Source organism: Hakea prostrata, chromosome 3, assembly GCF_041222555.1.
Source record: "Hakea prostrata isolate BN-2017 chromosome 3, UWA_Hpros_2, whole genome shotgun sequence".
NCBI classification, from domain to species: Eukaryota; Viridiplantae; Streptophyta; class Magnoliopsida; order Proteales; family Proteaceae; genus Hakea; species Hakea prostrata.
This window is the reverse complement of record NC_142602.1, coordinates 75,220,722-75,364,900: the sequence shown is the minus strand read 5'-3', so window position 1 is coordinate 75,364,900 and position 144,179 is coordinate 75,220,722. Positions and strand designations below refer to the sequence as shown.

The 144,179-nt window shown below is 40.4% G+C and overlaps 1 protein-coding gene and 1 pseudogene across 3 annotated transcripts; both read right to left on the bottom strand.

Moving 5' to 3' along the window:
• LOC149023093 (protein NRT1/ PTR FAMILY 4.4-like) overlaps positions 1-2,927 on the bottom strand; it is a 15,934-nt pseudogene extending 13,007 nt beyond the window's left edge.
• Positions 2,928-48,006: 45,079 nt separating this feature from the next.
• LOC149023092 (uncharacterized) lies at positions 48,007-123,892 on the bottom strand. Of its 3 annotated transcripts, none has more exons than XM_089150940.1 (12): positions 123,712-123,892; positions 123,515-123,617; positions 123,356-123,419; positions 120,038-120,139; positions 119,896-119,960; positions 114,115-114,201; positions 108,944-109,023; positions 108,644-108,857; positions 93,005-93,060; positions 80,481-80,609; positions 49,841-50,036; positions 48,007-48,403 (listed from the first exon to the last, which is right to left on the bottom strand). In XM_089150940.1, exons 1-12 carry the CDS (start codon positions 123,807-123,809, stop codon positions 48,278-48,280), a joined length of 1,320 nt encoding a protein of 439 aa, XP_089007066.1. In that variant the 5' UTR covers positions 123,810-123,892; the 3' UTR covers positions 48,007-48,277. The 3 variants fall into 3 exon arrangements, with proteins under 3 accessions (XP_089007066.1, XP_089007067.1, XP_089007068.1); XM_089150941.1 differs by having other exon boundaries at positions 49,841-50,024; XM_089150942.1 differs by lacking the exon at positions 80,481-80,609 and having other exon boundaries at positions 49,841-50,024.
• Positions 123,893-144,179: the final 20,287 nt, after the last annotated feature.

The following is a 144,179-nucleotide window of genomic DNA, read 5'->3' as shown; positions in this document are numbered from 1 at the left end:
GTTCAAAACACAAACCCAAGAAGCCGACGATGAGACACCAGCTATTGGGAAGGAGCATTCCGGGACAAATGTCCCAATGATTCGAAGCTGCGGAGAACAAAGGATTAAAAAAGGGAAAGCGAACCCCGCTTTCCGGTGCATCTATGTACGAGAGAAAATTCACCCGAAAGGGTTGAATCAACCCTCTCATCGAAAGGGGAGCCCTAACCTCGATAAGAGGAAGGAAAATCAAAATCTTGGATGGCTGAAAGAAGGTTTTCCTCATTATAAATGGAGGGAACAGAGCCAGGTCCACCATCGGACCTGGAAGTTTGAGGCTGCCTAGAAGACTCGACAATCTTGGAAGATCCAGACTCGAGGAAGGCAGAAGGAGTTTCGGTTTTTCTCTCTAAACCTTTTTGAGAAACTTCAGCAAACTCGCGCCAGAGGACAATTAGGGTTTTGTTATCACTATCCGACTGTTTGGAAGGAGGAGAAGCAAAAGCTTCACTACTATTACCAACACTGGGTACCAGAGAAGCCCTATTATCTGCCATTACTTGTTTCAAGAACTACAAAAAGAAAAAGACCAGTAAACTTACTGATTCAATGAGGCAAAAGCTTGAGAGCAAGAAGGAGCAAAGCAGACAACAAAGGTTCAAATTCTAGACAGGAAGAATGAAACCTACGAAGACAACGAACCGCTTTTAAAACTCCCGCACGAGTGTTCGGGAATTTGAACGATCGAGATTGATTCAAAATCGACGATCGAGATTGAAAGACGTTTTGAATGTTTGAACTCACGAATCCGAAATAGGCGTTCGGAAATCGTCGCTTGAGATCGACTGCAAAGAGACACGTGGCCTTACCCTCACAGCGCTCGAGGAAAAGTGACCACCGCATTAAATGTGATATGACATTTAATGAAGCACGAGTCTATTGCCTGACGAAGAACCCAGTTAAAAACCAAGCCCTCGGGATCGACCGAACGCTTGGTCTGGGGGGCTCGTGATATGGAGAAATTATGATCAGACCGGGTTCATACCGGTTCGACCCTCGACCCCGGTCGAGACAGAGGGAACCGACTAGCTCCCGAGCGAACCGGATCCAAAAGATGGCTTGCTGAGGAAGAAAACTTATTCAGCTACAAGCACGCCCTAATCCTACTTATGGATTAGGGTAATTACCCTAATAATGGCAGACTCGAATTGACGGCTGCGGCTAATCATTATCGAAGGGATAATCATTGCATAACCTAAAGGGTTATCTCAGGAGTCCTCTACTAGTCCAAACTAGTAGAAGTCTATTGCTCAACGGATCTAACTGTTAAGATCCAACGACTACCCGAAGAAGGCTCAAGTGCATCCAACGAAGGAGATTCGAAGGTACACTCTATATAAACCTCACTACCATACGAGGTGAGGGGATCGAAAACACACAATTTGAGACTCAGGTTCAGATACATATTGATAGACGTAAACTATCAGCGGCTTACGATCTAGATCACCTTTCCCAATTCTTCATTCCTTAGCTCTGTGCTTCTAGCAGAGCCGTTTGTGATTAAGTTCATCAACTGACTTAGCCTTCGGAGGTGGACTCCCGACCCCTGCGGTCGGGCCACATCTGACGCTTTCGTTTTGCAGGTCATCACGAGGAGATCTAAGGGCTGAGCAGATTTTGGACGCATCACAGCAACAATCCGAGACTGCTGTTCTACTATGAAGAAATGTTTTGGAGATGCCTCAAACACTCGGTCACCTCTGCTTTCACGCGCTCGGTCTCTTCTCTTTATATAACGATGGGATACTTGTCAAACAGAATAATGACAGTATACTAGTGAAGAACAACAAGAAGAATGATGCCAGCATAAACAAAAATTCAACTCTATCCCATCAAAATGGGGTCTACATTGAATTAGTAGTCAAAGCAGGTAATAATTGATGATCGTGTCCTTTTTTTTTTTGTCTCTCACTTGGCACCTACCTTTAGGTTTTTGCATAATTTTAAGTATGCGTTTGGTAACGTTTCTGTTCTGAGAAACTAGTTCTTATGCAAAGCCGTTTTTTAATGTTTCTGTGCTTAAAAGACTGTTCTTTACTTAAAAATGGGAGTTTGATAAATCCATTTTGAAAATATTTTTAAAACACTAAATAGAATATGTTAGTGTTTTTTTTTTTTTGGGGTTGAAAAATAAGTTGGTGTTTGATAAACTTGTTCTAAGGCTTCAATTTGAACCAATTTTATCACTTCCGTTTCTGTTATTTGGTAAAAACATCTTTTTTATGTTCTGCAAAAAAGAACAAGAACACTTTTATGACTGGTCCGTTCTTAAAGAACAGAAGAACGAACCGTTTTATCAAACGCCTCTAACCCGTTCTTCCATTCCCAAAGAATAGAAGAACGCCAGAAACGTTTTTTAAGAACGTTATTAAACGCGCCCTAAGTTGCTTACTGTTAGTGGTCAGAGTTTTGACTGTTATTGGTCAAGTGACTATGATATGAACCGTATCTTAAGCTCAAAGAAAAGAAAAGAAAAGAAAAGAAAAATTCAAGAATGCTAGGGACAAATTTAAGAGAGAAACAGGTTAGGGAAGAAGAACACAGAGACGAGAGAGAGAAATAAGAGACAAGAACTATATTCTTCATTATCTGCAATTTCATTTTCCAATTACATTTATAGACTAGGGTATCCCTCTAGTCATATGACCTCTCTACCCCAATATTCTCTTATATTTCCTAAACCAAACCCATGTCTCACAATGACACTTTAACCCCTAACCCACTTATTAACAACACCTACAATATAACCGTAACAGACTAATATACCTCAACGAGTAAAATGATTAAAATATCCTATCATTATGTGACCCAACCCCCTAGGTGGGATTCTCTCTTCACCCATCTACTTCCCATACTTCACTGGTAACCCCACCACCATGGGCAACCATTACCCCGTGTTGGCGACCTTCGCCCTCACCTCCCCCTATCAAAAATCACTCACCAGAGTAGAGTGGAGCACCCCACACAGGTCTCTGAATGAGATATCCATGAACTTAGTCACCAAAAGTCGATTTCTTTTGTTGTTTCTCATTGCAAATGTACCCGTTTTCAGCTTCCTTCTGCTTTAGAGCAACAGTACATCTCGGCGACAGGAGACCTAGGAATGCAAAGGGATAGGTTGAGAGTAGCTTTGAAGCCTAGAACTTTTGCAAATGAAGTTGGTAAAGAAGCTCCTCGGATGGGAAGTCTAAGAGCTGCTGATTGTTTTGATCTGTTATCAAGTAAGCCCCAGGAAAACGTGGAAAAATAAATCATGGGTTCTACTCAACACTGCATTCCTACTCTTGGGTTTCTCCAAAAATAGGGTTTTTTCTTATTGATGCTGCATTTAATCTCCAAAAAGGGTTGGGTTTTTCTATGGATTGGTGGTGCTCATTCTAATGTCTCTTCTGCTGTTGTTCTCTTTGAACTGTGTAGATTCTTCATTGAAGCATAGAATGACCGAAGCTCAAAACTAACTAGGTATTGGAAAACATTTCCCAAGTTTGAGTTCAAATGCTTAGTAAAATCCAAATCTGGGTGTAGAAAGAAATTTATCTAGGTGCCCACTTAAGTGGTCTTTGATTCTAGCAGTTTTAAACCTGAACCGTGTCCAAACGAAAAAGTTTCGGATTTGTTTGAGCTGAGAAATGAAAGGAAGAGCATTGAACAAGAAAACCCTATAAGTATACCCAAACACCAGAATTTCTTCCTCTTCTAAAATGCCCCTCAAATTTGTTTCTTTGCAAAGCTCCAACCTGGATCAGCTCCAGTCACCAGCAGATGAACAGATCCACGATAGACCGAAACAAACAAGACTTCAGCATCCTCCTAGTGTGCTTTGCTAGATCAAAAATCGAAATCAAGGCTTACTCAGGAAAAAGAGGGAAGAAATTGACTATCAAAATACAACAAAGAGATCAAAACCAAGTTGAAGAAATGAATTCAAGTAAGAAACAAAAAAGGCCCACTGATCCGGGTTGGATTTGTCACAGGATGTGAGATTATCTTTGACAGGGGAGGGGGTGGTGGTGGTGGGATTTCTAGCGAGGCATGGGAAGAAGATAGGGGCTTGGGTCACTTAATTCGGTGAGAGGGTATTTTAATCATTTTACTTGTTCAGGAGTATATTAGTCACTTGACCAACAAAGGTATCAATCAAAGCTTTGACCACTAAAAGTAGGGTAAGTTGAAATTATGCAAAAACCTAAAGGTGGGCGCTATGGCGCCATGGAATTTTGCTGAGTCAAGAATTATAGGCACACTTAAGTGAGCATCTTGAAAAAAATTCTTTTTCCCCCCCTTCATTTTGTAGAATATGTAATGATTGGGATGATTGGAAGAGCAACTTATTGCACTTGATTGAGAGAAAGATTGGAAACTTATGGACTCCAAAGAGAGATTAAGAAGGGAAAATTAACAAACCAATTAACGAAGGGAGCTCGTCTCCAAAGTTTGTTTAAACAATTGGTCAAAATAGGTTCACCGGAAAGACTAGGGACAAAAAGGCTTTATTTGGAGTCTTTGGGTCCTCTCCTTGGGGGATCTCCGAGTGGATGTGCAATAAGCCCTAGGATTTAGTCATGCATAGTATTTTATTTCAAGGGCCTTCAATGGATTTACTCTAGCCCTTGGATTAGAATGTTACATGTGGATGAATCCTTTAATTTATTGGGCACTCATTGGAAAGCTCCTCGAAAGGGAGGATTAGATAAATAGGGTTCCTGAAATTTTTTGAAATAAAACTAGGACCACTCTGGTCATTATTAGGTACAATGGTTGGAATGTGAAGGATCATTGTTAGTAGGGTATAAAAGGATTGGATTTGAATTGGATAGTAGCAATATCATTTTCATATTTTATTATACCTAAACAGGTTTAGATAATTTTATCAATTTCCGGATGGATTTCTTTGGATTTGAATAGCGTTCAATTATTTACTCTTTAGCACATATCTACCAATAGGTATTAATGTAAATGTTAGTACATATTTTCAATTACTTGTTGACATCTTTACCATTTTATAGGTAAGAGTCAAGGGTTGAGAACATAGCTGTTGGTAATACTCCATGTAATTTTCAATTCCATAATTGATAGGGGAAAGATCCTTACCTGGATTCGCTTTCCCAAATATGAAGTATATGCAGCGGAAGTAAATTTGGATCCACTTTCTCGTTTCACCACCAAAGCTCTACCGGGGGTGATTCCACAATCGCTAGGAAAGAGACACTCAATTATGTGGTGGTTACCAAAATATATAACCCTATATTTTGTAACCACCCTAATAGTGAGTTTCCAATATTGCCCTTGGGCATTTAATTTATTAATTATATTAATAAATTCCAACATCTCCCACTTGCACAAGGGCAAGTGTTAATCTCTCAATGTGTCCCAAACACACATGTATATCCCAGATATACACATTCAATCTCTCTGCTATGTATCCCAGATACATAGACCTCTTGTGTCCTAGACACACATGTATATCCCAGATATACATATATATTGATCTCTTCGCTATGTATCCCAGATACATAGACCACCTGTGTCCCAGACACTATCATCCACAAGTCATACTGGCAAAATGGGTTGTGCGACCGATGATATACCTGCACGCGTGAGCCTCAAACTAGAAACCTTCCCAGAAGGCTAGAATGACACATCACTCAAAGAAACAAATCAAATAAGCATTAGTATAACACAGTGTCCTAGGTTTATTCAAACTCACCAGACTAAAGGTATCTCGATCCCTCTAAGAGATCACCTTCTTGTCCTTAAAATGTTCACTACTGTAACACATACAGTTGGCGCCTAGCAAACACTCTTAGGGTGCAATTGAATCAAACCTTTCCTTTTGCCCCGGACCATCACTACACTTAGGATTGACTCCTTTCCTGGTAGTGCCCCTTTAGGTTGAATCTATGATGACCATAGGTAGCACCCCAAAGTAGTCACATCAACCCTTCGTTTCATGATGTCGTCGAAAGTCACTAAGAACACTAATGGACCATAAAGTCCAGGACTCACACAATGAGAGGAGCAGGGATCCATCCTCTTATTTCCAATGATCGTTAAGCACACATAGTATGATATACATGCTATGGTGGAACATTCTATATACAATAGAATGTATGTCCATCTCAACACCATACAGGTCTTAGTCTAGTCGCAACTTCTTGCGCCTAACCCGAGTTTCTTTATTGTCGCCACCCTAGCGCCACATAAAGTACTCGCACTGGCTCCTATAGGCAACATGAATAGTGGGAACATTCATGTCGATTCTCTTCACAATAGAGAAACTCATCTTGATTCCAAATCAAGGCGACATCATGATTATGAATTGACCTACACAAAGTCATTCACAATCCGTCTCATCATTGCTTGCCTCTAAGGCGCCAGAGGCGAATGCTCGTGTGAGTGAGCCATTCTCTTGCCTATTGACATATCTTGTTTTATGCTAGAAGAACACAATCAAACATAAAATGAATAAAAATAAATGCTGGAATGAACTCATATTACTCAAATAATAAGAAAGTTTCAATACAAAAGTAAGTCACAATCTATGCAAGCCCAAGGATTTTACATGAGAAATAAAAACATCCTTGGCTATAGGTTTGGTAAGAGGGTCAGCTACCATCTGACAAGTAGATATGTGCTTAAGTACAACTTTCTTCCCTTGATATAATGTCTCTAACAAAGTGATATCTCAACTGTATATGTTTGGTCTTCCCATGATACTTGGGGTCTTTGACATAGCTAAGAGCTACCGTACTATCACAGTAGACAAGGGCGGCCTCTTTGGATGTCATCACAATTCCAGTATGTCGAAGGAATCTCCTCAACCAAACAGCCTCTTGAATTGCAGCTGAGCATGCCACATACTCTGCTTCCATGGTTGAGAGGGATATACAAGTCTGCTTCTTGCTACACCACAAAATGGCCCCGCCATTCAGCAAGAAAGCATATCCAGAGGTTGATTTGCACTCATCAATGTCTCCAGCCCAGTCGGCATCGCTATAGCCAACTAACCACAAATCCGATCCTTGGTAACACAGCATGTAGTTACTCGTTCCTCTGAGATATCTCAATATCTTCTTGACTGGCTTTCAGTGCTCTATGCCTTGGTTTGATTGGTGTCGACTACCCAAACCCACTGCATAACAAATATCCAGCTTAGTACACATCATAGCGTACATTAGGCTACCCACTACACTAGAATATGGAACTCTTTCCATCTTGGTTTCTCCTCTGGAGCCTTAGGACCAATATCAAGGCTTAAATGCAAACCCTTCTCCACTGGAGTATCAATTGGTTTGCAGTTGTGCATCTGGTATCTCGTCAAGACATTGTCAATATAGGTCTCCTAAGATAAACCCAATAATCTCTTTTGCCTATTTCTGACAATCTTGACACCAAACACATAGCTTGCTTTACCCATGTCCTTCATATCAAATATGGAGGACAACCATTTCTTAATGGTTTCCAATAGCTCCTTGCTATTGCTAGCCATAAGTATGTCATCTACGTATAGTGTCAGAATGACATAATTACTATCAGATCTCTTGGTGTAAACACAGTGGTCTTCCTCAAGCATGGAAAACCCTTTTTCCATCATAGCTTGGTGGAAGCGCACATTCCACTGTCTAGATGCTTGCTTTAAGCCATATATGGACTTCTTAAGCTTGCACACTTTGAGCTTAAGTCCATTAGCTTCAAAGCCTTGAGGTTGATCCATATAGATCTCTTCCTCAAGTTCTCCATTGAGAAAAGTAGTTTTTACATCCATCTGATAAAGCTCCAAGTCCAATTGAGCAACAATAGCTAGTATGAGGTGGATTGAGGCAAACCTAACCACAGTGGAAAAAGTTTCCTCATAATCAACGCCCTCTCGTTGGGTGTAGCCCTTAGCCACTAAACGAGCCTTGAATTTCTCAATAGATCCATCCGCCTTTTTCTTGATCTTGAGAACCCACTTGTTCCCAATTGCCTTTCGGCCCGGCGACAAGTCAACTAAGTCCTAGACATGATTAACTTTCATCAACTCCAACTCTTCCTCTATTGCTTTCAACCATTCCTTTGAGCTTGACCCCATAAGAGCTTCCTGCACGCTCTTCGATTCATGCTCATCGACTGGAGTCATCTCACAGTCGATCTCTTTTGGAGTTACCATGTAGGCTTCATCCTCTATATCGAAACATCGACGAGAAACTAGCCCGCGCCCACTATGGCACAAGTGCATGTCAAATTGCTCACCCTCTGAGGTAGCAATCCCATCTACACTCCCACTCTCACTAGGATCTTCTGGATGAACCCCAGGTTCATTATCCAGAATCTGAATCCCTGGAGTGACAAGACCACTATCTTGTAATTCAAAGAATTCCAATGATTCTTTGTTAACTCCTGAAAGAGATGGAAAATCATTCTCCAAGAATGTTGCATCCCTAGACTCAAGTTCCGTTCTCCTGTGACTCTCATCTAGTCCAATGAAGACATGGCCCTTTGAGGGTTTAGAATATCTCACAATGATACACTTTCTTCCTCTGGGTCTAAGCTTTCCATATTGGTGAGAAGTAGAGTGAACATATGCTGCACATCCCCATGCACGCAAGTAACTCAAATCTGGCTTCCTTCTGGTCCGCAACTCATATGGTGTGGAAGGAACCGATTTGGTTGGAACTCTGTTGAGGATATAGGCCGCAATCAGCAAAGCATCTCCCCAATAAGAGATGGGTAGATTTGCCTGCGCCATCATGGATCTCACCATGTCTAGCAAGGTTCTATTCCTCCTCTCAGTAACCCCATTTTGTTGTGGAGTCCCTAGAATAGTAAGTTGTCTAGATATCCCCTTTTCATCAAATAACCCTTTGAACATATCGGAGAGATACTCTCTACCTCAATCCATTCTAAGAGTTTTAATTCTTTTATCTAACTGATTCTCAACTAAGCTCATGAATTTCTTAAAACATTCTAGAGCTTCTGACTTATGAGAAATTAGATAAATGTGACCATACCGTGTATAGTCATCTATGAATGTGATGAAATAAGCCTGTCCTTTTCTAGTATGCACATTCATGGGTCCACACACATTTGAATGGATAAGTTCTAAAGGAAGAGAGGCTCTTAAAGCCTTTTTAAATGGTTTCTAGTTGCTTTTCCTGCTAGACATGACTCACAGGTTGGCAAATCAGATAGTGAACCTTGGCCTAAGAGACCTTCTCTTGCCAACTTGTTCATCCTATCTAAGCCAATATGTCCTAGTCTAGCATGCCACAAATTAGAATCAATACACACAGTATTTTGGCAAACAAAAGCATTACTAGGATTAGATAAATTATCAATTGTATCCAATACAATAAAACCATTATTAAGAAAACCATAACCATAAACTGTATCACCTAGATACAAAACCAAAGAATTGTTTTCAAATACAACTCTAAAACCATGTCTCAAAAGATAAATAACAGAAACAAGATTTCACCGAATGGTTGGAGCATACAACACATCATGGAGTAATAGCGTTCGGCCACCTTGCAAAACTAATCTGCATGTGCCTATGCCATGAACCTCCACACTTGAACTGTTCCCCATCGTTATTCTCTTGCTTCCTCTTGGAATACGACGGTATTCCACGAAGCTCGAGCTTTCCCTTGTTATGTGTTCTGTCGCATCTGAATCAACAATCCACAAAGGACTTTAGTTCAGCAAGCATAGTAGAACTTGTTACATAACAAGATGAGGTATAACACAAAGTACATACCTCTTGCTCAGTGCAATCACGAGCAAAATGACCAGGCTTTCGGCACTTGAAGCAAATCAAAGGTGATTTCTTCTTGCCAGCACTAGTCCCCCTTGAACGCTTGGGGCCACTCTTGTTTTTGTTCCCACCCTGGTTACTTTGCTTGGACCGCTGAGGTTGAGCTTTCTCTCTCTTGCACTTGAAGCCTGCACCCTTACTAGTGCTAGCTTCAGCAGCAAGTACTTTAGTTTGAGGGGCATCGACCAACATCCGATCCTCCTCTAGCTTAAGGTGCTTGGCAGCTTGATCAAAAGATTTGACATCATCAGCATGAGTCAAGAAGATCTTCATATGCTCCCAAGTCTTTGGCAATGACTTGATGACTGCGGAGACTTGCTCCTCATCAGTCTTTTGGCGCCCACATGCGCTCAACTCACTAATCATGTTAGACATGATGGTTATATGCTGCCTCATGGTGTGACCCTGGCGCATTTTATAACCGTCAAAGGTGAGTCCGAGCTGGCGGCCTCTTGTGGTGGAAGTCCCTCCGTGTTGGAACTTCACAGCCTCCCACAAAGACTTTGCAGTCCTATGCTTCTCAAACCGAAGCATCAGGTCATCCCTCATGGAGCTTAGGATACTAATCCTAGCTACTCGATTCTTCCTCTTCCAGGCATTGTAAAGCTCAAGGTCCTTGCTTCTCAAACCGAAGCATCAAGTCACCCCTCATGGAGCTTAGGATACTAATCCTAGCTACCCAGTCCTTCCTCTTCCAGGCATTGTAAAGCTCAAGGTCCCTGCGATATTGTGCAGTGGTACCTTCCTCAGGTGGGAACATGATCTAGTTTATGGTTTCCAGCATGTTCTGTTCTTCTAGGAGATACTGCACCTTTCGGTGCTAGAGGTCATAATTCCTCTCTTTCAGTTTATCTCCTTTCGCGAAGTCAGCAACAATGCTCTTGGTAGCAGCCATTTATTCTAGAGACATTATATACTAGGATGAGTTCAACTATTCTAGCATAAAACACAACAAAAGCAACAGTAAATCACACTAGCATAGTCAACCTATGGGGTAAGCATTTAAACCAAAAGATATGCTAACAAACATTCAATCAAATTCTCATACAAACCCACATAGACTTATACACTAGTTTCATTCTGTACAAGAAACATGATTGATAGACCCATATATCAAAACAGTTTTAATAAAATAAAACATGCAATCATGTTAATGCTATGAGGTGGTTCACACAGAACACTTCTACATCATTAGCTCCCACTAGGCCCCATTAGGCCCTCGATGCCCAAACATCACATAGATTGTCAGGCCATTCGTGTCCAGTAAGTAGAAACACATTCAAAATTGGACAATGTCTCAGATGGATTCGGAGACGCTTCTCCGTCTGGAATCCTCTCTGAATCCATCTGATTTTCTGCAACCAGACGGACGACCGTCTGCGGAAAATCCGTTTGGGTCACTGTGGTTTGTCAGACCAATAGGCGGACGACCGTCTGGTCCACAATGACCAAAAATAGCGTTTTTCGCAATTTTTTCTTGAACGAATTTTTTTTTTCAAAAAAGGGTAAAACATGTTTTTTCTCCCAAAAAATTTCCAAAAACATATGAAAAAATCCAGCAATAAATTTTAAACAAAAATAATTATCATGGATTATCAATTCATGCAAACATTCATAAAGGAAATTCACAAGGATCCTCCCACTCGGATCCGAACCAAAACATAAGGGTTTCCAAAAACCCTATCAATTTCCCATGGGTTTCATATTAAACTCTAGATTCTCCATGGGTTTCCATAAACCCTTGATCCTCCCATTGAATCCATACAATGAAATCAAACAATGAGGAGGAAAAAAGACCCGTGGGAACCAATGGCTCTGATACTAATGTAGGTAATACTCCATGTAATTTTCAATTCCATAATTGATAGGGGAAAGATCCTTACCTGGATTCACTTTCCCAAATATGAAGTATATGCAACGGAAGTAAATTTATATCCATGTTCTCGTTCCACCACCAAAGCTTTACCAGGGTGATTCCACAATCACTAGGAAAGGGAATAATTTTCCACAACCCAAATGCCGTGTGGAAAGGATGGAAGAGTGATATAAAGCAAGGAACTCTTCCCTGCATTTCTAGGAGAGGGAGAGTGTGAAACCCATCCCTAACCTTGACCCGGAAAACCCTGTTGTTTGTAGGTCCGACAACTTGAAGTAAAGCAAGAAGTCAGCTTTGGGCCATCCTAGTGGAAGACTTGGTGTCTGGCTTTGAATCCATGAGTGTTGATGGCAATGTTCTATTTATGGAAACTGAATCTTGATGAAGATTGGATTAGTTGATGGACTTGGAGTGCTCTCTATCATGGTTCGAAGGCATTTCTACCTATTAGGTAAGTCACTTGGTGTGTGTGCAAACCCCCTTTATGTTTGGATTTGATCTGAGCCTTCAATTCCCTGTTTTGAACTTGCTGAATTGATTGGTCGACTCATTGGTCGACTGGACCAGTCGACCAATCAATCGACCAATGGGTTATGTATTTGCTAATTAGGTCTTGCTTGCTCTATTTAAGTCCAATCTCTAGTCTACTTCGTATTTTTTGCCTCCAAACTCTTTGGAACGAACCAAAGACCTCTGCAAGTCATCTCCCTTGCGTTCTTGGTGTTTATCTTGACGGATCTTCGTCAAAACTCGTGTTCTTACACAAAAAGGTATGTTTACACTCTCTTCTTCTTCTTCATCCTTGTTTTCTTTCCTTTTTGAGTTGAGACAGTAGAGGAGATGTTGCATTCTCTGTTGCAAACATCTCTGAACTTATCTCTCATGATCTTCCTAAGGATTAATGGCTAAAGCAATGTCCGTAATCATGGTCATTGCAAGCTTTTGAAGGAATCATGATCTAAATCATGATCTTGTCTTCGTTCATCTTTGATTTAAATTCTGATCTTCTCAGATCTATTTTATTGATCATATTAGTAGTCAATCGTTGTGTTTTCTCTACATGATCCATGATCTATCAATCTCTAGTTGTTTCTTCTTCAACATACCATGCTTTCTTCAAGAATCATGACTGATACATATATGGTAAGTTTTGTTTCCTTATTTAGATCCATGTTCTTAGATCTATTTTCTTGAAGATCTATGTATGCCTTCCATGATATCTTTATCAAAATCAATGATTCATTCTCCTATTGTTCTTGTCTATGATTTGTATTTTGAATTCTTCAAGAACCATGATTGATCTAATTATGGTAACTTTTATTTCCTAATTTGTAACTTGAAAACTTGATTCGATTAGTGTTTTGAAGTCCTCTTTATGTTAGGATACTACCATTGTAGTTTACTCCTTGTTTAGTACCCTTTTGAACCACCAAATTCGGTTCTTTATTCTTAAAACTCTGATTTTGTAGGCCACTGTCTCTGTTGGTCGACTGAGACAGTAGACCAATCCAATCGACCAATGAGTACAACAACTCCAGATGTGGTCTGTTTTGGATGTTTTGATATCTTTTCTTTTAGGGATCTTTCCTAATATGTTGTATACACTTGTTTAGGACCTTCTTCTCAAGTTTGTCAAGATCTTACTTGAATTCTTAAGATTCCTTTGCAAGTTATAAAAGGTAAGGATGGTTACTCCCCCTTAACAACATAAATTGTATATTTTCTATATTTGAATCTTGTTAGTTTATTTCTTTAATTAGATTCTTACAATGTTATACTACTGTTGTATTGTCTTGATATCAGTAGCATTACTTGTTTATATTGAATTGACTTATACGTGATTTACTTACCAGTTTTATATAAGTTGAATGTTATTATTGATTCCTTTCCATATATGAGGTTACCATATATGGGATATTATGGGTTGATGCTTGTGTATGCTTAAGTATGGTTTGGAAAGGAGAGGTGTCCTTTTGACACTTCTGTCCTAGGACTACTACGGGAATATTATGGGATGTTTCCGGAGATGCCCTTTTGACACCTTCCTAAACTGTTGGATGACATATTTAGGACTGTCTAGTAGTGTTTGGCTAGGATGTCCCGTTATGTCAGACCCTAATCGGAGGGGTATTGAGACCCGAACGACCCGTGGTAGCAATGGGGATTCATGGGCGCTCAAGACCGGTAACCAATCCGTGAGAGGACATAGATCACATTGTGGATACTCGAAAGAGGCCATTTATAAGTAGGGTTGCATATGGATAGACTTGGGCTCACGGGCGCTTAAGACCGGTAACCAACCCATGAGAGGACGTGAGAGCTTCCCATTTACCATATGTGGATGACCTATAGGGTTGATGAGTCCGTAGTCAGGGACTATGAGGACTCTAGTGTGAAGGATACCGGAAAGGATCGCCAGGGGTGAGGAATGGACGTATCTGGATCTGACTTGATGTAACTAAGTAGGAGACTTGCATTTGGCTAGGCTTTGACCCTGACATGCGCCGGTACTTAGACCAATGGTGATGTGAGAAAGTGGTGACCTATACCCCAGCCATGGAATATCCTGAGGGATGAAGGACCCATTACCAATTGATGATGAGTGAATGAGACTTTCCTAAAGAAGTACGGTGCTATGACTTAAAGCATGTCTGCCAATAGAGACCAACATACATAGAGTTAGAATCATATTGCATCATGTGTTTCATACCATATAGCATTTTACTCTGTTTGAAATCCTGTTATATCTATTGTCATGGTTTAACTGATTCCTTTTGTACAATGTTTTGTTAGACTACTCTATAGGTTCTGAGTATCATGACTGCTCGTATGAAGAAGCGCAAGGAGAAGAGGCATATCTCCAGGAAAGTGATTGTGGCTACGACAATTACATTGAAGATTCCGCGGGTGGTTATGCTCCGTACGATGCTTAGTCCAACCATAGAGTGGAAGCGCCCTTGTGCCATTTATGAGATTTATACTTATAGAGATGTTGTCTATAAGATTAAGAACAATTTAGTTACCTATTGTACCTGCTATTGGGATTATATTTCATTATGTTTCTTCTCTTTTAGAACTACTTTTCCGCTGGTTGTAGAGTGGGATTCCGCCTCACTTTATTGATTTAGACACTTTGATAATAATTCGTACTTTGATTATATATATGATTCACTCTTTCCTTATTTGGATCTTTGGTTTATCTTTTGCACATCGATTATTATTATTGTTCATGATTATGTTATTGTTTATGTGGGAGGTTGATTACTTGATACCTGATCTTCGGGCTGTGGATCACACTCTCGGGTATGCCAGTTAGGGTACCGGCTGGGAGGATGTGACAGAGAGAGAGATGGGAGCCGCCGTTTCTGGAAAACTTACGTAATGCAATCACACTCAATTATGCGGTGGTTACCAAAATATATAACCCTATATTTTGTAACCACCCTAATAGTGAGTTTCCAATATTGCCCTTGGGCATTTAATTTATTAATTATATTAATAAATTCCAACAATAGCAATTTCCATTCTTGTACTCTTTTGTTTAATCTTTGATTTTCTTATATTTATTGGTGAGAGTCCAGGTTTGAGATCTTAATTTTATTTTGGGTAATTTTCATTTGGACCCCCTGAGGTTTGGTCTATGTTATTTTTAGTCCAAAAAAATCGAGACTTTGCATCTGCCTCCTCTGTCCTATAGAAAAAGTCAATATAAGGACAAATTATTACTTTTATGACTAATTTGCCCTTTTTATTTTTTATTTAAGTATAATTTTAGCCAGATGGATGAAGAGATTCCCCCTTCACTCATCTTCTTCATTGATTGAATTGAGCAAACGGCCTTGCAGACATAAATGGTTTGACAAATAACATGTTGGAAAACATACACCCATCAAGAGTGCGTGGCGAGGTGGGGTATGATTTTGGAGAAGAGATTGACATTGCGCTGTAGCAGGTTGAGTCTGGAGTCTCCGACAATTTGACGAGCACCAGCGGTAACTATATAGAGATCAAACCCGGGTGACAGAGTAATCAACGGAATCGACGATCTTGGTACGGGGATCAGAGGATTATCCCAGTAGCGATGTGAGAGGATTGAAAGAAGCCCAGTCATCCGCTACTATGGTTCTCTTGTAGATTATCCCACTAGCACCAGGACGACATCAATTAGAATCTTGGGCCCAAACCTAGCTGCATCTCCTTCAACAATGCTGCCTTGCTTAACCTTTTTTTTATTTCCAAGAATTGATATATCTTCACCTTGAAAGAAAGAATTCTATGTAATTAATTTCTCCCTTCCTCTCTTTTCCCTCTTTCTATCATTTATGGTTTCATTTGCTGCTCTGTTTTGAAAACATAAGTTCTCCAAGAATACCATTCGCGGCAGTTATTTCAATGCCTTGCCGGCCACCTATAAACCTAGAGACCTCTACACAAAGGTGGTCGAAAAATTATTGGTATGGAGATCAGATCATAGCTTTCATTGATTACTCCGTCACCGCCGGGTCCGGATCCTGTATAGTTACCGCTGGTGCTCCTCAAATCATCGGAGAATCCAGACTCAACCTGCTACTGTGCAATGTCAATCTCTTCTCCAAAATCATACCCCACTTTGCCAAGCACTCTCGATGGGTGTATGTTTTCCAACATGTTATTTGTCAAACCATTTCTGTCTACAAGGCCGCTTGCTCAATTCAATCAATGAAGAAGATGGGTGAAGGGGTTTTCCCCTTTTTTTCCCCCTCCCCCCCCTCTTTTTTTTTTTTTTTTTCCCCCCCCCCCCCCCCCCCCCCCCCCCCCCCCCCCAATCTCTTCATCCATCTGGCTAAAATTATACTTAAATAAAAATAAAAGGGAAAATTAGTCATAAGTAATAATTTGTCCTTATATTGACTTTTTCTATAGTACAGGGGAGGCAGATGCAAAGTCTCGATTTTTTTGGACTAAAAATAACATATACCAAACCTCAGGGGGTCTAGATGAAAATTACCCTTTTATTTTTTATTCGTTTTCTAGGAAACTTAGGCAATGGGGTGTTAGTGGGGTCCAATCCCACTCATCCAGCCCGTTTAGAGGTCACGGGAATTAGAATGGGAATTAAAACAGAGAAAGAGAAGAAAAAAAAAATCTTGTTCTAAGATAAACTTGATGATGGTTATTAGGTTTTAGAGTCTTTGGTTTTCTTATTTTTTGGTTGACGTAAGCGTGTTGCCAGTAAAAACAAGAGAAAGAAGAAGAAAAAGGAGGTTTGGTTACTCGTCAAATCATTCATCTACTACAACTTGAGATCTACTTAATGCACGGAGACTTTGTGAGATCCACAACAACAACAACAACAATGACGACAATAAGCCTTGTCCCAACAATGGGGTCGGTTATATGGAATGTTGCCTTCCACTCAGTTCTGTTCGAGGCCATGCTAGATACAAGGCCTAAGCTATACATATCATTTCTCACTACTTCTCTTAAGGTTATCTTAGGTCTACCCCTAGCTCTTCTAGTTCCTTCAATCTGGATTATATCACCTCTCCGAACAGGGGCATTTAAAGGTCTCCATTGAACATGGTTGTATCACCTCAAACGACTTTCTCGTAGCTTGTCACTTATGGGGGCAACTCCCAAACCAACTCTAATATGATCATTTCTTATTTTATCCATCCTAATTTTGCCACTCATCCATCTTAGCATCCTCATTTCTTTTACACTGAGTTTATCTATATGATTCTTTTTAACAACCCAACACTCTGCATCGTACATCATTGCTAGTTGAACAACGGTCCTATAGAATTTTCCTTTAAGCTTTAAAGGAATATGCCTATCACATAAGACCCCGGACGCACCTCTCCACTTCATCCACCCTATTTTAGTTCTTTGGGAAACTTCATCCTCTAAATCACCTCTTTTACTTATGTTGAACCTAGGTACCTAAAACAATCACTTTAAGGAATCTCCTTATCGTCAAGTATCACCAACTCATCGTCTGCCCGATCATGACTAAAATTACAAACTAGATATTCTGTCCTCGATCTACTTAGTTTAAAGCCTTTTGATTCCAAAGCTACTCTCTATAATTCTAATTTGGTATTAATCCCCACTTGAGTCTCATCAATCAATACAATATCATCAGCAAAAAGCATACACTAGGGGACCTCATCTTAAATGTCTTTGGTTAATTCATCCATTATAAGTGCAAATAAATATGGGCTTAAAGTTGATCCTTGATGTAGTCCAACTGTAATTGGGAATTCATTACTTTGTCCCCCCACTGTTCTTACACTTGTCATCGAACCATCATACATATCCTTAACTCAGTGGTGTATAATGTTTTCTTGATTTGGTTTCTTGTGAGGTACCTTCATATTTATTGTTTCCAATTGATTGATCCTTAATTGAAAGGGATAGTTGTACTCCTATTTTTCTCATATTGGTTTGATGCAATGTTTTGTCCCCGGGTTTTTTTTCCTCTAAACTAGTGGGATTTTCCAGGTAAATTTTTTTGTGTCTTGTGGTGATAATTTTTTCATGCATTATTTTGTTCATTTTTTTCCTACATTATTTTGTAATTTCTCAAATACACACTAGGTCATCAGATTTGTTAATCTCAACAAGTGGTTGTCAAAACTTTGGTTTGTGATTGAATTATTTTCAATTATTAATGTCTATTTAAGATAGAAGAAACAAATGCTACAATGGCTAAACTATATTGTAATTTGGAGATCTAGAATGAAGTATATCGTTTGTTACAAAAAAATTTATGATCCAATTGAGGGAAGTGAGATTAAACCTGATGCGTCCAAAATATGCTCAGCCGTTGGATCTCCACGTGATGTCCTGCAAAACGAAAGCGTCAGATGTGGCCCGACCGCTGGGGTCGGGAGTCCACCTCCGAAGGCTAAGTCAGTTGATGAACTTAATCACAAACGGCTCTGCCAAAAGCGCAGAGCTAAGGAATGAAGAACTGGGAAAGGTGATCTAGATAGCAGATTGCTAATAGTTTAGGTCTATCAGTATGTATCTGAACCTGAGTCTCAGATAGTATTCTTTTTTCGATCCCCTCACCTTGTATGGTAGTGAGGTTTATATAGAGTGTACCTTCGAATCTCCTTCGTTGGATGCACTTGAGCCTTCTTCGGGTAGTCGTTGGATCTTATCAGTGAGATCCGTTGAGCAATAGACTTCTACTAGTTTGGACTAGTAGAGGACTCCTGAGATAACCTTTAGGTTATACGATGTTTATCCCTTCGATAATGATTATCCGTAGCCGTCAATTCGAGTCTGCCATCATTAGGGTGATTACCCTAATCCATAAGTAGGATTAGGGCACGCTTGCAGCCGAATAAGCTTTCTTCTTTAGCAAGCCATCTTCTGGATCCGGTTTGCTCGGGAGCGAATTGGTTCTTTCCGTCTCGACCGGGGTCGAGGGTCGGATCAGGTATGAACCCGGTCTGATCATAATCCCTCCGTATCACGAGCCCCCCAGACCAAGGGTTCGGTCGATCCCGAGGGCTTGGTTTTTAACTGGGTTCGTCGTCAGATGATAATCTTTGCGTGCTTCATTAAATGTCATATCACATTTAATGCGGTGGTCACTTTTCCTCGAGCGTTGTGAGTGTAAGGCCACATGTCTCCTTGCAGTTGATCTGTCGTGGTTCACGTCATCCAAGCGACGGTTTCCGAACACCTATTTCGGATTCGTGAGTTCAAACTTTCAAAACGTCTTTCAATCTTGATCGCTGATTTTGAATCAATCTCGATCGTTCAGATTCCCGAACACTCGTGCGGGAGTTTTAAAAGCGGTTTGTTGTCTTCGTAGGTTTCATTCTTCCTGTCTGGAATTTGAACCTTTGTTGTCTGCTTCGCGCCTTCCTATTCTCAAGCTTCCGTCTCACTGAATCAGTAAGTTTACTGGTCTTTTTTTTTTGTAGTTTACTGAAACGAGTAATGGCGGACGATAGGGCTTCTTTAGTACCCCTTGTTGGTAATAGCAGTGATGCTTTTGCCTCTCCTGCTCCCGAACAGTCGGATAGTGATAACAAAACCCTAATCTGTCCTCGCAAGAGTTCGCTGAAGTTTCTCAAAAAGGTTTTGAAAGAAAAACCGAAACTTCTCCTGTCCTTCTTGAGTCTGGATCTTCCAAGATTGTCGAGTCTTCTAGGCAGCCTCAAACCTCCGGGTCCAATGGTGGACCTGGCTCTGTCCCTCCATTTACAATGAGGAAACCCTTCTTTCAGCTGTCCAAGATTTTGATCTTCCTTCCTCTTATCAGGTTAGGGCTCCCCACCCTGATGAGAGGGTTGATTCATCCCTTTCGGGTGAATTTTCTCTGTATATAGATGCACTGGAAAGCAGGGTTCGCTTTCCCTTTTCTAATCCTTTGTTCTTCGCAGTTTTGAATCACTGGAACATTTGTCCCGGAATGCTCCTCCCCAATAGCTGGCGTCTCATCGTCGGCTTCTTGGGTTTGTGTTTTGAGCTTGGCATTACGCCATCTCTTTCTCTCTTTGTACATTTTCATGTTCTTTCTATCTTCCATCCTCCCGGATGGGTTTTTCTTTCCAAACGCAATAAAGCTGAACTTGATTGGAGGGGCATCATCCTTGTCAAAGGAACTTGCCCTTCTAACCACAAAAGATGGCGCGAACGATACTTTTTTCCGTCGAGCGCCTCCATCGGATCTTAACTTCCCAACCACCTGGAGGAGGTTTACTTCTTCTTCCGAGAGTAACCGAGGCCTTCCCTTATCCGGAGAAGACGAGGCAGCCATCGGGAAGATCAAATCCATTCCGTGGTATCAAGAGATACATGGATTTGAAGTGGAGTATAACTCCATCCTTCAAGATCTGGGGCTTGGCTCATTGTGAGCTTCTAACCATCATCCTTTGATTTGACTGAAGTGATATGTTTTGAATTCTGACTTTTGTCCTTCTTTGCAGTGCCTCCCAGAATGAACCCTGAAAGCCTGCGGGTGAAGGCCGTTAGGGCCGTTGTGACAGCAGAGCAACGATCGCCCAGGGTCTTGACCGTAGATCAAGAGGCTTCTCTTCCCTCTTCCGACCCCTCTTATAGGGGTATCTGGAATATCAGGCCTGTAGCTGATGCTTCGGGTAAAGGGAAGAAACCGATGGTGGAGAGGTCTAATGTCTCTTCCTCCGCCCGAACCAAGAGGAGGCATGACACAATTGATGCTCCCTCCAACAAAAAATCCAAAGCTTCGACGGATGGTGAGGAGGTCTTTACCCCACAGTGGACCTTGAAGATGACCGACAGGGTTACTCGGGATCCCGAGAAAGCTGCAGAATGGAGCTCCCTCAGTCTTGCTCCTTCTGATCGCCAGGAGTTTGAAGCTCTGGATGACACCTCCCTTGTTAGTCAATCTACAAGGTACCGGTCTTCTTGCTTAGTTATGTTTTCATAATTTCTTATGACTTCTTCTGATATCTTCCGCCTTCCCAGGAATGCTGTGTTGAGCTTTTATCAACACATGGAAGCATTGAGCCGGGTTGGTCGCACCAGCTCCTTGCTGCAAACTTGTGAAGAGAAATTGGCCAAGGCCAATTCTGAAATAGACCAGCTGACTGCAGCTACCGTGGAGCTGCAGAAAAAGCATGAGGAAGAAGTGATCTCCCTCAAGGAATCCCTCGAAGCGTCGAAGATTCGTGCCGCTGCTGCCGAGCGCGAGGCCAGGAAGCAAAAAGCAGCTACCACGTTGTTTGGTGACAGCCTAAATCAGAAGTAGGGAGCTCGAAGAACATCTGAAGTTGGCGATCCCTAGCAAGCCCGAGCATATAAAGCCAGAGCTTCGGAAGGAGTGCATTCGGAAATACCTGAACAGTGTACCTTTCTCCGAGCTGCTAGGTCTCTACAACATTCAAGCTTATCGCATGGGGGCAGAACGACGTTTGGGGAGCGAATCCTTGGATCGATCCCCGCCTTCGACACTGCTCCTTTTCGTGAGGTATGCCACAAAGAGGTCTTCGGGAAAGTTGGTATGGATCTCCCGGACTGGGCTCAGGAAGAAGATGATCCTTTTCCAGCTGACCCTCAATATGAGGCATACCTGAATGACGAGCCCGCACTTCCAGAGGAGAAATCACAAGCTGAGTCTCAAGTTGTTGCTGTAGAGGACTCAGCCGATGCCGCTCTTGAGGAAGGCTCTTCTCATGATCCTGAGAAAAGTTCTCCCAACGAGGGTCCCTCGGGCAACAATGAAGAAAAGGCTTAGGGAGTTGTCTTTTTGTAAAGATTTACCCTCAAATTAATGAATAGACATTTCTTTTTTCATGTTGGCCTCTATATTTCCCCGTCTCCTGCCGAAATCTTGCCTTGAATATCAAAGTATTAATGATAAAACTTATCACTTAACTTTTCATTCCTCGCCGAATAATAATCTTGTAGAAAAATTGTGAAGATGCGTTTCGGGAAGATGCATTAATCTTCCCCACTACTTCGTTTATTGCAAAGTCCGCACGTTTCCCTTCTGCGAAGTTCAAACGTTTTCCTGCCTTTGTATACCATTCACTGTTTCCAATGAATCGGAAATACATCCGTTATTTTAATGGCGGTGCGACGATTGGAGGTATCTCTGCATCAGGTGCTCGCTTCCACATGTTTCCATGTGGCATCCCTCCGACCGTTGATCTTGCTTTCTGCGGATTTCGAAGCGTCATTTCGATCTAGGTCGTCGGTTGTCCTTAGCCTTCAACCGTCTTCTTAATACCTGAGGCTATTTAAAGCCTTCGTGGGTACTCTCCATCTATCCTGACTTCTGCAAGTTAGATTTGCTAAAGTGCCAAAGCGACCTTTCATCCTTCGGCCTGCTTCCGTATTCCTCGTACTCCAACAACAGCTCTATCAACTTCTGAACAAGTGAGTTTTTTGATTACTCATCTCTTTCCCCACTTCCCCCCGAGTAAACCGCACGTAGTTATACTTGGGGTTTAGTTTGTTGTTTTGTCGGAAGTTATAGAAAACTAGGGTTTCCCCCCTGTTGTTGTCGTTTATTTATGTACTGATACGGCTGGTTTTTTTTTTTTTTTTTTTTTTTTTTTTCAACCCGAACTTTATCAGAGCAAAATCTTGCAAGAAAATCGTTCCGTCGGTGGTGGGTGGGGCCAGTGCGGTGGTTTTAGCTAGTGAATCCTCCAAGCGTAAGGCGACTGCTGCCGGTGAATCTTCAAGTCAGATTCCCGCAGTTTCTGTTGATGCCGTCCCTGCGCCTCCTTTGCCTGAAGTGATCGCTCGTCTTTCCCAGGAAGATCTTGATCACTCCGTTGCCGATGGTGCTGCCGGCGCTCCTGCTGGTGAGCCTGTTGGTGCACTCCCGAAGGAGACTCTTCGGGCCTCTGAGGCAACTATGTTGGCGTCTGATGAAGGTGTGGTCCCAGCAGGTGCTGCTCCTATTTCTAACTCTAGTGCTTGTTTGCAGGAGTCTTGCTGGTAACTTCCACAACCAAGTGGAAGCAGTTACTAGGCTCAGTAGGTTGAGCAATGAAGTTTCCAGGCTTTGGGAAATCTCTGAAGCTAAAGATGCTGAGATTGCTCGCCTTCGGAATCTAGCTTGGGAGGTGGCAGGAGAAAAAAAATTCGATGATTGGTCGTCTTCGGTCGGACTTGGATGATGCCAGGGAGAAGATCCGGCGACTGGAACGAACAGTTGGAAAGTCAAGAGCCAAAGGATCTGAAACGTTACCTGAAAGGCAAGCTGTCGTTCCTTTGCCCGAATCCCTTCCAACTGATGTTCGCAGAGCCTGCGTCTTCAAGTATTTACACAGTAAGCCTTTTGTTGATATGCTGAATGCTTATAACTTGCAGGCGTACCGGGATGGTGACAACGAAGTATGGGAATCAATATTAAGGAAGGATCCTCATTTTGATACGACTCCCTACAGTGCTGTTTGCCATCCTGAAGTATTTACCGACCTGGGTATTCCTCCTCCCGACTGGACCAAGGATAAGATTGATCCTCCACCTTCCGATCCAGATATTATGCAATATTTGGAAGATTCTCCTGTTTATTCTCCGTTGGAAGAAGTCAATTATGACGAGCTTGTACTGAATGCGAGTTTGGTCGAGGACCATTCTTCTCCTGGACAAGCTGGACAAAGAGTATGAAATTGCGGAGGATTTTATGCATACCGAAATATTTTTGTAATCCTCATTTCTTCTCTTCTTTTCCTTGAATCCCCACCAATGGTTGACTCATATGTTTGTTCTAGCAAAGTCGCGTCGATCTTGTATAACTTCTTAACAGTCACTTATGATGACTTTCTTTTTTGATCGAAGATTGTATCCAGCTCTTGTAATTGTTTTGACACTGGCCTCTTTGGATCTTTTGAAGAAATAAGAAATTACTTTATCTTGAACTTTGCTAGCCACTTGAATCGCCGTTGCATTAGGTCTTAGTTGTTTGAAACAATGCCTTTACTTAAGGATTTCCGGAGAAATACAATAAGTCTGAGAAGGAACTCACTCGGGTTTTAAACCGATGCCTTTACTCAAGGATTCCGGAGAAATACAAAAAGTCTGAGAAGGAACTCACTCGGGTTTTAAACCGATGCCTTTACTTAAGGATTTCCGGAGAAATACAATAAGTCTGAGAAGGAACTCACTCGGGTTTTAAACCGATGCCTTTACTTAAGGATAATTCAAAAATTCAATAAGTCTCGAAGGAACTCACTTGGGTTTCAAACCGACGCCTTGCAAAAGGAACTTACTCGGATTTTCATCCGATGCCTCGACTTAAGAAAGTTTGAAAAATTTCCATAAGTGTTGAAGGACCCATACGAATTTTCATCCGATGCCTTATAGTTGGATCTTATTTTTGAATGTGGTGTATGATGCCCCCCAATCAAAAGATAGTTTGTTGAAAGCCAAAAATTGCATTGATTGAGTTGAAAATGATTACATCGCGAACAAAATTGAAATCATCCTCAAGGATAAAACTTTTTGAGATGCCTAGCATTCCACGAACGATCCAACTCTTTCTGGGTATTGACGTTCTTCAGCCTATAAGCTCCTGAATCGACCGGTTTCACAACCATATAAGGTCCTTCCCAGGAAGGGTCCAATTTTCTTTGGTGACGCGGGTCGGAAGCTAGGGTGTTTGTCAACACCAAATCTCCGGGTAAGTACCGACGACTCTTCACTCGAGTATTATAATGAGACGCTATCCTTCTTTGATAATGTTGAGTTCGTGCTATTGCCTTTGCCCGAACATCGTCCAACAAATCAAGACTATCAAGCAGTCCTTGTTCATTTGCTTTTTCCTCGAACTCAAGATCCCATAACGTCCCTGCCATTATCTCCACTGGTGCCAATGCTTCGGATCCATATGCCAACCTGAATGGAGTTTCTCCTGTGGGTGTTCGAACCGTAGTTCTATAAGCCCACAGTACATTATGAAGTTCTTCGACCCAAGAAGCTTTGTCAGCTTCGAGTCTTCTCTTTATTCCTTCCAGTAGCGTTCGGTTAGTAACCTCTACCTGTCCATTGCTTTGGGGGTATGCCACTGAGGACATACGATGCTCGATCATATATGTTCCACAGAATTGCTCAAATTGTGGACAGTCGAACTGAGTACCATGGTCAGTGACAATAATCTTTGGAATCCCAAAGCGATATATGATTGATTCAAGCACAAATTTCTCCACTTTTTTCTCAGTAATTGCCGCCAGTGCACTGGCTTCTACCCATTTTGTGAAGTAATCAATTGCTACTATCTGATGCCTTGGTGAATTTTCCCATGATATCAATTCCCCACATTGCAAAGGGAATGGGATTTAGAATTGAAGTCATAGTTTCCGCCGGGCGCTTCAATACTGTAGCATGAATTTGACAGTTACCACATCAACGAACGTAGTCCATAGCAGCCTCTTGGACCTTAGGCCAATATAACCCAAGTCTTAGAATTTTGTGGGCCAGGGCTCGGCCACCCATGTGAGCTCCACAAATTCCTTCATGAACCTCAGCCAAAGCTGATTTTGCTCCTTCGGGGCCTATACATCTCATAAGGGGTCCAGCATAAGATCTTTTGTATTGTCTCCCATTCTGAATGACAAATCTAGCTGATCGAATCTTAATCAACCTTGCCTCTCTGGATCCTCGGTAATTTGTCATCCCTTAGATACTCGATTATTGGATCCATCCAAACAACGTTTTGCTTCAATATAAGAAATTTCTTTCTCATGATAACTTGGAAAAGTTATCTCTTCAATGTAGACCGAAGGGTCTAGATTCTTTTCCTTGGCATTGGCTAGTCAGGATAGCTCATCTGCCACTGAATTTTCATTCCTCGAAATCTGAGATATCTTCAAATTCCGAAATTGGTTTTGAAATGCCTGCACTATCTCCCGATATTTTTGCAAGCGGGGTTCTTTAATGCCATACTCCCCCTGGACTTGGTTGACTATAAGCTGAGAGTCACTATAAATAGTAACATCTGCAATAGCTAATGCTTTTGACAACCGAAGTCCTGCTATTAGAGCCTCATATTCTGCTTCGTTATTACTTGCATCAAATGCGAATCTCAAAGCATATCGAATAATAAATCCTGCTGGACTTTTTAATAGAATTCCAGCGTCTGCTCCATCTTTATTACTCGAACCATCCACATATACCTCCCAAGTGGTTGGTATAATGGGATCCTCAATGGTGGGTTCCACTGGTGCAGTAGTTTCTACTACAAAGTCGGCTAATGCCTGAGCCTTGATTGCAGTTCTGGGCTTAAAACTCACTTGGAACTCACTGAGCTCAACCGACCAGGACACCATCCTTCTAGACAAATCAGGTTTGTTAAGAACTTTACTAAGAGGAAAAGTTGTGAATACCTCAATTGGATGAGCCTGAAAATATGGCCTTAGCTTCCTGGCGGCCATCATGAGAGACAGAGCCTGCTTCTCAATCTGCGAATATCTCGTCTCCGCATCTAGCAACACGTGGCTTACATAGTAAATCGGCCACTGTTTTTTATCTTTCTCCCGAACAAGTACTGCACTGACCGCCGAAAGGGACGTCGCAAGATATAGCTGTAATATTTCCCCCTTCTCTGATCTGGACAGGATCGGTGGTTGTCCAAGTGCTTCTTTTAATTCCTTGAAAGCTTTCTAGCACTCTTCAGTCCACTTTGCTTCCTTACTGCCCTTCAGGTCTTTAAGTGCCTTGAAGAAAGGCAAACATTTCTCTCCAGACTTGGAGATAAATCTATTTAAAGCAGCAACTATCCCTGTCAAACACTGTACATCCCGAACGGTTTTGGGAGCCTCCATATCAATCAGAGCTTGTATTTTGGCGGGATTAGCCTCAATTCCCCTCTCGTGATACCATGAAGCCCAAAAATTTGCCCGAGGAGACTCCAAAGGCACATTTTTCTGGGTTTAGCTTCATTTGATGTTTCCTTAGTAGTGAGAAAACCTCAGTCAAATCTGCAATATGATTTGCTTTTGTAAAGCTTTTCACTAGCATGTCGTCAACATAAGCTTCAACATTCTTTCCTATCGGCTCTTTGAAAATCTTGTTGACGGCCCCTCGATATGTTGCTCCTGCATTCTTCGGGCCAAAAGGCATGACCTTGTAATAATAGCTCTCACGATCAGTCATGAAAGCCGTATACTTCTCATCCTCCTTATTCATAAGGATCTGATTATACCCTGAGTAGGCATCCATGAAACTTAAAGTTTCATATCCTGCGATCGCATCTATCAAGAGGTCAATCCGAGGCAACGGGTAGCAATCTTTCGGGCAAGCTTTGTTTAGATCTGTGTAGTCTGTACACATCCTCCACTTCCCATTCGCCTTTTTCACCATCACCACGTTGGCCAACCAAGTTGGGCACTCAATTGGTTCTATGAAACCAGAATTCTTAAGTTTTTCAACTTCGCTTCGAACGGCTTCATACTTTTCAATAGAGAAATTTCTTCTTTTCTGTATCACTGGTTTCGCCTTAGGGTCTATCTAGAGTTTGTGCTCTGCAACGGCCCGATCGATTCCGGGCATATCCTCAGCAGACCATGCGAATACATCTTTATTCTGTTGAAGAAATAACTTCAACTCATCTTTAAACTCTTCCGGCTGTTCAGACCCGATATAAGTAATCTTTTTCTTATCCTCGGTACACAGCTGGATTTGCTCCAGCTTCTCCACTGGTTCGGGCCTTTGCATCTCAGTCTCTTCCCGATCATCTCGAACTTCTATGGGGAGGGCCGTTACCTTCCTCGGACCCTCCTTGTCTTTTAAATAGGCAACATAACACTGCCGAGAGATCTTCTGGTCAGAGGAGACTTGACCAATTCCCATATCAGTCGGGAATTTTATCTTCAGGTGTTTTGTTCAAACAATAGCACCTATCTTGGATAAAGATGGTCGCCCGAGAATCATATTATAGGCTGGTAGTTCTCGAACCACCAAAAAATTGATTCGGACAGTTGTTTCCTTAGGAAAACTTCCAATGGATAAATCCAACTGGACCGATCCTTCCGCCACTGCAGATGACCCTACAAAGCCATATAGATGTGTGGATGAAGGTTTCATCAAGTCCTGATCCACCTTCAATTTTTGATACACTTCGTAGGAAATTAGGTCAGCTGCAGACCCTGTGTCAATCAAAACTCTATGCACTTCCCGCCGTGCAATCTCTACCTTGATGACTATAGCATCATCATGAGGTAAACAAACGTCTCTTTCGTCTTCCTTGCTAAAGGTGATAGAATCTTCACCATTCAACTTCTTCCGCTTCTGCGTCTCTCCGATTCCAACAAATTTGGATTTTGTTTTCAGACTCCGGAGTGATTCGGGCTCTGGTCCTCCGAAGATGGTAAGGATCGGTGACCTAGTAGCTTCAATCACCTCCTTGCCTTTCTTAGACTTCGGGGCCTCCCTTGATCGTTCCGAACTAACCGAACGATCCCTCTTTGGAGCAGCCGCACGTGGCTCACGTGGCTCCTCCCTTCTCCTGCTAACAAACTGGACAGATGTCCCTGAGATATCAATCTCTCAATATCTGCCTTCAGATGACGACAGTCATTAGTATAATGACCATAGTCCTTGTGGAATCGGCAATACTTTTCCCGATCCTGCTACTCTCCGGGTTTCAAAAGAATTTTAGGCGGCCACTTTAAAATATTTTTCTTTTGAGGATATTCAAAATATCAGCCCGAGGAGCATTCAATGGAGTGTACTCACTTTTACCAGGGGGACCTTTGGCGCCAAGGCTGGGATTTTCCAACCCGATCGCGAACATTTTTCTTTGGCTTCGCTTCGCTCAGGAGCCTTTTGTTCCTTATTGGAGACTTTATTATCTCCTTGGCGCGCATCTAGAATCTCCATGACTTCAGCCTGCTTCTGGCATCTCTGTACCAACTCAGCATAAGTCGCAGGCATATCCTGTAGTAATAACTCCAGGAGTTTCCGATTAGTGAGTCCCGTGAATAGAGCAGTTCCGGCTACTTGTTCATCCAAGTTTTCTATCTCCATCGTTACTTTGCTGAATCTTTTCGGAAACTCTCGATCGATTCGCTCTTTCCTTGTTTGACGAGTAAACAAGGTTTCTTCCGTTTTCTTGACCTGTATTCCACTCTGGAATCGCCCTATGAATTGGCGCGCCAATTCGTCAAAGTTTACCATCCTTCCAGAGGGGAGGTTAGAAAACCACTTTTGTGCTGCTCCAGTTAGAGATGAACCAAAAACCCTGCATAAAATTTCATCAGAATTACCTGAAACTGCCATGGTCTGTTGGTAATAGCCGATGTGAGTTGTTGGATCTTCGGAGCCATCGAATGTTGAGAAGGTAGGCAAACGGAAGTTATGGGGACACCGATATCCCGCAATTGGCTCAGCAAAGGGAGTCTTCCGAATGACTGAGTAAATATCCTCAGTTATTCTTCCCTTAGCCAACTGCCCTAATTTCTCATTGATGTTGGCCAATTCTTGACCAATCTGGGTCGGGTGATCTTCAGCAATATGATCACGACCTCGATTAACACGATCATCCCGTGCTACTCGATCATCACGAACAGCCCGTCCTTCCCGAGCATTCCTCTTGTCACGAACTGCTCGATCATCACAAACGGTTCTTCTGACAGTGGGTGAGTGAGTTCTTACCCCTGTATCCAATCTTGTGTTTGAATCAGTTGTACTCTCTTGCGGTCTGTCGAACCGACCGTCTCGCCTCGGTTGATCATCGATCCTCCGAAGTCCTCGGTCTTCTTCACGGAAATTCTGATCAATATTCCGGTCTTCAGCCAGTCTCTGGTCACGTGGCAATGCACGTCTCCCTGAATCACGCTGATCAGGCTCTTGTGGTAAAACCACTCGTCTGGTGAGCATGCGGAGTGCTTGGCTCACCTCCAAAAGTTGAATCTTTACCTGATCCAATTGATCTTGGATTGTATCAGGAGGAGGATTACGTCCTCCCTGGCCACCATCCACCTCGATAGGATTTTGGCTTTCCTGGGGAATATCTGGATTATTCACTCCAGGTATCTGAACACCGAAATTGCGTTGTGCAGCGGCTGCTGATCTAGTCACCATGGCTTTTCAAGTCGTTTCCCACAGACGGCGCCAATTGATGTGTCCAAAATCTGCTCAGCCGTTGGATCTCCACGTGATGTCCTGCAAAACGAAAGCGTCAGATGTGGCCCGACCGCTGGGGTCGGGAGTCCACCTCCGAAGGCTAAGTCAGTTGATGAACTTAATCACAAACGGCTCTGCCAAAAGCGCAGAGCTAAGGAATGAAGAACTGGGAAAGGTGATCTAGATAGCAGATCGCTGATAGTTTAGGTCTATCAGTATGTATCTAAACCTGAGTCTCAGATAGTATTCTTTTTTCGATCCCCTCACCTTGTATGGTAGTGAGGTTTATATAGAGTGTACCTTCGAATCTCCTTCGTTGGATGCACTTGAGCCTTCTTCGGGTAGTCGTTGGATCTTATCAGTGAGATCCGTTGAGCAATAGACTTCTACTAGTTTGGACTAGTAGAGGACTCCTGAGATAACCTTTAGGTTATACGATGTTTATCCCTTCGATAATGATTATCCGCAGCCGTCAATTCGAGTCTGCCATCATTAGGGTGATTACCCTAATCCATAAGTAGGATTAGGGCATGCTTGCAACCGAATAAGCTTTCTTCTTCAGCAAGCCATCTTCTGGATCCGGTTTGCTCGGGAGCGAATCGGTTCTTTCCGTCTCGACCGGGGTCGAAGGGTCGGATCAGGTATGAACCCGGTCTGATCATAATCCCTCCGTATCAAAACCAAAAGATAAGAGAGATAAAGAATGGGAAAAGATGAATAGGAACACCATAGGCACCATTAGAAAATGGGTTGATGATTGTGTGTTTCTTCGTATTGCTAACAAAACTGAAGCTGAAACACTTTGAAATTTTTTTAGAGAAACAACACAAAATAATGTTTTATTGATTAGAAAACTTGTCTATTTGAAGTATAAAGAGGGGAATTATGTTGCTGACCATTTGAGTGAGTTTCAAAGCTTGGTGAGCCAATAATTGGCTACAGTGCAAACGACTTTGGATGATGCATTGTTAGCAAAACTACTATTGAATTCTTTGCCTAATACTTAGAAGACCTTGATTGTATCATTAAACAATTATGCATCACAAAGTAAGCTATCCTTGAGTGTGGTTAAAGACAACATGTTTAATGAAGGAACCAGAAGAAAAGATGTGACTACAAATAATTCACAGGCTCTTGTCAAAGAGAACAGGGGTAAAAGTAAAAACAAGGGGATCAAAGCATCGTAAAAAAGAGGCAAGTTAAAATCCAAAGAAGGTAAAGATTATTTTCACTATGGTAAAAAAGATCATATGAACAGAAATTGTTAGAAATGGAAAAAAGGAATTGTAAAAAAAGAAAACTCAAAAGGATTTAGATGACAAAAATACTACAACCACTATATCTGATGATGAGGAATTAATGGTGCTTCTTTTGAAAAAGATAAATGTAATCATGTGGCAGACAATGGTGCTGCATGGATCATTGATTTAGTGGCGTCCTTTCATGGCACTTCCACGATCACACTAACATATTTTGGTGGGTGACCTGAATTGTCACATCCACCCAGCTGGTACCCTACTTGGCATACCTGGGAATGTGATCCACAACCCGAGGATCAAGGATCGAGCGGCCATGCCTCCCACATACACGATAACATAATCACGAACAATATAATCAATGTTTTAAGCAAGTAATAACTAGATCAACATGGATAAGAAAAGATAATCAAATCAGAGTGCGGAAAATTATAAGGTATCAAGTACATATAAAGGTAATTCTCAAAAGAGGGAGAGAGTGATCAGAAGTCACTTCCTCTCAAAAGCAGCGGAAAGTGGTTAATTTAGTTAAGTTAAAACTCCAATATCAAAGAGTAAGTCTATAAAAGTTAACACAACATGTCCAAGTTCCAGAATGACAAAAAGGGCCTAAGCTAGGGTCTCCTCCATCTTGGATAAGGTATCCTCGTATGTATACACAAAAAAAACCAAGCACGACCCCTCCCATAACAAGGTCAGGCTAACCCTAGTACGGAGGGTAATCACCCTCGACACCTTCACCATAATCTTCGTAATAGCTAGGACCTTCACCGTTGTCACATCCCGCCCAAATACACCCAGCCTATACCCTATCTGGGTTACCCGGAGGAGTGATCCACAGCCCAAAAGATCAAGTTTAGGAACGGTCATATCCATTTCGCACAATAACATAATCAAAAGCAAGAACAAATCATAATGTTCAAGTAATTTATAATAAAAGTCAAGAAAGGATCTTAGAAGGATCAGTATAGAATATCAGACTGCGGAATAACAAGATACCAAATCAAAAGACAACTGTAGAGTATAGCGGAAATATACCCTACAAACACATGCGGAAAGTAGATCGAAATCTAAATAAAGCTCTAAGCTAATACAAGTAAAGTAAAAGATAAGTCTAGAAGAATGTATAGAAAACTATTCCACATCTTCAATCAGCTCTTCTTCTCCTTCAGTTTTCATCTTCTTCACCTTGCGCTTCCTTATATGGACCGTCAAAGAAATCCGAACCTGTAGAGAAGTCTAACAATAGATTGTACAAAAAGGAATGAGTTTCGAAAGAAACTCAGTAAGGTAGTTAATCGATAACAACATAAATAACATTAAAGCAAACCATAACAAGATGCAATGCAATAGGAAACAAATAATGTATGTATGCATCTAAACTCTATGTATGTTGGTCTCTATGGCAGACATGCTTTAAGTGATAGCACTGTACTTCTTTGGGTAGGTCACGCATACGGCTCCTATTGGTAGTGGGTCCGGGCATCCCTCTAGGACAAACCATGGTAGGGGGTTAAGTCAACACACTCTCTCACAACCATTTGGCATAAGTACCAGCGCATGTCAGGGAAAAGCCTAGCCCAATGCAAGTCATCTAGTCAGTTACATAAAGTCAGGTCCAGATACTTCCATTCCTCCCCTCTCGTGATCCTTTCCGGTATCCTTTCCACTAGAGTCAGCGTGTCCGACTCTCTCAAATACGGACTCATCAACCCTATTGGTTATCCACATATGGTAAACGGGAAGCTCTCATGTCCTCTCACGGATATAACTCACCGGTCTCGAGCGGCCATGAGCCCAAGTCTAGCCATATGCAACCCTCCAATAAATGGCCCCCACAATGTGATTCCCATCCTCTCACGGGTCATTTCACCGGTCTTGAGTGCCCGTGAATCCCCATTGCTGCCACGGGTCGTTCGGTCTCAATGCCCTTCCGAATTGGGTCTGATATAACGGGGACATCCTAGCCCAACACTGCTAGACAGCCCTAGTATGACATCCATTGATTCGGGAAAGCATCGATGGGCATCTTCGGAGAACATCCCATACTATTCCCTCCGATGTCCAAGGACAGAAGCGTCAAAAGGACACTTCCCAATCCCAAACCAAACTTAAACAAACACATTCAGATCAGTCATGACATACACAGTCAACACTTCATCATATAAAAGAGAATGTAAAAGCATAATCCGATCAAGCAGTAATAAACATTTCATATAAGCTTGAATAATGAACAAGAATACATAAACAAGTGCTACTGTACTTACAATAGTATATCAGAAGTATAAAGTACAAGAACATTACATAAACTCGTAGTTTCATAAAGTAGAAACCAGAGAGTATGTGATCTATGTTATTATTAAATAACTGTCCTTACCTTGATTATCGCCAAAGATAATCCAAAGATCAAAGAGAGAGACACCAAACTTGGCAAATAAACCCCTAACAAGCATAGATACAACATTAGGAAAGATACCTAAAAGATTAGAGAGCAAACGAATCAAACTGAGCGAAAATTGAAGCTACTGCCTTCGTTGGTCGAGTGCCTTGGTCTACTGACCCAGTCGACCAAGCAGTCGACCAATCGAGTGAGTACGGAAATTCAAAAACTGATTTGGTCATAACTTCTTCGTTTGAAGTCGGATTGATCCAAAATTCGAAGGGGAACTTCCTAGGATGTATTAGAATCATATAGGAAGATAAAAACATCAAGTCATGGTCAAAATATGGGTTCTTGATTTGACCCAAGAAACTAGGGTTTCAACCTTTATGGCTCACAGGAAAAGGTTATGATCACAGGAAGAAAGGGAATGATTGCAATCAAGAACATAATAAGAAAATCATAGAAAATCTTGTTTAGGTTAATAGAAACATTATGGGAAGATAAAATCATCAAGTCATGGTCAAAAGATGGGTTCTTGATTTAACCCATGAAATTAGGGTTTCAACCTTTATGGCTTTCATGAAAAGGTTAGGGAGAATCAAGATTCACCCTAGGGAAAGAGAAACAAAGAATGCACAATCCAAAAAGGTGTTGGGGAGTTTCCAATAGATAATAGAATATTAGGGTTTCATATATGGTTACCTCTCATGAGAGTTACCCATAATTAACTCTCACAAAAACAACCCAAGATAGATAAAGGAACATCTCAATAGTATTTCAAAATCAAGAATGGAATTAGTAAGGGTCTACCAATGAGAGAAAATAAGGTTCTCAATTAAAGTGAAAGGAAAGAAATTCTAATCATACGATTATGGATTTACTAACAAGGATCCGTGTATCCCACGGAAAGACTAGGGAGAATAAAGATTCACCCTAGGGCAAAGAATTTACAATCAAGAAAGGTTTTGGGGAGGGTCCAATGAATTAACTGAAATAAAAGGGTTCCCAAATTGGTTAACCTCTCATGAGAGTTACCCAAGAATTTCCCCTCAAAATCTCTCCCTTTTGGCTTCCAATGGTCCAAGGAATATTAGGGATCAACTCCTCAATTATGAGGACACAAGGGAAGGTCATGGAAATAGTATGAGACCTTCCCCACAATCATAAAGATAGGTAGAAAATTCAGGGAAATTGTCATCAAGATCATTGGTGGAGTCAAATTCAAGGATCATGGCCATATGGCTTCAAGAACATAGAGTGAATTGGTGGATTCACTCTAGGGCTAAAAGAATTAGAGAAGAGGTCATTACAGTAGTGTAATACCCCTCTCATGATCAAAAGATCAGAAGTAGAGAAGAAAGAATGAATTAAAGAAGAAACGAATTGAATACAAACCTTTTAGAAGAGAAACCGATGAAGAAACCTGAACAGATGCTTGAGGATCTTCCTTGGCTTCGAAGGAGAGGATCTAGGGCTCTTCCCACGTTCTCCAAAGGTTTAGAACTGTTTGAGAATGAAAAACAAAGGTTTAGAACTGTTTGAGAATGAAAAACATGGAGTTCCCCCCCCCCCTTTAAATAGCACAAAGAGTCCAAGAATTACTAGGATTTCACCAAACTGACCAAACTACCCCTGTTGATTGATTGGTTGCCAAAGAGGAAGTTCTAAGGTCCTTCCCACGCCATTAAGAGGTTTAGAAACATAATGGGATAGTTTACCACGAAATTAAAAGAAATAAAACTTTTAAAAACCTTCAAAGCAGAAAATTACCAAATTGCCCCTGCCTAGACAGCTTGTTCAAAAATAGGGATTTAATGGGCCTAACTTCAATAATTTTGGATTGGCTTCTTTCAACACATCATACTACTTACCTAGTATGGAGGGATGTCTTCAAATTAAGTCCAACTAGGCTTTAGGCCCATCAACCAAGTTCTTCTTCACAAATAAATAGTTCAACTCCAGATCAAAAAATGTTTCCATAAGGAAACACCATCATCAATATCCATGGGTTTTGGGTCAAACACCATATCTTCTATTGAGATGGCCCACAAAGACATCTTCCTCATTTTGGGACATTGGATCAACTCTACGGGAAAGGTCTGACATGGCTTCCTAAGGCTTTCAAAGATAATAACACTGAAATCAAGGTCCAACTTTAAGGTGTAACATTTAAACTAACCCTTCTTTACCCAAAACAGATAGGGTGTCCTGGCTAGGTTTGGGCTGGATTTCACAATCGTAGTATGAGGGATCCTGCGCCGCCTCGTAGTAGGAGCCATCAATGTCTTCGGTACCTGCAGATAAATCTAACAAAACAATTGCACAAAAGGAAATGAGTTCAAAGAACTCAGCAAGGCGAGTCGTTCCACAATACACAAATCATATGATACAAGTCACAATATGATGCAAGATGATATGAGACAATAATGCAATATGATTCTAACTCTGTGTATGCTAGTCTCTAAGGTAGACATGCTTTAAGCCATAGCACCATACTTCTTTAGGTCTTTTGTCACTCCCCCTCAATCATACATGATATCTTGGGTCTGCCGGGGTAATTGGGTAAAGTCCTCATTAGAAACCATGGTTGGGGATTAGGTCACGACTCACTCACATCACCATTGGTATAAGTATTGGCGCATATCACGGCAAAGCCTAGCCCAATACAAGGCATCTACTCAGTCGTATCAAGTCAGATCCGGATACTTCCCCTATGGCACCGACCAACTTGGTTTCGTATCCTTCACACTAGAGTCAGCATATCCTATGGCTACAACCAACTCGGACTATGGACTCATCAACCCTATTGGTCATCCACAAATAGTAGACGGGAAGCTCTCACGTCCCCTCACGGATATAACTCCCGGTCTCGGGCTGCCCGTCAGCCCAAATCTAATTATTTGCAACCCTACCAATAAATGGCCCCTAATGGGTATCCATAGCATGATCTATGTCCTCTCACGGGGTGGTTACCGGTCTTGAGCGCCCATCAAATCACACTATTACCACGGGTTGTTCGGTCTCAATACCCTTCCGATTCGGGTCTGATACAACAACGATAGTCCTAGCCATACATCTAGACAATCCTATGTATGTCATCCAATGATCCGGGAAAGCATCGGTGGACACCTTCGGAGAACATCCCATACTATTCCCTCCGATGTCCAAGGACAGAAGTGTCGGTAGGACACTTCCCAATCCCAAGTCATACTTAGTCATTCACAAGTTCAATCTCATCATATCATACATGATCAATAATTCATTATATAAACCAAGACATAATATAACATGATCAGTCATATATGTAATCATAAAGAATAATTAAGCATGATATTCCGAATGACATGTAACATAATATTACTGATATAAAGTGCATACAACAGTCATACATGGCTAAGGAATACACTAATGAAGTATATCTACTAAGTTTCCAAAGTAGAAGTAGATTTGTATAATCAGCGTACTTGGGGGTAACAACCGTCCTTACCTTAATCGAGTCGGAAATAATACCAAGAATAGCCCAAAAGTCAGTGTTTGTACCCTAGACAATACATAAGCAATATTAAAGAAGAAAACAATCGAATCGGAGGTCAAACGAAGCAAATCGGCCAAGGACAGAGTTGATGTCATATCTTGGTCGACTGGCTGGTCGATTGTTAGTCGACCAAGCAGTCAACCAGAGCAAACAATAACAGGCAGAAATGGAGATTTGGCCCGAAACCGATCTTCCGGTGCTCCGATCGATATGAAACTTGGAGGGGATGATCATGGCAATATGAGGACACTACACACTAAGTTTTATCACGATCCAACGGTCCAAATATGAATACCCAAATCGAAACCTTATGTTCTATATGCTTGACATCAAGAATCGAATTTGAATTGATTGCAATTACAAGAAATGATGGGGAATCAATTAAGGGAATGATAAGAACTAAATTAGAATCATGAATCAATAGTAATTCAAACCTAGTATACATTTACGCATCAGTTTGAATTAAAGAATATGTTGAAATGAAAGAAAACATGGAATTGCAATGTAAGTAATCATAATCATAGCAAGAATGAAGTGAGATTGATGGAAATGAAAGGGGAAGCTCATGGTCAAGTGCTCATGGTCAAGTGTTTGCAAGGTTGCATCACTTTAGCCATGGTCCCAAGAGTAGAAATGAATAGGGGATTGAGTAGATTAGAAGGAGAATAAGAGAAACCATACCTTGAAGTGATGATTGAGATGGAATGCCAATGATTGGAGTCAATAATCTTCACAAACACCAAGAGATGGCCTAGGGAATGTCTGTGAAATCCAGCCCAAACCTAGCCAGGACACCCTATCTGTTTTGGGAAAAGAAGGGTTAGTTTAAATGTTACACCTTAAAGTTGGACCTTGATTTCAATGTTATTATCTTTGAAAGCCTTAGGAAGCCATGTCAGACCTTTCCCGTAGAGTTGATCCAATGTCCCAAAATGAGGAAGATGTCTTTGTGGGCCATCTCAGTAGAAGATATGGTGTTTGACCCAAAACCCATGGATATTGATGATGGTGTTTCCTTATGGAAACCTTTTTTGATCTGGAGTTGAACTATTTATTTGTGAAGAAGAACTTGGTTGATGGACCTAAAGCTTAGTTGGACCTGGCTTAAAGACATCCCTCCATACTAGGTAAGTAGTATGATGTGTTGAAAGAAGCCCATCCAAAAATATTGAAGTTAGGCCCATTAAATCCCCTATTTTTGAACAAGTTGTCTAGGCAGGGGCAATTTGGTAATTTTCTGTTTTGAAGGTTTTTAAAAGTTTTATTTCTTTGAAATTTCGTGGTAAACTATCCCATTATGTTTCTAAACCTCTTGATGGCGTGGGAAGGACCTTTGAACTTCCTCTTTGGCAACCAATCAATCAATAGGGGCAGTTTGGTCAGTTTGGTGAAATCCTAGTAATTCTTGGACTCTTTGTGCTATTTAAAAGGGGGGGGAACTCCATGTTTTTCACTCTCAATCAGTTCTAAGCCTTTGGAGAACGTGGGAAGAGCCCTAGATCCTCTCCTTCGAAGCCAAGGAAGATCCTCAAGCATCTGTTCAGGTTTCTTCATCGGTTTCTCTTCTAAAAGATTTGTATTCAATTCGTTTCTTCTTTAATTCATTCTTTCTTCTCTACTTCTGATCTTCTAATCATGAGAGGGGTATTACACTACTGTAATGACCTCTTCTCTAATTCTTTTAGCCCTAGAGTGAATCCCCCAATTCACTCTATGTTCTTGAAGCCATATGGCCATGATCCTTGAATTTGACTCCACCAATGATCTTGATGACACTTTCCCTGAATTTTCTACCTATCTTTATGATTGTGGGGAAGGTCTCATACTATTTCCATGACCTTCCCTTGTGTCCTCATAATTGAGGAATTGATCCCTAATATTCCTTGGACCATTGGAAGCCAAAAGGGAGAGATTTTGAGGGGAAATTCTTGGGTAACCCTCATGAGAGGTTAACCAATTTGGGAACCCTTTTATTTCTGTTAATTCATTGGACCCTCCCCAAAACCTTTCTTGATTGTAAATTCTTTGCCCTAGGGTGAATCTTTATTCTCCCTAGTCTTTCCGTGGGATACACGGATCTTTGTTAGTAAATCTCTAATCGTATGATTAGAATTTCTTTCCTTTCACTTTAATTGAGAACCTTATTTTCTCTCATTGGTAGACCCTTCCTAATTCCATTCTTGATTTTGAAATACTAATGAGATGTTCCTTTATCTATCTTGGGTTGTTTTGTGAGAGTTAATTATGGGTAACTCTCATGAGAGGTAACCATATATGAAACCCTAATATTCTTTTATCTGTTGGAAACTCCCCAACACCTTTTTAGATTGTGCATTCTTTGTTTCTCTTTCCCTAGGGTGAATCTTGATTCTCCCTAACCTTTTCATGGGAGCCATAAAGGTTGAAACCCTAATTTCTTGGGTTAAATCAAGAACCCATCTTTTGACCATGACTTGATGATTTTATCTTCCCATAATGTTTCAATTAACCTAAACCAGAATTTCTATGATTTCTTATTAGTTTCTTGATAACAATCATTCCTTTTCATCCGGTGATCTTAACCTGTTCATGTGAGCCAAAAGGGTGAAACCCTAGCCAATTTAATTCTTGAAACCCTAACCCTTGTATGATCTTTCTGGAACCCTCTAGTAACCACCCATGTGAGGGAAACCTCAAGGGTAATATTTATGTTAATCTAGATTTGATATTCTATAATTCTTCTTGTTGTAATTGGCCAACAATTTACTTCCCTTTCATCTTGTGATCATGACCTTTTCATGAGAGCCAAAAAAAAAGAGGATGAAACCCTAACTTCTTGGGTATATGTTATTAACCCTGTTAACAGCCAATCAATGTGTTTTCCTTACTAGAATCATAACCTATCATCCTCTAGTTCATTATCCTTGATCCATACTATTTTCCCTTCATGATCTATATTTAACCTAATTAGGTTAAGTTTTGGTTCCTAAGTTGTAACCTGGAAACTTGTTTTGATTAATGGGTTGATGTCCTCTATAGACTTGGATGCTTCCATTGAAGTTTCCCCCTTATTTTGTACCCTTTTGAACCACCAAATTCGGATTCGTATTCTAAAATTTCTGATTCTTGAGGGCTACTGTCTCTGTTGGTCGACTCATTGGTCGACTGGGTCAGTAGACCAATCAATCAACCGATGAGTACAACAGCCTCCTTCTTGGTCTGTTTTGATTGATTTGATATCTTTCCTTCTATGTATCTTTCCTAACATGTTGTATACACTTGTTTAAGACTCTTTTCTTAGGTTTAGTCAAGGTCCTACTTGATTCCCTAAGTTCCTTTACGAGTTAGAAGGTAAGGACAGTTATTTCCTTAACTACATAGATCGCATGTTCTCTGGTTTCTATTTTATGAAACTATGAGTTTGCCTACTGTTATTGTATTTTATACTTCTGATGTACTACTGTAAGTACAATAGCACTTCACATATGTTTTCTTTTTCATTATTCAAGCTTATATGAATTGCTTATTACTATATTGTTTAATGATTAGTTCATGATCTTATATTCTCTTTTATATGATGAAGTGTTGACTGTGTATGTCATGACTGATCTGAATGTGTTTGTTTAAGTTTGGTTTGGGATTGGGAAATGTCCTTTTGACGCTTTTGTCCTTGGACATCGGAGGGAATAGTATGGGATGTTCTCCGAAGATGCCCATCGACGCTTTCCCGAATCAATGAATATCATATTAGGGCTGTCTAGCAGTGTTGGGCTAGGATGTCCCCGTTATATCAGACCCGATTCGGAAGGGCATTGAGACCGAACGATCGGTGGCAGCAATGGGGATTCACGGGCGCTCAAGACCGGTAACCAACTCGTGAGAGGACGGGAATCACATTGTGGGGGCCATTTATTGGAGGGTTGCATATGCCTAGACTTGGGCTCATGGCCGCTCAAGACCGGTAACCAACCCGTGAGAGGACATGAGAGCTTCCCGTTTTCCATATGTGGATAACCGATAGGGTTGATGAGTCCGTATTCCGAGTTGGTCGGTGCCATAGGATACGCTAACTCTAGTGTGAAGGATATCGGAAAGGATCATCAGGGACGAGGAATGGACGTATCTGGAACTGAGTTGATATAACTGAGTAGATGACTTGCATTGGGCTAGGCTTTACCCTGACATGCGCCGGTACTTATACCAAATGGTTATGTGAGAGAGTATTGACTTAACCCCCAGCCATGGTTTGTCCCGAGGGATGCCGGACCCATTACCAACCGATGTTGAGTGATTTGAGACCTACCCAAAGAAGTATGGTGTATGACTTAATGCATGTCCGCCATAGAGACCAGCATACATAGAGTTTAGATGCATACATACATTATTTGTTTCATATTGCATTGCATCTTGTTATGGTTTGCTTCCATGTTATTTATGTTATTATGGATTAACTACCTTACCGAGTTTCTTTCGAAACTCATTCCTTTTTTGTACAATCTTTTGTTAGACTTCTCTACAGGTTCGGATTTCTTTGACGGTCCATATAAGGAAGCGCAAGGTGAAGAAGATGAAGACTGAAGGAGAAGAAGAGCTGATTGAAGATGTGGAATAGTTTTCTCTACATTCTTTTAGACTTATATATTACTTGACTTGTATTAGCTTAGAGCTTTATTTAGATTTCGATCTACCTTCCGCATGTGTTTGTAGGGTATATTTCCGCTATACTCTACAGTTGTCTTTTGATTTGGTATCTTGTTATTCCGCACTTTGATATTCTATAGTGATCCTTCTGAGATCATTTCTTGAATTTTATTATAAATTACTTGAACATTATGATTTGTTCTTGCTTTTGATTATGTTATTGTGCGAAATGGATATGATCGTTCCTAAACTTGATCTTTTGGGCTGTGGATCACTCCCGGGTAACTCCTTGTTCTCTGGAGTGCCAATGATTAGGTTAGACCTTCATTCACAAGTTCCGAAAAGGTAGGGTCAAAATGATCAAGATGTTTATGATTTTTTGAAATTAACAACTGCTGGTCGACTGGTCAGTCAACCAAGCAGTCGACCAAGGCTGACAGTGAGCCTTAGAGTATGGATTTGGAAGGCTAGACTGATCCAAATTGAGTTGGGTTTTCTCCTACAAGTCAATCAAGTAGTCTAGTTTCAAGAAATACCTTCAGATTGAGCACGGGAGTTCATTAGGTGCTTCAACTAATTCAATCTTCTTTGATGTGCAGATTTTCACTAAACATTGACAATGTGCTCAAGTAAGGGGCACCACTGTCAATGTCCATAGGCTCTGGATCAAACACCGAATCTTCAACTATGAGGGTTCACAAGTCTCTTCTACCTCCACTCCGGGTCTTCGGACCTACAACAGTACAAAATCCAGGCCGGGTCAGTGTTAGGATAAGGTTGGATTTTACATGAATGATCCGATTTGAGAGATCTGTGATGGAAGTAGAAGGTTTGGTCTCATGGAACATCAAGACCTGACCCCATGGTTGCCCAACTAAAATCTATATAAGTACCCTATATTCTCCTATGAGGTAATATTATGAGATTTGGGATTTTCATCTTATGATTTTGGGTGAGAGCATTGTAAAGCCGTTTTGGCGATTGGTTGATAGATCTCCATTCTTTTCTTTTCTTATATTGTTGGAAGTTATTCTTCTTTGCCCATAGATGTAGCACACCGTAATGGTGTGTGAACAAGTTAAATTTACGTGTTCTTCTCGTTTTGTTTCTGTTTCAATTTGTGATTTTTTGGTTTTCATTCTGACGACAATTTTTGTTTATATTCAAACCTAACCCACCTGACTCTATAGTTCCTTGTGTTAAGGATTTTGCAAACCTTCAAAGACCAAATGGACAAGGATGTAAAAACGGTAAATAGTTCATTCACATGAGCACACAACACAACTAGGTTTAGCTACTCTAAGATATTTATTTATTTTGGTAACCAATCTAATTTATCTAAACTACTTCGAGTTAACCTAATTATGAATGTATCCATGTTAAACTTGCAAACCTAGGTTATTTTTATTCTTCACTATCTAACAATCCATCAACGGATCGGCTTGGATTTTTTGAAGACTGATCTACAATTAGTGGACTAATCAGATCGATTTGGTATGTACTGATAATTTTTTTCACTAGCGCATTTTGTGTATAATTCGATAATTGCTATAATGTTTTATGTTGTATATCTTCACTTGATCTACATATGTTTTGTTATGTGATTTTCAAATTTGAGGGTATATATATATATATAATTATTGAAATTGGAATTTTGATCCTATTATTAACCTGGTATCAGAGCCATGAAGGTGTGGTGTATCATTACAACAATTCCGGTGTAACCCAAGCCTTACTAGAGTAAGTCTAGTTACCCTCTCCAATGCTCTGGTTGCCCTCCTTGTAACCTTATCATTTCTTGCACTTATCATTACATCAATGCATGAAATGGATGACTCTGCCACATTTCTTTCATTTTTCTTACATTTGCATATGGTCTTCTTGCTGCCTATGTCTCATTCTTTATATTATTTTATTATGCATTTAGTTTTGGTTACTTCTTTAAATTCTTTTATGAATATTTTTTTTTGCAGTTTTTGTTCATGTTTTGTTTACTTCTTTTTAGTTTCGGTATATTGATGGCTGGCTTTGCCGCTTGTTTACTTATTGTTTTTGTACATATGCTTTTGAAAAATATACTTTTGTTTTCTTTCTTTTGATTTTCTTCCTAATAGTTTGCCTATGGTATCCGATGAGTAAAATAGACTGTCATGGTATGATTCCAAAAGGTGAGGTAGAAAGTGAGTGTAAGCTCTCTTTTGTGCTAGGTCTTAGTGATGGGTGATGACTTCTCTAGTGGACCACTTTCTCTTAGGAGGAGGAGAGAGAGTTAATATAACTTTGAGTGTGTTTTCCCAAAGCATTTATTTAATAACAATGAGCCACCAGGAGACCAATACAACTACCAATATCTTAAATCAAGATTAATTAAACAATAACTTTGACCAATGTTTGGCAGAATGGAGTATGCCCAAGGTCCCCAAGCGGAAAATTTACCAACAATCGATTGTTGGTTTTAGGGAGACCATTAAGATTGTTAAACAAACAATACGTGGGTCTTTGAATTGGAAGAAATTCATCTTCTCCACAAACAAACAATACATATCCTTAAATAACAATACAATTATATCCATTTTGGGTGTGTCCAAATTGCAATTAAACCTCTCCACTGAAAAGGATTAAACATTTCCCTTGTTTTGCTCCTTAGAGACCAAATGTTTACCCAATTCCATGATTCCCTTTTCGAAGCAATCGAGACAAGTATTTGTTGTGGACCAATCTTCTTTGACCATTTCCCAAATTTAACATTCCTTGATGACAAAATTATCTTGGATTCTTTAGTCATTAACATCAGGACCAGCAGTTATGACATGAAGCCCAAATCTATACTAATATCGTTACTTTACAGAATTCAATACAAAGTTATGAAATCTGTAGCGCTTAAGGCCCTAAAAAAATCCACCAAAGGATGAATGGAGTTCTTTGAAGGCATTAATTCCCAATCAAGAACAACACAACCTAAGTATGTTTGTTGGGGGGGGGGTTTTTTTTTCCCCACAATGCCCCTTTCTGGTGTGGCGCCTCGGGGTTGCCCCCCCCCCCCCCCCCTCCTATAACTCACCTCTATATATATTAAATATAATAAAAACACTCCCTCCCGCGGGCCCCCCCCCCCCCCCCCAAACAGAGCCCCCCCCAAAAACAACCAACACCCCCCCCCCACAAATAATCAACACATAATAAAAGCATGTACTCTACCTTTTCCAAATCTTCGCCTTTTCTATCCCTATCATTGTTTTAAATACCAATAATGTTGTACTATTTGTTATTTCTTTATTTATTTTTATAAGGATAATTTAGACATTTTAGTCATTAATTATTATTAATTTATCATTAATTTTAATCCTCCCAATTCTCCGATTTATCTCTGACCTCTTTCAATCTCGCTCAAGGTCACTCTCTATATCCCTCTCCTTCTCAAACCGACTCTCTCTCTAAAACAAGCCCAAATCTCCTCAAAGGGCTCTCTATATCCCTCTCCCTCTCGAACTCTCTCCGAATCTCTCTTTAAATCCCTCGATCTCTCGAGTCTTCAATCTTTCTTTTCCCTTCTCCCTCTCGAACCTCTCTCGAATCTCTCTTAAATCCCTCTCAATCTCTCCGAATCTCTCTCAATCTTTCTTTTCCGTTCGTCTGATTTTTCTCTTTCATCTAATTTTTCCAAATTCCAACTTTCGATTATTGCGAATTTACCTCTCGAGTTCGTTAAAGTAATAGCGAAGAGATATTCGCACCTTCCGTTGAATCGAAGGTAAGAGCTTCGAAGTAAACCCTGCCAGTTCAAGTTCTTCTTTTGGTATATTATTGTTAACGCATGTTCCGGAAAAGCAAGCTATAATGGGTGAGGTGGGTTGCCTTCTACTTCTCTCTTCCTCTCAATTTTGAAATTTGAATTTGATGTTCGGTTATATTCGAGGAATTTATTGGGTTTCTATGTATTTGTTCTCTCATTGCGGAAAGATAATCGAAACCGAACGATGGTGAGAAGCCGAACAATGGTGAGAAGAAGGAGATGGGGGAAGAAAGAAGATGGATCGATAATGGCGGTTTTGAAGGTCGACATGCATATTGCAAAGGATGTGCCAAGAAAATAAAGCGGGGTCAAGGGTTTTCAAGGTATTAATCCACTCTCGACCATTTGTAGTGTTCGTCTTCTACATTTTTTTTGAATTTCAATTCCGTTGAAATTCAACAATTTGCTAAAGAGTTTTTATTAGCTCTTGAATTTGTTATAGAACCGAAATTTGGATTCGATTTATTGACTTACGGATTCACAAAATCGAGAATTAACATTATCTTATCTTCGATACGGCATTAACATTATTTGCTAACATCCTAACATTATCAACGATACGGTTAACATTATTTGTGCCCTTCAAGCTTTGATGGAAGGCTTCAATGTCGACCCTTAAAGATGTGCTTTCAAAAGTGACATCTTCGTTACCACCATCATTGGGCACGGGATATACTCTATGATTTTATATCAAGCTCTAGATATTTTATAAATCACGTGCCCAATATTTGGGATTAACCTTATGTATAACCGCATAACTACGTGCCCAAATGCAGCTGAAAGTTATGATTACCTTGTTTCGTGGAATGCATTTTATACTACTATTATAAAAGCATGTACTCTACCTTTTTTTGCAAATCCTTTTTTCTTTTCAAATTTATAGTTGCTTCAATTTTTTCCTCACCTTTTTTTGCAAATCCTTTTTTTTTTTTTCAAATTTATAGTTGCTTCAATTATTTTCCCCATATATCACTACGTGCATTTGCACGTATGTTTTTTACTAGTATATATATATATATATAAACTCACAAATTTGAGTGTAGAATTCTTTCTCACGTGTTCTCTCTCAGACAAACTCTAATTCTCTCTCAATGCTCGGAAAGCATTATTACATGTGTTGACACTACCTACCCATGACAGGGTATTGCACATCCTTCATGGAAAAAGATAAAAATGTCAAGATATAAGTTGCGATCATGGACTTAGAATTTTGAAAATTTCTTTCCGTTTTCAGGTATCCACTAGAATTTTACTGCTGGTTAGTCTATGCAGGAACACTAACAATGAACAAAACCCAATGTAAGTCCTAGTTTTGCAAGCCCTGGTAGGGTGGGGTCAATCTAATTTTCTACCATTTTTGCACGCAGTTGTGTTGTAATTTTAGTAGTTTTATTTGAAAATTCAGATTTTCATTTAGCTAGAGGTTGGGTATTTCCATAATTGGCACCTAAATGACCAATAGATGTCTTTTGGAAGCCAAGTCTGAGATATTTTTAGAGACAACCCTTGGTGGTTTCTATTCCTCTCCTATATAAATGTGCATGAGAGGGGTTGTTTGCTATTGCATGAGCATTGTTTTTCCTCAAAGCTATCATAAAAAACTAAATTGAAGAATGTAACTTTCAAATCCCTTGGTCCATTATTGCATTACAGAGTGTACCATTTTCAAAAGAGGGGTTGATTGATCTTGAGGGTAAGAATGCACTAATAACCCGTGTGCATAATTCAACTTGAAAAAAGGACAGGTCACCAGCACGTTTCAGCTCTGCCAATTTTCATTTGTATACCACTATACTTTCGATGAGGAGGTTGTTCATGCTTTTGACCGGATAAGTTCTTATACTTAATTCTACTTAATTTATCTTATACAATTGCACATTATTATTTCCAACAAATTGGCCGCCCTCAAATTCGAACCCACTTTGGTTGTTGGCAAGCCCAAGCTTTTAGCATCACACCACGAAACAGCTCGTGGAGTACATTACCATGATACCCTATTACCAGTCTAGTTTTCAGTTTTTGGTCCCAGACATACAGCACTTGAGCTTATTCAGCACACCTGCATACAGGTAAATACTGGTTCGCAATGGCAGTCGCAGTGGGCAGGTTTGGCAGGTTTGTCCAGTGTAGGGTTACCACAAAGCTTACCATGCTCAAATAATATTTGCTATAAAATGGCCCCAAGCTACATGTCCAAGCCTGGGATGAAAAGTTGTATAACAGTATGATAAAAAAAATTTATATTACATTAGTCATGCAGAAGCTAACTCATCACAAAGAATAGAAGTCATCCTTGTAACTGTCTGACTAACTGGCAACTCCAGAAACATATACTGGGAGAAGTTTATGCAAGGAAGAAGTAATTTAGCCTCACCAATCAGTTTGATACAAACACTTCGAGGAGAAAATTAGAGCAGATATTCATTGCTGAGGAATACGGTTGCATTTGAGATCTGAACGTGTTTGCTGGAGCAGTATTTCTTCAATAGCATCCACAAAGTCTGAAAGATTGTGCCGCACATTCACATCTAGGGAGTTCACCAGTTCCTACAAATAAATTTTAGAATCATATAGACGACCAACAAAACCTATGACAAAAAGTTAAGCCGAATATCCAAGTGAAAACAGCGTTAGAAGCAGCAGTTCTCTTATCTGCCGCATAAAAAAGGGCGAAAGCCTGTGTTGAAGGCTTTTGCACAAGCAGACTCCGAGAGGCAATTTTTGTTGGGAGGCTGTTTCAGATCAATTGATCATTGTGCCAAGGCTCGCCCTTTAGCAACAAAAACAGCTTTGGCCATTTAACGTAACTACCTTCCATAAGGCATGAACGGGATTTGACCGGACAGTCATATGGATCCAAAACACATTTAGTTGGGATACCCAGGCTTATTGTTGTTGTTGATCAAATGGCTGTTTCGGATCAATTGATCGTCTGTGCCAAGGCTCGCCTTTTAGCAACAAAAACTACTGGCCATTTCAGGAGATTACCTGTACATAAGGCTATCAACTGGATTCACAGCCATATGGATCCAAAATTTATTTTCTCCCAATCCAGTAGAGTGATTGTGCTTGATCAAATGGCTTTTGGATTTGAGTTGGAATTTTTTAACTCCAACTACTCTATCAGGAGATTCTGTACATACTATCAACTGGAACAGCCAGGGATTTTATTTTTAATCAAGGGTGATTTTACTACTTGTATGTTCCAATGTTCTTCAAACTTCTCCTTGTCCATTTATGTTCTTCCTATAAAATGTCTAATGAATTATAATCCTTCCCTCACATCCTCTTTCATGTGATTTTACTACTTGTATGTTCCAATGTTCTTCAAACTTCTCCTTGTCCATTTATGTTCTTCCTATAAAATGTCTAATGAATTATAATCCTTCCCTCACATCCTCTTTCATCATTCTTATCCTAAATCCAATTCCGAACCAAATTCTAGGACTAAAACAAACCATTTACTTCAAAACAACTAGCAGAGATGCAAGCAACTCATCCAAGTTCAGCACACAAATCACAGAGATTTCTGAACATTTCCAGTCTTCACATTTGGTGCATTGTTCTTTCCATGCTATTTTAGATATATTAAAAAAAAAAAATTCTATTGTCCTTTTGATTGCCTTCTGCCTTAAAAGTTATTCAATGAAGGGAGAAAAAGGATTTTCTAAATAATTTAAAATGAGAAAATAACTCTGACCCTCCCCTTCCTTTCTAACAAAATACCTTGAACCTCCCATATGTTTCTTACAATTACTAACATGCAGTTTACAATTTATTCATACTAAGAAGGATGGTAGAAATGGCAATATAAAAACATAAATATTACAAAGGATATATGGGAAGGTGGTAGACAATAAGGCACTACTTACTCCAATGAGGTCTTTTTTTCTTTTTCTTTTTCTGTAGAATCAATTTTAAGGATGCTGGAAGAGGTTAAATAAGAATGACAATAAACACAGGTCTAAGACTAACACAACTCACCTCAACTGTGCAGAGAAAGCTTAACGAAATTCCCTCTGAATTATTATCTGAGCTCCTGAGGGATGTCAGCTTTAATGGCAAACTTGACAATGGCCAACCTAGGGAAATTTTTATGAAAGCATCTATTCCGCCAACCATATGAGCTCTTACTGTGTCATCTTTATCGGAATATTCAAAGGAGTATCTGCAATAGGCGCTGTTGTTGAGTTCAAAAGCTTAAGATGCATCAACTAGCAATACAGATAATTTCAAGTATGACAATTTTCTTACCAGAAAAATTACAAATTTGATTATACTAAATAAAAGATCGTCATTTATGAGAAAAAGTTATTTTAGTGAAAGCAGAAAAGAACCAGGCTCTTCATGTTCTGGTCTAAATTATCAGATCGTGCTGGACATCTAGATAACAAGCAAAATATCCACAGATGGGGTTCACAAACAGATGATCAAGGTCATCTAATTTATTAGTTGGACCCACAAGGCCACAAATCCCAATAAATAGAAGATGCTGGAGAACCTGACACAAGTATATTATTGCTATTTAGAATATGTACTATAATGCATGATCAATACCGCTGGAATAACTGAACAATGTCTCAAAGCCATAATTCACCCACTATCATAATTAATTAAAACTGAACTGATTTAGAGTCAATTTTTTTTTTTAAATTTTATGCACATTGATTGATTAGGTTTTATATAGAAAAATACTAAATTGTTTCCCCTTATAATAGTCAAATAAAAGTGTACTTTTATCACAACAACCAAAACATATTGAATTTTATGACTAAGAATACAATGTGACGAAGAATTCTAACCTTTTATTTTCTGCTGACATGGCATATGTATTTTTATTATAATGCCCAAACTAGCCTAACTATTACAATTAATGCAGGGATATGTACTAATACCCTGGAATTTGGTGAAATTATTGATTGACCCCTTTACTTTGGAGAATTACTAGCCTGTCTATCAAGTGATGACATGGCTTAGGGGAATTTTCTTAAATAATCCGCTTATCATGTAAATAACCCTTTATCCTCTCCTTTCTTGCACCAGTGTTGGAACTAGAGGTAACAAAGATTCCCCATCAATGTCCAACTTCTACTTCCTCTTCTTGCAACCACTGCTCCACTGCAACCCAACTTGATCCCTACCCCTGCCACCAAGCTCTGATTTTGTTTTGGTAAATAAAATTTTTTTTTTTTGGGGGGGGGGGGGGGGGGGTAGGTATTTCAAGGATTTAATGTAAGGATAGTTTAATCCAACCCATATCGTGATGCTGCTCCAGAGTATCTTCACTAGTACAGCATTGCTAATTTTACTGCTATCTACCGTATAGAAGAAAGGAGCTTACCAGTTGCCAATACATTTAAATGAGGGAAACGGAAATGAATTATTGCTCCAAACTGAAAATTGAAGAGACATCATGACTGGCTAAATTGTAGATAAATGGAATCAATACAAGTTTCCAACAGATGAGACACCAGTGCTGAACTAAGCTTCATCTCTTTTATCTGCTAGTTTTTATGGATTGCAAGAAATGATTTCACTTTCTTAAGAAGGGACTAGTCTCAAATGGAGGTAGCAGCTGCAGTGCAGAAGGCATCTGATGGATTCTGGTAAACCTCTCTGTCTCCTAAGAGTCATAACAGCCTACCTGTCAAAGTTAGTCCAAACCCACTCCCCCCCCCCCCCAAACTCTCTGAATATTGTACAGATAAATTTTGATGCAACCTGTCCCAAAGAATCCCAGGGTAGAGATAGATGTATGGATGTGGTATTCCATGAACATTAAGGGCGACATGGTGGGAGATATCGCGAGATATCTCGCCGAGATCTCGCGAGATATCTCGCCTTTTTAGAAAGGCGAGACGAGATCTCTGGCGAGATCTGCGAGATTGCAGATCTCGCTCGAGATCTCGCCCATCTCGCGAGATCTCGCCAATATCTCGGCGAGATCTCGCCAACGGGAGGATTTTTCACACTTTAGGGGCTTTTTAAAGCCCCTATCTCGCTCGAGAGAGGCATCTCTCGCCTCTCTCTCTCCTCTAACTCGCTGGAAGCCCATATTTGGCCGGAATTTGGCCGGAATTTGTTGGGGATTCAACATAGCAACATCATCAACTCATCTACAACAACAAATTGAAGCATATTTGTAGTGATTCAAGCATATTTCAAGGGATCTTCAAGAAATGTAAGATTTTCCCCCAAATTTGATTTTTTTCAAATACAAGGTTCTACAATGATTGTATGAGTGTGATATAAATATATGTTGATGTTCAAGCTTAGATCTACACTTTCATGGAAAAAAAATTTAATTTTCTGTTAATTATTTTTTTTTTTGAATTTTCGTATTTAAAAAATATATTATCTAAAAAATTAAAATTAAAGATTATAAATAAATACTTATGATATGAATGTGATTATTATTTATGTTAAACTACATTTAGAGGGCTACAATCTCATGTATTAATATTTTGATTATCATGCTTGCTGTATTTTTTTTATTTAAATAATTAAATAAAATAATTATGAAAAATAATATTTTATTAAAAAATTATCTGTTTTTTTTTTTAAAATGATGCTTATATTATGTAGTTTATTTTAAAAATACAAACATGTCTTATTGAGCATTGTATATATGTTATCTTAGAACAAAGTGTGTGTTTTGTTGTTTTATAAATTATTTTTACATAAAATAATTATAAAAAATAATATGTTATTAAAAATTTATCTGTTTTTTTTTTTTAAAATGATGCTCATATTATGTAGTTTATTTTAAAAATACTAACATGTTTGTTTGAGCAGTGTATATATGTTATCTTAGAACAAAGTGTGTGTTTTGTTGTTTTATAAATTGTTTTTACATGTTTTTATGTATCTAAAAATTATTCTAATGATTATTTGGGAATATTCATGATTCATGTATGTATTTCAGACTTTCAGTGCTGCACATTTGAATCTTAAATGGCAACTAGTGGGAGTGGCGGCACTGGTAGTGGGACTCAGGACATTGCTTGGCAACATGGGGATCCACCGATCTGACGAAGAAGAAATCCCGATGCAAGTATTGCCTCAAGACTTTGAATTCTGGTGGTTCAACCAGATTAAAGCAACATTTGGCTGGTGGTTATAAAGATGTTGCCAAGTGTCCCAGGGTTCCTTATGAAGTCCAAAAAACAATTGCAGCAACTTTAAGGGGAGGGAAACAAAAAAAGGAAGAGATGGCACAAAAGCAAAGGGAATTTGAGGATATAGTGCTATCTAGACCTACTCTTGATGTTGATGAGGAATCAAGCGATGATGAAGAGAGGAGGAGGGTTATGGGTGTTGAGTCACGAGCCGAATGGAGACAGATGAAGGCTGCAATGGAAGCTAGCAGACAGTCCTTACATGCTGATAGTGTGAGGCAATATGAACAAACAAGGGGAGCAGGTGGTTCGTGGTCAGGGGCATCCATGCCACCTAGACATAGTTTTCAGGGAACTGAGACTGAGAGGACCGAAAGGAGGAGGAGGAAGACTACACATTATGATTCCACATTTGACCAAGACCCCTCCCTCTTCAACCAACAAGACATCTATCAAAGAAGCATTCCCTATATGTTTCTTTGGAGGTAGAGAAGGCGGTAGGGGAGGAGGAAGCTAGGTTATCAATCAGCAAATTCATGCTCTATAACAACATTGCACCCAATGTAGCCAAAACACCATACTATCGGGGGATGATCAATGCGAGTTGCTAGGGCAGGTGTAGGGGTTAAAGGCCCAACAGCTTGGGAAGTAATGAATAAATATTTACCCAAGGTAAAGCGGGAGGTGGATGAATACATTGAATCATTAAAAGAACAATGGAGTACATATGGTGTTACTTGTGATGGGTGATGGATGGACTGGTCCTACTAGACAGTCCATCATTAATTTCATGGTGAGCTGCAATGGAAAGACATCCTTCCTCAAGTCAGTGGATGCCTCAGATAAGATCAAAGATGCTGACTACCTTTACAAGCTTCTTAGGGAGGTGGTACTCGAGGTAGGGCCAAAGAATGTGGTCCAAATTGTCACGAGATAATGGTGCAAACTTCAAAAAAGCTGGTGAAATGTTGATGAGGAAGAAGAGCAGCAGGATCCACCTCTTTTGGACACCATGTGCTGCTCATTCGATTGATCTTATGTTGAAGGACTTGGGGAAAAGAAAGTCAATCGGTACTGTGGTTGAGAGGGCTAGAAGGGTAAGTAATTTTATTTATAACCATGGTTATGTGCTGAAGATGATGAGGAACCACTGTAAGGGTGATCTAGTCAGACATGGATTGACTAGATTCGCCACCAACTATGTAGCTCTGAAAAGCTTCCAGAAGAAAGTGGTGGGTCTTCGGCACATGTTTGCAAGTGAGGAGTGGTTTGGTTGGCGTGGATCTAGCCATCCTGATGCAGTACTAGCCCAACAAACCATTGCTGATGATTCCTTTTGGAGGCAGCTGAATAGGACAATGGGCATTATAGAGCCTATTGTGTTTGTTTTAAGGATGGTGGATTCGGAGAAGAAGCCCACAATGCCCCACATATATGCTGCCCTCCAGCAAATGGAAGAGTTGGTTAGAGCTGCTGCCCCTAGCACCTTCAAATCCTACGAGAGGATCATCGATAATAGATGGGAGATGCACTTGATGCATCCTTTGCACTTGGCTGGTGAGTCACTTTTAAGTCTTTAAGTTTTTGTTGTATACTTTAATTTAAATTCTTTATTTGTTATAACTTATAACTTATAATTTATAAACAAGTAAGTTAGTAAACAACCAAATCACTAAGTCATTAACCAAATTTTTTATTTCCACAATGCAAGCTTACTACCTCAACCCAAAGTACCATTACAAGAATGATCTGGGGCTTGATGTAAAGTTGATGACTGCGGTGCAAGAGGTGGTGGAGAAGCTTGTGTCAAATCCCATCATGCAAGGGACAATTAATGGAGAGGTGAGAACTTATTCAATTGTTTCTTCAACTTCTTGCATTAGTGCATTAGCCATTAAGCATATACATGATAATAGTATAATACAATAATTGAAGAATTGATGAATTGGTGTACGAGATCGGGGAGTTCGGGGATGCCTTTGGGAGTTTTGGAAAGCCTCTGCGGTTGCAACTAGGAAAAAAACTGATCCTGGTAAATAGTTTACTACTCTATAAGTCATTAAGTCTATAAGTCTATAGACTATAAGTCTATAACTTTATAAATGATAAGCGATAAGTTATATAAATATAAAGATTTGCTTGCCTAATGCATTCTTATTTTTGGTTATGCGGTGATTTGGTGGTTTCTATATGGAATTAGTGCGCCAAATCTCGGGGACATAGCAATTAAAGTACTCTCACGGACTTGCTCATCCTCCGGTTGCGAGAGGAACTGGAGCACCTTCTCGCTCATCCATAGTAAGGTACGGAACAGTTGGGGAGTAAGAGGCTCGAGAACTTGGTGTATGTGCATTACAACATGAGATTGAGAGTAGGGCACATACAAGATAATATAGATGACGACAATCGTGAACCGATTGAGTTGGCGATATATTCCACGAGCCCCCGCGAGAAGATGAGGAAGATGATGTCATATATCAGTGGGTTAGGGATCGAGGTGGCCCACTGCTGGATGGGCCAGAAGGGCAGCCTGATCCTACCATTGCTGCTGTTGTGGGCCCAGATCTTGTGGTCGAGCACCTATCTTCCGATGAGGGTCGGCTGCTTTGTAGCGGCATCGAAGGATCAGCTGTACCATTTGTGGAGCCCACGGTCGACTTCAAACATCCGAGGTGACAACTAGTAGTGGGGATTCAGATGATGATGCCGATGATACCACTCATACCAGACGGCCAAGTGGCCCAAATCAGACATCGAGTTCGAGTCATGGAGGCGATCGGGCTGGTCGTGTTTACGGTGGAAGTCGGCGTCAACAAAGGGAGTCACACGACTCACCTCCACCGAGTCCGAGTCATCCGACACATGTGAACCACGGTTCCCTATCTCTCGGACTTATAGTAGGAGTCGGAAGAGCAGATCAAAGCAAGGGCAGGGGCAACCGAATGATGATGCGAGCATGCATGATCTTGAATTGAACATGGGAAGCATGAGCCTAGATCAGAGTGATTCACAACAGCAGAGCCTGTCATCGGGGTACCAATATGGGGATCACAGCACCGGGTCAGATTACAGTGGGTATTCTTCTTATGGAGGTCATACTATTCCTCAAGACCCTTCACCTGGAGAGTATGCATATGGGAGTGAAGGTGGGTTGTTAAATGAGTGGTTTAGAAACCCGTACCCAAATACTCAACAACTATATGAACAACAACAACAACAATGGCTCTTTCACCCACCCATGATTGACGGTTATCCCAGACTGCTATTCCTCCAGTATTCTGACATGCAAACATATAATGATCATATAAACCGATATGTGACATACTTCAGTGATCAATTGACTTGGGAGTCATATGTGGCCACCGTTCAGAATCAATTGATGCGGAATGTTGAGTGATACTCTTAGTCTTGTAACTTGTAAGTTGTAAGTTGTAAGTTGTAATCTTCTTAATTCTTATGGAGTTATGGTTGTAAAATTTTGAAGACATTTAAGTGTTTAACAATTTATTACTTTGAATCTTTGATAGTTTGAAGTTTGAACTTTGATCACTTGTTGACTTGATTCTTGAATACTTGATGTGTAATGTTATTATATATTTGTATTTGATACTTGATGGTTGATAAATGATAACTCATTAACTTGAAGTCTTGAATTACTTGATATCTTTACATAATTACATTACATGTTGTCTATTCTCTAAGACTCTAACTTTGCATTACACAGAATTTCGGTTTTACACATAGGGTCGATGTAGGAGACATAGTTAGGGTTATTTTCTCACAAATCTAAGGCCACCAATGTGTTCAAAAGGCCTTAAATAGGCTAAGTACCAAGTTTCAGCCCAACCAGAGCCCTAAAACTCACCGAGATGGGCTACCGAGACTACCGCCAATTTTCTGGCATATCTCGACCGAGATCTCGCCATCTCGGTCGAGATCTCGGTATTTCTGGGTGGCGAGATCTCGCTCGAGAGCGAGATCTCCCACCATGAAGGGCGTCAATTGACATTACCTTAAACAAGTACACTCACAAATGCATGCATTGGAAGGAGAAGCATGTGCTACGTGAGTGGTATTTTGGAAGCACTAAAGAAGAATGCTTCCTAAGACATTTGTTCAGTTGGATTTCACCCTTCATACTTCTGCTAAAAAAAATCAACACTAGAATCAACTTACATCACTGAGGTCATTTTACACATTTGACAGCATACTCTTCAGGTGTTAAGGCCAGCAACAAATGAGTGCCATGATTACCCAATGTCTAGATTCTCAAACAGCTGAGATCAAATGAGCGATGAATTTATTTTACAGGTTGTGAGTCTATTTGGGCTTGCTTGAATGATGAGACAATGGGTTAGGTGGATTTGAGATGGTAGATGACTAAAGGGTACAGATGGAATTTTCATTTTTAGTGCATTAGAGTTGGCAGGTATGAATGACTTCTGACACTAAAAACTAACAGCAAATTAACACCATTAGTTAGAGGGGGTCCATTAGTAATTTTAAGAAGTGAAAGGGGTCAAAAATAGTAACTAAACCAAAGTTCAAGGGGTATCAGTAGTTATTCCTATTGTATAGTTTATTAGATTGGGAGGCTATAAATGACCTCTCAAATTCGTTTGTTACAAGGAATCTATTTGTAATTTTGAAAAATGAAGGTGGTCCAAGTAATTTCTTGAAAGTTCAGGGTGTATTAATAATTATCCCAAAATAAAATAATGCTTAGATTCCATAGCTGGTACAAATACCCAGCATTCTTGGTAGAGGAATCATTCATATCCTTTAGAAAAATAAATGGTTAACCTATAAATTTGGCTGGATACTTACCAACATCTGTATCATTTCTATATGAACGAGACATGTACTTTTCATACTAGTAAATAGTGTATGGATATATGTGTGTGTGTATATATACATATATATTTTATACAATAGAACTGATTTGATTAACCAACGGGGGTTGGTCCAAGTGGTAAGCAGCTTGGTCCGCTTAAGCAAGGTTCCGGTATCGAAACCTTGTGGATGCAAAAATTCCCCGTTGGGAAACTCACCCACCACAGCCAGGTGTGCGACCCGGGTCGAACACCGGCTTAGTCAAGGCAAAGCCTTGGAAACCGGGGTTGGCAACCAAAAAAAAAAAAAAAAGAACTGATTTGATTAGAATAATGGATGAAGTAGGAATATTTGGTAATTCCAAATTGGATTTCGATAGACATTCTATCTATCCCCTAGGACCAAAAATACTGAATAATGAAAATGAATAGGAGTATATTCTGTAGCATAGTTCAAATTTCGGTCGAAACCACCAAATTTTAGATATTTTGCCAACAAGATGAAACTTGGATGGTGAAATATTCTCCCCATGTTTTGAGCCATCTCAGTCAAAATCTCAACCGTCTCTACAGTTTCAACCATTTTGGATCATCTTCTTAGTTACACAATTTCAGTATCACTTCTTCAGTTTTGAAAATTTTGACCTAAGATCCAACATTTTGGCTTCAAATCCCTATACTCCTTTAGTCTTTAGTCAACAAACATCTATTTTGCAAGATTGTTGGGGATTAAACACACATTGAAGTTAAGTATTATTCATCCCAAAATTTTGATATCTTGATAGTTGATGCATCAAAAATGTTTGTTTGTTTGTTTTTTTGTTTTTTTTTTTTTTTTTTTTCTTCAATCAAGTATATATTCAGTTTAAGGGCAACCTATGAACTTATGTTCATGGAGTGCTATTATAATTTTTTTTTTTGGGTTTCAAAAATCAATTTCTATACAACGTATTTTGGAAAGAAAAAAAAAATAGTATACATGATAGATGACATTGAATCTAATATATGTGAGACACCATTTCTTAGGACCCCAGATTCAGCAAAACAACTTGACAGTAATAATGGAGATAGTGAGAGAAATATACTTTATTAATTGATAAACTCCAGAACTCAGAATAACACAGCAGCAGGCATTCCAACAGCTACTTGAGAGCAATAGCCATCACCCCAATATTCCCTTATGATAAAAAAACTGTCCTAACCTACCACCCTGCCCAATACTCATAGTAGATAGTTCCCTAAATTAACCCCTTGACAAATCTATCCCCAAATCTCTCTTATTCAATAGTAAATATTCTTCAAGTCATTCTTTATTTAGCAAACTCCTTCTCAGGTCTATATCTGATTTCTTTCCCTAACTGCTGCTAGCCAAATCCAGCACTCTTCTTGTGCTTGCGAGAATGCACACGAGATATGACGGGCCTATCAACACTCCCCTTCAACAGTTTCACCTTGTCCTCAAGGTGAAAATCAGGAAATTGGTCATTTGCCTCGTCGTAGTCCTCCAAAGTATTGTCACATGGTGGCAGTCCTTTCCACTTAAGCCACACTTCTAACACCCCTTGAGGAGAGAAACGAATAGCCATCAATTCTTCAGGGATAAGCTGCATGTCCCCATCCTCCGCCAAACAAGATGGGAGTGGTTGGGGAGTAATATGCTGCCCGATAACTTTCTTCAATTGGGAGACATGAAACACAGGATGGACCTTCTAACCAACAGGTAAAAGTAGGCGATATGCTACTTGCCCCACTTGCTCAATAATCAGAAAAGGCCCATTGTAACAATGGCTAAGCTTTTCATTGGGGTGCTTGGCGAGCTTCTTAAAGCAATAAGGTTGGAGTTTGAGAAAGACGTCGTCGCCCACTTGGTAACTCACATCCCAACAATGAGGATCAACTGAAGCTCGCATTTAGTCTTGCGCAACTCGAAGGTTAGCTTTGAGATCATCCAACACTCTACTGCGCTCCTGGAGGAACAAATCAACTTCATCGATTTTGGATCATCCGTCTTCCCAACGCAACAGGGTTGGGGGTACCCGTCCATACACAATCTGGAATGGAGTCATCTTAGTGGCGGAGTGGAAAGTTGTATTGTACCAATATTCAGCCCAAAGTAGCCAAGTAACCCAATCCCATGGTCGGCGTGCACAGAAACATCGAGATAGATTTCCAAACTCCGATTAATGAAATCCATTTGGCCATCAGTCTGTGGATGGTATGCACTGCTGAATTTCAAGTGAGTGCCTGCCAATTTGAAGAGCTCCATCCAAAAATTACTAACGAACACACGATCCCTATCTGAAAAAATGTTCCTCGGGAAACCGTGGAGTCGAATGACCTCCCTACTATACACCATAGCTACATCCTTAGCGGAGTAAGGATAGGTTTAAGCTATAAAGTGTCCATACTTGGACAACCTATCAACCACCACGAATACCGTATCGCCACCTTTGGTCTTTGGCAGCCCTCCAATAAAGTCCATACTAATATCTTCCCAAATCCTCCTCCGGTATGGGTAGGGGTTGGAAGAGACCAGCCAGCTTCGTAGCTTGGTATTTACTGCATTGGCACGAATAACAATTGACAACAAAATCATGAACAGTGGCCTTCATACCAATCCAATACACAACCCCAACTAGTCATTTATATGTGCGTAGGAATCCAGAATGACCTCCAAAAGGAGTAGAATGATATTCAGCTAGCAATTTTGGGATCAACTGTGATTCTTCGGGTATCACTAACTTGTTTTTGTACAAGAAGGTCCAATTTTTGAGCTGGTAATCTGGATGCTCATGTGAGCCTGAAGCAAGGCTTAAACTATCTTCTGGTAGCGTCCCGAACCTTGCACCTCTACTTCTAGCCCTTCTCCACCCAACCGAAATGTTGTTGTCATAGAGGAGAGCTGGATGTCACCATCCGGCTTTCTAAAGAGTGCATCTGCAACTATGTTTTGGCTGCCTAGAAGGATAGATAATTTCAAAATCCAGCCCCAACAACTTCATCACCCATTTCTACTGATCCTCTACAACAATATGTTGATCTAATAAATATTTTAGACTTCTCTGATCAGTACGTACCTTGAAATGTTTCCCTATCAAATAATGGCGCCACTTCTATACGGCTAGAACAACCGCCATTAGCTCCTTCTCATAAACTGACTTGGCTTGAGCCCGTGGTGACAACACTTGACTTCAGTAAGCGATTGAATGCCCTTCTTGCATAAGGACAACACCCAACCAAAGCCTGAAGCATCCATCTCTAGCACAAACTCATTGGTAAAGTCAGGCAAGACTAGCACCATGGCTGCTTTTAGTGCTTCAAAAGCGTTTGTCACCGTCTCATCCCACATAAATGCACCTTTCTTCAAGAGATTAGTGAGGGGTGCGGCTATCTTCCCGTAGTTTTTAACAAAACGTCGATAATATCTTGTCAAACCCAGGAATCCATGCAAGGCCTTAATATTTCTAGGTTGGGGCCACTCCACCATGCATTTGATCTTTCTTGGCTCTGCTACTATGCACTGGGCAGATATAATATGCCCCAAATATTCGAGGATCGGAACACCAAAAGAACACTTCTTCTGATTGACCACCAAGTGGTGTTTGGTGAGTAGACTAAAAGTGGTTCGTAAATGAACCAAATGTTCCTCCATAGACCTGCTATACACAAAAATGTCGTCAAAAAACACTAGAATAAATTTCCTTAACTGCTCATAAAATACCTCATTCATCAATGATTGGAATGTGGCTGGTGCGTTTGAAAGTTCGAAGGGCATCACAAGGAACTCATAGTGTCCGTTGTGTGTGCGAAATGCGGTCTATTCTTCGTCTCCTTTTGCCATTTGTATTTGGTGGTAACCGGACTTTAAATCGAGCTTGGTGAACACCATTGCTCCTCCCAACTCATCCAATAATTCATCTATCACCGGAATGGGGAACTTGTCAGGGATGGTAAGTTTGTTTAAGGCTAGTCCACACAAAATCTCCAACCGCCGTCCTTCCGTACTAGCAAGACTGGGGTGGAGTAGGGACTCACACTTGGTCGTATCAATCCTATCGTCAGCATTTCTTGCACTAATCTTTCAGTCTCATCCTTCTGGGCATGTGGGTGCCGGTAAGGTTGGATATTAAGGGGTGTACTTCCCTCCAATAGCCTAATGGTATGATCATGAGGTCTATGAGGTCGTAGTCCCATAGGTTTTGTAAACAAATGTGCAAACTTGCGTAATAACCCCAATACTCTAGGGTCTTCCTGTTGCTTCCCAACTTTCATACCTATATGCTATGGTTCTAGACAATAACCTTCTCCCCTTGCTTCTACATCTTTCCAAAAATTTTTATAGTTGTCTCCCTTCGCAGTAGGGTGGGATCTCCATAAAGCATTATACTCTTTCCTTGCCATTCGAAACTCATGGTGTGGTGGCGCCAATTGCTTCTGATTTCGCCAAGTGCTGCTAGCACTTTACTCCCAAAATAATGTCTACACTGCCCAGATCGAATGGAAGTAGATCTAATGCAAAATCCTCCCCCACCAATGGTTATCGTAACTTCCTAGCATATACCTCTCCCTTTATTTTGCATACTATTACCCAGTGTCACCTGAAAGGTCTTCTCTTGCACATTCAAACCTAAGGTTTCCACAAGCTGTGTCGACACGAAGTTATGAGTCGCACCACAATCCACAAAAATCAGAACTTTATGACCGTTGATCAGCCCTCTCAATTTCATGGTCTTTGGTGAGTCGATTCCTACCAGAGATGTGTTCAAAAGCTCCGCCTCTAACATTGGTTCTAACTCGGCTCCTCCATTTTTGCTTTCAATCTCTAGAATAGCCACCGCCAGCTCTGCCTCATCCTCCTCTTCAAGCACAAGCATTCGGAGTTGCTTGTTGGGGCATTGATGACCCTTGGTGTATGGTCCATCACATCCAAAACACAAGCCTTTGTCCATTTTGTCTTTGATTTCTTCCTGAGAAAGCCATTGTGACTTGCTAGAGTTTGCTGTCGAAGCGGTAGTTGCAGTCGAGATTTGTGAAGAGGAAGATGATGGTTCACTTCCTTTTTGGGTCGGTTGAACTGCTACAGCCTGGTTCAGATTATTTCCTAGGTTGCTATGTGGTCCAGTAGAATTAGTTGGGCCTAAATTGCAATACCACTGAGATGGGCTTTGGGCTGATTGGGTTGTTTGGGCCCAATTTGTTTTTCTAGCAGCCAAATTACGGGCTTCAACAACTTGGGCCAGGTCCATTATTTGGGTAATGATGTGGGTCTAAACAGCTTCACTTCTGCCCTGATGTCATCATTTAGCCCAGCAAGAAACACCCCCTGAAAAGCCAGCCTTCTTCCACGATTCCGGCTGCTGCTGTGAGGACTTCAAACCTTCCCCTGTACTCTGCGATGGTGCCTATTTGATGGTGTGTAATCAGCGCCTCTTGGGGAGTTTGCATCTGTGCTGGATTAAAGCCTCTTTCAACCCCTTCCAAGATCCCAGAGGCTGTTGCAATTCCCTAAACCGAATCCATCCCAGAGCAGCCCCTTTGAATCATATCGTTGCCACTCTGAGTTTCTCCTCTTCTTATAGTTTGTACAAGTCAAAAGTAAACAATCTGCTCAAGCGATCCATCCCATCGGGTCCTCTCCTACAAATGTTGGCATTTCAAGTTGCCATGGAAGAAGTTCATGTCGCTTCTCTGTCTCACCTTCTTGATCTAGAGTTCAACTTATCCCTGTTACCTCCGGTGACTGAGAAGTCACCTCCATGGACTTCTTCTTTTGCAACAAGGTTCTCAATACCTCCCTGAACTCCTTATTAGCTCTTTCTCCCCATTCCACTTGCTAAGCAATCGCCCCCATCTTCTCTTTCATCTCTCTCACGCTAACCTCTATTTCCTCCATTCTATCCTCCATTCGACTCTTTGGCATTATCCAAGAATCGTACTGCTCTGATTCCAAGTTGTTAGGACCCTAGATTCAGCAAAACTGCTTGACAGTAACAATGGAGATAGTGAGAGAAATATACTTTATTAACTGATAAACTCCAGAACTCAGAATAACACAGCAGCAGGCATTCCAACAGCTACCTGAGAGCATAGCCCTCACCCCAATATTCCCTTATGACAAACTGTCCTAACCTACCACCCTCCCTAATACTCATAGTAGATAGTTCCTTAAAATAACCCCTTGACAAATCTGTCCCAAATCTCTCTTATTCAATAGTAAATATTCTTCCAATCATTCTTTATTCAGCAACCTCCTTCTTAGGTCCAGATCTGATTTCTTTCTCTACCTGCTGCTTGCCAAATCCAGCTCTCTTTTTGTGCTTGTGAGAATACACATGAGATATGAGGGGTCACCATTCCTTAATCTACATTGTGATGGTGTCAAATTTTTATTTTTTATTTTTGTAGTGAATTATTTACTTAAATTATTTGAAAAGTATTAAATATTTGCTATAATTATAAATTGATAAAACATACCAATTGTTTTATGTTTTATGCTTAAAAATAACGGAATATTAATACGAATATGTATGTATTTGTTGTAAGCCAAAGAAGGGTAGTTTTGCCTTGTTAGGAGTTTTATTATTTTTAGTCCCACATCGGGTACTCTTGTATTCTTAACTTCATTATACTATTATAAATAAAGGCCTGCAATGTCACATTGTCACATGCAAGGATTTTAGTCAACATTCCAACATTGTATCAGAGCCATGTTAGACCTAGGTCACTACCACCTCATTGCAAGTCACAATAGCACCATCGCAAGCCTCTGAGAGACTAGAATACCCATCACCTCCATCATTCCACTTCCCAGCCATCATCGCTAACCCCAACAGCCTTTACCCTCCCTCTATCCCATGCCTAGCCTCAACATTGCAGCCTAGACCTAATCGAACCAAAAAAACAACCCTTCTCTGCTAGTGATAGTGTCTAGAGGAATCACTACAAATTTTTGGCTCCTCTAGGTCCATCAATTACTATCTCTCAGCCTTTCTACAACCTGCGATCACTCCTAGGAGTGTTGCTTAGTCTATGCGATCCTCCTATAAGATGATCAGTCTTTCTTATTAAACCCAATCTAATTTTATTTTATTTTTTCTGTTTTCCCCTTAGCCTTTCCTCCCTGCGGTAATGCCTAAAAGGACTTAAATCAAAAAAATTGTCCATGACTTAAATGAGAAAAACAATCCATCTAGCATCTAGACCCAGTAAATGTTCCTAGAACCATTAATGATGCTTAAGGGTGTTTCTACGAGCATCATAGAAATCCTCCTATGATAAAAAATTTCTCCTTTCTCGAGAAAATTCTGGTTTCACCCTATTTGAACTACCAAGTGGTATACAGATGAATTTTTGGTCATGGGTTTTCTCCTCAACTCCATTAAAACAAGCATTGCAGAGAGTTACCTCCTTCTCCCAGATGCAACTACTATTTGGAAGGTTGCTCAAGATACATATGCCAGAGTAGGTAATGATATACAATGCTTTGAAATCAAAAGGAAGATTCATCAGTTGTAGTAGAAAGACATTACTCAATCTCAATATTATAGTACACTTCGGGGATACTACTAGATTTCGGATTTCTATAGAAATTTTACTCCAAAAAATGTTGAAGATGCTATTGTTGATCAAAAGTGGGAGGACAAACTTTGAGTTTCTGACTTTCTGGCAGGATTAAATATAGAATATGATCAAATCTGGGCACATATCCTTTCCAAGGAACCTTTTCCCTCTTTGGAGCAGGCCTATACAATAGTTGATGCAGAAGTTAGTAAACGAACAGCTATGGTACATACAGACTCTTGAGAGGTCAGCCTTAATTGTGGTTCTAGTAATAACAAGGCTGGTTCTGGTGATTCTTGGTCATAGGTGAAGTGTGAGTATTGTGGAAATCAACGTCATGCAAAGGAAAAGTGTTGGAAGTCGCATGGTTGTCCAGCAAATTCCTGTGGGAGAGGTAAAGGTGGTAATAGGGGTAGTAATCAAGCATCTGCTACACCTCTTTCTGCGGATGAGATTCAAACTCTTTTTCTTCAGTTGATAAGTAGGCCTGACGAATCCTCTTCTGGACCAACTTCCAATGCAAGTGTAGCCTTTGTTCCACATTAGATACATAGCAGCCACTGCAGCCCCCAACTATTTTCAATTGTCACAATGTCAACTCCATTTACCCTCCTAGATAATTGAGTTTGGGGCAATGGACCACATAACAGGCTCATCCTGCTTATTTCATACTTATTCATCTATTCTGTTTGGTCAAGATGTTGGAAGAGTTGATGGGTCTCTTTCCCGATCTCTAGAAAGGGTTTCATTATCTGTTCCCCTACATTTACCCTTTCTTCTGTTTTACATGTTCCACAATTGTCCACTAACCTTTTGTCTATTAGCACCTTACCCGTGATATGAACTGTAAAATAACATTCTTTCCTACTCATTGTGTCTTTCAGGACATGGAAACGAGGTGTACGATTGGCAATGGTAGATAGAAGGGGGGGGGGATTTACTTGGAAGGATTACCATTAGTTTTTTCTGCATCCTCTACATCTGCCTCTCTTACACTTTCATCTTTGTTACAGCGGCTTGGCCACCTTCCTTTATCCGTTTTGAATAGATTATTTCTGGACTTAGTTAAAAGATGTAATTTGAATGACTTTCGTTGTGATGCTTGCATTTTAGCCAAGCAAACTAAACATGTCTACCTTATTTCTGATAACCATAGTAAAGTGCCTTTTTCTATTGTAGTATTGTTCATTCTGATGATGGGCTCCTTCTCGAACTATGTCTATTTCTAGTCACCGTTGGTTTGCGTCTTTTATTAGTTGTTGCACTAGGACTACTTGGGTATATCTTCTTCATAAAAAAAAAGTGATGTTCATGCATATTTTCAAAATTTCCATAATATGGTTAGGAGCCAGTTTGATGATGTTGTGAAAATTCTCAGGACTAATAATGGGACTGAATAGCCAAGTGAGCCTTTTCCCTCCTATTTTGCTACTCATGGGATTATCCATCAAACTAGTTTTGTGGATACTACTCCCCAAATACAGTGGCTGAGCGTAAAAATAGACATCTCCTAGAGGTTGCACGGTCCCTTCTGTTCACCATGAATGTGTCTCAGTTTTGGGGTGATGCCATTTAGACTGTGACCTATCTGATTAACAAAATGCCTTCTCAAGTCCTAGACAAACGTTGTCCTGTTGAGTTTTAGGCACCGCGAACTTTACAAGTTCCACCTAGGGTCCCTATGGGTTAAGTTTTATCTTCTTAGGTTATTCACCTACACAAAAGGGCTATAAATGTTATCACCTTGAATCGCATAGGCTTTTTCTCTCTATAGATGTGGATTTTCAAGAGCAAGTTCCTTGCTGTTCCCCTCCTCTTCTTCAAGGGGAGAGTGTTAGTGAAGAAGCTATAGTATTTCTTGAAATTATTTCTGAGGTTTCTACTATTGAGTCCCCTTTCATAAATTCTCCTTTGGAAGATGGAGTGATCGAGCAAGAACAACTGGTGGATGATGTGCATGAGAAGCATAAACCTTTGAAGACCTACTACAAGAAGAAGAAACCCTAATCTGAACCGAGCCAATTGGAAGCACCGACTCCTAGTCCTAAAGAAGCAGTTCCTCCTGGTGAGTTTGTCTTTGACCGAGATCTACCTACTACTTTGAGAACATAGCCACACACATACACTAAACATCCTATCTTTAATCATGTTTCATATCAATCCTTAACCCGAGAGTTTCCGAGTTTTATTTCCTCTTTGTCCTCCACCTCTATTCCTAACTCCTAGTAGGAGGTAGTGTCTCACTCAATATGGAAGAAGGCTATGGATGAGGAAATGCAAGATTAGGAAAAAATAAAATAAAACATGGGAGTTGGTATCTTTGCCTGTAACGAAGCAAATTGTCAGATGCAAGTGGGTGTTTGTAATAAAGTATAAAGCAGATGGAAGCATTGAGAGGTATAAGGCGAGACTGGTAACTAAAAGCTTCACTTAGACTTATGGCCTTAACTACCAAACATTTGCTCCAGTTGCCATGATGACTACAGTTTGGACCATTCTCTTATGTGTTGTGAACCAAGGTGGAATCTTCAATACTTGGATGTCTAAAATGCTTTCCAACATGGAAAGCTTATGACACAAGTGTATATGGAAGTGCCCCCTAGATATTATAGTCCTGAAACACTGTGTCCAAATTGAGGAGATAATTGTATGGAATGGGCCAGTCCTTAGGGCTTGATTTAGGAGGTTTCATAAGGCTACGTTCTCATATGGCTACAAGCAAAGTAATTCAAACCATTCCCTATTTGTTAAACGGGATGGTTCTCACATTCATGGTGGGAGATCTCGCTCTCGAGCGAGATCTCGCCACTCAGAAATACCGAGATCTCGACCGAGATGGCGAGATCTCGGTCGAGATATGCCAAAAAATTGGCGGTAGTCTCGGTAGCCCATCTCGGTGAGTTTTAGGGCTCTGGTTGGGCTGAAACTTGTTATTTAGCCTATTTAAGGCCTTTTGAACACATTGGTGGCCTTAGATTTGTGAGAAAATAACCCTAACTATGTCTCCTGCGTCGACCCTATGTGTAAAACCGAAATTCTGTGAAATGCAAAGTTAGAGTCTTAGAGAATAGAGATTATAGATATAAAGTTAGAGTCTTCGAGAGTTAGAGACAACATGTAATGTAATTATGTAAAGATATCAAGTAATTCAAGACTTCAAGTTAATGAGTTATCATTTATCAACCATCAAGTATCAAATACAAATATACAATAACATTACACATCAAGTATTCAAGAATCAAGTCAACAAGTGATCAAAGTTCAAACTTCAAACTATCAAAGATTCAAAGTAATAAATTGTTAAACACTTAAATGTCTTCAAAATTTTACAACCATAACTCCATAAGAATTAAGAAGATTACAACTTACAACTTACAACTTACAAGTTACAAGACTAAGAGTATCACTCAACATTCCGCATCAATTGATTCTGAACGGTGGCCACATATGACTCCCAAGTCAATTGATCACTGAAGTATGTCACATATCGGTTTATATGATCATTATATGTTTGCATGTTAGAATACTGGAGGAATAGTAGTCTGGGATAACCGTCAATCGTGGGTGGGTGAAAGAGCCATTGTTGTTGTTGTTGTTCATATAGTTGTTGAGTATTTGGGTACGGGTTTCTAAACCACTCATTTAACAACCCACCTTCACTCCCATATGCATACCCTCCATGTGAAGGGTCTTGAGGAATAGTATGACCTCCATAAGAAGAATACCCACTGTAATCTGACCCGGTGCTGTGATCCCCATATTGGTACCCCGATGACAGGCTCTGCTGTTGTGAATCACTCTGATCTAGGCTCATGCTTCCCATGTTCAATTCAAGATCATGCATGCTCGCATCATCATTCGGTTGCCCCTGCCCTTGCTTTGATCTACTCTTCCGACTCCTACTATAAGTCCGAGAGATAGGGGAACTGTGGCTCACATGTGTCGGATGACTCGGACCTGGTGGAGGTGAGTCAGGTGACTCCCTTTGTTGACGCCGACTTCCACAGAAACACGACCAGCCCGACTGCCTCCATGACTCGAACTCGATGTCTGATTTGGGCCACTTGGCCGTCCGGTATAAGTGGTATCATCGGCATCATCATCCGAATCCCCACTATTAGTTGTCACCTCGGTTGTTTGAAGTCGACCGGGTGGCTCCACAAATGGTACAACCGATCCTTCGATGCCGCTACAAAGAGCCCGACCCTCATTAGAAGATAGGTGCTCACCCACAACATCGGGCCCACAAGAGCAGCAATGGTAGGATCAGCTGCCCTTCCGGCCCATCCAGCACTGGGCCACCTCGATCCCTAACCCACTGATATATGACATCATCTTCCTCATCTTCTGCAGGGGGCTCGTGGAATATATCAGTCAACTCAATCTGTTCACGATTGTAGTCATCTATATTATCTTGTATGTGCCCTACTCTCAATCTCATGTTGTAATGCACATACACCAAGTTCTCGAGCCTCTTACTCCCCAACTGTTCCGTACCTTACTATGGATGAGCGAGAAGGTGCTCCAGTTCCTCTCGCAACCAAAGGATGAGCAAGTCTGTGAGAGTACTTTAATTTCTATGTCCCTGAGATTTGGCGCACTAATTCCATATAGAAACCACCAGTCAGCTGCATAACCAAAAATAAGAATGCATTAGGCAAGCAAATATTTATATAACTTATCAGTTATCATTTATAAAGTTATAGACTTATAGTCTATAGACTTATAGAGTAGTAAACTATTTACCAGGATCAGTTTTTTTCCTAGTTGCAAGCTGGAAGGCTTTCCAAAACTCCCGAGAGGCATCCCCGAACTCCCCGATCTGTACACCAATTCTTCAATTATTGTATTATGTATATGCTTAATGCACTAATGCAAGAAGTTGAAGAAACAATTGAATAAGTTCTCACCTCTCCATTAATTGTCCCTTGCATGATGGGATTTGACACAAGCTTCTCCACCACCTCTTGCACCGCAGTCATCAACTTTACATCAAGCCCCGAGATCATTCTTGTAATGGTACTTTGGGTTGAGGTAGTAAGCTTGCATTGTGGAAATAAAAAATTTGGTTAGTGACTTAGTGATTTGGTTGTTTACTAACTTACTTGTTTATAAATTATAAGTTATAAGTTATAACAAATAAAGAATTTAAATTAAAGTATACAACAAAAACTTAAAGACTTAAAAGTGACTCACCAGCCAAGTGCAAAGGATGCATCAAGTGCATCTCCCATCTATTATCGATGATCCTCTCGTAGGATTTGAAGGTGCTAGGGGCAGCAGCTCTAACCAACTCTTTCATTTGCTTGGAGGGCAGCATATATGTGGGGCATTGTGGGCTTCTTCTCCGAATCCACCATCCTTAAAACAAACACAATAGGCTCTATAATGCCCAATGTCCTTTTCAACTGCCTCCAAAAGGAATCATCAACAATGGTTTGTTGGGCTAGTATTGCATCAGGATGGCTAGATCCACGCCAACCAAACCACTCCTCACTTGCAAACATGTGCCGAAGACCCACCACTTTCTTCTGGAAGCTTTTCAGAGCTACATAGTTGGTGGCGAATCTAGTCAATCCATGTCTGACTAGATCACCCTTACAGTGGTTCCTCATCATCTTCAGCACATAACCATGGTTATAAATAAAATTACTTACCCTTCTAGCCCTCTCAACCACAGTACTGATTGACTTTCTTTTCCCCAAGTCCTTCAACATAAGATCAATCGAATGAGTAGCACATGGTGTCCAAAAGAGATGGATCCTGCTGCTCTTCTTCCTCATCAACATTTCACCAGCTTTTTTGAAGTTTGCACCATTATCTGTGACAATTTGGACAACATTCTTTGGCCCTACCTCGAGGACCACCTCCCTAAGAAGCTTGTAAAAGTAGTCAGCATCTTTGATCTTATCTGAGGCATCCACTGACTTGAGGAAGGATGTCTTTCCATTGCAGCTCACCATGAAATTAATGATGGACTGTCTAGTAGGACCGGTCCATCCATCAGCCATCACAGTAACACCATATGTACTCCATTTTTCTTTTAATGATTCAATGTATTCATCCACCTCCTGCTTTACCTTGGGTAAATATTTATTCATTACTTCCCAAGTTGTTGGGCCTTTAACCCCTACACCGCCCCTAGCAATCGCATTGATCATCCCCTGATAGTATGGTGTTTTGGCTACATTGGGTGCAATGTTGTTATAGAGCATGAATTTGCTGATTGATAACCTAGCTTCCTCCTCCCTACTGCCTTCTCTACCTCCAGCAAACATATAGGGAATGCTTCTTTGATAGATGTCTTGTTGGTTGAAGAGGGAGGGGTCTTGGTCAAATGTGGAATCATAATGTGTAGTCTTCCTCCTCCTCCTTTCGGTCCTCTCAGTCTCAGTTCCCTGAAAACTATGTCTAGGTGGCATGGATGCCCCGACCACGAACCCACCGCTCCCCTTGTTTGTTCATATTGCCTCACACTATCGGCATGTAAGGACTGTCTGCTAGCTTCCATTGCAGCCTTCATCTGTCTCCATTCGGCTCGTGACTCAACACCCATAACCCTCCTCCTCTCTTCATCATCGCTTGATTCCTCATCAACATCAAGAGTAGGTCTAGATAGCACTATATCCTCAAATTCCCTTTGCTTTTGTGCCATCTCTTCCTTTTTTTGTTTCCCTCCCCTTAAAGTTGCTGCAATTGTTTTTTGGACTTCATAAGGAACCCTGGGACACTTGGCAACATCTTTATAACCACCAGCCAAATGTTGCTTTAATCTGGTTGAACCACCAGAATTCAAAGTCTTGAGGCAATACTTGCATCGGGATTTCTTCTTGTCAGCAGTCAGTGGATCCCCATGTTGCCAAGCAATATCTTGAGTCCCACTACCAGTGCCGCCACTCCCACTAATTGCCATTTAAGATTCAAATGTACATCACTGAAAGTCTGAAATACATACATGAATCTTGAATATTCCCAAATAATCATTAGAATAATTTTTAGATACATAAAAACATGTAAAAACAATTTATAAAACAACAAAACACACACTTTGTTCTAAGATAACATATATACACTGCTCAAACAAACATGTTAGTATTTTTAAAATAAACTACATAATATGAGCATCATTTCAAAAAAAAACAGATAAATTTTTAATAACATATGATTTTTTATAATTATTTTATGTAAAAATAATTTATAAAACAACAAAACACACACTTTGTTCTAAGATAACATATATACAATGCTCAATAAGACATGTTTGTATTTTTAAAATAAACTACAAAATATAAGCATCATTTAAAAAAAAAAACAGATAAATTTTTAATAAAATATTATTTTTCATAATTATTTTATTTAATTATTTAAATAAAAAAAATTTAAAAAAAATACAGCAAGCATGATAATCAAAATATTAATACATGAGATTGTAGCCCTCTAAATGTAGTAACATAAATAATAATCACATTCATATCATAAGTATTTATTTATAATCTTTAATTTTAATTTTTTAGATAATATATTTTTTAAATACGAAAATTCAAAAAAAAAATTAATAACAGAAAATTAAATTTTTTTTCCATGAAAGTGTAGATCTAAGCTTGAACATCAACATATATTTATATCACACTCATACAATCATTGTAGAACCTTGTATTTGAAAAAAATCAAATTTGGGGGAAAATCTTACATTTCTTGAAGATCCCTTGAAATATGCTTGAATCACTACAAATATGCTTCAATTTTTTGTTGTAGATGAGTTGATGATGTTGCTATATTGAATCTCCAACAAATTCCGGCCAAAAATGAAGTTTTCCGGCCAAATATGGGCTTCCAGCGAGATAGAGGAGAGAGAGAGGCGAGAGATGCCTCTCTCGAGCGAGACAGGGGCTTTAAAAAGCCCCTAAAGCAGCCAAAAAAGTCCCGTTGGCGAGATCTCGCCGAGATATTGGCGAGATCTCGAGCGAGATCTGCAATCTCGCAGATCTTGCCAGAGATCTCGTCTCGCCTTTCTAAAATGGCGAGATCTCCCACCATGCTCACATTACAATTCTTCTAGTGTACATGGATGACATATCATCACAAGAAGTAGCGAGGAAGAAATCTCAGCCTTGAAGGCCTTCTTGGGGACAGAGTTGGAGATAAAAGACATGGGCAAAAGCTTAGGCACTTTCTTCGGTTGGAACTGGCATATTCAGCTAATGGTGCTTCTCTATCTCAAAGAAAGTACACAGTGGACCTGCTAGAAGAGACTGGGATGCTAGGGTTAGACCTATTGAGACCCCAATAGAACCAAATTAGCATATGAAGGCAAAGGAAGGAGAACCAGTTGATAAGACCAGCTATCAAAAACTGCTTGGGAAGCTGAATTATCTGTCACATACCAGACCCAATATCACCTTCGCAGTTAGCCTTGTTAGTCAAGACACGCATGATCCTTACTCTTCACCTCTAGATGTAGTGTACCGCAGCTTGAGGTACTTAAAGGCCTCTCCTAGTAAAGGCATCTTAATTTCTTCTATGGACATCTAAGAGTGGAAGCATATACAGATGTAGATTGGGCAGGATGTCTTGATGAAAAGAGTCTCATTTGGTTATTGTGTTTACGTGGGGGGTAACTTGGTGTCATGGAGGAGCAAGAAACAAATAGTAGTTGCTCAATCCAATTCTGAAGCCGAGTTTAGATCTCTAACTCAAGGCATTTGTGAAGCATTATCGTTGAAGGGCCTTCTCTAGGAACTTGAGGCAGATTTAGGACCTATGAGGTTGTTTTTTGACAGAAAATTAGCTATTAGCACATAACCCAGTTCAGCATGACAGGACCAAACATGTAGAGATTGACTAGCATTTTATCAAGAAGAAGGTCAAATCTGGACTAATTCAAATTTCATTTGTCACATCTAATAATCAGCGAGTTGATATCTTCACCAAGAGCTTGAGGGGAGTCTTGTAAGTTAAAGAAGGGTAGTTTTGTCTTGTTTAGGAGTTTTATTATTTTTAATCCCACATTGGGTATTCTTTGCTTCATTCTACTATTATAAATAAAGGCTTGTAATGTCACACTGACTTATGAAAGGATTTCAGTCAACATTCCAACAGTATTTATTGGTGTCGTTTAATGATAATGATGTTTATGATTTATTAATTAAAATACTTTTGTTACAATTTACAACTCCTTGTATTTGTCGAAACGGACACACATCTATCAACTAGTAGGGTATGGATGAGTACTTTTCATTGGTTTTTTTTTAATGCAAAATACCTCTTTCATTTTGTTATTTATGCTTTAAATAGTGTGTACGCAAAAATCCAAGTAAAAAACCCACCAAACTGGGGCCAAAACCACCCATCGAGATATCCTGGAAAATTTCCTAGGTTTCCACGAAGTTGGTCGAAATTTCAACCCCAACTTGATTTTGAGGCTGGTCAAAACCTGCATTTAAACCAAAATTTTGAACGTTGGTTTGTTTTGACATAGTCATTCTCCCAGGAATGATTTGTTTTTTCACATCATTCTAATTATATTACAAGTAATGAATAAATGTTCATATATATATTAAAAAGAGAAATAGATAGATAGAACAGAGAGAGAGAGATACGGGATGTTCCATTCTAATAGCTGGTATCCCCAAGAGTCATAGTTACATTATCTTCTCGCTTTCCTTTTCTTTTTTTAATTATCTACGTGGTTTGAGCAATGCTCTTAGGTATTATTACATTAGTATCCTAGGATCCTGTTCAATTCTGTTTCTTAATCAAGGATTTACAATCTCTCAAAGAGATCTAGCTTATGCTTTTTTAAGGTCCTACATTAATGGGGTGCAGAACTCTATGCTGTGTTTTGAGTGAAATTAGAGAATAATTCATGATCAAACAAAATAAGTAGGATGCACTTGTTGTCTTGGAATGCAATGTGCAGGCCTAAGGAGGAATGAGGGTTGGGGATTCGCCACGTAAAGGATATGAATATGGTAGTTTCATGAAGCAGGTTTGGTGGATTGCTTTTCAAAAAGCGTGTGTCTGGGTCCATTAGGTGAACAGCAAATTTCTGAAGCAGGACTCAATCTTGACTGTCAACCAGCACCATAATAGCTCATTTGGAGGAGAGTGCTGAAATATAGGGAAAGGCCAAATTACTAATTCAAAATTTGGTTGGTGATAGGAAGGACACTAAGATATGGCTGGACAACTGGCACTTTAAAGGGGGACCACATCAAAATAAATGGAAACACCATCAGACTAGATGCAGGTTCCCAATGACTAGAATGGGTGGTTTTTTTCTTTCAAAATGGCGATTGGAGGAGGTGCATGGGTCAATCTCCTTCTCTTTTCAATTTTTAGAGAGAATTTTCAAAATGTGGGTAGATTGTGAGGAACCAAAGATATCTGGTTGTGAGGAAAGTGAATGCCAGGGGTTTTTTTACAACTAAATCAGCATGAGAAATCATAACACCATAGTCTATGGTGGCCACCTGCATGGTTCTCTGATAATATCCCAACACACTTCTTCACTGCTTGGAGATGTCTGCGAGATATTCTTCCAACCAGGGACACTGTAGCTAGCAAAAACATCCAGGTACAGAAAAGATGTGTTTTTTGTTGGCCCAGACCACATTTTTTTTTCCTACCCAAATGTGTGTAGAGTGAAACAATGTGGGTACCATCTTCAGAGAGCTAACAAATGAAAGAAGAATCATTATTCAAGTGCAGGAGGCAGACTTTTGGGCTTGCTACTACCATGGGAATGACTAGGTTGGAGTACCAGGGAAGTTGGCTCTTTATGCAACCATTCAAAATATCTGGGCTGAGAAATTTCAGAATCCTAAGCTAATAAGACAAGAACAAAGATTCAGCTAGTAAATGCCATTATTGAAGATGTACTGACCAGATCTAGAATTTCGAACAGCATAGGAGAAAGGAATTCTAGATCCCAGTTTGTGGTGGAGAAATGGAGCATGCACATTACTTAGCGAAATAGAATCCGTAGAGCTTGCTCGTGGATCAACAATCCTTACATATGGTGACATTACACATTGCTGGAGCTCTTGTAGGCTCTGCAGCATCTTATGGAAGAGTTATCAAAGATGCAAATGGAGGACTAAAAATTGCTTATGCAGGAAATGGTGGGAATTATCAATTCTAGCCATGAAGTAAAAAGCTATTCATATAGGCTGGCCTTCTGTTTAGAGAGGGATTTGAGTTTATTTCCATTATATCAGATTCTGAATTGGCCATGGAGATTCCCAATGGGAAGATCCAAGGACCGTGGGAAATGAAAGGAATTAAACAAGAAATTACCAATATGGCAGATCCCCTACATGAAAAGGAGTCTTAGACACGTCTGGAGAGAGCAAAATCAACCAGCTGATTTTATGGCAGCTGAATGGACAACTAGTGTGAAGACCTGAGGAGATGCCCAGGGAGCCTTTAGTCTTCATCCAGAAGGATGCCAACTTACAAGTGTTTTACAGGATGTAACTGGATTTTGTTTCCACTTTAGCATACTGGTCAGGAGGGATGCCCTCCTTTGTGTGGAGTGCCTTCTGCCTTAGGTGGGGGTTCTAGAAGGCTGTCTTCTAGGTACTTCTTTTCCCTTTAATGCAAAATTAACTTATTGAAACCGGGTGCCTCCTCCTTCGCAACCTTCTCTACAAGTTGATTGCCAAAGTTCTTGCCAATCACATTCAAGTCATCCCTCTCTTATCGGCAATAACCAATCCGTTTTCATCTCTAGTTAAGCATCACTGACAACATCATCTTTTGTGCAGAGATCATTAGAGGATTTGATCATTCTTCCCACTCCCGTGCTGCCCTCCTGTAAAACAATATCCACAAAGCTTTTGACTCCCTTCATTGGGATTTCATCCTTGATGTCCTTTTTCTGATGGGTTTTCCTCCCATCTTTGTTCATTGGGTTGAAGCATGTATCTCTTTCCCCCATTTCTTTGCCATCACCAATGGCTCTCTTGCAGGATTCTTCCCCTCCCGTGTTGGCATCAGCAAGGTTGTCCCCTCTCCCCTTTTCTTTTCTCCCTTGCCCTATAAGTGCTCACCAAAATCATCCAATCCAAAACTAACCAAGACCTCATTTCCCCCATCCCTAAGTGTAGAGCCCACAACATTACCGACCTGGCCTTTGCTGATAATCTTATGATCTTATTCAAAGCCTCCCATGCCTCCATCTCCTCCATCCTCTCCTTCCTTTCCCTCTTTGATTCCCTCTCTGACCTTCCGGTCAACTTGCTAAAATCTCCTCTTCCTATTCAATGTCTTCAAGGCTTCTCTTTTGTAGTTTATTGGGTTTCAGTGGCACACTCCTAATCTCCAACCTTGGTCTTCCCCTTATCCATGGCTACTTCACTAATCACCATTGTTCCCTTATGCATGACCAAATTGGTAAAAAAACCCAACTCTAGAAGGGTAGACTCCTCTCCTTCGTTGGTAGGAGTGTCTTGATAAGATTAGTCCTCCTACCTTTATTGGTGAGGCATCTTCTCCATCCTCAAAGCCATAATTCATGAATTGGAAACCCTATACTATGCCTTTTTCTTCAAAGGTCAAGAGTCCTCCTGCATCCTCCATCCCATTGCTTGGTCTCTGTTTACCGCCCCAAATATAAGGGTGGGCTTGGATTCCGGAGAATCCAAGACTACAGCTATAACAGTCTACTAAAACTCATATGGAAGATCCTGACCAAGTATGACTTAATCTGGGCCAAGGGGGTTTAGTCGCACTTATTGAGATCAGATGCCATTTGGACTACTTCAACTCCTCCTAACCCTTCTTGGGTATCGAGAAAGCTTCTTCTTTTGAGACCTCTCAAGCACTCACTCTCTCTGCCATCTCTATCCAAGTTGCCGATGGCTCATCTACCTTCTTTTAGCTTGACCCCTAGTATCTTGCAACTATCCTCTTCAACCAAGGCCTCGCTAGGTCCACGCTTCACGTATCCCTAAGCTCACCTTGCTTGGGACTTCATCTCCATTAGCTCCTACGATCCCCTTCATCCCCTTCCCTGAGACTCACACACAAGGTTTAAACTTTAAAGTATCCCACGATACCATACGATATTAGCCGATATGTATCCATATTTGACCCAACCGATACGAATATACAATACATCTCAATACGTCTCTCCATTAAATTACACTAAAATACATTAGCCAAAGCGATAACATACTCAATACAGGACGATACGTCTCTTAAAATTACTTGACCGATATGATACTCAATATCGATACTTTATATCTTGCTCACACAAATTTGGTCCAACGTCCTCATTGCGATAGCTAAGAGGACGCTTGGAGAGCAAGTCATGGAGGCTTCGAATCTTGGAAAGCAAATCGTGAAGTCTTGGGTACAAGCTATCACAGAATTAGAAAGTGCTGCCTCGGAGAACAAGTTGTTACAAAAAATTGGAAAGTTTGGGTGCTCTACAAAATTAGAAAGCTACTAATTTCCTATAGATTCAGTTTTATATTATCTTTCCTTTTTTGGGGACTATTTTTAGAGTCCTAGGAAGTTAGTGTTTATTTTTGGAATGTACCCTAAATTAGTAAGTCAGTAGTACTGTACTCTTCAATTATAAATAAAGCAGTAGAGGGTAGGTTACTGCAGACCGTCTCTACCCTCTTTCTTCTTCTCCTCATTCTCTTGTCTTTTCTTCTTCTTCTTCTTCGTCAGCTCTTTCCCTTCATTTTCTGATATGTGGTTTCACCTCAGTAGAGGTTCTAGTTTGTTATACTCACCACCCTCAACCACCTCCCCCTTGATTGTATTATCCAGCTTCCCACCACTTCTGGTACCTTCTCCACTTCCTCTGTGAGAACCTTACCTGCACCTTGTCCCCTCTGCTCCCCTCGTCCCCCTTGGCTTGGTTCAAAGGCCAAAACCCTTGGCATGCTTGGAGAGCTTTCAACCTTTGGCTCCCTACCCAACTCCCTCCTCCACCGCCGCTTAAATGTCAACCTAACTGCGTCTTTTGTTGGAATGGCCCCGGAAATGTCAACCACCTGTTTTCCCCCTACCCTTCTCCTGCCCCTTACCAGAGAAAGCCATTGTGTCCATCTAGCCTTGCTCCAAACGCACCTTTGGGTTTCTAATAAATTTCTATGGTTTGACTATTTGTGACTTGGTTGGCAAGTTGGTGTTTTGTGCCTTGATTGCTCACTTATGGTGGGAGTGATACCTTAGGAGATGGACTTCCAAATCCAACCCCATCAACTTGATTTACAAAGCCATCCATTTTGACGTTCTACCAGACATCAGACACCTCCTCGCCCTCTGTGCTGGACACCCCAAGCAACAGGTTTGCTGTAGATTTGTAGTTACCTGGGATTTAGGTTCCTCACTTCTTCTCGCGCGCCCCTTTTCTCTCGCTTTACTTCTTGTACAGTCTTTTGTCTCCAGTTCGGGGTTTTGATAATGAATTATTTATTCACACAAAAAAGACTTAGCCATGTATCCAGCGAGTGCAACGAAGATCATCCATAGTAGTAGCTAACTAGAAGGCTGAAAGATCTGTTTGAACCAAAACTGAGACTAGAGAGAGGGGGGGGGGGCAAATCCAAATCCCACATAGACCAATGGATCAAGATCTCCACAACACATCTAGATTGAGCTTATTACTCCACTGCAAGGAGCACACGAACTCCAGAAACATCATGGACTGCCCAAAATATTTTCCACCTTGAGCAGCCAAGCAGAGATCACCATAACTTCTCTGTTCCAAGTTGGAATTGCATGATTCCACTGTTGTTTTGAAGAGGACAGTGGTTCAATTTCCACCTTCTTCCAGAAATATTACCTGGAGTTCTAAAGGGCCCTTAAACATGCTGCCCCTAACATACACCTATAAATAACACACATCCTAAAATGCAAGTTGTGTTCCTATGCCACTACTAAGTATTTCTTCGCTCTTTCGTGGTACTCCTAAGTAGCTTAGTATACTTCTCTCTCTCTTATGTAACCGAGACCTCTTTACAGTATATCCATGCCACTTCTATGTCCTATACTTTGTTGCCAACAATTACGACACCCATTTCAAACACTGCCAAGAAACCAACAAACATAATCTATACATTCATGAAGAAAAAATTATATTCATAAACACACCTTGACTTGTTTGCAGACTTTACTACTAATCGCCTTAGAGTGCATAACCGTATTCGGTCTTGCACCTTTCTTACAAACCATTCCAATGAAGACCTCAGCTCAAACATTGAAAATGATGAAGAAAATTGCCTGCAAGAACAAGAAGTTGTTACATTATCCTTAAGCTATAGCAATGATGAGCAATAAATAATATCCAATCCGTAAACTCAAAACTGCACTGATATCAGTTTTCTTTTCATATGAAAAGTAATTCAAATGACGCCCCCACCCCCCCCCCCCCCCCCCAAAAAAAAAAAAAAAAAAAAAAAAGAGAGGAAAGAAAAACATGCTTTCCGACACCAATAGACACCAATAGGGATTATGTGACTGTAAACAACACCCAAGGGTAGTAAAAGTATCTCTTCCAATGCTTGCAGGTAACAAAAATATTTTAACCAAGAATCACACAAGAAAAATTTTAAACAAAATAAAAAGAGAAAAAGGCCCTTGAGTTTTTTAAATAGTCAATGATTCAAGGTTTTTTTTTCTTTTTTCTTTTTTTTTTTTTTTTTTTTTGTTATTTTTTTTTTGGGGGGGGGGGTGTATTTTTGTCTGTATTTTATTTTGCTTCCTTATTGTAGTTGTGCTGGGTTTGCCTACTAATATAAATGAATAGGGGAGCTCAAATCTGTCAGTTGGAACTCCCATAGGGTTGCAGCCAATTCCTGTTTGTCTTCTCTTCTTCGTCTTTCACTTTTCTCTCTCTTATAATATAATTTACATGGTACCAAAGCTTGATTGTTGAGGGCTATGTCTTCACATGTTTTCTTTCTTCGCCTATATTTGTCTTTCCTTTGGGTGAATAATCAACATCGGTTGGAGGTTTCTGTTTGACTTTGCGTGAAGGGCTGCAGCACTTCAGGCTGTTTGTGGAATATTTTTAGAGACTAGCCTATGGTTTAGACTGAAGAACCAGTCTTTTCTAAGTTAGAAAAGAAAAAGACGTAATTTAATTGTTTGAAACTGTAAAGAATTGCGCAGACTCCAAGGCTGCTCCCTTGGTGCACAAGCCTTGGAAGCAGCTCCCTTTTTCATCACTTTCTATTTTGGTGCTAATTTCTATTTCAAAACTTTCTATTTTTGACAGATTTTAGGAGTTAGAAAATTAGTAAATTTTGTCTTCAAGCTGTATTTTTTTAATTTCCTTTTCTAGAGGACAGTTTTCTTGTGTCTCTCAAGTTATATTAGATCTCTTGAAAACTATAAATATATGCATCTTGCGATTCTAGGCTCTTTAGCTAGAATCACAGGTTTCTCTTCTGGTTCTTCACCTCTCTTCTCTTTCTTCTTCTTCTCTCTTTTCTTTTCAAGTTCAGCTACTGATTTGATTGTTTAAAGCTTGTTTTCTAACATGGCATCTGAGCTTTTTTTAATCAAAACAGTGATGTTCTAAGTGTTCTCTTCTGAAGTTCTCTTTCAGTGTTCCGTTCTTTGGTGCACAGCCACCTACTGCTGCACTTAACTTATAGTTAGATCAGATGATAACCTAGCAGATCTTCTATACTTTTTATTCCCTAATATCCCAAAACTTGATTGATTTTTCCCTACTCTTATTTTTCTGCACTCTGCAGAATTTATACCTCTAATTTTCCAGCCTACAATTACATTTTCGATTCTACACACTGCAGAATTTTAGTTTGTTACTCATCTTGCTGGATTGTGATCGAGTGTGTGACCTCGACTTTCACAAAACATGTCTTCAATTACTGGTGATTCGACTAGAAGTATTGTTGATTACAAGTGATCACAAGCTGATCTAGTGAATGCTCAGATTATGTCCATTAAACTCAAAGGTAGTTTGTTGTTCGTGTTTATATACTTGCAAAAGCTAAGCTTAAGTTTATTGAGGGTGAACCTCCGGCTGAGACTAACAAATCTTATTGTAGTTGGATGCAATCATCAAAATTTGGATGTGGAATAGCATGGAGCCTGATATTACAGTCAATATTATGTTCCACAAGACTGCAAAGGGAACGTGGGATGACTTGCATGAGACCTATTCCCAAGCTAAAAATATGACTCGGATTTTTAGTATTTATGAAAAGTTATTTCAAATTCAGCAAGTTGATAAGTCTCTACAGGATTATTATAACTCTTTTAAAGGCATGATGGAGGATTTGAATGTTTTTCAACCTCTCACCACATATACAGAGAAGCTTAAGGCACAACAAAATGAATTTTTTCTATCCAAGTTTCTTATAGGATTGAACCCTGAACTGAAATCTGTCAAAGGACATCTTCTTGCTAGTGAGCATGTCCCCAACTTTAGTGAAGCATATTCTAATCTTCAACGTATTGCGTGCCCAAAGGGAGTTCTCCTGGAAATAGTTCTTAAGGAGAAAAGGCAGCCTTCACTACCTCTCGTGGAAGGGGATGTGGTCATGATTCAAGGGAAGTTAGTAGATCTTCTAGAGGCCGTGGTGTTCAACTATCTGATAAGACATCTCGTCTTTGTAATCATTGCAGTAAAATAGGGCACTTGGTGGAAGCTTGTTGGGCCAAACATGGAAAGCCAGAGTGGGCCAAAGTAACTTGTCAATCATGCTATTTCTGATGGTGGTATTGATACTATAGAAAACAACAATGTTTTTGGATCTTCTTTAAGGGACTTGTTTAAGACACTGCAAGATGATGCAACCCAAATCCTTCGCCAATTACAAAATATTGAGACTGGAGCTTCCACATCTACTGGTACTTCTGCTGCCACACTTTTTCATGCAGTTAACACAACACTTCTCACTTCTACTCCCACCCCTTAGATCATCGATTAAAGGGTCTCTTCCCATATGACTGGTAAGTCATCACTCTTTAGCTATTTTCTAAATCTACCACTAATAATTTTGTTACTATAGCTAATGGAACTTCAATACCTATTCTACGCTCTGGAAGTGTTTCTCCTACACTGTCTCTTACTTTGTCATCCGTACTTCATGTTGCTAACTTTTCTTTTAATTTATTATCTGTGAGTCAGTTAACTACGCATTAAATTGCTCTGTGACCTTCACTCTTCATTCTTTATTTTTTCCAGGACCTTCACACTAGGAAGACGATTGGTGGAGGGTGTGAAAGGGACGGACTCTACTATCTAGACTATGTTGCCCCAATTGCGACTCTCTCTGACGAAGGTGTAAATGCTCTCTAGTGGCACTATTGTTTAAGCCATTTGTCTTTAACTAGATTAAAGATTTTATTTCCTTCTTTTAAGTCAACGTCTAGATTAAATTGTGAGGCGTGTGAGTTAGGGAAGCATCATCGTGCCACCTATCCTCCACACTTTGTCCCTCGTAGTGACTAGTGAGTCGTTGTATTTTCTTTTTCATTCAGATATTTGGGGTCCTTAATAAGCATGCTTTTGGTATTTTGACACTTTTGTGGTTTCTCATGTCTTACATGGTTTATATCTTTTAAAGGATTGGACAAAGTTCTTAACTATATTTAAAAAAAAAAAAAAAAAATTCATGAAATAAGGACTCAATTTTCTCTTCTTGTTAAAATCTAATAATGCTTTAGAATACATGCAAAATGATATATCTAAATTTTGTGATTCTCTTGGACTGATTCATCAAACCAATTGTTCATTCACTCCCTAATAGAATGGAGTGGCTGAATGCAAATTTGAATGCCTATGACTTTACTTTCTGACAGATCTCCTTTTCAATTGCTTTTCCAAATGGAGAACCGTTTTTAGTTCCACCCAAAATTTTTGGTTGTGTTTGTTTTGTTCACATACCACATACTTTGAATAAACTTTTCCCCTGGTCTGTTAAATGTATTTTTCTTGGGTACTCTCGCACTCAAAAAGTTTTTGCTATTATGATCCTATTCATTAGAAACAATTTGTAAGTGCTAATGTGACATTTTTTCAAGATACTCCTTATTACCCTAGTTCATCTGTGTCTGTTGAAAACTGTGTTTCGAATGATGCTCCTCCTATTCCCTTTTTAGTTCCTTCGAATGACAGCGTCCCTCAATAGGTTTATCAGCGGAGACGTAGATTGGCAGAGTGTATTGTGTATAGTACAATTCCTCTTGATGATACCGGCGGCTCTCCTTTAGTGGAGATTGAAGTTGGTCCAACAGTTGTTCTCTCTTCATCCTCTCCACCAACAGATTCTTCTAGTGGAGATACTACTCCGACTTCAGATGACATACCAATTGCCTTGAGGAAAGGTACTCATAATTGTACTTTATGCTCTAACATTATTTATCCTATTTCCAATTTTGTATCTGTTTCTTATCTACCTCCTAACTTTTGTTGCCTTGCTCTCTCTCTATCTGCCATTCATGTTCGAACCCATCATAACGAGAACCTTAAAAACCCTGGATAAAAAGTTGTCATGGATGTGAAAATGGATGCTTTACAGTCTCGTCATACATAATCCTTGGTAGACTTACCTCCTAGGAAAGTTGTGGTCCGCTTTCAATGGGTGAATATTGTTAAGTACCATTCTAATGGTACAGTTGAAAGGCTCAAGGCTCGCTTGGTGGCTAAGGGCTATACAGAAGCATACAGTGTGGACTACTTTGAAACATTTTCTCCTATGGCTAGACTTATCAATCCATGTTCTTATCTATTTAGATGTAAACTATGATTAGCGTCTTCTTCAGCTTGACATAAAAAAAATGATTTCTTATATGGTGATCTTCGTGAAGTTCACATGGAGTAAACTCCAGGGTATGTTGCTTAGGGGGAGGAAAGTGTTCATGTTTGTAGGCTTCATAAAGCAATTTATGGACTCAAACAGTCTCCACGAGCTTGGTTTGAGAAATTTAGCAAGACTATGGAGTCTTTTGGATTTGCACATTATTATTCTGATCACTCTATCTTTGTTAGACGACAGGGTGGTTGTGTTGTCATTATGTCAATTTATGTTAATGATATTATTCTTTCAGGAAAGTGATGTTGGGGTAATCTGTACAGTCAAAGCACACTTATAGAAATATTTCCAAACTAAAGACCTGGGTGATCTACAGTATTTCTTAGGGATTGAGGCAATCCGTATTAAACAAGGTGTTAGTTTGTCACAAAGTATGTGTTAGATCTTTTGACAGAGACTTCGTCACAAAGTATGTGTTGGATCTTTTGACAGAGGCTAGCATTTTTTCCTTTAAACCAATCAACATTCCCATGGATCCTTAGTTGAAGTTAGGACAGGATGATGGTGACTTGTTGGATGATGTCCATAGTTACAAGAGTCTTATTGGGAAATTTATTTATCTCACTGTTACTCATCCTAATGTTTTTTATTTTGTTGGTGTGTTGAGTCAATTTATGTAGTCTCCTAGGAAGGCCCATTGGGATGAGCAATGAGAGTATTGCAGTACGTCAAGAGTGCACCCAGAAAAGGGCTCATCTATCGACCAAATCGGAATATGGATTTGGTTGCCTTTTTTCTAATGCAAAAATTGGACTGGATCCACAGCTAATTGCCAATCTACTACAGGTTATTGTACTTTTTTTTGTGGAAATCTTGTAACTTGGAAGAGTAAAAAGCAATCCACCATTGCCCAATCTAGTGTTAAAGTATAAGGCCATGGCCCACACAACTGCTGAATTGATGTGACTTTGTTTCTTGAAGGAAATGGGATTTCCAATCTCCACTCCTATGAAAATGTTTTCTGATAATCAGGCTGCTACTTACATTGCTAGTAACCCATTGTTCCATGAGAGGACGAAGCATATAGAGGTAGATTGTCTCTTTATGTGTAATGCAGTCAAGAAAAAGATTATAGAGACTTCTTTTGTGAGCCATACTGACCAGCTAGTTGATTTATTCACTAAAGCTCTATTTAGACCTAGTTTTCAGTCTATCTGTTGCAAGCTGGGCATGGGTATGGAGACTTGTATGCTCCAGCATGAGGGGGCATGTAGAGAATTGCGCAGAGACTCCAAGGCTGCTGCCTTGGTGCACAAGCCTTGGTAGCAGCTCCCTTTTTCATCACTTTCTATTTTGGTGCTAATTTCTATTTTCAGAACTTTCAATTTGGACAGATTTTAGGAGTTAGAAAATTAGTAAGTTTTGTCTTTAAGGTGTATTTTTTATTTTCTTTTCTAGAGGACAGTTTTCTTGCCTCTCAAGTTATATTAGATCTCTTGAAAACTATAAATATATGCATCCTACGATTCTAGGCTTTTTAGCTAGAATCGCAGGTCTTCTCTGCTGGTTCTTCACCTCTATTCTCTTCTTCTTCCCTCTTTTCTTTTCAAGTTCAGCCACTGTTTTGATCGTTTAAAGCTTGTTTTCTAACAGAAACCTTTATATCGATTACGTCTAGTTCGATTTTTGTAGTAACTTCTTTCCCTGAGTTATCTGTTTCTGCTTTTCTGAACTTCTGTGGTTTTTCCTCTCTGTAGTTTTAGACTTCTGTGCCCTAGGCAGCGCTAGTGTTGGTCATTCCTTAATTCAGACTTTTCAATATACTGTTTCAGACAAAATTCCTTTCTTACTATTATATGGCCAATACCTGTGTTTCTGATGAGATGGTGAAGAGAAAGAGAAGACGATCACTGAAGCAATGTCTTCTTCTCATCATTTGGCTGAGTAGAAACTGAAAGGGTCTGATAACTCCAGTAACCATTGTTGACATCGTTTTGGCAGCTTGAGGACAGCCAAAGTTCCTGACTCAGTCCAAACCAACTGGTGACACATCTATGGAAATCGCACGAATTTTAGGATAACAGTTGAACAGCATGGATCACCACATTGTTGATTTGTTCACCATATCCAAACAGAAAAGGATTTATGGGATTATCTGCATGTTTTGTATTCTGGAGTTAAGCAATTTATCTCATATCTAAGAGGTGTCACAGGAATTCTATCGTGCTAATTGAAAGGGTCCTTCATTAGTATTGTGCAGATTATAGGAAGATGTATGAGTATTTGAATTCCCCCCTCTCTATTACCCCCATTCTGAGCCAGATGCAAAGAAAACATCTTGCTGTAATGGGTTCTTTTGGCAGCCTAGGCAAGGAACATGACTCAATTTGATCTAACATTTTTGGGGAGAAAAGGTGCCCAGTCTAACAGATACGTGTTTCCATGAGAAAACTCAAGATTTTACTTACTTACAAATGATAATAAGCCATGGCAACCTCTGGGCATAGGAAAGTAGGACATGGCTGTGGAATTCTAGTGCTCCTAGAAAGACTCCTGGTTCAGTTTCAGGTGAAAGAGCTCCTGTGCATGTCACTGTTGTAAAAGCAAGGGCATGTTCATGAATTTTGTTGGAAGCTTCATAGAAATCCTAACTGAAAACAGTTAATCGATTCTGCAGTCAGTGCTAAGACACCAACTACCAACTGACCAAGTACGGTGAGAAGCAATTACAATTTCAGCTGAGCATTATGCTAAGCTTATTCAGCTTCAGCTTTCACAGACAACGAATTCTCCCATGGCTACTTTGTCAGGGCAAGTAATGCCACTGCATGTTTTCCTTCTATTATCCCCCTGGATCATTAATTCAGGTGCCCTTGCTCATATGTCTTGTTTTTTAGGTAATTTTCTATCTTTTTGTGTGTCTGAATCTAGTGTTACATTGGCTAGTAGTTCCTTAGCCAAAGTTAGTGGTGTTGGAACTGTTCAGCTAAGTTTTTTGAGATTTGCGCAAGGAGTGGAGTGCAAGTTTTGAAGCAGCAGCCAGGAGTTTCTATTTTGCCTACTTTCTTTTTTCCTTTAGTTTCTCTTTTAGAACTTTCTAATTCTGTTTTTTTTCTATATTGGAAAGAATCTTCCATCACTTTATTCCGTCCTTCTTGTACTAGTTGTTTCCTTTTTTGAAGGACAAAATTACTTGTCCTCCAAGTTTGTATGTGGAGAGTTGAACGCGATAAATAAAGGACCTGCAATTCTGGGAAATCTAATCCAAAATCGTAAGGTGCTGCTTCTTCTTCTTCTGCTTCCTTTCTTCTTCAGTTTTGCATCTGATTTGATTCTTAGAGATTGATTTCTAACATGGTACAGAGCTCATTTAATCAAATTAGTCATCTTCTAATCGTGTTCTTCTGAGAGCTCCTTTTTTTTTCTTTTTTTTTTGGGTTTTTCCCCCTCTTGGTGCGCGGCCACTTATTGCTGCAAATATTATGTTTTTAGATCAGTTCTTTAGGTAAATTGATCTCCCTATATGTACTACCAGTACTAGAGACCCCAGAGGTTTGATCGACTTCAGTTATACTACCTCTACCTCTTTATACTGTACAGCCTATTGTTTCATATACTATCCAAGTTTTGGGCTGGTTTTTTTTTTTTTTTTTAGTTATTTTTTTCACACTTCTACACTACTGTTCCTGTGATTTTTAAGTGTCAATGGGTTGAAATTAGAATTCCTTTTCCCAAAGTAGCCTTCACGTACCTCAAGATCCGGTACACTACATCCAAGTGTGAGGAGTAGGGATCATGCATATACTGGCTAACAAGACTAACTGCAAAGTGATATCTGGTTTAGTATGAGATAAATAGTTCTGATAGCTTGTCTTGTCCACCAATTATTTTGCCTTCAAGTGTAGGTTAGGCTCAATAGGAGTCTCTACTTGCTTACACCCTAATATTCCAATTTCTTCCAATAGGTCTGGAGTAAACTTTCTTTGATAGAGGGAAACACCACTAGCCGAATATATGCTAACTCCAGTCCTAGGATGGCTTCTCCATATCCTTGATCTCAAATTCAGTACCCAAAAATATCTTTAAGGCTGAAATATCCTCCTTCTGCTACTCGTGATCACAAGATCATCCACATAGACTAGAAGTACAGTGGTATAAGAATTTTCTCTCTTGATGAACAAGGTATGATTTGCATTACTTATAGCCATTGAAAACCATGGCTTTATGAAATCTCCCAAACCAAGCCCTTGGTGATTGCTTCAGCCCATACAAGCTCTTTTTAACATGCGCACTTTTCCATGAGTCTCAGTGGTAGCATATCCAGGTGGACATCCATGTACACCTCCTCTTGAAGTTCTCCATAGAGGAAAGCACTCTTTACATCTAGTTGTTGTAGGCTACAACCCTTATTTACTACACATGAGAGAATAGCCCAAATTTGTATTCATCTTGGTGATTGATGCACATGTTTCCAAGTAGTCTATCCCAGAAGTTTAAGTGAAGCCCTTGACCATTAATCTTGCCTTGCATCTCTCCACAGTCCCATTTGCCTTGTGCTTGATGACAAACAGCCATTTGCAACCCAACAATCCGCTTTCTTGGAGGCAAAGACACCAATTACTGTTAAAATGAACACCACGAAATAGTGAATCGAAAAATAAACAAAAATGAAAACACACAAAGATTTAATGTGGTTCACACACCAATGTGGTATGCTATGTCCACGAGTGAAGAAAAAGAGGTTTTCCACTATGTAGAAGAAGAACAGAAAAAGATCTCACAACCAATCGCCAAAAACAGCTTACAAGAACTCTCACCTAAAACCCTAATTGAAAATCCCAAATATGTCAATCAAATAGTAGGCGAACATAAGATACATACATATAGACTCCAATCGGGTAAATGAGTCGACCCATCGGCCCAAGCCCTCCACTTCCACCATAGATCTCCACCAACATATGTCGGTGGGTCCATCTTCCAAATTTGGTACAAGAATTTGGTTCAAACATAACAATTACCATGTCCTTTTTTTTCTAGAGCTCGCAGCTCCTCATCCATTGCTTCCTTCCAATTTAAGTGAGACAATGCTTATTGCCATATGTTAGGAATATAAGTAAGGGATATAGAGGAAACAAAGGTTAAAGATTGAGGGGATAGGGACTAATATGAAAAAAAGTTGAAAATAAGATGCTTAGTGTATGTGTGTGGCTACTTTCGTAATGCAATTGGTAAGTCCAAAGTCGGATCAAGAGATGGTTTAGAAAGAGACTCACCAGGATTTGTTACCTTAGGACTAGAAGCAAGGGCTTCTAACTAGCTCGGTACATAAGGGGGATCTTCTCTCACAGATAGCCTTTGATAAGTCTTTAGAGGTCGTTGCTCCCCCTCCACATCAATATTTTGATCCACCAATTGTTCCTATCCAGCCACTCCATCTTTTATAGTAGAATCATTAGCAGGAATCTCAAGAGGAATACCTAAAGAAGGAACAAGGACCAAAACCTCTTCACTAATACTCTTCCCTTGAAGAGGTGTAGAGGCGAAGAAGGGAATTTGCTACTGGAAACAAACATTCATAGAAACAAAGAAGCCATGAGGAGGGTGATAATACTTATAGCCTTTTTGGGTAGCAGATTAACCAATGAAACTACACTATAATCCACGTGGATCCAACTTACCATGAAGATGGTGGTTTCAAGAAAAGGCAAAACAATCAAAAACCTTAGGTGGTACAACAAAGGTCGTTGTCCCTATAAGGACCTCAAGGTGACAGTGTTGTTGCAAAACTCAAGATGGCATTCGGTTAATCAAATAGCCCACAGTAAGGACTTCATCCCCCCAAAACCGAGGAGGCATATCCATGGTAAACATCAGAGAATGTTGTGACGCACCACCACCTACAGAGGATGCCCCTAGAAGCTAGCTCATCTCTAGGGGCTATTGCAGAATGTATTTGGGGCTAGATGGGTGGTCTAACACGGTAACACCCCTAATAGGATCGTAAGGGCTGGGCGATGCTTCTAGGAGTCGCAAGGTCTTGCGGAAGGTGGTAGTGGCAACGTTAGGTGGTGGTGATGCCTGCACTGGGAGAGAAAGAGAAGTAGTGGCGGTAGGTGGTGGTGCTTCTATGATAGAGGTTTAGCGTTTATCAAATCAAACTTGACTCTGATACTATGTTGTAAGATTTGAGAAAATCCTGACTTGTGTCTAAGAGACACAGTATGGCCTTTATTTTTACTAGTAACTTGCCAAAAATAGAATAGATCTTCCCAATATGAGAATATTACAAAGAGGATAATAAGAGAACCTAACAAGGCAATTCTACCCTTAATTATAAAATAACTACTACTGCTGCTGCCTTACAACAAAGACAATTAACTTTCAGGTTGTTCTTTTTCTCTTTTTTCTTTTTTTTTTGGGCGTAAGGATTTTGATAATTTTTTAAGTCTATTTACGGGGCAATTAAGTAATCTCATAGTTATCAAAAGGGTACCTTTGGAAATAAAAATAACTAATAGTTGTATAATGGAAATTGTTAGCAGATTGGACTAAAGTGTCCAATTCAAATCCAACTCTGAGGTGCCTCTGCTTATGAAACAGAAAAGTCGGTGTCAATGCATTCAGGCCTCCATTTTGGATGTCGTTGCAACTTACTCTTGCATTTGTGTTTTTAAGATTCGTGGCTTTTCTGGTATGAATCAGTCATTCAATTTAAGTCACTGGGATAATCCCTTTTCCAGAGCAAGGAAATCTATTTAAGCTCTAGTGGAACTGGATTAGGGATATCTGAAGTCTATTCAGGGTGGGAGTGTATTTTTGAGTCTAATGTACAAGACTAGCAGAAACAAGTATTAAAAATGAGTTTGATTAATGAAACTGTTTCACAAGCTGCTGCTACTGCCTTCTACCTCCATATCAGGGCTCAGTTTACAGCATGATCTAAACTCCAGTGAGATTATGTTTGACCCAATCGACTCCTTGTAGTGGGAATGTGCCTGGGAGCTACGGTTTGATCTTCTCTTCAGTTGTTTGAAGAACCCTTGTCAAGTTCTTCAATTCTCCATCCGATTCATCGTATTGGATTTCTTGCAACTACAGTAAGTTAGTGACAATTCCCAGAAGACCCCAATTCTTCTCCCATTCCACCATTGACCTTAAAGCTGCATTTGGTAGCAAGAAAAGAAAAAATTTGAAATTCAAGGACAGAGATAGGCACATTAGACAATCATTTCATCACTATTATTTTTTGTCTTATTCAAAGTTTTCTTTTCTTTTCTTGGCTACCGAACATAGCCTATGTCTCCAATTTCATTCAAAAGTTTCCAATTTTATAAAATTGCAACTATTTTGTTCAACCCTTACAATCATTCCGTATTTGGACCATAGCCTACCCTCACAAGCCCCCACACTCCATCCACTTCATAGAATTTAAGCTTCCTAGCTTTTGAAGGTTAGAAACCATTTCCAGATCTCACAACCCAACCATCAGTTTAACCTAATAGTCGATCAGATAAGCCCCCCTAGCCTAATAGAATCCAAAACCCCATCCAAAAATTCAAATCTTTAATCTTAATAACAGCAAAGATTCCTTTTCCCAAATCCCAGAAAACTACCCCAATTTGTTGAAGTTCAAAATTCAGTATTCAAGCCCCTTTCATGAAGCCCCAACCTTCACTGTTCACTTCCCCATCACCAACTTGACTAAACCAAAATTCAACCTAACCCCAGTTAGCGCTGATGTGGACCCTACACCTTATTTTATCCTAATATCCTTCAGAAAATTAAATGCAGCAGCCACATAAACCCAAGTCTAGAGTTTTAAAGAACCTGGATTGCAACATTCAAGATTAGCTGTAAATTTTACAGAAATTACTGCAGAAAGAATACCTGAAAGACTTTGCAGCATCAATAAGTTCACCTATGAATACATCATTTGGGAATATCTGGAAAGATAGCAGTATGCATTATGCTGTCAATAGCCATCGGGAGAAACTGTAAGAATTGCTTTTAGCTAAAAATATGAAGCGAAAACTTTAATCACAATGGAAGAACAAAACAGAAATACATTTTTAGACAACAGCATGAGCAAAATAGATGATGTGTTTATTGCAATAATGAATGTATGCTCATAACACTAATATTAAGCAAGTGCCAAAGGCATTTTAGTTGTAGCTCAAATCGTAGAGCGCTTGCTATGCATGCTAGAGGTATAGGGTTCAATCCTCTACATCTTCATTAAATAGAGAAGTAATTTTTTCTAATCGAAGTACTTGGATTTTCAGGCACAAGAACTCTCTGAAAAACTCTCTCACTTGAGGCGATGCCCGCCACTACCTGCACCCTTTGATACCTGTTGTATCTCCATCTCACCCTCCCTTCTCCACTGGCTCCCTGAACCTTGCCAATGAGCCCTTCTCCCACCTCTTCCCCTCGTTGCTCTAATCATCCTTCCTTTCCCACCACTGCCAATGCCAAGCCTTGGCATCCCTCTTCTTGACCCCTGACTCCTCCCTACCCTCTACAGACAACCGTACATGCATTCCCCCTTCCCCTGATGGAGACTCCACTGCCCTGCTTCTGCCCTTGAACCTTGCATCTCCCGATGGCAATCAGCACTGGTTGGCCAATTTCTTTGCACTCATTCAACATCCAACATTGTAAAATCCTCCCTCTCCAAGCAATGGCAGGCTCTTGGCTCTAGAGAAACCTAGTTCTTGGACTATGGAATTTTCAACTTCTATGATGTGAAGTACAAGGCCTAATGCATCCCTTGGTTCATAGGTAAGTCCACCATCTTCCTATGCCAATGGGAGCGCTCTTCTCCCCTCCACAAGGTCGACTTCACCAACATCCACTTGTGGATCAACCAACTACAATACTAGAATGATGACTGTCTTAGTAGGATCAGTTCCACTCTCGAAATTCTCCCATGCATTGATGCTAAAACTTTGATGAGGGAGCAGCTATCTTTCGCTCAAATCTACACCATGGTCTCTACCTCCAAGCTGCTACCTGTATATGACGACAGGCTCTGCTTCAACCAGAGGGTGAATCCTGACTGACTCCCCCCCCCCCAATGCATTCTTGCGTAGTGTTTGGGCACAGTAAAGATGATTGTACTTCCCAATCTGCTGAAGAGCCAATGTTTATTTCTTTTGATGCTCCCTAGTCGCCTCAACCATCTTAAGCTATCCTACTGCTGTCAAGAAAAACAAATCAGACCTCGGCAAATTCACACTCATCTATCTTTGCCATCACCAAAGGAGATCTACACCCAAGCCATTGGCAACAGCTTTGACTGGAAAAACCAACCAGGATTAGAATCGGTTTGCCCTCCTGGATACTGACCCTGCTGAAGAAAAGCAACCTGACACCAAGAATCAAGCTGCCGCCTCTGATGCCCTGCCTGTCATTGCTGCTCCCCTAGCTCAACCCTGATGTCTCTCCTTCCACATCCCCCTCCCCTCTCTTATGCCTGCTATTGCAGCCTCTTGCTTCCTGTCATAGACCCTTTCTCTCTCTCTTCCCTCATCCCCCACTTGCCCAAATTCTCCTCCTCCCTTAGGCCCACCATCGTGGGCCTCCACTTCTGTTTTACCCTCTCCCAACTCCATTGGTCCAGCCTACCATCTCTACCAACCCTAATATTTTCCCCCTCTTTGACCCAACCCATCACACCATTCTGAACCCCTCTAGTCCAAACCTCCCCCTCCCCTCCTATGTCTCAAGCCCACACATTTCCTCCTCTACCCCTTCCTCTTCTTTCCCTACTAATTTGGTGTGCCTCAAGTTGGGTATCTCTAGCTTTCTTAGAAGTTTAGCTAGGCCTATCTCTGCCCCCATGGTCTCTCATCTCTTATGACTGCAGGCACACTAACCATAATATTCTGAACGATTCTCCCTTTCTTAAGAATGATGCTCACCAATGGTGCTCCTAAGTTGTCTCCGCCCTTGCCTCCCCAAGCCTCCATCTTAGGCCCTCCCCTGTTGCGAGAGGAGATTGCCCTTGAGCTTGCTTCCATAACTGAAATCCCCTCCCTGTCGTACACCTCAAGTCATGAAGGCTGCAGGAGAAGCAATCATATCCTGAAGGATCGTTACCAACCCAATTGAAACTTCGTAGTGGATTTGAGGTCTTCTAGGAAGGGGGGGGGGAGAATAAGATGAACTCCTAGTCTAGTGCCTTTTTTCTCAGTTCTTTGTTGGTTTAGTAGTTAGGTTGGTGCTTCCTTTATGAAATTTTTGTTTGGCTAGGCTCTACCCAAGATTTCTTGTACTCTCCCATTTCCCCTTTTATTCCTTTGGTTAGTGAATTTTTTTATTCATCCAAGAAAAAAAATTAAAAAGTTAAGAGATTCAATAAGCCTCTCCAACTTCTTTCCAAATTTACCGCATTTCCTCCCACAAGAAGTGCTTTGTATTGAATCAAGAGCTTACTACATCAATGGGACATTATTACATATCTGGAAGACATGAAAGTTCTCACCTAAGCTAGTACACCCGCCAATAGTGTTGTGAGATTTGGAGAAATCCTGACTTGTGTCTGAAGGACATAACAGGAGCTTTATTTACAGTAATAAACTTCCGAGAATAAAACAAATCAAATCTTCCCAATGTGGGAACATTACAAGAGAAAATAAAAGATCCTAACAAATCTGCCCTCAATAATACAGTAAATACCCTCCTATTATTGCCTTACAATACTCCCCCTCAAGTTGGAGCATAGATATTTATCATTCCCAACTTGCCAATGATATTACTAAACATCTTGATACTCAAGCTCTTCATAAGTACATGAGCCCATTGATTATTTGAGGTAACAAAGGTGATACAAATCAATCTAGCCTCGATCTTTTCTTTGATAAAATGTCTGTCAATCTCCACATGTTTGGTCTTGTCAAGTTATATTGGATTGTAAGCAATGTTGATTGTTGATTTACTGTCTGACTACAGTTGTATAGGAACCTTGGAATCTGTCCCAAACTCTTGAAGCAGCCCTTTTAGCTAGGGGACCTCACAAATGCCTTGAGCATTTGCTCTAAATTCAACTTTTGCAATGAATCTTGCAATTACAGCCTGTTTCTTACTTCTCCAAGCCACCAAGTTACCTCCAACAATACAATACCTAAAGGTAGAAATCCTATCATTAGAACAACTTGCCCACTACATCTGTGTGTGCCTCAATCTTCAGGTGTCCATGAGCTGAAACTAAAATTCCCTTTCTTGAAGTGGCCTTCAAGTACCTCAAAATACGACATATTGCAGCAAAGTGTGGGGAGTAGGGATCATGCATATAACAAGGCTGACTATAATGTGACGCCTGGTTTGGTAGGAGAGATAGATCAACTTCCCTACCAACTTTTGATAAATCATCTTGTCAACCGGTTCTCCTTCTTTTGCCTTTAAGTGTAAGCTAGGCTTAGTAGTAAAACAGTTTCTTCTAGTAGATCCACAACATACTTTCTTTGAGAGAGGGAAACACCACTGGCCAAATTTGCCAATTTAAGCTCTAGGCAGTACCAACGCTTCCTCATGTCCTTTCCTTCAAATTTTGTTCCCAGGAATTTCTTTAGAGCTTCAATCTCCTCATCACTGCTCCTTGTGATTACAATATCATCCACATAGACTAGGAGTATAGTGGTATCAAAATTTTCTCTCTTGATGAACAAGGTATGATTAACATTACTTTACTTTTAGCCGTTGGAAATCATGGCTTTATGAAACCTCCAAAACCATGATCTAAGAGTGCTTGAGCCCATACAAAGCTCAGTTTGCATACTTTCCCACGAATCTCAATCACAAAATATCAAAGTGGCCCATCCATATACACCTCCTCTTGGAGTTCTCCATGTAGGAAAGCATTCTTCACACCTAACTGTTGTAACTCCACCCATTATTCATTACACATGAAAGGACAGCCTAAATTGTGCTCATCTTGGCAACTGGGACAAATGTATCCAAGTAGTCAATCTCTTAAATCTGAGTAAAGCCCTCACCAACCTTGCCTTGTACCTCTCCACGGTCCCATCTTCCTTGTGCTTGATAACAAACACCCATTTGCACCCAACAATCCGCTTTCCTAAAGGCAAAGACACCATTTCCCACGTTTTGTATTTTTTCCAAAACTAGCATTTCCTCATCCATTGCTTCCTTCTAGTTTAAGTGAGATAATGCTTCCTACCAAGGGTTAGGAACACCAGTTGAGGACAAAAAGGAAACAAAACTTTGAAACTCTGGGGACAAGGACTAATATGAAACATAATTGGAAATAGAAAGTTCGGTGTAAGTTCGTGGCTGCTTTCTCAATGCAATTGGTAAGTCCAAAATAGGATCAAAAGAAGGCTCCAAGATAGACTCACCTAGAAGAATTGGTACTTCAAAACTCGGAGCCGAAGCTTCCAATTAGCTCGGCACCGAAGGGGGTACTCATTGCTTTCTTTGACAAGTCTTCATAGGTCTTTGCACCCCCTGTACATCATCCACCAACTATTCTATCCGGTCACTCCATCTTCCAAAGGAAGATCATTAGCAGGAATTTTAGAAAAAATATCAAAAGGAGGGATCAAAAAAGGAACCTCTTCACCAAGACTCTCCCCCTAAAGAGGTGTTAGGGCAAAGAAAAGAACTTGTTCCTAGACGATAACACTTGTAATTCTTTTGGGTAGCCCGCTAACCCAAGAAGATGCACAATAACCCACTTGGATTCAACTTACTATGAATATAGTGGTTTCAGGCAAAGGCAACACAACCAAAAAACTTAAGTGGTACAGTAAAAACAGTTATCCCTAAAAGAACTTAAGAGGGCAGCACTTGTCCAAAAGTCAAGAAGGCATTTTGTCAATCAAAATAAGTTGCAGTAAGGATGGCATCACCCTAAAACCAAGAAGGCACATGCATAGTAAACACTAGGCAATGTGCTATCTCAAGAAGATGTTGATTCTTGCATTCATCAACCCCATTTTGAGGTGGAGGGTCAATGCAACTTATTTGGTGTATAATGTCATGGTCAGCTAGGTAAGATGGGAATACACCACCTAAGTACTTAGTCCCATTATCTATACTGTGTCCTAACCACCTTATGGAACTTTTGGAAACACGGAAAAGCATCACTTTTTGGTCGAGTAAGTAGACCCATGTAGTCCTACTACAACAATCAATTAATGAAACAAACCATCTATGACTAAAGAGAGACAAAATCTGAGGACTAGAGAGAATAATAGAAAAAGGAATACTATTACGACGATCTAAAACAAGGTAAACATGCCTAGTCTATTTAGTTAAAATGCCCTCACAATAAAAATCATTCAAAATACAACGTTTAACCAAATAAAATAAAATAAAAAATTTAAAAAAAAAAAACTTAAACAAAACAAGTTGACGAACATGGCCAAAACGACGATGCCACTGTACTAGGGTAAAAAGTGCAGGAAAGGTGGAACTAAAGGCCCTAGGAAAAGCTTATAGAGACTGATAGGACTCTCGAACTTGTCTTGAGTCCTACCGAAACCTTACTGACAGCAATGGATATTATCATTCATGGCAACAGATTCAATACAGACAGCAACAAAATACAACCCTGTTCATTTATCCTTTACTTCTAACAGACAAACAGGAGATAACACCAGAAAGCTATGAACTCAGATTGGCATATCAGCAGGATAATATTGAAGTAACAATCAATTTCATTAAGCAACTCTGATATGGATATAGCTGCTGAATACAGACTATGATTCTAATAACTGATAAAGACTACTGAAATTAAACAAACCAAATCGAAACTCAGATAAACAAAAGCAACACCATGGCTAGGCCATTCCCCAGAGGTTTCCCTCTCCTCAAGCACTTGCTTGCCTCTTTCCTCCCTCCTCCGCTGGTAAGCCCTCTGTGTCTTCTCTTATTCCTCCTCTCTAACCAACTTCCTCTACCCACCAATCTTTTGCTGCCACCTGGAAGCTCCTCTGCATGCTTTCGATTATGGGTGCAGCCCAATAGAATCATGCCCCTTGTCCCCTGCTGATAGGACTGTCTCCCTGCTCTTTGCTTCTGCTGATCCCCTGCTTCTCTTCTTATTTTTCCTTTGGTAGACGTGGGTTATTAGGGGCTTATTAGAGACCCACCCAAGAAGTAGAGCCCCCTTTTCTGTCAACCACTGTCAATTGTACGCCCTATTTCCAGATCCTAAAACACACAATGAGAAGGAAAAGAATGTTATTTTGCAATTCATGTCACGAGTAAGGCTACTAATGGATAAGAGGTTAGCTGGGAACTTAGGAACATACAAAACAAAAGACAAGGTAAAAGAAGGTGAATAGATAATAGATCCCTTTCCAGGGATGGGAGAAAGAGACCCCTCAATTGTTCGAACAAACTGAGTCAAGGGAACAGAAGAATAAGTATGAAACAAGGATGATGAACTAGTCATATGGTTGGTTGCCCCAAAATCGATTGTCCAGGAGGGAACTATGGCAGAGGCTACAGTTGCGTTGGAAGTCGGCATTAAAGAGGACACGTTAAATCTAGACATCAACTAGCAAAGGTGTTATAGCTCATCAAAGGAAAGAGGTGATAGAGTACTTAGGGTGTCAAAATTTGTTTGGTGTGTAAATGCTTGATTACTTCTCTATTTCCACTCCTACCTCCTCCACGAGAATTTGTTGAACGGCCATACAAGTTCCAACACTTGTCCTTTGTGTGACATTGATAGGACCCTCTCATGCTTACCCTGAGTTCGCTTAATGACAGCAATGGCTATATTCATTCATCACAACAGATTTAATAAAGACAACAACATATGTAACTCAGGTTCCATCAAAAGCTTAATGATAGTAATGGCTATATTCATTCATCACAACAGATTTAATAAAGACAACAACATATGTAACTCAGTTCATTCAATAACTCTGATAATCTTCATCAACAAATACAACTCAGATGTCTATAGATGAGAATCAGTTCTTGGAATGATAATAACAATAGCTAATCTATAGAAATCAGCACACATTACATATTCCCAACCTCAATAAATAATCAGTCCTATGCCCGAGAGGTTGCCCTCTCCTAGCAAGCTCTGCTGGCTGCTCTTCCCTTCCTCCCCCCCCCGTCTCCTTGCGTGCCTTCTCTTATTCTTCACCTCCCTAACCAACTTCCACTGCTCACCAATCTTTCACTGCCACGTGGGAGCTCCTCTGCATGCTCCAGTTTCTGTTATGGTTGCTGCCCAATAATACCATGCCACTTGTCCCCTGCTGATTGGTTTGTCCCCATGCTCTCTGCTGCTGTTGATCCCCTGCTTCTCTTCTTATTCTTCCTTTGGTAGACGTGAGCTATAAGGGGCTTATCAACACTTCCCCCCTTAAGTTTCACCTTGTCCTGAAGGTGAAAATCTGGGAATTCTTTATGTAGCTCTCTAAAGTCTTCCCAAGTGTTTTTACATGAGAGTAAAGCTTTCCACTTGATCAGCACTTCTAGAGTACCCCGTGGTGAGTAGCGTATCTCCAATAGTTGCTTCGGGCTTAGCTGTAATTCTCCATCCTCTGTAAGGCATGAAGGTAGTGGTTGTGTGTTGATGTTGCTACCCTAAACTTTCTTCAATTGGGAGACATGGAATACGGGGTATTTTTTCAAGCCAGCTAAAAGATTGAGCTTGTATGCGACGGGGCCAATTTGAGCTGAAATTTGATAGGGCCTGTAGTAACGATGACCGAGCTTCTCATTAGGCCTCTTGGCCAATTTTTTGAAGCGATATGGGTGGAGTTTAAGAAACACCTCTTCCCCTACTTGGTACGAAACCTCTTTGAGTTGCTGGTCTGCTGATTTTCTCATGCAATCCTGTGCAACCAGCAAGTTGTTTCTCAGCTCCTTTAAAATGTTATCTTGCTCCCGTAGATACACATCAACTTCATTCATCTTGGAAGAGTCTCCCTCCCACCTCAGTAGTGTTGGAGGAGCACACCCATATACCCCTTGGAATGGGGTTAGCTTGGTGGCTGAATGATAAGTGGTATTATACCAATACTCCGCCCAATATAGCCATGTGGTCCAATTGCGCGGCTGCCTAGCACAAAAGCAACGTAAATAGATCTCCAAACTGATGTTCACAACTTCGGTTTGGCCATCTAATTGAGGATGGTAGGCACTGCTGAATCTAAGTTTAGACCCTGCCAGTTTGAATAGCTCAATCCAAAAATTGCTTAGGAAGACTCGATCTCTATCAGAAACAATGGAGTGTGGAAAACCACGCAAACGGACTGCCTCTTTGCTGAAAACTACAGCCACATCCTTTGCGGTGTATGGATGATTAAGTGGGATGAAATGTGCATATTCAGAGAGTCAATCAACCACCACGAACACCGTGTCCCCACCTTTAGTCTTCGGTAGCCCACCAATGAAATCCATGCTGATATCCTCCCACATCTGATCTGGAATAGGTAAGGGCTGAAGTAGTCCCTCTGGCTTCATTGACTGGTGCTTGCTCCTTTGGCATATATCACAACTAGCCACAAATTCTTTAACAGCCCTTTTCATCCCTACCCAATACACCACAGCAGCCAACCTCTTATAAGTGCGTAGGGATCCTAAATGCCCCCCAAATGGTGTAGCGTGAAATTCCTCAAGTAGTCTAGGAATATATTTCCACTTTTCAGGAATCACTAACCTTTCCTAATAAAAAAGGATCCTTTTCTTCAGCTGATAATGTGGAAATTCTGTTGAGCCCCCCGAAAGTGATTGGATCATACCTTTATACCGCCGAGAAGTACGTATTTCTTCTTCTAATCCCTCTCCTTCTTCTCAAACTACTGCTGTAAGATTGGATAGTTGGACCTCCTCATCCATGCAACATGATAATGCATTTGCAGCCTTGTTCTCACAATCCGGTTTGTAGATGATCTCAAAATCAAACCCCAAGAGTTTCATGATCCATTTATGCTGATTTTCTGCCATGAGCTTCTGGCCATCAAGTATTTCAGGCTTCTCTGATCAGTGTGCACCTTGAAGTGTCTCCCCAATAGGTAATGTCGCCATTTCTGAACCGCCAATACTACAGCCATCAATTCTTTTTCGTACACGAACTTGGTGCGAGCTCGAGGAGAGAGTGTCTGGCTCCAATATGCGATGGGGTGGTCCTCTTGCATCAACACAGCTCCTAAGCCCAAACCCGATGTGTAACAACCCCCGTATTTCTAACCTAGGATCAGTATTGCAGGTCCGAGAACCCGAAGGTCTAGCTGGGTAAATCTGTGGAGTGTCCGGATAGAAGTCCATGATCCATACCCTGAACCCATGGATCTGGATTCTCTTCATGAAGAGTCTGCCTTGCTTGGTAGTTGGACTTCTGGAAGGCAAGTGATGTCTGGAGATGTCCGAAATGAAGGTAAGACCTCCCCCATGTCTTCATTAGGGTTAGGCTGTACTTGGACATCAACCCCCTAAGCAAAGCACCCTTGTATAGCAATATACTTGGGGGTGGTTGCTAGTGGCGGTTGATTAAACCAAGCGACCGCCTTGAACGACCGCATGGTCCTGGTTGTGGGGTTTTGCCCTATTTTGCCCCCAGACTTCTATAAATAGTAACCCTTGCCTATTTTACGAATATTATATTCGGGATTACTATTTTTGGAGGTTAGACGGCTGTGGAGACGTGCTGGAAGTAGATCTGAAGTGTTGTTAGAGTCCCAGAAGGTTCTCTTGTCCTTCATAGTTGATCTGGTTGAGGTAAGTGATTCCCTAATCACTCATACTTCACCACTTGCTATGATAAAAGTAGATTAGTGTTTCTCTTTGGTTGTTCTTGATCCTTCTATTGCACTGCCTACCTTTTTGATGATCTTGGTGAGATCAGATCCGAAAACGAAACCCTGCTTTTGCGAAAAGGGCTGATCTAATCAAGAGGAAGGTTCTGGATAACCAATTTGATGTCTTTGGTTAGGTTTAGTATCACCCGTGGTTATGGGAGTGATAGATTTGAAATTCAAACTATGATCATTCAAAATTCGGATTGAAATTGGATGATCAGAAGCCAGAGTTTCGGATTGAAAACTCTCTGTTTTTGGGACGGTCACTCAACTTAAGCGACCGGCTGGTTTCCAGTGACCAAATGACTTTTGGTTTTGATCCAATTTTATTCATTCGACTTATACCTTATTGTAACCCTGTATATAGGTGTTCTCTGTTTCAAATAAAAGTTTTATAATAGTTTCCAGATTGCAAGTTAGAGGGATTCTGCATAATTACAGGTAAGGACATACAATCCTATCTTTATGAAATGACTTAAACATGCTAGTCCAGTGTCTATTATTACTGTTCTTTCATTTCATATGCTGCTGTAACTTTGTTTAGCATACTGATCTTATTATATGTTTGCTGTTTGCACTGTCTTTACTTATACTTTGTTGATTATGAATATGATATGATGTTGGTTGGTTTGTGGTTCTGATGGAAGGGGTATTCCATTAGGACATCCTAGCTTGGGATATCAAAGGGATGTGGTATGGGACACATGCTCGCTGATGTCTCTAGCTCTATCATAACTACTAGATGGCATACCTAGGTAGAGTCTAGAGTTGCATGTCTAGGTACCCCACATGCTACTACCCTTTCGGTAGAGGAATTGAAGCCGGATGACCCATGATGACAGTGATGTGACGATGGTCCACTGTTGGTCATATAAATGGTAGGGTTGCATATGTTAGGGTTGGGCTCATGGACGTCCAAGGAACGGACCGGGTGTCGTGAGGAGTCATGAGAGCATTCCGCCCCAACAATATGTGGATGACTATAGGGTTATGGAATGGAGTCCAATAGCGGTAGCCAGTCCGTGAGGGTTCTCATTCCTAGGTTGCGAAGGATACTGAACCGAGTTGGTTGGTGCCATAGGGGATGTATCTGGACTTCATGTAGTATGTTACCATTATGACCTGCATTGGATTAGAAACCCCCACATGCGCCAATACTCATGCCAATGGTCGTGCTGAGAGAGTGTTGACTTAACCCCAGCCATGGTTTAAGAGCCAAGTGTGGACTTTCCATTTTACCCAGGATCCCTACAGAGGTAACCAGTCCTTGCCGGATCAGAGTGACTAGACCTACCCAGAGGAGGGCTGGTATATATCTTACAGCATGTCAACTGTTAGAGACTTGCATGGTTAGATCTTAGCGGTATTCATACTTTGCATTCATACATATCATTTATGCATTTCTGATTGGTTGACATATGGATGGGAATTATTGTTTGTTCTTACTGAGTTCTCCAGAACTCATTCATTTATTTGTCTATGTTTTATTAGCTTGTACAGATGGAGGAAATACGCAGGAAGATGGATTGGTTTCCTATGAAGGAACCTTCCCGTATGAAGAAGATGTGGCATCGGCAATGGGAAATGGAGATAGCCTGTGTGGGAGCTCGTGCGAATGCATGGAATGCGCTTATAGCACCCATTGATGGGTAGAGGAGACAAGTTGCCAAGCAGTTTGCTCACCGTATGGAGAAGAACTGGAGGACCCCATTCTAGAAATTCATGAAAATCATTATTTAGCTTTAGAGCAGGAAACTGAAAAGAAAATTATATAACTCTTTTTGATTGCTTCCGTTGAACTCATTTACATTTTGATTATTTATTCTTTCCTTGATTATTTTATTGGGGTATTTGGACTCCTATAATTCTTTCATTTAATTATTGAACCTTTTCTTGCTCGTGATTGTCTTTACTTGCATTTATTATTACTGATAGACTAGAACCGTGGATCCTGTGACGGATCGCTCCCACGGGTTGTCGGGCGGGTAACCGAGACCGGCAAGTGGGGTGTGACACGATGCATCTGTCTCCACTACAAATTCTTTAGAAAAATCCGCCAGAGCTAACACTAAAATGGTAGTCATGGCTACTTTCAAAGCTTCAAAGGCTGAATTAGCCATAGTGTCCCATTGAAACGCATCCTTCATCAACAGGTTTGTAAGCAGAGTGGCAATTTTCCCATAATCCTCAACAAATCTCCGGTAGTACCCTGTCAGCCCTAGAAATCCGCGCAAGGCCTTAAGGTTCTTGGGTATTGGCCACTCCAACATGCAACTGATCTTGCTCGGATCTGCTACTATGCCCTCTGCTGAAATAATATGACCCAAATAGTCTAATGAAGTCACGGCAAAGGAACATTTCTTCTTATTCACCACTAGCTTGTGTTGCACCAGCAAGCCAAAAACCATACGAAGGTGCTGCAAATGGGCCTCCATGGTTGATGGTCCTACTAAACACCAATATATCATCAAAAAATACCAACACAAATTTCCTCAAGTGTTCTCGAAATACGTCATTTATAAGTGCTTGAAAGGTGGCTGGGGCATTGGTCAGCCCAAATGGCATTACTAGAAATTCATAGTGACCGTCATGAGCTCGGAATGCTGTCTTCTCGATGTCCCCATCCGCCACTCGTATTTGATGGCACCCAGATTTGAGGTCCAACTTGCTGAATGCCTTTGCTCCTCCTAACTCATCGAGCAATTCGTCGATTACCGGTATCGGGAACTTGTCAGGTATGGTTAACTTGTTGAGTACTCGATAATCAACACAAAATCACCATCCTCCATCTTTCTTCCGCACTAGCAAAACAGGGCTGGAATAAGGGCTTATGTTAAGTCTTATTAACCATGCTCCTAACATCTCACCAACCAACCTCTCTACTTCGTCCTTCTGAGAGTGTGGGTAACGGTAAGGTCAGATGTTAGGTGGGTTACTTCCCTTGATCAGCCGTATTGTGTGATCATACATTCTCTGTGGAGGCAAACTACTAGGGTCTATGAATAAGACCTCATATTCTTTCAGTAGTACCTGCACTCAGCATGTGTTACAGTGTGTGCTTGTGAAATATCAAAAATGCAAGAATGGGTAAAGATACCAACATGAGATCATTTACATGTCTTGCCACCAGCACCACCACCATCCTATCTGCTCTGCGTGGGTCTCCCCTAGTCAGTTGAGAACCTTTTCCCTGTCTTCGGGTGTTTCCCTTCAACAACTAAACACTCAATGGTTTCTATCCCATGATTCGAGCAGTTTTCTTGATTTGTGTTGTTCCACAGGTTTCTCATGTGAGTTTCTCAATCTACAGGGACAAAAATGCATGTAAATTTTTCACAAACAATCCCTACTTCAATGTTGTAATTTTAAGAGCCAATCCCTACTTTTCCTTCCTTGAGTCTGAATATCAATTTCTAAATGGCAAACCTTGTCACAATTTTTTCTTGGTACTAGTCTTTCTCTTTTTATTGCTTCATGATGCCTCCAAGTCATCTGTACAACCCCAGGGCTATCATAACTGGTTGTAATCTCCACTCAGGACCAACACTGCTTGTTCAATTTTAAATAAAACCTACAAATTGAACTTTTGGTTCATTGATATTGTCTTTAGCTAATCGTGCAACTTACACCACTGAGGCACTGACCAGATCCTCGGAAATTGTTATCAACTCCACCAGAATAAAAGATTGACGCTGTGAATTTTCCTGCTTCCATGTCTTAATTACAAAGCTCGATGATTTCAGTTGTTAGATGTGGTGTTCTGCTCCATACCTAGCGTCTACCAAGTCACAGTTACAAATCAGGATTGGATCAGTTCAGGTAAAGGAACAAGATAGAGGTATTGTACCAAGGAAAGAAAAAGAGATACCGAGAGAATCAACTATGTGAGAGTGCTAACCTCTCAGACCTGTTTCATTCACGAATAATAAGACTTGATATTGCATCAGCCACCATAAGCAGGTAAAATTGAGAAGGGGAAAAATACAACCAGCCATGACTCAAAATAAATTAGTGACAAGATTACCCTCTTAAGATTAAACTCTCACACTCACCCAGCAAGCTGGAGAATGAATGTCATGCATCCCCTGCTTTGCATATGAGGGTATTGAACTAGCTAGGAGTAAGACCCTGAAGATGTCTGCAATTGATCTCATGTCCTTAAAAAGGAGGTACAACTATAACTTGAATTTAGCATCTTTGACAAAGTATCTATCAACATCAATATGTATGCTCATGTCATGTTGCACAGGGTGGTTAACAGCAATGTTTATGTGCAGCCTTTTTTTGTCACAACAGAGCTACAAAGAATCTTTACCGTCAAATCCTAACTGTTGAATCAACAGCCTAAGCCATATGAGCTCATATATCCCATCCGCCATAGCTCTAATGTCTGCCTTAAGACTTGCCCTCACTACATCTGGTTAGTTTTACTCCTCGATGTAACCAAATAACCACCCCATGAAGTTACAGTAACCTGATGATCTACAGTTAAAAACAGAACCATCCTAATCAGCATCAGTGTAGCCCTCTATCGGGTTGGAAGGGGCTTGGAAGGAGAGAGTTCTCCAAACTCAGCAAGATCTTGGTTTTTTCTGGTCCAGAAAGATAGCCACCAAAACCGAGATCTTGAAACATGCAGGAAGGTTCAGCTATAGCCTATAGGTAGGTTTAAGGAATCCGCATAACCAAGTCTACAAAGAACAATAACTCAGCCTTATCCTAACTAAATGGAGTTGGCTAAAAGGATCCTCATAAATACAAAATATCAATAATAAACATGAAAATAAAAGGAACACAACTACGACTCTGATTTATGCACACCCTAACTAGGATTTTACACTGAGTGTAGCCCTCCAATTATCTCAAAGCCATGACAACACAATTAAATAAATTAAATTGTTTGATTTTTTTTTTTTTTTTTTTTGGGGGGGGGGGCTGAATAAATAAATTCATTAACCAAACAGGAGAAAAAGGGAAGGGAAAACTACAAAGCAAATACAGGCTCTATAAAACAAGTGGAGACGCAAGCACAAGCGGCGCAAAGCCATACAATCAGACCAGAAAATAAAACCTCAAAAGTGGACCAAAAGGACAGCACACCCCAGTGACCCCACTAGACCAACGCAGTCTCCGGATCAATTGGAAACACGAAAAGCCTTCATTGGAACAATGCGCTGGACAAAAGCAGGGAACGACGCAGCAGCACCATAGATTCTAGGGTTGGTAGCATCACAAGATTGAGACAAAGAATGAAGAGAACAAATCAGAGTTATAAACTAATTCAGAGAGTTCAACAACGATGGCCCTCAAGGCTTTTCCCCAAAGCCAGAGGGGCCATCAAAGGCTGGAACCCTAGACAAACTGAAGCTAAACCTTGAAACAGAAAGGGGAGAGGACGAAAGAAGGAGAAACAGACGGAGAAAGATGAATCCGGATCTGAGATCGAACCCCCGACGCCAAAGAGGCCATCAAGGACTATAACCCTCGACGGTGAAGCTAAAACCAGAAACAGAATGGGGAGAGGGAGAGAGAAGGACAGATAAAGGGAGGAAATGAGTCCAGATCTGGGATTGAAACAGAATCGGAAAGAACAGCAATGGCAGCCCTCATGGCTTCCCCGATGAGAGAGACCTTCGAATACAGAACACCCTGAAACGGCCTACTCTTTTTTTTTTTTTTTTTTTTAATTGTCATGATAACTACTTTTGGTACCATCTAATACTTCTATCAATACCTCAACATTCTTTAACTCCATGGTACCATCTAATACTTCTATCAATAATTCATGCTCCTGTACAGATGGCTCACTGATCCCCATTTTCTGTTGGCAAGCTAAGCGCTCTGAGATTGGAACGAATGTCTTTAAAGACATCCTGATACAATTTCCTTCAAAATCAATGATCTTCAGACCTGACAATCTGTGTTCAATCTGTTGAAGTGCTTCAGCCCTAAAAGAAAAGAGCAAATGAGCGTGTATAAAATTTCGTGTAAGCAGAAAAAAGAACAGTAAGACACCCCTAAGTAACTCATTTACCTTCTAAAAATAGACTCAAGATCCTGCAAAGTGCTAAAAGCATATTTTTTCTTCTCTATCTGATCTTCAAGTTCCAAAATCTGAAAGGTCTAGAACACTGAATCATAATCTTCTAAGATGGTAGAAGATAGTACTGAACAATTACAAGAAAGAACTGCCAGTAAACGAGGAGAAGCCAGCATAGAAACATAAAGAGGCAATTAAAAAAATCAAGAGAAAGAAACAATAATAATTACAGGCATTATCAAACTCATACTATGACTAGGTGAATTACTAAAAAACAAAAAAAAAATTATATATCAGCATATATCAAGCAAAAATCTCTATAAAAATCATTTTTCGGGCAAATACATGATCCTTGCTAGGAAGTAAGACCAAGAGGAATCTATATATGTTTTGCCCATTTCAGTGCATTAGTCATGGTTTTGTACATCTATAAGCTACGACATGGAGTTTCCCTCGTACATCTAGATGTCTTTGCAAAATCCCAGTGGATTATTTAGGACAAGAGGTGAAATCCACTCGATGCTTGAAAGGAATCTTTTCACATTGCCTTTATTAGGTAGCTAAAGTTTGAAATGAATGTAAGTATGGTATCCAATTGGATCAGTGGGAACATTTATCACCAATGGTCACATAGTTTAAATCAAACTCCGCCATTGTTCGCTGTCTGTCCCAAGCTAGAGTAAAGGAAGAGAGTTGGTGAGTCAAGTTGAGCCAGCACCCAAAAAACCCAGCCAAACCCTTTTTACATAAATTGTACAACCTTATATGATAGACACATTGTTAGGATATTCGCTAACAGAAATAGCAACGTGCTACACTATCGCCTAGGTGTAGCGATAAGTGGGCAAGGGTTAGTTAGGGCATTTCCCATAAGCAATGTGTCGTGTTGGCTCCTACATGTAGTGATAAGTAGGCAAGGGTTCCCACGCCTTATATGAGTGCGGCTGAAGAAACTTGTCCAGAATCATAGGACCAAATTGGCATCTTGGAACACAAGATCTTTAATAGGTACGAGCTTAGAATTGTAAATGCATGAGAAAAAGAAGGATTTATATAGTTTTTACTCAAGAGACTAGATGGATTGGTAAACAAGCTAGGAGTGGATAACTTTTGTTATGATATGCACAACTTACCACTTCAGCGGTAACCCAACTATATGGGTTCCACCCTAGATTGGATAAGATCTGATTTCACTTAATTTCCCAAGCTCTTTTTTTTTTTTTTTTTTTTTTTTGGGGGGGGGGGGAATGAATGAAATAATAACCAAAGCCCCAAAGGTGGAGAAAAGAATGTACAAGAAAGAGAAGAAGACAAAAAGAGGGAGAGAGGGAGGTAGATTACAATATGTTAAAAGGCAATAAAGAGGAGCCTAGACCCCAAGAGACAACAACCTGATCCTTGGGGTACCCAGAACTGGGGAATGGGGGAGAGACTACAATTTGGCCGATACATCAAAGTAGATGGCTCTCCAAATCAAGTGATGTAAGCCATATTTAGGGTTGAAATAAGGCTAAGGTTGAAGGCAGTCGAAGTTGATTATCCTTGTTTCTCTTGAAAATTATTGTGAAGAAGTACATGGTAGACGTTGATCTATTGGTTCTCAGGAATAGGTTGAAAACTTGCTTTTTGTTGGGGTAGGGTTGAGGCTGGTTGCAAAATATTGAGAAATTTTTAGTGCTTTTATAGGTTTAGATAACTGCCTCTCCCTTTCCTCGATTTGGTAACCAAAGGTTGGAGCCAACCTCACGTGTTTCTAAATTCTAATTCTCTTTATACTTTTTGTTCCATATTTTCCCCCACCTTCTGTGATTAATCCCCATTAATGTTATTTATCCCCCTTTTCCTCAACCCGGCTCCTTTCTTTTATTCTACTTTTTACATCACTGTTTTCATAGTGGGTTGCTTGCTGGCTGCATGACTATAAAGGAGTTCAGTCACATTACATCTCTTGATGTCCCCTCTTGCTTTTTCAGATTTAATTTATTACCCATCCTTCTCAGATTATTTACAATTTTACATCTTGCCATTACGAGTTTTTCCTTCGAAGTATGTCCTCCATCTATAAATATAGTTCTTTCATGACCTACTACTAACTTATACTAATGGCCCCTTGAAAATATTCTGATTAATTAAGATACTACCATTATTTTCTATTACTTTCTATGTTGCATCAGATTGGTGGATTAATTACTATTTTGTTTTTTTGGGGTAAAATTACTAATTATTGTTGTAGTGGAATTTGGATTGCGACAATTTGGGATGATTAAAGATATATCATGTTTTTATTTGCTAGTTCTTTTGAGATTTTGGTTGTTATTTGTCATGAGGGGAGAGTGAAGGCTTATTATATATCTAGTTTAGACTTTTTGCCCCCTTTACGGAGAAGTGACATAATCCAAATTGAAAGAACTAGAAGAGCTAGGGGTAGACCTAAGATAACCTTAAAAGAAGTGGTGAGAAAGGATATGCATAACTTAGGCCTTGTATCTAGCATGGCCTCAAACAGAACTGATTAGAAGGCAAGAATCCATGCAACTGACCCCATTTAGTTGGGGCAAGGCTTATTGTTGTTGATGTATCTTAAGACAGTTCCTACAGCAGCAACAACTATCCACTTGGTCCATAATAACTCATACTACATCTTCCCTACCTACTTGATCCGTAGTAACCTGTACCACATATTTGGTTCACAGTAACTTAGACCTTTCTTTGAGGCTCTGTTTGATGTAAAACAAATTTTTGGGTTAGGGTATCTCAGATGCTTTGCCTAAAATTTAGGGTTTGCCCAAAATCTTCCAGCAACTGATGGCCAAATCAAGATGGAATGGTCTGAATGGACAGTATGGTTAAATTTGTTATTGGTAGGGTTTTGGTAAGATCTGATTCAACAAAACTACCAAGGATGGTATGGGAAGGTTTAGGTTTTTAACATATCCTTATGGGATAATCTTAAGATACCCAGAATCAACGTAGAATGAAAAAGATCAATCGAAAATTATTACGGGAAAGTTCAGTTAACGAAATCTAAATCGGTTGGGATCAGTTGGGAAAAAGGGCAAAAAGAAGAATCGGTTGGGATCAGTTGGGAAAAAGGGCAAAAAGAAGAGTATTATCAAAACCCAAGATGGGATGGTTTACTTGGTAGAATATCCAAACTTACACTGGTAAGATGGGAACTGGCAGTAATGACTAGAGAAAGGATAGGGAAATTTTTGGAGGAAAAACAGTTCAACTTGTGAAATGGGATAAGGTTTTGAAAAACTCGGCCAATCTTTCTTCTTTCTTTCTCTCTCTCTTTCCTTTCTTTTTTCTGTTTTTCTGTTTCTGCTGCAAGCCAAAAGAGGGGAGCAGAGGGTTGCGATGAAGAAAAGAGAGGGACAGAAGGAGCAGGAGGATAGAGAAGAGGTGGGGGAGTGGCTAGGGAAGATCACAGGGGGCATTGTGAGGGATTTAGTGGCTGCCAGAGGTGCAACAGCAAGGGGGAGAGGTTTAGGGTCTTGCACAGGCAAAGGAAGGGCTAGGGGTGGGGTGCAATGGGTGTGGGAGGTGAGCAAAGTAGCTGGGGGCCTGCAGTACTCATAAGCTGCTGTAGTTTCTTAATGCTGTTGGAGAATGGAGGATGAATGCTAGAACTGGAAGAATGGTGCTGATCTTTGAAAAAGAAACTTGACTTTAAATCCGCCGTGGCCCCCTCAACAGGAACCACAACCCTCAACTCAAATATCCTTATTCAAATAATCAAATTTCAGAATTACAAAGAAAGAATAGGCTAGTTATATCCTACTAAAAGACTCTAAATCTAAGTTGGTTAGCTTTATAGATTAGGATCCCCTTACAATTAATCTTAACCGTCCAAATAAATAATTAAAGATCTAATGGAATCTCCTTGAAAATAGATTCCCCCTAAGACTCAAATACTAGAGGAACTCTTCTTGTAAATAAATACTGATAAGAGTTATCTTTAAAGAAGAATCCCAATACTCAAGAACTTATCTTTAACTCAAACTAGACTCCTCTGGAAAATAACAAGAAAATTCTGAAAACTAAAATCAGCAACTAATTAGGGCTGGGATGGACAAAACTACCCCTCTATGAGGTTTTGGCCAGCCCTAGGTGCGGGACTCTGGAGTGGCCTTGAGGCCCACTCCAGGATTTTGTCCAAGGGCTGAATTTTGGTTCACATCAATCTTTTGGCCTTCTGTTGAGCAGAATTATCACCTACTACTTGCCTTCTTATGGAAAGCTTACGTGTAAATGTTGGAGCTACACTTTTATCTACTTATGTGGACACTGGAGCTGCACTTTTATCTACTTATGTGGACGTTGGAGCTGCACTTTTGTCTTCTCTTGTGGAGATTTCTACCAACTACCTACCTACAACTTGCCTTCCTATAAAGAGCTTATGTGTGGACATTGGAGCTGCACTTCTGTCTACTGTGTGGACACTAGAGCAGCAATTTTATCTTCTCCTATGGGGATTCCCACCTACAACATACCTATGTGGTGAAGCCACTAGAGATGCTACACTTTTGAGACATACTACTTATTACTACTACCATTATTTGGATGGTGCTTTGATATTATTCTTGCTGCTATGTTAGTAGATGTAGTTCATGTTCACTGCCTCCAAATTGTTCTCATTGTTGGATTGATCGTCCAACTTGAAGACCATTTAAGAAGTTGTTGATTATCTAACGGGTGAAGTTCTCCCAGTGTTTACTGGCATCTGCTATTGCTAATTATGCTCAAGATCAGGAAGGTCTTTAATATATGTTATTATTATTCCAAGTTGGAGCCTTTGACATGTATACTCCTGCTTGAAGTCAAGTGCTAAGATATGCATGACTTACCATATCAGTAGTAACCACACTATGTGGGCATCCACCCTACATTGGATAAGATCTTATTGGAAGGCAAGGATCCATGTAGCCGACCCCTTTTAATTGGGATAAGGATTGTTGTTGTTGTTTGGTTACAAACTCAAGTTTTGCAGTTGATAGGTCATTAACATGTCATTGTTTTCCTCTCAATGTAACATCTTACCCTGCCTCGTTAATATGATTTCTTCACTAGAATATGTTCCACCTGAACAGAAAGACCTTTTCTTTCTTAAAAAAACAAACGAAATTGAGCACCAAGGAAAAAAAAAAAGGAAAGAAACTAACCTCAAAATTATAGTCTTCAAGTGCTTTTTGGCTTTCTTCGGAGATTGAGAACCCAATATGTTCATTCCCTTGTAGCTTTTGCAAACACTACAAAAAAAGGTATCGAAGCTTCAGTGATTGAGAACTACATCGGTGCACACTAAAATTAATTTTCATACAGTACAAAATTAAGGTTTAGACATAAACAAAAGACGGATCCATTATACAAGTGAAAGAAGAACAATCAGCTATTGCACAACATTACTGGGTGGCATGCTCAGGATGCTGCTTAGCCAAATCTTTGAGAACAGGTAGTAATAGTAATCTTGCTTTTCTCTTTTTCTTTTTTTCCTTTTTTTCCCCCCTCTTTTGGATAGGAATTGATTTCTCTATTTATCCTATTTCTGTGGGTTGTGGGCTGATGAAATTTAAATTTTTCTTTCCAAAGTTTGGAGTTCAATATATGGAAGATCTAATCTTTATTTCACATAACAAAAGAACTCATGCTAGGTTGCCCCTCGCCTCTCTATTTTATCCAGGAAACTCCTTTGAAAAGGTTTCCAGGATAATATTTCAAAACAACTTGTGAAATCTTCCTTCAAAAACATATCATTCCAGATGTGCTGCAAAACATAGGAGTATATATTTCATTCTTTCTTTTTCCCTTATCAAACTCTTCTGTTTCTGGTAATTTAATCTTGAATAAAACATTATTTCTCAAAAGCATATCTAAGTGGATGCAATTCATGCAAGCAACCAATAGGTCTCTAGGTATTATTACTTGTTCACTCTCTTTTCTTCAAGGAAAAACATAACAGTTCAAGTGAGTGATTTGAAACCATGTAAGTCAGAAAATCCTACAATGAAGTGGGGAAACCCTAATGACTCAATGAAATCTTTGTAGAAAGTGAGATTGAGATTCTTTTGTTGGAGAACTGCATTATCCTCAATAAATGGCTTTTCTACTCTTCGGATCACCATCATTCTCATTCAAAATTGTGAACCTGCCAGCAAAGCCCTGGCTGGAGTGCTGGACCAATATGATTAAGTAGATCCCTAATAGCTCTGATACCCAAGACAAAATAGAGAATGAGATCCTTTTGTACGAGAAACATGTTATCATGAATTGATAACTGTGCAGTCTTTACAGAAATCACTGCCAACATACAAGAAGAGCCCTAACCAAAGCTAGGCCCTTGCAATGAAGCAGATGATTAACCAGCTCCCACACCCAAGCTGAAAATGCCAAGCATCTGAATTTTGGCAACAATCAAATTGGCTGACTGCAATGCAAAGTACAATCCCAAAGTAACGAGCTAACCAACTCAAATCTCATGAACCCCTGAATTTTGTTAGGTCGTAGAGGGTATGTCGGATCATCGTCACCATTAAAGAGTCCAGGTGCCTGAAAAAGACATAAAACGCAAGCCCGATGTTGAAGGCTCACAGATATAATACTCATTTTGAAGTATATGGTTAAATTTTCACCATAGTTCCTGTTCCCTGTAGCTTCCAATCACCTACCTGATTTCAGAGCTTTTAAAGGCATGAGAACTTCTGCCATAATCAACAGAGCACTTAAGGTTCTTTTGGCTTTATCCTTCAAAAGGTTAAAATATTATTAGATCTTACAAGCTATGCTAGTTTATGAGAAAAAGAAAAAACTGGGGAAGCCTTGGGAATAAGTGTTCAGTTTTATTCTGGATAGAGTGATGAACAACTCAGATGAATTTTTCTTGGAGCAATATGACAGCAACACCCCAAAGTAGAATCCTTAATACGTTGATACCCCATTTTATATTTCAAAAGCACACGGCTCCAGTTCTGTGAGAACTGTTAGTATTCAAGATGAAAAGACTATTATGCACTTATGTTGAATGGAGGTGAAAAGACCTATTATACCCTCCTATATGCCTTATTCTTTTTCCCATTCACGATTTTCCTCTTTTACTCTTTTTCTTTTTACCCTCAGAATCAGGGGGTGGGAATTTCTTCAAGCTTCAGCATCAACTCTGCATCAAAGATTTATTGAATTAACCAAGTGTCTAAAATTAGATGAAACCCTAATAGCAGATTTTGATTCTAGGTTCAGCATCAGAGACAGAAAATTTTGCAGCAGGGCTCCAGGTTTAGTAGATTCGGTTGTTTCATTGTTCTTCCTCTGTTACTGTAACTGGTTGAATTCTAGATGAACAAATTGTACGTGATTTCTTCCAGTATGGCTTGAAAGCGCAGCAAGCGACCTTGTTTTTGGCAACAAATGGAATAAATAGATCAGCTGCATAGTAGAGTGATTCTGACTGAAACTCCTCCTTGATCTGTTTTGACGACTCTTTCGTCCCCACAAACAGGAAAATTTTTAATTTTTTTTTCCTGGTGGCAACTTACGATGCAGCTGAATCTCTGAATCTGAGATCATGCATGTGAAAGTAACTGTTTTTGGTATGCAAACACACCAATCTGAGAACTCCAGTGATCGCAACATCAAGCCTCTCCTTTTGAGGAACTTGAAGATCACTATCTCAAAGTTCCAGGAAGTTGCAAACCAAATGCTGTTGTACTTCATGAAATAAATACTAGACCATTAACCCTTAAAACTGGAAACCCTAGAAACCAGAACAAGAAAAATCACAACAAGACTATGACCAACCCCGCTAGAGCTTTGCAGAGAAACCTAACAATGGGTCCAAAACAAAGTAAGAACATCAAAATTCTAAAGCTTTGAAGGTTTGAAACCAATAAAAACCCTGGAGAACAAGGTCGAAAGTTGAGAGAGGGACAGAGACAACTACTTTTCCTGTTTGTGTGTGCCTTTTTTTTCCAGATAGAATCAAGAAGAAGACGACGACGAAGCAGGTGTGGTTTTTTGAATTTTAAATTCAAGAGTATTAATGTGATATGGCATTACGCTGAGGGTAATTTGGAATTAAAAAAATAAAACAATGATTTAACATAAAATGTTAACAGATTGGACCAATATGTCCAAATTAAGCCCAACTCTCGCGAGTCTCTGCATATGAAATTTAATATGGGATGTCAGCGAGTTAAGGGTTCTATTTTTGGGTGTTGCTGTCATTTGCTCTCTTTTTTTAAGACATCCAGAACAGATTTAATCCCAGGTAGTATTAAATGAAAAATTTTCCAAAGAACAATAAAGAGCAAAGGTATCCCAAAGAGAACAGCGGACATCAAAGAAAAAGGATGGTAACACCTAAAAGGAAAACCAACAGTAATAATTAATAACCTATTAAATTTTTAATTGGAGTCGGATGATCTTGAAGTTGCAGGATGAAACCTCAATCGAAAAATCCCAATCAGTGGAAAAAAATGAAGACAAATCCGTACTTATAGGGTTCTGTAACCCAAGATTCCTTCCAAGACTCGATATGAGGAACTGATCCCTGCAGTGATGATAAATCAATTTGGCAGCAACAATAAAAACCCAAAAGAAAATTGATAGGAACCACTTGCAGAGAATTTTCCAGCAATCTTGAACAGCTACTTGAGATTGTTTAGGGCAGAATCACAGTTGAAGGATAAAATTGATAGAAAGGAATGCAAGAACGGGATGGGCATCCAATGGGGGGCAGAATAGAGAAGAAAAGAGGGTAAAGAAAATAGGGGAAAGAAGGGGAAATCTGAGAAGTAGACTTGAAGAAGAAGAAGACAAGAGGAGAGAGGGGGGGCTACAAACCCACATTGCTAAAGCTTCAATTCATCTTTTTCCTATTCCATAAATCTCTTTTTTTATTAAAATATAAGGGCCTATTTATAGCTTGGCTAAAGCTTTACAGGATATACAAACTTATTAGACTAAAAATATAAACTAAACTATCTTAGTAACTAGTGAAAATAGAATCTTAAATAGAAAATAGGCTTTATATTTCAGCCACATGCATAATTAACTAAAATAGAAACTAAACTAAGGTCCTAAATCTCTCAAGAATAAAATCTTATTGCAATCCAATTTTGGGCCCCACAATTTTTTTATGAAGCATCCCAATATACAAGATAAAGGGTGTGACACTGTTCATGTAAACAGTGTTTTGGCCTTCTTTCTTCATGTTTTCTCCTATTTTGGCAGTCCCAATTAACTGGTCAAATCGGTGGAGCAAGGGAACCTTCTATTTTGACTAGTTGGCTGGTTTGAACTGGCATCCAACACTGGCTTGAATTGGTCCTAGCTGGTTGTCCTGCATCAGCATCTCACCCTAGATCTCTCACCTATCAAATTTCAGGATTTTCACAAAGGCTTGAGCCGGTATTTTATTATTCTTATTCATGTACAAACTCAGAAATAGACTTTAGACACCAAAAAGGGAAGGCATCATAAATTAACTAGGAAAGTAGAACAACAAAGAAAACAGAAACACAATTCACTAGGCTAATTAAGTAAATCCAATTTTCCTACTATCTACCCGTATTTTAAGAGTATGTATATACTCAAGCTTATCTACGTGAAAATTTTCAAGCAACTAGTTCCAATATTGTCAAAAACTAAGGCCTTTGATCCTCTAAGAAGATATTAGAATTTGTAAGACACCATGGAAAGGGGTTCCATATGCTTCCTGTAACACAACTACACTCACACTATGTTAAGATCCTTTTTTGCTTCCCTATGCCAATTTCCTTGCCACATGATATGATATGCATCTTCTTTTTCCCAGCACAAAGCTTATCATCTAATTCATTTTCAGGTTCAGATAACACTGCACAAAATTATCAATGAGTTGCCGAAGTGTAAGATGTTCTCCTCTGAGCCTCCCTATTCAAAAGAAGAGGGAAACTGAGATTAAAGATTTTAACCAAGAATAAAATAACTTGTTTAAATCATCTAATGCTCTACAATGGTTCAAGATCCCCCATTTCGATGGTCATCTCACTTGGCCAAATAAAGAAGATCTCGAAGAGTAGGTAGAATTCTTTGCTCCCTACTCAATGGCACAACTGGTGGGTTTTAAGTGTTCTTCGGGGCAGAGATTTGCTGTCCAAACTATTTCAGGCCTTCTAAACACAAATGGTGGCCTCAGATTTAAGGGAAAAATGTACAGTTAATGTGAGTCCATTCTGCTGTATAGAAGATGCACCCTAAAATGGCCTATTGTATACAGTGTATACTCAATATTATGAATGCATTTATGTTTAATCTCAAACAAGTCTAATACATTATACATTACAAATGTTCATCTTCATAGTTCAAACTACAAAGTTCATGAAATCAATCTACCAGGCAAAGTTACAACTCAGATATGGAAACCCTCTCACAGGCTGAAGAATCGGAATCTAGGCGAGGTTAAGTCAAGCTCTGTCGACTCAATTGAGTTTGACAATCTATATATAAGGGGTTGGATTGAAAATTCAGTTTTGACTGACATCTAGAGTCAAGATCTCGACTCGACAAAGATTTTGATGTAGTTTTACTCTTTTTCCATCTTGCCTTCAATCTCTTCTTAGTAAGCTAAAAAGAGAGATCTCATAAATTTTCGAACCATGTGCTCAAGCAGATTAGTTTTCTTAGAAAATATCTAGGCCTTATGCTTTGTGTTTGTGGTTCATAATTAATTTGGTTCCTGATAGATGTACCCAAGGTCAGAGGGTACTGTTGCTGGTTGCAATTTGCAACCTTCTCTTCTTATTGCATCCATCATCATCTTGTCCACCACTACCACCATCATAAGATGGTGAGATAAAAATATAATGATAACAATACTGGTAGTTAGTATGATTAGTATCATGATAAGACTAATCATACTTCTTAGTTGACCTTCGCAACTTGCACTCATATGATTCTGAAGGGAATACCTGCAAATCAATAAGGTCCAATGAATTACTCAAACTGTCAAGATCATTCTCCAATTGAGTGGAATCTGCATACAACAGGAAACTAAGTTACTACAGGAATAAATATAAACAGAAAGCAAAGAAAATGCTGGGACAGACTCGCCTTCAATGCAGGTTTGAGTGAAAACCTCGACTTTATTAGAGATCTTCACATATTCAACTTCTATCAGTTTTAGCTCTTCCATTGCACTTTCCAAGTACGCATCTGTAACAATACATAAACAAATTCTGAAAAGTAGAACATGATACTGAAAACAAGATCACCATGTTCGGGATTTTCAAGATAATTGAGGAGAGTCTCATAACAACAACCTGATTGTTATCAGCTCATTTAAATCATTTTGAGTTCTTGTACAAGTGGTCATTCATTTAGGCTTTTTAAGGAACCCTCTTAATTTATAGAATTCCATGTACACTTAGATTCTTTTAATTCTTTACATGCATATAACATATGACCTCATACCGTGTTATCAAGGCAAAAGAAATAATTCAAAATTCAAACTTCATTTCATTAGCTTCAACTTGGTACTCAAATATTTTGGAAGGCTAATAATGCATTCCTTTTTCTCCTACTCCTCGCCAGCATCCAAAACTGCTGATTCTTCCGCCTCTCAATTTCTTCCCACAACCATGCACATCTCTTCCACCTTTAATCACCCAATTACAATCAAGTTGAACCATTCGAACTACCTCCTTTGGCAATCTCACATCCTTCCATTACTCCATGGCCACCATCTTGAAGTATATGTCATTGGCTGATAAGCCCCTCATTACTTGGGTGTAAAAACGCAAGGATAGGCATAGCCGCATAGGAAGACAGCAGCACTCGCAGTCGGTGCAGGGGAGAACACAGCATCACTCGCAGCAGGGGCAGGGGAGAGGAAAGATGGCAACTCCCTATTGGACAGCAACCACTATTCTGCTGTGGGCAGAGATGCAGAAAAGACAGTCCAGGTGGCAGAAGAAGACTGGATAGGAGAGTAAGAGCTTGTTAGAGTTTATTACGAAGGTTGGGGGTATGTAAGGAGAGAGAGGGAAGAATGAAAGGCGGGAGAAAGAGGAGAGCAGAAACAGGGGGAGCAAGCAGAGCCTGCTGGGAGAGGGCAACCTCTCGGGTATGGTCTTGGGTCTGTATTGTTGTTCATTACAGAACCTTAGTTTGTTTGTCTCATTCCAAGAATTGAGTATCATCAAGTAGGAACAGGGCCATACCTATTGGTGATCCTTACCAGAATTTATCCAATGAAATGAATGTTTCCTTGTTGCTGTTTTCACTATTCTGTAATGGCAGATGTTAGCAGAATTTATTTCTTGTTTGTTATTCGGAGGCTCTAAGAACTACATTTATGAGGGTCCTATAAGTGGCACTCTAACACGTTAAAGTCCTATTACAACTTCTTCAACTATTCCAGTGCTCACCAAGGTTATCAACCCAGCTTGTATTCAACGGAAGCAGGAAAAAATTAGCTACTTCTTGGTTGCATTCTACCTCACATACTGAACAAGTCATTCACACTGGAACATCACCTGCCGCTTTGAATTCTTCAGAATGTCTCTTTGCTTCCACTCCTTGTACTCAAATAATGCCAGCTCCAATCACAACTTCAAGCTACCAATAAAACAAATGTAGTCCTCCTATCTCTATTGGTGCGGGATTTTCTCAATTCCCAAATCTACCATCCAAGCCATAGAGTCTTTATTATGTTCCTTCCTTTGGAAAGGGCAGGAAGCCTCGCGCTTCATCCACCCAGTCAGTTGGTCTTCCATCTGCCGCCTACCTCTGAAGGTGGCTTGGGAATCCGCCGGATCACTAATGTTAATATAACTTGCCTCCTCAAACTTATTTGGAAAATTGCTGCAAAGCATGATTCTATTTGGGTTAGGTGGGTCTATTCTTTCCATCTCCATTATAATTCCCTCTAGACTGTCCCTATGCCCTCAAACCCTTCTTGGGTCTAAAGGAAAATTCTCTTGCTGCACCCCCGTGCCATCTCTACCATCTCTACTTCCATCTCCTCTAGCTCCACCACCTCCTTTTGGCTTGACCCGTGGCATCCGATGGGCATTCTCTATAACCTCTTTGGTCCCCGTACTGTCTATGGCACCCGTATTCCCAAAACCACCCCCTTGTCTAACTTCATCTCAAATGGGTCCTGGATCCCTACCCCCCTCCCCATTCTCACACAGGTTTGGGAATCCCTTTCCCCTCCAAAACCTTCTCCACCTCATCTACCTGGAACCTCATCAAATCCCATAACCCTAAGCCCCCTGGCCCCCATTGGTTTGGTTCAAAGGCTACATTCCCCGCCACTCCCTTACCCTTTGGAGAGCTCTTAATCTCGCCCTCCCCATCCAATCCTTCCTTATTGACTGCCACATCCCTACTTACCCCAATTGCACCCTTTGCTGGAACGGTTTGGAGAACCTTGAGCACTTTTTCTTTTCATGTGCCTTCTCCAGATCTATCTAGGGAAAGCCCTAGCTTCCATTTGGGCCCCATTCAAGGAGATCCTATGGGTTTTTTTGAGAATGATCTTGAATTTTGAGAAACTTCTCAGGTTCTTCCATTTGCGATCAGATTGGTAAGCTAGTGTACTGTGCCTTGATCCATCACCTATGGTGGGAGCGCAATAAAAGGCACCACAGATCTTGGTCTTTCTATCAATGCAAACTCCTCTCTACACCTTTAAGTCTAATCTAATGCAAACTGGAAGGAGTGTCCTATTGACCATTATTCTTGGAAGAGCAACATGATGTTGGTTGGTTAAGCATTGGATCAGAATTCCAAGGTCTTGTCTGTGAGACAGCTGAACTCCTTTGTCTTCAATCAGTGCTTCAGGATCTGAATCACTCTTCTTCATCCATGATGTGACAGCCTGGGAGCTGCTAATTTATCCTCAAATACAAATTTCCATGCTTCAACAAAGAATATTGAAAATTGATCTTCATTTTGTTTGGGAAAAGGTTGCAATCAAGGATCTGGAACCTCATGTTCTTTCTACAGTGGATCAAGATGCAGATGATAGGACAAACGGCTTCAATTCAAAATGCTCTTAGTTACTCAATGACAAGCTCAAAGTTCTTCCATCCTCATCTTGCTTGCAAGGGCTATTGAGTAGAATATGGATAGCAATCCTAACTCAACTACCTGAACGTCATCAGCTCCTTCAAAATTAAAATTCTAGTATAGGTGGATATTTAGATACCTTGTAATCAGGGCAACAGAAATTATTCAAATTTAACACTCCATTCCATTAGCTTCAACTAAGAAATACCAAGTGAAATTCTAGACACTATTCAGAAACTTCACCATTGCAATTGTTACTGAAAAACAGCCACATGAGTAGGAGAACCGTAAAACTGGGGGTGGGGGGTTGGAACTCAAATATAGATACATAGGTATACAGCATGGATTTCTCACCCAATTCTTCAGGCCCCAAGGAATCACAACCCATCAACTCGGACGTAATCTGATTCGTTGCATTCTAAAAATGTTTCAAAAGAAGAATCATATGAAGTAGCAAAACAGAAACGAAAAAGAATAACAAATAAAGAGAAACCAGAAATTTAATGCAAATACCGCAAGATGGGAAACAAAATCTTTTAATTTCTCGGAATGAGTGGCAGAAATTTCTGAAAGATCTTTGGAACTTCTGTAAATTTCTGAAAGCTCTTTCACTCGACTATGCAAAAAGAAACCAAACCCATAGTAAGTGATTGGGCAGAAAATGGAAAGGGAGGGTTTGAGGAGATTCGGAGTTAGCATCAGAAACGAACCCTTTGATGGTCTTGATATCGAGTGAAAGCTCGGAGGAGGGCATGTATTCGCTGTGGTCTCCCATCTCACCACACTGTCGAGTAGTTTGTGCGTTCATTTTCTTCTGAATTTTCTTGGATTTAAAAGAGCACTTCACTTCTTCTATGATATCCCGCCATTCTAACGCGAGTTTTTGAAACCCATCTAATGGGCGCGTTACGCACCATTAACCACGTTGCAACAGTTTTTATTAAAGTATTAATTTTTTTCATTCTTTATGACCAAACTACCCTTCCGCTTTCTTCTAGCTCGCGAAGCTAAAATACCTTTTTAGATAACTAAGGAGAAGTTAGCCTTGTTCCACATCATACTGGTGCAGTTGACACAAAAGCAGAGGTCACCACTTTCAATACAAATCCTACTAATTAATCTCTCTCTCTCGAACTTCCCTCTCTTTTCTCTTTCCTCCTTTCTGTCAACTTTCTGCCCGAATCTGTTAATGGCACAAGCAATAGTGCAAAGTTTCTCCTGTTAACAGCATAAGCAAACGTTTCCGTTCTTCTTCCCTTGTATTTATGATTTCTGGACCGTTCTGAACCATGTCTCATATTTATGACCGATGTTGGTGGGAGCGTGATGTTCTTACTCCTTTAAGACTTTTGTAGTTCTTTTTTTGGGGTTACCTAGTTGAAAATCAGAGGAGGATCTCTGTGAAGATGCAGCATTAAAGGCGTGGAAGGGATGAAGTGTTGTTCGACTTAAGGCTCTTAATTCTTTCGTTCACTTCCTTACCTACCACCGGGTGTATCTCATTACACCTCGACCCCTGATATGTCTTTTTATAGGCTTATGAGTTGGATTCTCCCTCACGATTGGCCAAAGCTTCTTAAAAGTTTCAATCGTACCTCTTATCTTCTCTCAGTCTCTCTATTTCTGAACAAACCGAGCTTTCATACTTCTTCCTTTTCTGGAAATACGAAAAGTTTCTTCTCTCTTGAATCTATTTCCTCTTCTTCTATCTAACACCCTTAGGGGTTTCTCTCTTTGAAAACCAGTGGAGAATCTGCTGGTACCTCTTGCTGACCTTCTCTTTCTCTGCGGGTTTTTGCGAAGTCTCCATGGGTCGCCAAACCCCATCAGTGGCTTCTCGTGGCTCTGCTATTCAACCATCTTCTTCGGGCATCCTGGGAAGCTCGCCACTCAAAGGACGTTCTAAATCTACAGAGGTTGAACCTGATAACACTATTTCGGCAGCGTGCTGGCGTCTTTCTGAGCATGGTGTCACCAAACTGGAGGGCTCTGTTACTAGGTACCTCCCTCACAAGAGGAGCAAAAGGGTCTGTTTTGGACAAATACTTAGCTACAAGGTCCTTCCGGCAACTGAAGTGGTGGATCGTTTGTCAAAGATGTGGGAAAGTGGAGGAGCGACGTATATCATATGCTATAACCAAAAGCTGGTGGCTGCTGAATTCATGACTGAGGAGCATAGGAACCGTATTATCTCGTGTGCACCTTGGTGGCTTGACGCTGGCATTCTGCATCTCGCGCTCACTCCTTTCCCTGAGAACGCTGGCCTTGGTGATTTGGCACCTCCCTTAGCTATTTGGATCCAAATACACTGCATTCCTGAAGACTGTTATAAAGAACCCCTGATTTCAGAAGCGGCTTCCATCTTTGGAAAGGTTGTTGATGTCCAAATACATCTCAAAGCCCTTGGACTCCCGCCGGATGCTGCTCGTGTTAAGGTGATGCTTGATCTTAATCAGCCAATTGAGCTGCATGTCGCTATACGCAACATCAAAGGGGAGGCTGTCCAAGCTAAGTGCTTGTTCGAACTAAAAATGATCTGTTCTAGATGCGGTCGGGTGTCTCATGGTGATCAGTCATGCCCGTTTCGCTTGTCCCCTAAAGGAATTCCCAACATTGACAGTCCTCTTGCTGGATCTTTTGTGAAAAGCCAAGACTCGGCCAATAATGTCTGGCTCTTCAAAAACGTTTTCTACCAAATCACTGGAAAAATTCCTACAGCTTAAAACTGTAAGCTTGGCCTCCTTAAAAGATGGCCCAAGGAAACTGGGTGTGGCTTCTGTGGTGGTGGATGAGGCTATACCAATGGCCTTGGACTGTGAGGAAGCAAAAGATAGCTTCTGCCTCAATGATTCTAAAAAAGATGATGGTGGCTTGGAAGGTTTCAACCTTCCTGCTTTGTTTGAGGAAAATAACAAATCCGATACGCAACTCAAAGGAAAGTGTAAGGAGGCGTGTGAGGACAAAGCAAATAATATATGCGATCCTTCTAGATGTGGAGCCAAATGGGAAAAAAAATTGATTGATGGGGCTCAAACGGTTAATATCTACCATGTCTATGGTAACATGGATGTGGCTAAAGGAGGGTATAAGGGTGAACACGCTAAGGGTGTAATTGTCGGTGAATCGTTTGAGACTGGGGGAATTTGGGAGACCGAAGAGAGTCTTCACACCCGCAAGAGAATGAGAATGTCAACCAACAACATGCTGCCTTTTGACCCTATGGAGTCCTTCAACTCCTTTGTCGAATCCCTTCTTTCTAACTCCTTTAATCCTGACTCCCTTCTCAACTCTATGAAAGAGGCCATTATGTTGAAGACATTTGATAGAGCAAATCAGAACATGCTACATCCCTTCCACAATACCTTTTATACTGCACCAGCACAAGATCAACCTCTGATGGACAACCAGGTGACCCCTACCTCTCACTTCCTATTTTTGCTCGATAAATTTTCTCTTGCTGTGTTTGATTGCTGTACTTGCGTTTTTCTGAGTGTCCGAAAATTTGTTAACTACTTCTTCTAGCCTTCGGTTTTATCTGTGTTGCTAACTTTGTTGGTAATTGCTTGTGTCTGCCCCCCCAGGTCCTCACTGATAGTCTGCATGCGTTCTACTCTTAAGCTTGATCTAGTTGTAATTGTGTTTCAATCTGTTTTGCTCCTTTTCTCGGTTATTTTGTGGAGAATTTCTTACCTATGTCCTATATTTCTTTTTGGAGGACAGTGGAGAGAGGAGTTAGATATAATGAAATTGTTAAGTTGGAATGTACGTGGTTTGAATGGAAAGTTTACCCTGTTAAGATTAGAAAAATTATGTAGGAAGTTTTTTCCTAATATCTTGTTCTTGTGTGAACCCAAATGCAAGAATCTTGATTCAGTTTTCAATCGGTTCCATGGATCCCTTTTAAATTACGTACCCGTGCATGCGGTCCCCAGCAAGGGACTAAGAGGGTTTCAAGGTGGTTTTTGGGTTCTCTCAGACAATTCGTACTCTACCTCTGTTTTGTTTGCAAATGATCATTTCATTGGAATTAATGTTCATGGGAAAACCTGTAATTGGGTGGCTATTTTTGTTTATGCACCACCTCAATACAACCTACGAATTCCTGTTTGGGTTGACCTTATGCAATACATCTCCAATCTTTCTGATCCCTTCTTGCTTTGTGGTGACTTCAATGAGCTGTTATCCCCAAATGATAAATGCGGAGGCAGCTTTAACCACTCACCTAGCCGGATTTACCTTGCAAATATTGTGGCTCATTTCCAATTACTTGAACTAACTGGGGAAGGATCTAAATTTACTTGGTCGAACCACAAGAAGGCACCTCATCTTACTCTTGAAACTCTTGACAGAGCCTTTGCCGACCCAAAATTTCAAATACAATTTCCTAACATTAGGATGTCTATTCTGCCAGCTGTTGAATCTGATCACTCCCCGCTTCTCATAAATACAAATTTTGCTGTCCCCACGGGAAGAAAACTCTTTCATTTTCAAACAGCTTGGCTGGGGCACCCTGATTTTCAAAATGATGTGAGTTTTGCTTGGAGGGAACTGGGATCTGAGAGCTTCATTTCTAAATTAGCTTCCCTTTCCAATTTCCTTCGCAGTTGGAATGCTAACAAAATTGGTAACATTAACTCTTTATGTGAAAGACTTGTTATGGAATTGGCTGCTATTGAACAGTGCATGAATCCGGACTGGTCTTTATATCATCAAAAGCTGAATTGGTTACATTGGATTTATGATGCTCAAGAATCCTTTTGGTTTCAGAAATCCAGGACTCAGTTTATTTCTGATGGAGACAGAAATACCAAATTTTACCATAATGTTGCCAAGATACATGTGAAGCGTAGGAAGATTGAGTTCATCAAATCTGGTGAGGAAACTTTTTCAGACCCTTCAGGTATTGCTAACTGTTTTGCTAGTTATATGAAAGACCTGTATACCTCCAGCAATCCAGTGATCCCTCCTTTGGTGGAGATGTTGTTCCCTTCGGAGGACTTTGTCCTGAACAATGAATTCTTTTCTGCACCACCCTTATTGGATGAGATCCGCAAAACTATTTTCTCAATGGGGGCTACTAAAGCCCCTGGTTTTGATGGATTCCAGGCATGTTTCTACCAACAGTTTTGGTCCGAATTAAATTTAGATGTGCTGAAGTTTGTCTCTGATTTTTTCACTCATGCTTCACTCCCCCCTGGTACTAATCACACCCTGTTATGTTTTATTCCAAAAAATGATCATGCATCGGTGGTTACTGATTTTAGACCAATAAGCTTGTGCAATGTCTCTTATAAAATTCTGGCTAAGCTCCTGGCTACAAGATTGAAGACTGTGTTGAATAGAATCATCTCCCCTTGTCAGGCAGCCTTTGTGCCAGAAAGACAGATTACCGATAATATTATGCTGGCACATGAAATTTTTTATTTCATGAGAAAGTCGAAGGCAAAAAAAGGGTTTATTGCCTTAAAGCTGGATATGTCAAAAGCATATGACAGGGTTGAGTGGGGTGTTCTGTTGCATGTTTTAAAATGCCTAGGGTTCGATTCCAAATTTTGTTCTTTAGTCTCCACCCTAATCTCCACAGCTTCTTTTTCTATCAAATTGAATGGTGCACCCTATTCTTTTTTCTCGGGGAGTAGAGGATTAAGACAAGGCTGTCCCCTAAGCCCGTATCTGTTTTTGATTATTATGGAAATTTTGTCTAGGCTTCTGGGGGCTTTTAGGGCTGAAAATGCATTCCATGGTATTAAAATTGCCCGCTTGGCACCTGAAATTACTCATCTGTTTTTTGCTGATGACACCTTCATCTTTTGTCGTGCCTCTTTAGATGATATTTGTGTGATCAAATCTGTTCTAGATATTTTTGGACTAATTACTAGACAGGTGATCAATCTGGATAAAAGTGAGGCTTTCTTCAGCAAAAACACACAACCTGCGATGAAGGAACAAATCTTGAATGTTTTAGGAATAAAGGAAATGGGTAAGAATTCTACCTATTTAGGCAGCCCTCTTTTCTATGGGAAGACAAGGACAGAAAGTTTCGATCCTGTCTTGGTCAAGCTGAAATCAAAATTAGCAGGATGGAAAGCGCACTCTCTTTCGTTTGCAGGGAGAGCTATCATGGTTCAATCTGTAATGCAAGCAGTGCCAATCTACCATATGCAGTATATCCTGTTTCCGAAGAAGGTGTGTAAAACAATGGATTCAATTTGCCAAAAATTCTGGTTAGGCAAAGCGGATAAAGGTAAGAATTTTTCACTTATTTCTTGGGAGAAGTGTTGTCTCCCTAAAACCATGGGGGGACTAGGTTTTAAGCGAATGGAGCTTATGAATAAAGCACTTCTGCTTAAACTTGGGTGGAGACTTTTAACGGAGCAATCCTCGCTCTGGGCAAAGTGTTTTAAGGCAAAATATTTCCCCCATACTTCATTATTTGACCCAAAGGTGGGGAAAAGGAACGGTTCAATTATATGGAATAGCCTTCGATCTACTATTCCGAACCTTAGAAACTTAATAATTAGATCGGTGGGGAATGGAGAAGAAACCTCTTTTTGGTTTGATCCATGGATAACCAATAAAGAGGACCATGTTGTGGGGGATTTTAACATACTTGTTGCGCCCTACAAGGCTTCAGTGGCAGATGTGGTTAACATGAGAGGTAGTTTTGATGATGAAATTTCACTTACTCTTGATCCTTTGGTGTTATCTTCTTTAAACTCTCTTTTGCTTAACTCCCAACAGGATTCCTGGAAGTTAAATTTTTCTCTTGCACAGCAATTGTCTACTAAATTAGCATATCAACAACTGCTCCTTAATTCTAATCTTTCACCTGTATCTTGTCTGACTAAAAGATGGTGGATGTTTTTATGGAAACTTAAGATTCATCCAAGATTTATTAACTTTTTGTGGCGATTTATGCATGCAGGAATCCCAGTTAATGCAATACTCGCCAGATGGAATCCAAATGCAGGTGGCTGTACGTTTTGTGGTCATAGCACACAATCGAGTTGGCATCTATTTTTCACTTGTGAATGGTCAAGAAGGATCTGGACATCGGGACCACTCGGGCTAAGAACATAATTACTACCTTTCTCTAATATTTCTGATTTCTGTCTAGATTTGTTTTATAACTCACAACTTGCCAAACCTATGATAAGATGGTTAGTATCTGTTATAAGTATTACCTGTTTTAGTCTGTGGCGAATGCGTAATGAAATAATTTTCAGAAAAATGGATGCGGACCCTATGAGAGTACTGAATTATATAAACAAGTGGTGTCAAGAACTACAGTTGCACCCACCTGGGGAAAGACATTGTAATCTACAGACCTCAAATTATAGGGGCCTGAGGGAAACTAATTTCTCTAGATTACAAGAATCAGTGGCCAACGACCTCACTATATTATTCTGTGCAGGAGTTGTGAATCATGAAAAAAAGGAAACAGGATACTGTTGGGGGCTAACGAGACAACGGAACATTGTCTACTGCTGGGTCGGCAAAGAGAAAGGAACCTCCTATGTTGCTACGATGGCTAAAGGGTTAGCCTCAGGAATGAGAATTGCACAAAATCAACACTTGAAGCCGGACGAAATCATAACAAATTGGGGACAGATCAAGGAGACTATACCTATTCCAAAGACTAGATGGCCTTTAGAAGCAATTGAAGACTTATTGATTCTTGCGCCCAAAATAGAAGGAGCTCAGATTATTACAAACAAGGATCATGAAATTTTGAAATCAGCGTATTTGCTTGCTTGTACAGCGCTAGATGAGACAACCCCATGGGACTGGAAGAATGTAATGTGTAATGTACCAAAATAGTTGTATTTTATTGTTTCGTATCAACAAAAAAAAAAAAAAAAAAAGGAGAAGTTAGCCTTGGCTTGATGAACATAGAATACTCCAAGGAGGTTGTCATGGATGAGCTTCTCCGCAAGACCGTTGATGGATTCGTACTACCAAGTGCTGACGGAGATTTCGATTAATGGCGATAGAAGCTGCGAGAGAGCTATAGCAATACTGGGATCTCCCCCCTCCAGTGTCAAGAATCTTTATATCTCAAATTCAATCTAAAGGATTGACTGAAGAGGCAAGTTTCACTCCCATCTTTTACTTGGAATGAAGCAAGCAGAATACGATTAATGTCTTAACCTAAACCATATGCGAGCTTCGGTCGGAAGACTCTTTTGAACAATTTAAGGTGATCCTTCAATAGGTATTTAGACTAAATTCGAGTTTTGGAGAACAAGCCAGCTTTGCCTTAGGTGGTGTTGTGCTGCCGGCGATCAAATTAGTTAATCCCCTTGATGCTATCAACACTAGGTTGCAAGCTAGCCCAGGCTGTTGGAGTTTCTTCTTCATGCATGCAACCGCCATTTTAATGGTCTTTAATTTGGCATATCTTGGTGTAAATGTGTTTTTTTTTTTTTTTTCGTTTGACTTTTCATATCTGTGACCTGAACCTGTTATCTCATGATACTTACCGTGGCCTACGGTCTGAAGTTGGAGCACATCTTGCCCTTGATGTTTCCTTCTCTGCAATTTGCTGGACAGCAGTACTGGAGCCAACTAGGAGAACACTTGTTGGTCTGGTGGGTTATTGATGTTGCGACTTGCGAGAGCAGTGGACTATATAAGAGGGGAGGTACTTGAACAAAGAACAATGATACAATGCTAAGAGGAAAAGAGCTTCATGAGCTTTTTATGGAGAGAAGGAAAAGTTTCAAAAGTTCAAATTGAAAGCTTTGTTCTTCTGGTAGTGTTGTACCATTTCCCACCAAGTGACCCAATTCAGTCCCAAATTGTCAGCCAACCAAAACGAACATCCCAAACCAAAGTGGACCAGGCAGTTCAACCAGGGACCACAGATGGATTGGGAGATAGCTCGAGTAGAAGCCTAGACTTGGGGAAATTAGCACGGGAACCTTAGCATGGGAGCTTCAAAGACGGCTATTGACATCTGGTTTCAACACCTAAATTATGGTTTTCTATTTGGTTTCTGGTATACACACCATTTGAAGGCTTCTATACACAATGGATGAGTTATTTTCTTGAAAAAATCACTAAAAATGATTGATAGGAATCTTGACCAAGTCTACCATTGTTTGCTAGAGTTCAGAATTTTAGGTTTCCAATTCACAAAAACACCACAGAATTCAAAGAGTTCTATATATATATATTATGCCCATATATATATTGTCAAAGTTCTAATGTATTTTAGTACAAGGGCTTCTTTTTTTCTTTTTTTGGTGAGACAGTACAACAATGTCAAGAGGTGGACACAAGTACCTTTCTTATTCGATGGCTAGATCTTCTTCCAAGCTTGTTTGAGTTAAAGTTTTACCTAAAGTAGGAAAAATTCCCTTGGTTTTTGACAAAAATCCAACAAAATCATCAAAATGGGTAAATGTATGTTGAAACCAAATCTAAACTCTCAAAAAACCAGCAAGACATCTTGATTAATGGTAACGACAAGTGAATTTATGTCACTTCAAAACCAAGTTTAGTTTACCCCAATGCTTCTTCTTGGGTTATTAGAAAATCAAGATTTTATCAATATCTCAGTCGATTTTGACCAAAACTTGAACCATGAAAACAACTATGGAAGGCTAGTCAACATGACAAAAGAAAGTAATTCAAATTCACCTCGAACAACTAGGAGTATCTACTACAACCATAGAAAGCCAACAAATATGATTGTTAGTGATAAGTATCCTAATTACATAGCCACCATCTTGGAATCCAAAGGAAAAAGGGGAAATTGATCAATGAGCTATTGATATTAACAAATAGAATCCTAAGAGATAAGAGTGGTTATTGCACTCTGTTATTCCCAGATTGACACTGAGAGGGGGGTGAATGAGTGTCTTCAAAAATTCGCTTCGATGTGAAACTTCTTTAATCTCGAAACAAGATTGATTAGAACATTTTCGTAGCTATCAACTGCACAAAGACACGTCCACCAAACACCACAATGTGGCTGGGTCTACCAGACAGTGTACCACCACTCTGCAATCAAGGCACTCCAATATGTGCAAAAAAAAAAAAAAAAAACCAAAGACACAATGCACCAGAGTTTACGTGGTTCAGCCAAATTGCCTACGTCCACGAAGTAATACCCTACCTAGGGTTTCGTATATTACTCAATACACTCCTAAGTATTTTGACTGCTACAACAGTCTAGGAACACCAATCCCTGCTTTAGTTTAAAATGTAATTCAAACAAGGGCACCAACCCCAACCCCCTAGACAAGCTCCAACTTGCTAAGTTACAATGTAAAACAATAATTCAAGTTCCCCCAATTACATTCATGATCTAGGTCTTTCATCAGTTAACATAGCCTAGAAAATAATACACAATAACTTGTGAATATGGGTTACCTCACTTGTGTAAGATGCATGGTAACAATACTTTTTTTCTTTCTTTCTTTCTTTCTTTTTCTCCAATTCTTCTTTCTCTTTTCAATCTTTCTCTTTAGAAAAAAACTTGTTGCACCTCTGTTCTTTGTTTCATGCACACCCTTGCTACTGCTTCTTATTCCTTCTCTTTTCACTTTCTTTCTTATTTAGCAAAACAAAAGACTTTCCTTCAACAACAACTTCTTTTTGTTCAAAAACGCAGCAGCATCTCTTGTTTAAAAATGCAGATCTTCAAGCTATAGCAACAACATCTTTCAGCAGCAGTAGAACATCTTCTTATTCAAAAAACACAGATCTTTAATTAGCAGCAGCAGCAGAGCATCTTTTTGTTCAAAAAACACAAATCTTCAATCAGCAGCATCAGCTTCTTCTTTTTTTTTTTTTTTTTTTTTTTTTTTTTTTTTTCAGAATAATAGAAGATGTGTAGAAAGAACGATTCAAATCATTTCAGCAGTATCTTCTCTTCATTCTCTCAGATCTACTTTCCAAAAACGTTGCAGCAATCTTCTCTTCTTTCTCTCAAATCTAATTTCCAAAAACGTTGCAACAATCTTCTCTTCTTTCTCTCAAATTTACTTTACCAAAATGTTGCAGCAATCTTCTCTTCTTTCTCTCAAATATACTTTCCAAAAACATTGCAGCAATCTTGTCTTCTTTCTCTCAAATTTACTTTCCCAAAACGTTGCAGCAATCTTCTCTCCCTTTTTTTTTTTCATATAAAAATGATTGCAAAAGGAACCTTTTTGTGTTTGTACCATATCAAAGCCCACTTAAGTTGCCAACAATGACAACACCTTCATTTTAAGCCAATGGAACAACACACTCAATCCCAATTCAAATCATTTATTTGAAAAGCAACGACAAATTCCTTGATTAACTTAATCACCTCCTTTAAGGAATGCCATTTACAAGTACGAAAACATAATGTTGAAGTTCATCTCTATGGACGTCGATTCAGCAAGAACAGAGAGATAATTGCACTCAATCTCAATTCAAATCGTTTCCTTGAAAAGCAATGACAAATTCCTTGATTAACTTAATCACCTCCTTTAAGGAGTGTGATTTATGAGTAAAAAAACATAATGTGAAAGTTCATCTCCATGGACGTAGATTCAGCAAGAACTTTACCACATTAATGTCTCTCTTCCTCTCTTATCTACTCTTCAGCATCTCTCTCTTCCAAGGGGCTAGTTCCTTACTTGGTTGTAAGCCATGTTGGTCTTAATTTCTTCCCATTAAGAATGCCAATGCCTCTAGTACGAATCCTTCTCCCACCAACCACACCTATCTGAAGACCAACTCACCCTAAGTTGGTTACCTTCTTCTCTCACCGAGTCTACCCATGCCCAAGTTATTGGTTGTCTAACCTCTGTTGACGTTTGGAGAACTCTTGTGTGCATTTACAATAACCTCTCCAAAGCACGCATGATGCAACTCCACCTTCAATTTCAAAACACAAGGTGTAGACATTCTACTACCAATTATTATCTTTTCAAAGTAAACACGAATTGATCTCCTTGCAACTGTTGGTAAATCAGTCAATGACAAGGATCTTTGCTTATACACCCTCAATGGGCTAGCCCTGAATACACTACCTTTGTGACATTTGTTACTATTGGTGTGAAAAATATGGTCTTAGCTCCACGGTTCGCTCTTGATCCAACACTCGTTCCTAAGACCAGAACAAAGTGAAAGTGGGCCGCCTCAGAAGACGGGAAGCCACCTCTGTCGATCGAGTTAGTCTAGGTCAACAAATCAAAGACTCCATTGAGGAGTGAAAGCCCAAAGAGATGATGAAGATTGTGCTCTTTAAGGGTTTAGAAAGCTAAAGAGAATGGTAGCTGTAGTGTTCAAGAGCTTAACCGTTACTGATGTCGAGCCTAGTGCTATCAGCCCCTTTGTCCAGGCGGCCCATCCCATGATAAGACGGCACGGCGGACAAGCGATCAAATCATCTGACTGGTTGATCTTCACCAATGAGGCCATCTCCACCTTCTATTTTAACAAATTGGCATCCAAGGGCTGAGAAACCTTCAATACTTCCTGACGTATGGATCAACTATATAATTCCTCATCAAGCTCGAACTGGGTAAGCTCTGAACACTATAGCTACCATTCTCTTTAGCTATCTAAACCCTTAAAGAGCATGATCTTCATCATCTCTTTGGGCTTTCACTCCTCAATGGAGTCTTTGATTTGCTAACCTGGACTAACTCGATCGACGGAGGTGGCTTCTTGTCCTCTGAGGCGGCCCGCTTTCACTTTGTTTTGGTATCAGGAGCAAGTGCTGGGTCAAGAGCGACACAGTGGAGCTAAGACCATATTTTTCACATCAACATTTGGCGCCGTCTATGGGAAACTGCCAACAAAAAGATAGGTAGCTCTCCCTTCATTCCTTTTTTCGTCAAAATCATTGCTGCAAGCCCGCGAAGGATGGAGGACGATGGGGATATCAAGTTCTCGTGCCTTGAGAAGGAATGTCAGTCTTTGGAAGAAAGGGGGTGGGATACAGGTATCCTTGAGTGTTTGCTGATCCTCCCCTTGGGAGTGAATCACTTGTTCAACTCGGATCTAATCTCGCACCCGCATGCGCTCCCCCCCCCCAAAGTATTTTGAGGTAGACGTTCTCCCTCAACCGAAAGACCGACTACGCTCTCCTACAGCTTTACATGCGGCAAGCAAATTCAATTCTTGTCATCTTGGGCATATGAATTGGAAAAGCAAGTAGGCGTGTCCTGTGGGGGTATCGAAGTAGGACGAAAAGCTACTATTGTAGTCCCAGGATCAGGCAGAGTGGGCAGGAGAATTACCTGTCTCTCTAAAGACTTCGCAATCTATAATCCTGAAGTAAAATCCGAAAATCAATAAATTAAGGGCCCTCAAGAGCATATTCATGCACCCCCTAGTGGGAGCAGAGCGTCAAGATGCAGCTGTCACAGTTGAGGACGTTAACACCATATTCCTGGTGGTTGATCGCAATAGAAGCAGGCAAAGTAGACAATTACTTGAGGATAGTAGTAAAGGCGTATCAAGGCCCTTCAGTGGGCTAGCCTTGACCTACCTCCGGGGAGAAACCCCGAATCTCTCCCACATGATCAAAGTTACTCAAAAGCAGGAGCCCCGGCGGTGGTGAAGGAAGAAAACCTTGCTGGATGACTGCAACATCCACTCGGCTATCTCCTAAGCTACCAAAGGTGGACGAGGCTGCGCATGTTGTATGGCTTCCTCAACCTTTTCACCATAGCGCATATTGCTAGAAACAAACTAGTCACTCTCACGGAAGGCTCGACCGGAAGAGAAACCAAACCTTCCTTGCTGAAGGGTCATTACATCCAAGGAGAGGTGGCCTAGTTCAGGAAAAATGGAGCCTAGTAGGAGTCGGGTCATCAGCAAACTCAGTATCTCTGAATGCCCTTTCCCCTTCTTTTTTTAAGGGTCACCCAGGAGGCATCACCAATAACCTCATTTTTGGGGATGATCTACCCCCCTTTGAGGGAACAGAGTCTTTTAGAGATTGATACGATCAAGCAGATGGACCGATCCACTAAGCTTGGATCGGCTGCAGCTTATCGACATGAAATGTCCAAGAGGTATTGCCAACAATCGGGATAGCCATGGCGCTTACCCTCTGAACAAACTATCTCAAGGCCACCAACCGCATAAAGCGTTGGAAGTTCCGCAAGACTCGTTGCTAACAGTCTAGGACTTGACTGGCATGATAGTGAGAGATAAATTTGTGATCCAGCTCGCAGAATCCACTTTCCTTAGCTAAATATGCATGACCGCGAACGCGGGAGCCTAACGACACCTAAAAGTACGTCCTCGAGAGGGACCAAAAGGTGTCAGGCCCACTCTGAGTGTCAATATAACAGTTCTTGGAGAAACAACTTCTCGCAGGCCAGCAAAGTGAGTGCTTCTTAAGCCTCCACTTCACTGCAGAAAAGCATCCGTGAAGTCTACATGAGGAAAGTGGCAGTTATCTGAGGAGGACCTAGTGTCCCCACTAAGTTAGAGACATATATCGATCTTCGTGGCCCACTTTCCAAATAAAGGTAACAAAGTGGCGTCCCTTGACATTTGGAACCAGTAATCTTCAAGAAGAAAGTTAAAAAGTTAACTAACTTATCAGCGGAAGACACTGAAGGACCAATAAGTGATCTTCCTAGAGCAGCGTTTTCCTTTTGCTGATAAGGCAAGCCCAAAAGTTGCCGGTATTCCTGACATCTCCTTCCGACAAGCTTAGCAAGAATGTGCAAAAAGGAAAGTTTTCCATTCATAAAAGGGGAGCTACAACCAAAAAGGAGCTCACCATTAAAAAATAAATAAATAAATAAATAAAAGAAAGAAAGAAAGAAAGAAAGAAAGAAAGAAAGAAAGAAAGAAAGAGAGAGAGAGAGAGAGAGAGAGAGAGAGAGAGAGAGAGAGAGAGAGAGAGAGAGAGAGAGAGAGAGAGAGAGAGAGAGAGAGAGAGAGAGAGAGAGAGAGAGAGAGAGAGAGAGGAGAACAAAAGATATAGTTTTTAACAACAGAAAAGTCAAGAACTTGTGTCAGATATAGTTTTTAACGACAGAAAAGTCAAGAACTTGTATCTTCAAGGGTGGGCACTATAATAGAGCCATCCGGATTGACTTGCAATAGGGGAGCAATTTCCAAAACTTCTTTAGAGACCTTTGGATCAAGGGCTACAACTAAAGCATGAGAGGGGCCAGATGTCTGAGCTACTTCTCTGGAGGATGAGGACGCCCCCTGTGAGGGATGCATCCAGTTGAGATAGGAAGATTCAGCCGTCTGCAAACTTCGGCATTAAAAATAGAGTCTTTACAGGCCAGCTCCAACATGTCCGCAGGGAGCCTTGCCATCATCAATTTGAAGGCCTCATCTAGCCCCAGTTGGAAACCAAGGGTAGCAGCGTCAAACAGCTCCCTCCTGAGCTCTTTCATCCTTTTGGTGGCATCCCCCGCCTTTCTCTGATTCACATTGGCCTCTTCACTCAACCTCAAAATCACAGACTAGTTATGCTCCCATGTAGAACGAAGGACTCCCAACTTGTGCTCTGACTACTCACGTTTTCCTGCAAGGGTCTTTTAGGAGATTGGCCAAAGACTCTTTCAAATCATGGACTTGTACTTGCAGTTCGAACCTGCTGGCCTCTGTCTCTTTTCTTGCCCTTGAATAATCATTGCAGACCCTCTCGGAGGCTCTCAGCATTGCAATGGCCTCTCCCCGACCGACACCATTGTTGACACTAACGTGTCAAATGAGGGATTGGTCGAGCAAACTGTTGAGGCAAGATCTTCCCCAAGTCCGTCCGTGCAAGTCGATTGAGTTCGTTCGGGACAGGATGCGGGTGACAATCCAAGACGGCCATCAGTTTGTTGGTAAGTTCATGGCTTTCGATCCGCACATGAATCTTGCTCTTGGCGACTGCAAAGAGTTTGAAGATGCTTCAGTAGATCAATCATTGAGTATTGAACTTTGCGATGTGATCTTGTTGAAGTTTTTGTATCCCAAGGCATGTAACTACTTCTTCCCAAGCCATGTAACTAATTGTATCTTGAGCCATGTAACTCATTGTTCCCGAGCCATATAACTCATTGTTCTCGAGCCATGTAACTAATTGTATTTGGAAGTGTATTTTGAATGAAATTTGACTTATTTCATAATTGTTGCATTGCTTTTTATCAATTGTTGTTAAAGCCAAGGATATGTACTAGGTTTTTAAGAAAGGTGCAAAGTGATCGGGTTGTACCCCGAGATCTTTATTGCCTTTCAGAAAAAATGCTAAGTCCTAATGAAAGGTGTCAGAAAGTGTAGTCAAGTTAGACCCCGAGAACTTTATTGCCTTTAAGAAAAAAGTGCTAAGTCCTTAAGAAAGGTACATGAAAGTGTAGTCGGGTTGGACCCCGAGAACTTTATTGCCTTTAAGAAAAAAGTGTTAAGTCCTTAAGAAAGGTGCCTGAAAGTGCAGTCGGGTTGGACCCCGAGAACTTTATTGCCTTTAAGAAAAAAGTTCTAAGTCCTTAAGAAAGGTGCTTGAAAATACAGTTGGGTTGGACCCTGAGAACTTTATTGCCTTTAAGAAAAAAGTGCTAAGCCTTAAGAAAGGTGCCTGAAAGTGCAGTCGGGTTGGACCCCGAGAACTTTATTGCCTTTAAGAAAAAAGTGCTAAGTCCTTAAGAAAGGTGCCTGAAAGTGCAGTCGGGTTGGACCCCGAGAACTTTATTGATTTTGAAAAAGATACAAAACTACTGATAAAACCTTCTTAGATTGGTGGAGTTCCATGACCGATCTATCGGTTTTCCAGTTATTGGTTCTTTAAATCTGTATGCTCCTGGTTTTGTTTCTTTGTCAATAATATATGGCCCTTCCCAGGTTGGAGTTAACTTCCCTTGATTCCTTGGATTGGAAGCCTCGGTCCTTCATAATACCAAATCTCCTGATCGATATCTTCAGCCTTTCACCCGGGAGTTGTAATACTGAGCTATTCTTTTCTGATACAATTGATTTCTTTGTTGAGCTTTTTCCCGGATTTCTAGCAAGAATTCCAAATTTTCCTTTAGGCCCTGGTCATTTTGTTTTTCATCGTAAGTGTTGTAGCGAAATACCCAGCTAATACTTCAACAAGAGCCAAAGCTTTAGTTCCATATGCAAGGTAGAATGGGGTTTCTCCTGTAGGCGTTCGGGTGGTGGTACGATATGACCATAGGACGCTCGGGAGTTCTTCGACCCAAAGAGCCTGACTATCATCTAGCCTTTTCTTTATTCCATCTAGCAACGTTCTATTGGTGACTTCTACTTGTCCGTTGCTTTGTGGATAAGCTACTGAGGAACAATGGTGTTCAATGTGATATTTTTTGCAGAATGCCTTGAATCTAGACCCTTCAAATTGCTTTCCATTGTCAATTATCAGAACCCGAGGTATTCCAAATTTGAAGATAATTTTTTCTTCAAAGAACTTCTCCATTTGCTTCTCTGGTGATGAAAGCCGAGGTTCTGCCTAGACCCATTTCATAAAGTAATCAATGGCAACAACAAGATATTCCCGGTTTCTTGAAGCCTTTGGCAGTTTCCCGATCAAGTCCATTCCCCACATTGAAAATGAGGTCGGGCAAGAGATGGGCGATAGTGGTACTGCTGGAACTTTTGGGACAGTTGCATGCTTTTGACATTGTTCACATTTGCAAACATATTCAAGAGCGTCCTTTTGCATAGTTGGCCAGCATATTCCCGAACGTAGTACTTTTTGTGCCAATGCCTTCCCACCCATGTGAGCACCAAAAATCCCTTCGTGGACTTCTGCCAAGGCATAGGTGGCTCGGGAAGGTCCGACGCATTTTAAGAGAGGCTCAGTGAAAGATCTTTTGTATAATTTGCCATCTATGATGGTGAATCGGGCAGCTTGATTCTTAATCTTCTAGGCTTCCTTTGTCTCGGTCGGAAGCTTGTTATCCTTTAGATAAGTTACCAAAGGTGTCGTCTAGTTAGGATCATTGCTGACTACTAGGATTTCGGTTTCTTGTGTGCTCGGGCAGTCTAATTCTTTTATATAAACCGCTGAACCCAAATTTTTGTAATTGGCTATAGCTGGGAGAGTTCGTTTGCCTCCGCATTCTCTTTTCTGGGTATTTGATGAAAAGTTACCCTATCAAAAAATGTTTGAAGTTGCTCAACCTTTGCCAAGTACTTCGCCATTCTCTCATCTTTTGCATTGTACTCTCCCTTGATTTGATTTACAACGAGCTGAGAGTCACTTCTTACTTCTAACTCCCGGGCTCTGAGTGCTCGGGCTATCCATAAACTTGCAATAACAGCTTCGTATTTGGCTTCATTATTTGAGGCCGGGAAGTTAAATCTTAATGCATAGCTGACCGTGAAGTCACTGGGGCTTTTAAGAGTCAGACCCGCTCCGGAGCCAGAGCTGCTACTTGAGCCCATCTACATGTAAAATCCATAGGTCTTATGTCTCAGTTGCTGCCCCTTGGTCTTTGCCTTGTGGTGAGTTGTTTTCCACAATGAAGTCGACTAAGACCTGAGCTTTTATGGTTGTTCTCGATTTGAATTCGATTTGATACTCACTAAGCTCAACCGCCCACCTGACCATTCTTCCTGCTACATCAGGTCTTTAAAGAATTTTCTTGAGTGGAAAGTTGGTCGGGGCGATAATTTGGTGAGCCTGGAAATAAGGCCTTAGCTTCCATGAAGCTACAAATAGTTATCAACATCTGGGTATCTTGTTTCTGCATCAATGAGTACATGACTCACATAGTAGACCGGGTTTTGTGTTGTTTCTCCTTTTACCAACATAGCGCTTATTGCGGTCGATGAGATAGCAAGTAGACCGTAAAAACCCCGGTTACCAGTCGTGCTAAAACGGGTGTTGTCTCGAGAGACTTTTTTAGCTCCTCAAATGCCCTCTGGCATACGTTTGTCCACATGATTTCTCTCGAGCTTGGTGTGGCTTTTAATGCTTTGAAAAAAGAATTACATTTTTCTCTTGCTCGGGATATGACCGATTTAGCATTGCCACCCTTCCAATAAGGCATTGAATTTCCTTAACTGTCCTGGGAGGTTGCATTTCAACCAAGGCTTGGATCTTCTCGGGATTAGCTTCGATTCCCCTTTGGGAAACCATGAATCCGAGGAACTTCCTGGATGACACCCCGAAGGTGCATTTCTCCGGGTTCAAGTGCATCTGATAAGTTCTCAAGACATCGAAAGTTTCTTCCAGGTCCGCCAAGTGCTAAGCCCGAACTAGACTTTTCATGAGCATATCATCAACATACACTTCCATGTTCCTCCCGATCTGGTCCTGAATTATTTTGTTGACTGCTCTTTGGTACGCGGCACTTGCATTTTTTAATCCGAACGGCATAACCCGGTAATAGTAACTCTCCCGGTTAGTCATAAAGGAAGTATGCTTTTCGTCTTCCCGACTCACCAGGATTTGGTTATATTCAGAATAAGCATCCATGAAGCTGAGAACTTCATGTTCAGCCGTTGCATTGATCAGCAAGTCAATCCTAGGTAGAGGGTAGCAATCCTTCGGGCAAGCCTTGTTCAGGTCTGTGTAGTCAATACAAATCTTCCATTTCCCGTTTGCCTTCTTGACCATTACAACATTTGCCAACTAGGTTGGGCACACGATCGGTTCAATGAAACTTGATTCTCAAGTTTCTCAGTTTCTATTCTAATGGCCTAATGTTTCTCGATTAAGAAATTTCTTCTTCTTTGGATGAGCGGGATGGCATCCTTCTGAATCCAAAGCTTATGCTCTGCTACCCGCTTGTCAATCTCGGGCATGTCATTTGCCGACCATGCGAAGATGTCGGAGTTGTCACATAAGAATTTGGTCAGCTCCTTTTTGAAATCTTCAAGTTGTTCGGATCCAATAAACAGTCCGTGGTCGGGTAAATCCTGACTTAGTTGAATTCTTTCTAGTTTCTCGACCGGTTCTACTCTTCTACATATTTTCTTCATCCCGATCATCACGAACTTCAATGGTTAGGGTGCTTCCCGAGCTTTCTGACCTCTGCTTTTGCTTTAGATAATTTACGTAGCATTGTCGGGAGGTAGATTGATCAGAATTGTAGTCACCCACCCCAACATCTGTCGGGAATTTGAGCTTCATGTGTCGGGGTGATACGACTGCCTCTAATGCATTTAGAGTTGGTCGTCCCAATATCACATTGTATGCTGATAGATCTTTTACAACCATGAAATTGACACGTACGAGTGTGTCTCGGGGTGATGTCCCGATCCTTAGATCCAAATGAATCGTTCCTTCTGCTATGGCCGAAGATCCCGAAAATACGTAAAGAGGTGTTGCGGACGGGGTTAACAGGTCATCAGCCAACTTTAATCTCTTGAATGCTTCATACGACAATAGGTCGACTGACGAACCCGTGTCAACTAAGACTCGGTGAACTTCCCGATTGGCAATCTTCACTTTAATGATGATCGCATCATCATGAGGTGCCACTATCCCGTTCAAATCATCATTAGTGAACGTTGTAGGTTCCGAGCACGCTGGATTTTTTCTCTTTTTGGGCAAATGAACAACTCCCATGAACCAAGCCTTCTATTTTGCCTTCTTTATGGACTCCATGGTCGGGTCACCCATGATGACATAAATAGGTGATTCTTCTCGACCTTCCTTCTCTTTTCCTTTGTCTGCCTTTTCGGCGGTTTCTTCCGGGCTGGTCGAGTGAACCCTTTTTTTGGGCTCGGGTGACTTCTCTCAGGATTTACTTGATCCTCGAACATATTGACCAAGCTTCCCTTCTTGGATCAATTTCTCGATCTCTGATTTGAGGATTCGATAGTTGTCAGTGTGGTGGCCATAATCTTTTTGGAAGCGGCAATATTTTGTCATATCCCGATCCTCCGATCGGGAATGTAATTTCCTGGGCCACTTTAATAACTTATTGTCCCGAATATTCATCAAAATCTCCGATGGTTTTGCATTTAGAGGGGTAAAGCTTTCTCGACCCTGATCATGCTTCCATCGATTCTTTGATCCTCGACCCCTATCATTGGATGTGTTCTTTTCACTCTCTCGATCGGGTCTTCAATCCCGATCCGCATTCACCCGGGCATTTATTACCTTGTAAACACTAGCTTGCTTCTGGCACTTACGTAACAATGTCCCGTATGTTTTGGGCTTGTCTGTTAGTAAGACTTCTAGAAGTCTCTGATGTGTAATGCCGCTCCAGAGTGCGTTGTATGCAACTTGGTCATCAAGATCCTCGATCTCAATGAC

Excerpts from the sequence above, each read along its gene's own strand:
- LOC149023092 (XM_089150940.1), bottom strand. The coding sequence starts at position 123,809 with ATGAACGCACAAACTACTCGACAGTGTGGTGAGATGGGAGACCACAGC. Across the intron at positions 119,961-120,037 it reads CACTCAAACCTGCATTGAAG|ATTCCACTCAATTGGAGAAT; the intron begins GCGAGTCTGTCC and ends TGTTGTATGCAG. Across the intron at positions 109,024-114,114 it reads TTGAAGACTATAATTTTGAG|ATTTTGGAACTTGAAGATCA; the intron begins GTTAGTTTCTTT and ends TAGACCTTTCAG.